Genomic DNA, 144,179 nt, shown 5'->3' with positions numbered 1-144,179 from the left:
AGTGAGGGTATAGACAGACAGCATGGAGATATGTAATCAACTATTCAAGCTAGCGATCAGGTTATACTTCTTAGAAGGTGAACATTTAATTTCTGGCCCCAAAATTAACTTGACAGCCAAAAATGTCACCTTACTGGAGTTTAGGGAAGAGGCCGAGAGAAAAGTAAAAGTCTCTGAGAAGAATTTGGTGGTCAAGAAAGCATGGGAAGGTCAGCTAGGGTAGTCCAGACATATAAAAGGCCAGAGGTATTAGTGGCTGATGCTATTTACGAAACAAAGTGCAGATTATCGTGCAAGTTTACCATCCATTTGCACTCCTTAGATTATGGCAGATAAAACCTGCCTGTATCAATCAGGAGATGGCGACTTTATCACATTCGGAAATTACAAAATACAGTAAATGTTGAACTGTTTCTTATTGTGACCCCATGCAAGCACATGTTTGAGCAGGCGTTGTAAATAACTAGGGCAATAATAATCAGGGTCTGAGACTGCCTCTAGTTAAAAATAATCAGTTAGTTTTTTCTCCACATAATGCCCCTCTTGAAATTTTTGAAGGAATCCGGGGTGGCCCAAAACGTAGAGCAGACACTTGGAATGCAAACTGATATTTTGTTAAGTACTTGTATGCAATGCAGAGTAAATATTAGATTCAAAATTGAGGAACAACTCTTTCCAAGGCCATGGCATGGGAAACCTTTATGGCAGTAATTAGGAAAGAGAAAAATGCATATCTGAGAACATTTGTGCTAGAGATCGTAAGTTGAGAGTAAAAGTGGAAGCGCCTTTTCTTGGAAAGGATGGCACACAACTGCATTACGGGAGAGTGCTAAGAACAGATCAAGACAGCCATGCCCAAGATGAAAATAAACTTCGGTTTTTGGAGAAGATATAACAGATGGAAAAATACTCTGATAGGACTTATCCTTAAAAAGAAACCAGAAATACCTACATTCTAAATTTCTCAAAACAATCCCACAGTATTTTTCTTAAGCAGCAACTTCTTAGACCGCAGTGTAAAAAGAAAGATAGTAAAGTTGAAAGTAGTATAATGTATTACCTGTTTGACATGATAACTCATGACCCTGTGGAGATAATGATTGCAGCGATTATAATGCAGGAAGTGAGAGAATCAATATATTAGGTATCAAATAATAATGTCATCTGGGACGGCAGGAATAGAATGCTGTCAGAAGTTTGAATGTGAAATATTTCCACCCATGGTAGAACATTGACACTGACTTGTCTACCAGATGACTATGCAGCTGTAAGTGGGTTATTAGTTTGAAATGGACAACCTATATGAACGTAATAAAGACACCCTGCTTATCTCAGTTAAACGCTGCTCAATCCCTTGCACCTATTGCATAATCAGTAGGCAATTCCTCAGAGAAATGTATGTTATGTTAAAGCAGTGCCAACATTGATCAAATCATGAAAACATGCACATAAAATTACCAAACCAATTTAGAAAAAGAGAATAAAAAGGAGAAGACACCAAAAAATAGCAACAAATAGCATACATTTGTCCAACCTGAGAGCAAAAGGCACTTTAAAAAGTTACCAATGAAAAAAAGCATTTATAAAAGTAAAAAACCATTGAAAAATAACAACTTGTAGTACCTAGGATGGAGTAGTGGTTGGAGTCACCAAGTGGATCATCCCGTCAAAGTTTGCTCCTCCTAAATTAGTCCTATCTTTTGATGTCAGAATCGTGAATAGGGAAACATCCAAGGCTTAATTTGGAGACAGTCCCTGAAATTTGAATACAACGTTGCTGCACTGCCACGGAAACCGATGGTGGTGTTGCTAAAAACTCTGGGGCAGATTTATAATAACTGGCGCATCCCTGCATATCAGCAGGGATGCGCCAGTTATTATGCGCCACAGCTACGCCACCATGGATGCGCCGCATTTATAATGCGGCGCACCATGGGGCAAAAACGGCACAGATGCGTGACGCATCTGTGCCGTAAAAGTGGCGCATTGCTGGAGTTGGGTCCCAAGCGCGACACAGCTCCAGCAATGCTCTGGGGGGCCCTATCTTTACAATGCTGCGTCAATCCTTACGCCTGCTTCAAGCAGGCGCAGGGTTTTGACGCAGCATGGGCCTAAAAGTGACTGAGTGAAATCTTGTAGATTTCACTCAGCCACTTTTAGGAGGCGTTCCTGCGCCGGAACGCCCCCACCTGCCCTGGAACGCCTACATGTGGCGCAGGGATTTACAACGTGACGCATCTCCCAGATGCGTCACGTTGTAAATACCCCGCACCATGGCGCAGGATTTGCGCCGCTGCTGCGTCACAAAAGTGACGCAACAGCGGCGCAAAAGTGGCGTAAGTGCAACATAAATCTGCCCCTCTGAGTAGGGCAACGCTGGATTTCATAACAGTCTAGGTCACATTGCTGCAGGGATAGAATTGCTGCATTACCCCAGCCCAAGATTCTACCTTTGACTTTGCTCAATTTTTCTTGCTGCCAAAATTCCACAGCATGGAAAGGCTGGAAGCAATGGCTGGTCAGAGTCCAAAAAAGGCTGAATTCTTTCAACACAAAGTCCAAATGAACCTGTGTTCAGAACATTTAATAGTCTCCTACTGCAATAAATCTGGTTTTCTTGCCCACCTGCTCCCGATCCTCTGCAGCTAGAAAAAGGACTTTTGTTCTGCTTTTTTCTATTGGCTGGAAAAGTTTCTTCAGGCCACTTCTGCAGCCCCTGGGCCTCAGGGAATGTTTCTATGTGCCAGATGTCTTGCCTTTCTACAGGGCTGGATTCTTTGTTGTCAGCTACACCCTCCTGGAGTAATGAGTTGTTCTGATTTCCTTTGTTCTTGGAACAGTCAAGCAAGAGGTCAGCCAACTTACTCTAGGAGATAAATCCTGGTAACTTGGTACATGCAGGGGTCGGAGTCCACAAGTCTCCTTTCTTACAGTAGTCTCTTCTTCTTTAGATGTAGTATTACCAGGTCCAATGATGTGCTGAAGAAGCTGTTGTGAGGTTTCCATCTTTTCCTGTGCACTAAGCAGTGAATTTAGGTATTTATCTACACAATCATGTTGTAGTTTCTCATCTTTAGAACCCCTCCTTTTGCAGCACCTCCTCTCTATTTGACTGTAAATATTGACAGAAGCTGTGACCCCAAAATGGCTAATCTTTCCTTCAAGTAAATAGTATGTGGCTTCAACAAAACTATCAACTATATAGATGTGCTCTCCTGTCTCTGTCAGGACCAGGAACTGTGTTCTGACTGAAGCCAGAAAGTCTTGGGGTACTCTAGAAATTAAAGGGTCAGCCCTATATAGTATCTTCATGTTGAAAGATATAGGAACTGATCTAGAATGTGTTGGATGGCTCTCTGTCCATCAAGGTATTGTAGGTCATTATGTCCAACACCTTGACGGACTGCCATCCACAATTTAGAGATCACTGTTTGTCCAATAGTTATCTCTGTGCCATGACAGGAATGCAATCAGAGAGGGTCCTGCCAAGCTCCGAAAGCTTTGGTGGACTGCTTTGGTTAGCTTTGAGGGTCACCCACCAAACTTTTTTGAACTTTTTGCTTTTCATAAGCAATCCCCAAAAGTGGTAGTTTGTTATTGAAAAACAAAAAATAATGACTCTGACTCCCAGGAAGTTCATTCTCTGGGTGTGGGGGTCATTATTTTTTTCTGGCTAACCAATGAAGGACAGAAAAAGAGACATCACACCATGCACCCTAACAAATGGTGGGATGTAGTGCACTTCTTTTGCCAACCCTTACTATGTCAGAAAGATGGAGGAAGCTTTCCATTGTAGGGGTCAAGAGGGGTTGAAATGATGGTCAGCCGACAGTCCTTCCAATAGCAAATAGAGCAAGTGGACCATCATTTTTGCAGTCAGGTTACTTGTTCACATTTGTGAAGGAGTGCTCTGTTAATCAAACTCAAAATCACCCTTAGTGTGAAGACTGTTCTTTGTGCTGCCAACCGTAGCAGTACCCTCCCAGGTGGCCAATCCCAGTTATGTGGCCAGTTGCTGACAACTACAAAAGAGTGACAGAAAGATTCAGGAGAAAAGAAGTACTCAGGAATAAAACTGTGCAAGGAGTGAATGCAAAGGGTGGTGCAAAATTAAAAGATGGCTAGTTTTATCCATCTTTTAATTTTGCACCACCCTTTGCACTCACTCCTTTGCACAAAAAATCCTGCTCTGCTGTAATTCAGGCGTTGAAGCCCACCAGGGAGGCACTCGGTCTCCCTGGTGGGAACCCGATGATGAAGCATGTCACCAACTAGGTTGGTGAGTGAGGGTTGTTGTGAGGGTTATTTTTAAAAAAGAAGAGGTTTTTCCTTGCACAGTTTTATTCCTGAGTACTTCTTTTCTCCAGAATTTTTCTGTCACTCTTTTGTTGATTTCAAGAATATTGACTAGGGGGAATAAGAGTCACTATCCCTCCCATTCTCTCATGTTGTTTGATACAGTTGCTGACAACATCATGCCTTTGTGGGCACAAGGACCAAGTTAATGTCATCTGTAGAGCAAGAATGTTAAGGCCAGGGCCAGGAATGTGCACTGCCAGTTTTCGCTTAGGGGGAACAAAGTACATTTTTATAAAATTACATTTCAACTAACGTAACCAAAATATGGCTTCATCATTAAATTAGATTATTAAAACTAAGGACTAACCCTGAATCATTTTGCTAGCAATTTTTCATGTGAAAATATATATTAAAGGATTTAAATTTTACTTACTCCTGTGCATGGAGAATCTATTTAAGCCTACAACGTGAAAACAGGTTTTTTTCATTATTCCAAATATGTAGTGTGTCACTTTCTTACATATTAATCACTGAGCCCAATTGGTTTAAGGGTGACTGAATAAAATCTAAAAACAGGTTTTTTACATGGCAAAGGAGCTTTTCCCTGCCATGAATCAGTGCAGTGTTTATAAACTGCACCCAAAACAATATACAGTGGTGTACCTCAAAGACATATATTTTAGTATTATATATAAGTGGGGTAAATACTTCCATGCCACCGGTGAAATTTGGGCACCATCTATCATGGTCTTATATGAATGTTAACTAAACCAGTTGGGTGAAACCCATTTTGAAAGTACTATTTTATGCCAGAACATATTCAATGTGGCACTGAATAGCAGTGTTTCAGTACAGAGTCATAATACCAGAAAAAAAGAACTCGAAGGTGACAATATAGAATAGGCAAATCTAATGTAATTGCTAACCAATGAAAGCTTGATCACATTTATTCTACATTTAAATATTAGCATTGTTTCTCTCTCCCTTCCGAATGCAATAAAACATTTTCTGCTGAGGAAACCTTATTTTCTAGCTGCTAAATACATAACACTAGTGGAACACAACTAGGAGCACATCCCATACCAGTCTGGAAATCTAAAATGTCAACAAAGAACACCCATGTCAACAGGTGTTCAGTTTTCGGAGAGACTCTGGATAAACTCTCTTCGTAACTCTTCGTAACTGCTGTCATTGAAGACATACCACAGCTTCATGGGGCAACAGGAACATCTATATCTCTCTTGAGGACCTAAATATGAAATAATGTTTCCTTAATGTACACATTTTAATATAAAACAGTGCTATTTCTACCGGAGTTTGCTTCCTCAAGATAAAGTACACACAAGACCTCTTGTCTGATTGCTTGCAGTGACGCAAATATTTCCTTTTATGTAAAAAAAAAAAAAATCTTAGTTATTTGTCTCTTTCTTGTTCCTATTGTCCATAGTGATATATGTATGAATTCTCGTTTTAAGTGTTATGAATTATTAGTGTGGGATCAGTGAGATTGTTGGTTGAGGTTGAGAGACTGAGTATGAATGTTTTGTGGGGGGTGAGGAATATTAGGGAGATATTAGAAAGAAACAAAAGAAAAAAGTAAAACAGAAGAAACAGGTGTTTTTGGCACATTTACGTTTTTATTAATTTTCTTTAATGTATTATAGTTTTGATATGATATTTGAATTACTCATTAAACTGTAAAAGGATTAGCTATATGATGAAGTGTATTTTCTGAATTCTCGATCCATGATGGGGTTTGTCCAGTCCTGTATATTATAGTGAGATACTTCTGCTTTTATAAAAGGAAGGGTACGTGACGATCTGTCCCCCACTCTCGTGGTTTTTCTAGTTTTTGTTCAACACATAACATACCTCATTACAATCATTTTACCTGTCTAATCAGTAACTGCTGCCCACCTTTCTCCATTTTTGTTCCCTATGGGCAATTTCTTTCTGCATAATGTTTGTACTGCCTAAACCTTTATTGTATTCATACATTGTTGGGCCTGGACTTCTCTGCAGGGTCACCACACATCATTTTGCCTTCATTCCTCCAATTTTTGCTTACTTTGATTTGGATGACCTTAGGACTGGGTGTACTTTATCACTGCTAACCATTGCTAAAGTGCTTTTGCTCACTCTCTAAAACATGATAAAATTGGCTTACACCTGACTGGCATATTTAATTTACTTGTAATTCCCTTGTTGAGTGGTATACCGTGTACCCAGGGCCTGCAAATTAAATACTACTAGTGGGCCTGCAGCACATTTGTGTCACCTGCTTAGTACCCTTGCTAATTCAACTGAGCAATATGATCCCCTTGCCAAACTCTCATTTTATAGCATAAAAGTCACCCCTACGACAGGTCCTAGTTAGTACATAGGGCAGCATGAATTGTAATTAAAAGGTTGGACATGTAATTTTAAGTTTAACATGTTCTAGTAGTGTAAAACTCCAAAATTCTTTTTTTGCAACTATGAGACCTACCTTTCCCCTAGGATAACATTGGGTTGCATTATTACATTTATTAAGTGCTAACTTTTGATTTAGAACACATAAACATGCTTTGCTTGGTGTCTGAGAATCCATAATTAAAAATCCTCTTTAATGGCAAAGTCGGATTTTAAGTTACAATTTTTAAAATGTTAGAAAGTTGGCATGTTCTAGCCCTATTTGGTGGCTGCAGCCTGTCCTAGGCCACATGACTCAGTGTAGTTGGCAGTTTGACTGTCTTTATTCCTCCCAGGCAGCCTCACAATAAAGTGCTTAGGTGTGCCTAGATGGGCCATCAATTGGCAGGATGGGAGGGCGGAGCTGGGCACAGCCCCATTGGCAACTTAATTGGCTGTTCTTTGCTTTCACACAAAGGACTCATCACCCCTGAATTGTTTATGTAGCCAACTTGGAGCACTTCAGAGGGAATTCTCTAGAAATGTCTCCTACCTCAAATAAGACACTAGGTTTAAAAATAGGACCCTCAGTCCTTCACTTTAGTTCACTTTCTGGACCTGAAGCTGCCTGCTGCTGTAACTTGCTGTGTACTCTGCAAGACTGCTTTGCTGCATCTAGAAGGACTGCTTTGCTACCTGGAGCCTGCCTTGAACTCTCAGGGGCCTGCCCTGACTTGCTGAAGTCCTGCTCAACTTCTTGAACCCATAATTATTAGAGTGAATCAAAAGGCTAGTTTGCTGGCTACTGATCAGAACCTCAGGGACAGAAAAGGCTTCAACCAGCTTGATCTTGCACCTGGACCCAGCCTGAGTGTCCCCTAACCCGTAAAAAGGTGCCCCTCCAGTCCTGGAATTAAACTGCCAAGGTAAAACTGAGACATACCTGCTTGTCTATATCCGCAAGGTGCATTACCCATCAGCCTAATTTCACTGTAATTCCTGCTACATTCTTCTCCACAGTAGAAAATCCTGTTCAGCGGTCCTTCACCCGAGGGCTATTTGGCCTCATGGAACTCTCGTCAGATGCAGCATTCTTTTAGACTTCCAAAATAAAGACTAAAGGGTACATCACAATGCTGGTGGGACTGCCACTGACAGGCAGTCCGGCACATTAGGATGCAGGCAGTCGGACTCTTGTCTGTCAGGGGACAGACTGCCGCCTACCCCAGGATCTGCTGATCCTGATGGAGTGGCAGTCAGAATCGTGATTCTGAATAGAGGCAGTGCCTGCTCTGGCACCGCCGATAGGATCATGATGTAAATTTCTCACAGATTTTTAATGGCGGCCCCACCACCATGAAAAGGCTGTTGGAAATGGACTTTGGGGGCCCCAAGCAGGGCCCCCGCCCCTGTGGTACACTGCTAAGTGGCCAGAGGAGCACATGTGGTGCCCTCCAAACACTCATACAACACGTGGGGTGCGTGGATCTTTGGAAAATGGCTTTTTCTACTGCAGCTTGTGCTGCTGCCCTTTTTCTGGCTGCAGCACAAGCCGTAGTAGAAAAATGCAGTTTCTGGCCACCTACACAACAGTCTGATCAAAATATAGCAGGTGGGACTACCAACTCTTTGTTGAGCGGACACAGTCCCACTTCGATGGTGGTCGGACACTCATCCGACCACCATTGTAATGAGCCCCTAAGGCAGAACATTGAAATCTTCTCTGTGATTTAGTCGAGCAGGTCCTCCTCCTTGTACAATGCATGAAGCCGTGCCCTGCTGAACTTCACCTTCCCAGAACATTTTTCTTTCAAGTCCGAAGGGAACTGGCGACTGGGCCCATTCCAATTTTTGTATCCAACTCACATTCCATAGTGGTCAATTATGTTTTTTTACTTTGACCCGGTCTCGCATGACTAGATGTCCATGGTTGGCTCTCTGATCTTTAAAGAGCTATTATTTGCCTAAAACATTAAAAATTCATAACGCTGATTATACTGATTAGATTTTTGTCATTCTTTTGTCAAATAATGTATTAAAGTTTAGTCTATTCTTCTAAATTGTGGTGGGCTTTTTCTTGTGCTTTCACTTTATTTCTATTTGTGTGCTGCATAAATACTTAACACAGAACCTCTGTGTTAAGCCTGGCTGCTTTTGTACCAAACTACCTGAAGGTTAAGCATAGGTTAATTTAGTGACTTTTGCGGCTCCGTCTGAAAGGGACTGTGGCTATTGCTTAAACAGTGGGTCACTCCCCATTTAACCAACATCCCAATTTCTCACATACCTACATGGTCTTTATTTGTGATATGCATCTTGCCTTCTTCGTACGACACAGGAATGTCCTCTTTGGGTATACCTGTGCTGTTCAAATACCCCATATAAAATAAGGAATTCCCACTGATAATTACAGTAAGCCTCCGTTTTAACAAATAGTTGAATATTTGAGACTTCACTTCACTTTCAAAGTTCTTCACACACATAGCTTATTTTTTATTAAATTCATTTTTGATAACCATCAAATACTCGCACTGGTAAGTCCGTGGCATGCTCCGTTTGACTACATTGCTGGCAGTTCTGTCAACATTTTATTACATTGCAGAATAATTCCATTGAATAACACGATTTAGGTGATTCAAAGCCATGAAGTGAAATGATCTTACATGAATACGCTTTTTACGTAGTGAATACTTTCATGCTCTCACGTAATTTTCCTATTTCTACTCAAAAATTATTTTGAATCTTAATGTCTGCTAAAATTGAATTCGGATTGTGTATTTTTATTGTAACTGGAATTTAGAATGCTTTCAATGCTTCTTCTATTTTTTCACTGTATAATTTTTTTTGTCACTCTCAACATTCATCCCAACAACCATCTTAAAGGTCAATTGCTCATCGCGTTTCCATATAAAAATGGTTTTGTTGTTTAATTTGATGGAGTAGTGTGGGGATGACTTGCAACCATGTAATCTAAAGTTCTTCTCACGGAGAGCTGCAGAGAACACGTTATTTAACCACGCAATAATTGCCATGATTAAAGTGTTTTGCAAAAGAAAAACAAGCTGCATTGAATTTGGTTGCTACGTGGGCTTGATGACAAGGAGAGCTGTGAAATTGTTTCAAAAATTGCAAAGTTTTGCTTCCTGTCTTTTAGTTCTTGGTAGACAAATACACAAAAGGAGTAAAAGAAAAGCAAATAAACAATGGAGAGTACCAAAAAGCAGATTCATGAGACCCCACCAAGACTGATTCCTGACTAAGCAGAGATAACATACATGATTTGAAATTTGATGTCATAGTCCGTCTTTCGCCCTCACCAAGTGTTCCTTACAAGACTAATAATTTCAGAGGTACAAGTGCATTTAAAAAAAAAAAAAAGCGCGTGAATTCGTTTCATGAACATAGCATTCAATAGAAACCAAAAAACATAGCAGATAATCAATGTAACTAGAAATATTTGAACGTTGGTATGGTTGGATGTGACTTAAACATTAAATACTTTTTTAAGTAGAGCTTGCTACTGTATATGTAAGCACTATAAATGAAAGGTGTTAGTATTGCCAATTATTATGGCACCCAATGTGCCAACCTTGGAAAGATGAAAGACGACTAGAAAAATTATAAAAGACCAATATATCATCCGAAATAGACAAGTATATCGAATTTTAAATATAGAACATTACTGTATCTTTAAAACAGGTATTACATTTATAAAATATTACATTTAAAACATATGGATGTATAACATTCTTATAACTGGCAAATATAAACTTATATTATATGTATGTAAATATATATATACACACAACCACACGCACACACATGTATATGTATATACATATATGCACTGAAAAAAACAGACGTTTCAGGGAAGTTATAGTTAGCTGGACATTTCACTTGTACAAAACCAGTGAAATTCAGCCGTTATAGTTAGTTCAGCTAACTATAACATGTGCCCCCGCCATACACTGCTTATGACGTCACATATTACATCATTCATGACATGGTCAGTGACATCACTGATGACATCACTGATAAAATCTCAAATGACATCACTGATGACATCATCCAGTGACTGTGTGTTTCTATAAAGTTTAAATATGTTTTATATATATGCCAAGGTGTATTGAAGAATGAGTGGGTGTATAAGTGTCTGGATGGAGGATTTAATAGGTGCGTGACTGTATAGGTGAGTGATTAAATGTCTCTTACTGAATGCATGGGTTAGTGACTAACCTGTGTGAATGTCTGTATCAGTGTGTCTGTTGTTGTGTAAGCTGCTGCATGGGTTAGTGAGTAGCTACATGAGTGTCTCATGGGTTATTGATTGGTTGCCTGAGTATCTGTATGGGTGCCTGAGTGTTTGTGTGGGTGGGCGGGGAGTGTGTGATTTTGTTCATAGATATGTGAGTGGGTGATTCATTGGGTGTATGGGTTCAATGGTGTGTCTGTGAAGGACTGTAAGGGTTAGTGAGTGTGTGTATGGCTGTGTTGGTGAGTGAATGGATATCTCACTGGTATATGTGTGAGTAACTACATATGTGAAAGGCAGTATATGTGACTGTTGGAGTATATAAATGACTATATGTGAGAGTGAGTGATAGTGAGAGTGGCTGTATGGATGAGTGTGTGTTTCTGTCAGTGATTGTATAAGAGAGTAAGTATGTGTTAGTATCTGTATGAATAGGTGAGGTGGGTTGTGTATATCTGTATAGGTGAGTACATGGAAGTGTGATTGAGTCTTTACATGGCTGACTAGGTGTGTAAGTAATTGTATGGGTGAGTGGCGGTGTGTGAGTGTCTGTATAGAGTGTATATGATAGTGCTGTATTGATGACTGACTGCCTGTATGAGTGACTGTATAGGTGAATGAGTGGATGTGTGTGTAGACCTAGAAATCAGTGAGTGAGTATGTAGTAACTGGTGTTGGTGTGTCAATGGTTTCGAAAATGGTACTCTGCATTTTAGAGTGGGTGTATCAAAGGTTATATTAGGGTGTGAGGAGGTGCATCAGATTATTACATGGATGATGTCATAAGTGATGTCATTTGAGATGTCATCAGTGATGTCACTGACCATGTCATTAATGATGTAATATGTGACATCATCAGCAGTGCATTGTGGGGGCACGAGTTATAGTTAGCTGAACTAACTATAATGGCTAAATTTCACTGGTTTTGTACAAGTGAAATGTCCAACTAACTAAAATATCCCTGAAACCTCTGTTTTTTTCAGTGAATTTCTAAGGTTTTTTAAATGCTAATTTCTAAATATAACGTACCTGAAACCTATTTTTTTCAGTGAATTTCAAAGGTTTTTAAAATGCTAATTTCTAACTATAACGTCCCTGAAACCTATGGTTTTTTCAGTGAATTTCAAAGGTTTTTGAAATGCTAATTTCTAACTATGCCTACAGAGGTAGGACATGTGAAGAAAGAGGAATAAAGGCACAGAAAGAAGCAAGACAAATGCAGAAAGAGGCAACAGAAGTCCAGAAAGACATAGAAAAGTGCAGGAAGAAGCAAGAGATGTGCAGAAAGAAGCAACAGAGGAGCAGAAAGTCCTCCTGTGCCCCCAACATTTTGCTGACTGGTACTGGTGGTAACTGACTCTGACTAACCTGGCCTAGAGCCAGTGCTATGCTAAAATACACTTAGAAAACAGTGAAATCACCTACATACATTTGGGAACACTATGCGTTCGGGTACCCCTGTGATTAGCATGACCTCCTCTGTAAGGCCCTAGTACATATTAGGGCAGGGAGATTAAAAATACCTCTAAGTCAGAGGTGCAGAAAGATGCTTCTTTAAGTAGTAGTCATGTTTGCAGAGTGGTGAAGAAAGGGTGCTGGGCCTCCAACCAGCGCTAAGGAATTCCGCTGCGTAGGACTTACAGGAGGTACCAGGAGGGCTTCTTGGTCCCCAATCTCCCACAGGACTAAATGGTACTTCATCCCCATCCCATAGTCTTCCAGGAGGCATGTTTGTAGAGTGGTGGAGAAAGGAGGGCATGGCCTCCGAAGACATCTTAGCAATCCCACTAGGTGGGACTTACCGGAGGTAACAAGAGGAGTAGTTGGCCACCAAGGACATCCTTGGGGGCCAACTTCCCCTCCTATTACCTCCAGTAAGTCCCACACAGCAGCATTGGTAAGTACTCTTACCAGGCCACGCCCCCTTTGCCCACCACTCTACCTAACGCTCTCCCTGGCATGCTCTTGGGTGGGGATTGAAGTCCCCTTCACTGCTGAGGGTCCTTTAGGGGCCAACTAGCCTACCTCTTACCTCCAGTAAGCCCCACTAAGTGGGATTGCTGAGAGGTAGACAAAGGCCATGTCCGCTTTCGCCACCACTCTGAAAACGCGCCTCCTGGCACATTGTTAGTTGGGGAATTAATTCAGCTTGAATACTGAGGGTCCCTGGGGGCCAACTAGCCCACCAGGTACCTCCAATATGCACCACAGAGCTGGATTGCAGAGAGGTGGTCCGAGGCCATGCCCCCTTTTTACACTACTCTGCAAACGATCCTCTTGGTGCACTGCTGCTTGGGGGATGAAGTCCATTTGTGTCCTGAGGTCCTGAGGACACAAGTGCTTTAGAAAGGGGGCGTGGCCTTTGTCTACCTCTCAGCAATTCCACTGTGTGGGGCTTACTGGAGGTAAGAGGTAGGCTAGTTGGCCCCTAAATGACCCTCAGCATACCCGGGGCCTGGCCTCTGATATTGGGACCGTGGGTGGAGCCCCAATGCCCCCAAGGTCCTGCCGGCTCCCCACCTCCTGCAGGAGCCGGCATTGCTTTTGAGCAAGGGGAGCTGTTCAGCAGCTCCCCTTGCTCAAAAGCAATTCTGCTTTGCTTCATTGAAGCAAGAGCAGGTTTCCCTGCTCTCGCCTCAATGAAGCAATGCAGAGTTTGCTATGGCAGGGCAGGAGCCGTGCTCCTGCCCTGTCATATCAAACAGCAATGTCCCAGGGGTGGGCACCCCTGGACATTGTAGGAGCCAGCCCTGGGGTGTGGCAGACCACAGGGCCATCGAGGACTCCAGGAGGGGGGCCGCGCTGTCCCCCTCCCTTTATTTTCAAAGCCCTGGGAAGGTGGTGGTACCCAGGGCTTAGGGGTCCGTAACGGCCAACCAAATTTCAATATTTAGTGCCCCCGGGAAGTGACGGTCTCCAGGGCTGCGGGCCCCCGCCGCATAATTTAGCATGCCCCTTGGACCTTGCCCGGGGGGGCTTAAATTCAACGAAGCGTGGGATCCCGCGCTTCTTTTTTTTTATTTTCTCATCCGGAATCGTGACCCAGCGCGAATTCGGATGTTTAAAATATAAATAAATGCTTTCTTTGGCCCTGGGGGTCCTTGTGGGACCCCGTCAGTAGGCCTAGGGGTTCAGGGTGTTTCTACCCTGCCCCCTTTTCTGTTTTTTCACCTTTTTTGTAATCTTTTCTTGTGACACGGTTACCGAGTCACAAGATGGCTGCCAACACTTCCTGGTTTGGAGTGTTGGCAACCAGTCAGAGTGAAGCTCGTGCCCGGGAGGGTTCACGAACCCTCCTTGTTGCTCAGATATCGATATTTTTCTTTTTTTAATTTCCCAGGAACCACTGAATAGATTTACACCATTTAAAAAAAGGGCTCTTTCTGAACTAAGACCTACCTTTTGCCAAACTTGGTGTAATTCTGTTCAGCAGTTCAAGCTGTAGCTTTGTCTGAAGTTTCCTATGAAAAAAGCGTTTTGGGACCCCCATTTTCTCAGGCCCCGCTTGACGAATAACCCTGAAACTTTAAAGACAGGAGCTGACTGGAGCACCCCACTAGTTTTAAATATTTCAGGAAGATTCGTCAACCAGCACCAAAGATATTGGCAAAAGAAAAGAAGTTTTTTAATAGAAACGAGGTCCGAACTATAACTACCTACTGGCGACCACCAGTAGGTAATATATATATCTAACGTGAACAAGGCGCAAGTTGGACGATTAAACTTTTCACAGCATATCTGAGTGTCCAGGTTTTCTTCTGTGGACTTACAGAGAAATGCGGTAAAGAGATTTGTGGCTTCCGGTAGCCTCAACCTGGACAGCCCGTGAATCTGCCTGGCGTATCCTTTAACCGGATTTGGTGAAGCATATATATATATATATATATATATATATATATATATACATATATATATATGTATTCACTGAAAAAACCATAGGTTTCACACACGTTATAGTTAGGAATTAGCATTTAAAAAACCTTGCCTTGCAAATTCACTGAAAAAACCATAGGTTTCAGGGGCGTTATAGTTAGCTGGACATTTCACTCGTACAAAACCAATGAAATTCCCCCGTTATAGTTAGTTCAGCTAACTATAACTCGCGCGCCCGCAATGCACTGCTGATGACGTCACATATTACATCACTCATGACATGGTCAGTGACATCACTCATGACATCACTGATGACATCTCAAATGACATCACTGATGACATCATCCAGTGAATGTGTGTTTTTCTGAAAATTGCATATGTTTTAGATATGTATATCTCAAGGTCGATGGAAGAATAAATGGGTATATAAGTGTCTAAATGGATGATTTGTTTTAGAAAAATTGATTGTTTAACTGACTGATTAAGTGTATCTTAGTGAATACATGGCTTAGTGAGTAATGTTTAAATGTGTAAATATCTGTATCAGTCTCTCACTTTGTGTATAAGTGGCTGCATGGGTTGGTGAGTAGCTACATGAGTGTCTATATATGTTATTAGTTGGTTTTTTGAGTATCAGTATGAGTGTCTGAGTGTCTGTATGGTTCGGTGGGGGGTATTACGTAGTGCATAGGCGCATGAATGAGTGACTCACTGTTTGTATGTGTTGAAGACAGCATGTGTGCAGGACTGTATGGGTGGATGAGTGTGTGCATGGGTGTGTTAGTGAGTGATAGACTGTCTCAATAGTGTCTTTATAAGTAACTACATATGTTTTAAACTAGTATATGTGACTATTGGTGTATATAAGTGAGTATATGTGAGAGTGAGAGATTGAAAGAGTTCCTGTATGAATAAGTATGTGTTTCTATAAGTGATTGTTTAAAAGACTAAGTATGTGTAAGGTTCTGTAAAAGTAAGTGTGGTGGTGTGTGTATAACTGTATATGCAAGTAAATGGATGTTTGATTCTTTATTAGCATGAGTGACTATGTGTGTGAGTAACTCAATGGATGAGTGGCATTGTGTAACAGGATGTATAGTTGTATGAGTACATATGATGACTGAGTACATGTATGAGTGACTCTACAGGACTGTTGGTGAATGAGTGGATGTGGATCTTAGAATAATGAATAGGTTGTTGTAACTGATATTAGTATGTTCATTGTTTTGAAAATTTTAGTTTCTATTTTTGAATGTGTGTATCAAAGGTTATATTAGGGGGAGAGGAGGTCTGCCACTCTATCACAAGGATGATGTCATCAGTGATGTCATTTGAGATGTCATCAGTGATGTCATGAGTGATGTCACTGACCATATCATGAGTGATGTAATATGTGACGTCATCAGCAGTGCATTGTGGGAGCGCGAGTTATAGTTAGCTGAACTAACCATAACGGGGGAATTTCATTGGTTTTGTACGAGTGAAATGTCCAGCTAACTATAACGCCCCTGAAACCTATGGTTTTTTCAGTGAATTTGCAAGGTTTTTTAAATGCTAATTCCTAACTATAACGTGTGTGAAACCTATGTATTTTTTATTTATATTTTTAAAATATTTGTTTTTTAAAAAATTTCCTATGTATTCATTTATATATTATCTTTATCCTTTAATTTTGTTTGGCTCATTTTTTTTAAAATTTGCAATTAGGATAAAGTTGAACAGCATAGTTAATATTTTCTATTAGGTTATGTCCTTTTTTTTTAATATTAATTCGTAGGGTGCGCGCTCAGAGCGCGCACCTAGTACGTTTGCGTAAGTTTATTAAGAATTCCGTTTTACGTTAGTTACGTACGCATACATACGTTTTCTTTCGCGCTCGGAGTGCGCACCCAGTACGCATGCGTACGTACGCGTCCGTACGCATGCGACCGCACGCATGCGTGCGTACGTATGCGTACGTACGCATGCGTGCGTGCGTTGTACGTGCTCCACGCGGTACACTTCCGTATACGCGTAGAGTTCGCGCGCTGTCGTTCGCGTATACGCGTGTGCTACGTATGCGCGTTACGTACGCGCATACCACGTATGCGCATGCGCTCGTACGCGTTTGCGCATGCGTAATTGCCGGGTGCGTGCTCCGAGCTTGCTCCGTGCGCGCACCTCGGGTTATGTTCATAATAAAACAACACTTCTAATTGGTTTTCATTACTTTCAGTTTCTGATTGTTTCAACACCACACCCAATCCCCTCATTGCAAGTCATGTGATCCACAATAATGACTTTTGATTGGTTTGAAGTACTTTCAGTTCCAGATTCTTCCAACACCACTCCCACTTTCTTCATTATTAGTTCTGATTCCCTTGGAGAAGGAGCTAATCTGTTGTTGAGAGACAATGGCTGAGCAGCAACCATCTTCAGAGAGTGAACAGGACACTCTTGAGAGACAGAGGAACAGGAAGCAGAAAGACAGTTTTATATGGCAGTTTTTTACTTTCCCTGCGGGACAAAAAAAAGTGAATGCACCGAAAGTTACTTGTGTATTGTGTCAAAAAGTCTTATCACGTGGGAATGCTAACAAGAAGTATTCTTTTAGCATACACACAATGACGAGGCATGTTGAGGCAATGCATCCAGTATCTTTTCGTCGAGCTTCTGGAGCAAACCCTCCACCTGCTCAGCCGACGACATCTGCAGCAGCTCAGCCGAGCACATCTTCGGCAGCTCAGGCAAGCACTTCCACTGCGATGGTGCCTTCACCTTTTTCTACTCCTCTTGTTGGTCCACCTTGTTTGGCGAGGTTGTCTACACGGTACACTGATTGCGGTAGTCTTATTTCTGTGGGGGTGACCAGTCTTGATCTCCTTCAACGAAAATTTGATGCGCATCATTGCTCTAGGCCATAGATGTTTTTTCTTTTTTTTGTTTTTCTCTTCCTGTTTCCCTACATTAACTCAAGGGCTCTTTTCAGAGCCACCTAAAAACTAAGCCCAAAAATATTTTTGGGGGATTTTCTTTTACATTTTTTTTTTGGGGTGCGCGCACGCTGCGCGCACCCAAGGAGGTTTTTACATTTTTTTTTAATTTTAATGAACAAAGAGAGGTGAAGAAAAGGAATCATGAAAAGGAAGGATTAAGAAATACAAATATTTTTTACTTATCTTATTTTAAAAAAAACTTATTTTGATAAAAAACATTTTTAATCATTTGCAAGGAAACAGAATTTCATTTTTTAATTTTTCTTTCATGTTCTGAAAAAAAAGAAAAAAAATATTAATATTCAATCATACATTTTATAAAGCAGTACATGTTTTTACATATTTTACAAAGCAATTTTTTGCCCTTTTTTTGCTGTTTTCAGAATTTTTTAATTTTCACTTAAAATAGTGAAAACAATTTTATTCATCATTTAACAGCGGGCAAAAAAAAAACAATCAGAAAGATTGTTTAAAAAAACCCCAAAACTATCCACACTAAAATATACCTTGTTACAAATATTACATATATATTACAAATACCTTTCTAGATGAATACATTTTTTTTAGATATTCCGTCTTTAAACCTTGTTGCAAAAGCACATATGCCAAAATAATATCTATCAAAGAAGTCCACAATTGTTTTTATTACTTTTCCTTTAGGCCAAATAGTAATTTCAAAATCCTTTTATTGCTTTTCCTTTAGTCCAAATAGTAATTTCAAAATCCTTTTAAAGTGATATCTTCAATTATAATCCTTTAAAATTACAAAAAATGCTTTCTTCAGATGCAGTTTTTATTTTTTTAAATTTAGGTTTCAGAAAAATTAAGTAAGAATTGGGTAAATCATAAGGCAAACGTTGCTTGAAAATCAATTGGGAATCATTACACAATGTCCAGCCTTTTTCACATTTAAGATAAACTGTGTAATGTCCCGAAGTTACAGTAGGTCCTTCATGAAAAATTATTGCAACTGTAACAAAAGTTTTTCCAGAAATTGATAATTGTTGTCCTATAAACTTCTTTATTAAAGTATCCAATTTAGAACCATCAGCTCTACAACGTTGCATCATTAAAATAACATACTGACCGTATTTCTGTAAAAATAACGTGGAAAACATGTCAGATTTACATTCAGAACATTCCATGTTATGATTGGCATCTTTAACTAATTTACTAAAAGTCACTGATTTACTTTGTGGTAATGGTAAATATATGAACCTTTCAGAATCAACATTACTACTGCATGTGTTCATACAGTTTTCACAGCAATGTTCCCATTTATAAGAGACACCAAATAAGTTTTCTACTTCTACTCCTTTATCTTCAAGTACCATCAGCATATATATTAAGAATTCCTGTGCATCTTGCTGGACATTTTGACTAAACTGTGTACTTCCTGAACATACATCTAAAAGATTTCTAACATCAGAAGCACTTTCTATTTTAGTTTTATCATTACTCAGCTTCTCATAGAGGAGACTCAGCAAAGAACAGAATCTTTTTTCATGATTTAGTATTATCTGCTCTTGCAAAAAATCAAGATAAAATACAACATTCAGCACTACATTTGCGTAGCAGTTGACACCAGAACTATTTTCAAAATGACAACCAACAACCTCTTCCACACTGTCCTTTTTCTTTTTGCTTGCAGTTTCATCACTCTCTTTTTGTTTTCTCTTCTGTACATCCTCATTACAGATATTCTCAAATCTCCTTTTCCGACAAACAACACGTTTTTCAAACACAGGATAATGACCTAAATGAGGAGCATAGCTCCTTCTTAATCTATTATACTCCTTTACACAGTTTGCATCAGCACTTACTTTTGAATCATCAAAGTCTATCATGAATAACCCAGATAATTTTTTCACACGTGACAAAGCAACATATGCCATACCTTCTTTAAACACACTAGATCCAATGTTTACAAAAGCAATGTCAACAGTTAATCCTTGAGACTTGTGAATAGTTACAGCATATGCTAGAGAAAACGGAAACTGCTTCCTACGCACATATAAGTCTTTCACAAGCAAGAAACGAACTGAACAACGACAAATGTCTTTAACCTCTTGTATCTGCTCAAATTTTATTTTTAAACATTCAATTCCAACTTTTTTCTGGTAATTAATAAAACCCACAACTCTTCCCATAGCTCCATTCACTAAACCTTTCTCTACATCCAAATTACGTCTTAAAATTACTCTACAGTTCATACACACATAAAGATTCTTTTCCAAACCAGCTGTTTTTGAAATGTTTTTCTCCAGAGAATCCAATTTAGTACCCAATTTGCCTGTCAATATAACAGTTATTCGTTCATGTTCTATTTTATCCACAGCTTCCAGTTTTATGATCTCTTCATTTTCCAATTTCAAAAGTTTTTCATTGAATACAGAGCATTCATGTAGTGTTGGCATTAAGCAGATTACAGTATTTTTTTCCGCAATTTCCTTGTATATTTTCTCTGGAACTATTTGTTCTGTTGGAAACAAATTTCTCAGCAATTGACTCTGTAATGCTTTTCTGCCATGTTCTGTGAGTAGTCCAATTCTTATATCTTTCAGAATACTTGCATAGTCCTCATCATTGGCTTGTCTCATATTGGTAATGAGTTCCTTATACTCAAAATATGTCCAAATATTTACATTGCCTATACTTCCTAATGACTTTTTCGTGTCTTCATGTGTAAGAGTATGGAATACCGGTTGTCCTTTAACTGGAGTAAGTTGCAAAAGATCTCCAAAAACTATGACGTGTTTTCCTCCAAATAGGACGTCAAAGTCTGTCTTCAGAATTTGCTGCATTCTTAAATGCACAAAGGCAAGCATTAAGTGTGATACCATGCTTACCTCATCAATAATGAGTACTTTCATTTTCTTCAATACTCTTGAAACTTCCAAGCATGCTTCTCCTGCTAGTTTGTGGTACTGTATTTTGTTCTCATGCTCTACTGGTAACATTAGCAAACGATGTAAGGTAACTCCTTTGATGTTATACGCTGCTAACCCAGTTGGAGCAGTACCAACACAAGACAAAATGGATTCCATTTTCTTCTGTAGGTAGCTTCTAATTACATTAATTAAGAAACTTTTTCCAGTTCCTGCTTGTCCACTTACATACATTCTCATTGGTTCAAAAGATGTACATGAGCACTCTTTATTTTTATGTAGTAATCCGTGATCAATTTTTTGTCTGACTTCTTCATAAATTTGTTTTTGTTCTTCATTCAGTTGCTCCTCCAAATATGTTAAGTCTACTAAATCTTCTTGAGCTTGATTCATAGCTGTTTCCACTTCGTTCATAGCTATTGCTGCTTCATTTTCGATGATCGGTTGTCCTAGAGGATCTTGACTGAATGTCCCAGAACTTTGACTGTCTTGAGAACTGTCTCTAGCTACTTCAGCTGCAATTGTTGCTTCTTGTTCAATTTCTTCATTTAACATTTGAACATAAGTTGTGAAAGTACTACATTCGATGCTGTCTTTTCTAGCATTGAAGGAATCTTCATAGCTCTGAAATTCTCCAAGAAGTTCGTCCTCTAAACGCCATGGTTTAAACAGCTGCAAAAGTGCCAAGTAGTAAAATTCCTTTTTATCAGGAGTGTCGCAACTCAGCTTCCGGTGATTTATCAAACTTCCTTTTGTTTGCTTCACCAAACATCCTTCCTCACCAATGACTTTATATTTTCCATTGTTGATATCTTCTATGACATTCCGTTTAAACATAAAGTTCTGCAGCACTTCATAGAGACACATGTTCTCAAGGTGATGACTTCTTTGTGGGTAATATGTGTCCAACATGATTGTTCTTAAAATGTCTGTACTTTCTGGTTCGAACTCTGCTAAATATTCAATTTCTCGAATAGATTTCAGTACCCGATTTCGCATTCCTGCAAGACCTAAACTTGCCCAAATTATTCTTCTGGATTTCGAGTAAAGACTTGCAGATGATAACCTATCTGAACATTCGTAGGATCCAATTTCTCGATGCGATAACATCTTTAAACTGAAACTGTATAGCTTCTTACTGACAGTCTTCTCATGAGAAATCTCTTCCCACATTTCCTTCAATTCTGTTTTCTCAGATTTAGTGATGTATGATGTGACATACCGAGCAACAGCAATAGAATTGTCTGCCACATACTGAATATCCATGTTAGCATTCCACATGGATAAAATGACTGGGTTGTAGTCATTTATGTATTTCGACTCTTCTTTTCTTCTTAGGTTATAGGTATTTTTTGGCGATTTTCTTGTACTAGTATGTCGCACAGCTGACATAAAACTGTTTACCCTTCCTTTTGAAAGGACAGGTCTTGGAAATCCAAATCGACATTTTGTGTAGAATTTTTCTTTGCTCTTGTACTTTCTTCGACAGTATTTTCCACACCGATGATTTTGAAAATGTAGAACTTGCTCTTTTAACTTTTTCTCTTGTGTGCTTTTAGGTATAGCACATGTTGCATATTCTTCAATAAAACTTAAAACTGCTTCATCTGCATCTGTTCCAAATTTTGGGGCATCCTTGATCCACAACAGCATATGAATATGAGGAGCACCTCTTGCTTGGTACTCTTTTCTCCAAAAGAAATCCATAACTTCTCCAAGAGGTGGATTTTTTTTTATTGCAGATGAAGGACATCATAGCCTCAAATCTGTGATTGAAATATCTGCAAACATTAACCGGATCCAATGAGCACAATTCTCCTGCTGTCTTGTATTGGATGTTTTTAATATTAGAATTTGCCTCTCAAAGAAAATCCAGTAAATCATCCCAAGCATACTCGGCACAGCTTAGGGTAAGAAACCATGTTGGAGTTCCTAAATTCCGTAACATGCATTTTAATTCTCCATAGCGTCGGTACCAATATTCATTCGTCCCACGCTGACAAGCCATCAGATTGATCAATTGTGTTTCCAAATGATCATCTCGGTGCTGCACTTTGTCCATAAAATCCTTAGCAGACACATTATGTAGATGTACTCCACTTTTTAAAATGTGATTTACTGCATAAGATAGTGCAGACAAGTCGCTTTCAAATAAAAGATGAAACAAATAAGGAATACTTTGACAAAATCTTGAATCTTCTGCATATAATCTTGTAGTCCGATACTCAGAAGCTGGAATCTGTTCTGGGCGATCATCGTATCGTCCACCTTTTTCCTGTAGGAAACAGCTGGGGAATACATCGAGCTTCCAAGCTCTTCTCCCATACACTAACGGGAGTTCCTTTTGCTTTCTTCATCTGAAACAGATCAATAGTGTCTCCCATAACTTCTTTAGAATGAAGAGGATGTATGCTAAAATGTTCATAAATTTCTTCTTCTTTTGACTTGTCCACTTTTTCAATTTGCCCAGTTGGTGTTTCTGTGTCTTCTTGTAAATCTTCTTCATCTTCATCTATATAAATTGATTCATGCCATTTATTATTCCTTTTCAAATATAAATCTGCTCTTTGTACTTTCCGTACATCTACCAGCTCCTGCCAAATCTTCTTATTCTTTGTAGGTACACCATTAACCAGAATAACTAATAGTTCAGTTTCCAAACTATCTACATCAATAGTTTCCATATTTTTTTTCAAATCCAATGGCAAATACACCACTCTTCCTTTTAAACCTCTCAGTAAATCTGAAGGAGGTAATTTACCAGTTTTGGGCTCCATACGTACTATGGTCTGGAACGGATGAACACATTGAATGAGTATAGACTCATATGTATTTAAATCAGAAAGTTCGGCAGGAATAGCATCCAATTCTAAATTATTATGTACAGCTCTGGTCGGCATTCTATTTTCTTCTAACTTACTAGAACAGTATTTACAAATACGCTGATCTTCACCCAATTCAAAACAATTTTCCAGAAATATATATGTTGCAAAATCCTTCCACTTATAATTATCTTCATTTTCACTTTTTTTATACAGATCAACATTCCTTGTTTGAATTTTGTAATGGCTTCTCCGGCAACAAATACAAGTAATATTTTGTCTTTCATTGGAGATGATAGTAAATTTTGTCATTTCATTTTCAAAATTTTTAGTAACAGTGAGTTCTACATTCTCTTCCACATTTTCCTCATTAACTGTGTCCTTTTCTGCACTTTCTTGTTCTGGACCGAAGTAACAAAACTGAATCTCATCAGTAACCTTCACTACATCTGATGCAAATCCACAGAACAGAGCAATATTTAACTCATTTAACTTTACTGCTGGACTTTTAGCAAAATACAATGTTCTCACAAACTTTCTCATTTCAGTATGATGAACAGCCAGCATCCTAAAATGGTGAAAAACACTTTGACACACTTTCCTAGATAGACAAGCCAGAGAATGTCCTTGCAAACCAGTATTCTTTCTCACTCTGCATGGATCTAGTCTTTGAAGCACCTTAATCTTCTGTTTTACACTCTTTTTACTATATTCTCTTAGAAACTCACGTAATTTATCAATAGATTCCTGACGCACAGTACAAATACTACTACAATTCCAAGTGTACACTGGGGCTTTTGGACGTCTCCCCATAGCCTCAGCAGCCATCACTTCTTCCTCATTTCTTGGAACCATTTTCTCCATTTCCATCACACAACCATCTCTAACTTCATATGCTCTACCATTGGTGTCAACTGCATGCAACAAGCTATTACTTTGAAGATAACTCTCTTCATTAAAAAATGGTTCAGTACTTGATCTGGGCTTCCATTCTCCCAAGAACACTTTACAAAAGTTACTTTTTTTCACTTCTCTTTTGCTTTGTGACTTCATTGCATTGACTAATTTATCTAATCTACGCATCCTATTCAAAATTAAAATAAAAAGTTTTCTTTTTATTTCCAAAGCCTTACTTACAATATTTTCTATAAAAAAAAAATTCTTAATAAATTTTGTTTTTTTCTTATATTTTTTCACATCCTTTAGCAAATTTAACATCACTCTTCTATGAAACATTTTTCGACGAATGTTTTTAAAATCTAATTTTCGTGTTAAATCACTTTTACTTACTTCTGATTGTACATTAGCTTTTGTTTTTTGCTGTTGACTCTGTTGTTGCTTTGTACCTAAAACACTGTTTGTTTTACATTTATTTTTTCCATTTTTTTGTTTTTTGAAGATCTTTTTTAAGAAATCTCTACTCTGCTTACCAGTAGACTTTTTCTTTTTGCCATCACCAGCTTTTCCTCCTATTTTTTTTTCCAGTTTTGTCCAGATATAGTTGTTGTTGCTTTTCTTTCCTCTTTCTTGTCCTTAAAGGCATTTTTTTATTTGTTCACTGTTGCTCAGCAATACCTGCAAGAAACTGTAAAAAAAATACCTTTTTGTAATTATAATTCATTTAAATTTTTTTTTAGCTTTTCAATAATTTAAAATGTTTTAGCATTTGACTCTCATTTGTGATTTACTGATTTCTGCTGAGTGCTAACCACCACTTTTGAAGAAAACAAGCTGTCCCTTTCCTGCAAGTGCATGTTTTACAGAAAAACTGCAACACAAATTACAACTCTGGCCACAATTTCTGTGCGCACACAGCCTCATGGTGTGATTCTAAGCAGAAAACAGAATTTGATTGGCAATTTCAAAGCACATTTACTACTGTGGTAGAGCAAGTGATAATTACTGTTACAGCCTGACACATTTTCCTAGTAGATTACAGAGGCAGAAAAGAGCACATGTCCTAACAGCTACTTCATACCATGAGCATGTGCAACCTGGGTGAGTGACTACACTTGAGCAAAGGAAATGAGCCTTGGTGACGTTGAATGTGTTTGCGTAACACAGTGCTATCTGAAACAGTACACAGAGCTGAGTACTATGCATGGGAGTGTTGGAGAAGCTGCTGCGTGTGTGCCAAGAGTGTGTTTCTGGAGACTGTGTATTGTCTGGTGCAAGAGAAATGAGCAAAGAGACTTCCAAAACTGCTTGAAGACTGCTGGGATGTCTGTAACAGTGCATGTGTGCTAAGGGTTATTTTCAGTTTTGAACATATGGCAACTACCTGTGCCTTTGCTATTTTGAAAGGAAAATCTACCCTGTTGGTTTCAAATGTTTTAGCTTTTGCCTCTCATTTGCGATTTAGTGATTTCTGTTGAGTGCTAACCACCACATTTGAAGAAATCAAGCTGTCCCTTTCCTGCAAGTGCATGTTTTACAGAACAACTGCAACACAAATTACATCTCTGGCCACAATTCCTATGCGCACACAGCCTCATGGTGTGATTCTAAGCAGAAAACAGAATTTGATTGGCAATTTCAAAGCACATTTACTACTGTGGTAGAGCAAGTGATAATTACTGTTACAGCCTGACACATTTTCCTTGTAGATTACAGAGGCAGAAAAGAGCACATGTCCTAACAGCTACTTCATACCATGAGCATGTGCAACCTGGGTGAGTGACTACACTAGAGCAAAGGAAATGAGCCTTGGTGACGTTGAATGTGTTTGCGTTACACAGTGCTAACTGAAACAGCACACAGAGCTGAGTACTACGCATGGGAGTGTTGGAGAAGCTGCTGCGTGTGTGCCAAGAGTGTGTTTCTGGAGACTGTGTATTGTCTGGTGCAAGACAGATGAGCAAAGAGACTTCCAAAACTGCATGAAGACTGCTGGGATGTATGTAACAGTGCATGTGTGCTAAGGGTTAATTTCAGTTTTGAACATATGGCAACTACCTGTGCCTTTGCTATTTTGAAAGGAAAATCTACCCTGTTGATTTCAAATGTTTTAGCTTTTGCCTCTCATTTGCGATTTAGTGATTTCTGCTGAGTGCTAACCACCACATTTGAAGAAAACAAGCTGTCCCTTTCCTGCAAGTGCATGTTTTACAGAACAACTGCAACACAAATTACATCTCTGGCCACAATTCCTATGCGCACACAGCCTCATGGTGTGATTCTAAGCAGAAAACAGAATTTGATTGGCAATTTCAAAGCACATTTACTACTGTGGTAGAGCAAGTGATAATTACTGTTACAGCCTGACACATTTTCCTTGTAGATCACAGAGGTAGAAAAGAGCACATGTCCTAACAGCTACTTCGTACCATGAGCATGTGCAACCTGGGTGAGTGACTACACTAGAGCAAAGGAAATGAGCCTTGGTGAATGTGTTTGCGTTACACAGTGCTATCTGAAACAGCACACAGAGCTGAGTACTACGCATGGGAGTGTTGGAGAAGCTGCTGCGTGTGTGCCAAGAGTGTGTTTCTGGAGACTGTGTATTGTCTGGTGCAAGACAGATGAGCAAAGAGACTTCCAAAACTGCATGAAGACTGCTGGGATGTATGTAACAGTGCATGTGTGGTAAGAGTTAATTTGTGTTTTGAAAACAGACTGCCCCTTTCCTGGGTCTGCAATTCTTACAGAACAACAACTTCACAAATTAAATCTCAGACAAAAATTCCTATATGCACACAGACTCATGCTGTGTTTGTAGGCACAAAACACAGGCTGCCCCTTTCCTGGGACTGCAATTCTTACAGAACTAATGCTAATTTCAAATGTGTTGCCATTTTCCTCTCTTTTCTTTCAAAGTGATTTCTGCTAAATCCTAACCATCACAATTAAAAAGAAGCTGTCCTTTTCTTTCAACTGCAAGTCTTACTTTTCAACAGCAACACAAATTAAATCTCTGTCAACAATTCTTCTCTGCACACAGACTCATGGTTTGATGGTAGGCACAAAACAGTATTCCTCATTGTTACCACTACACATTAACTTATGGTGAAAACATACTCCATAATATTTAACTAGTTAAAGACAGTTAAATATCTCCCAAACCTCAAAATGTAAAACATAACTTTTGAAGAAGATTCACAATTCTAATATTTATCTCAAAAATCACCACATACTTCCCCTCTCAAACTCATAACTCACCTTTAAAATTAGTTGTGAAAGAAATGTGCCACTCAAACAGCAGACTATCAGAGTCAGAATATCAGAGCTCTACACCTCTCTCCTCTCTCCAGAACCAGTAAATGGCAATGTTTCCCTCTCTTTTTTCACACATATACATGTTAATTTCAAATCTCAGTGCTTCCCACTTTTTTTCAAATGAAATCACACATTTCTATTGGTTGGAAACTTCAACCCCTTTCCAAATGTACCCTTCCCCCAACTTGACTTCTGCCTGCTACCATAGCAACAGCTCATGGAACACTGCTGTGAGGAGAGAGGTCAGAAGTTCAGCACACAATGTTTCAAATCCAAAGAGCAAGAGTGGTTCACCTGTCCAACCTAACAGCAAATCCAATCTAATCTTCTGTGGGAACACAATTTTCTGAACCAATACAAAACATGCTTCTAAAAATATACACATACAGCCTACTTTTTTCTGTTATAAGATTTGAATCAGCCAATGTGTTCTTTTTATGTTAAAAAAATATGTATGCCTCTATTTTACAACTGTCTTTCATTTCATATTGCCTTTCTACTGAAAGACACCTCCTGAGTGCATCCAGATCTCCTTGGAAGATGTTCACAGTGTGGATTGTAGGTCACAGCTATGTCTTCTGGAGTGAAAAGTTTGCAGAAAAAAGAGGTATGGTGAGAGACCTTGCTTTGCCAAATGTAGACATTAAATGGATTGGTCAGAGAGGGTTAAAGTGGCACCAATTAATGCCTTTGGTGAAAACCTTTCTACATCTCCCACAGCCTAACCTTATTATTGTGCACTGTGGTGGTAATGACCTAGGCACTCTAACTGGGGTAGGTCTGGAAATGCTCATTAAGGACTCCTTTGTGCAATTGATGTCGCTTTTTCCACAAACTGCCTTTGTATATTCTAATATATGCCAAAGGCAAAAGTGGAACTGGTCCAACCAATTTTGTCCACAGATTGACAAAGCAAGGAAGCACGTCAACAAATCTATTTCTGCTTTCCTCAGAGACTATGGTATGGGTTCTATATACCACAACAACTTGCGTTACAACATGCAAGACATTTATAGAGGAGATGGTGTACACTTCACTGATGAAGGCAACAGAGTCTTCCTCTTGAACTTTAGACTCTGCATCGGTACTTACTTGTAGGTACCAAAAAACACACAATGAACACACGGGCTCTTTTTAGAGCCACCTTATATCTAAACACTTAAATGCGATTTTTTATTCTTTTTTTTATTCGTTTTTTTTTCGGGTGCGGCGAATTCTTTTTAAAAAATATTAATCTTTTTTTTTGCCCTACAAGGTCCTACTGTGACCCCCTTACAATGCCTAGTGGGTCAATATCTCCCCACTCTGCCCCATTTACACGTTCTCCCCCTTTGTTTCTCACCCCCTCTTTATGCGAGAGACAAAATGGCGGCCGCCGCTTCCTGATTTCCACTGATTCGAATGTTTACTTACTTCTAACAACCAATCAGAAGTGCGCTCGCGCACTGCCGAGTGCGCGCACCCAGCGCGTACGCTGCGCGCTTACAGATATATATATTGTTTTAAATGCTTTTTTTCTCTGGAAATACTGAACAGATTTACACCAAACCTGCAAAAGGCACTTCATGGACCTTTTAGCTACCTCTCTGCCAAATTTCACATAATTATGTTAAGCCGTTCAGGCTGTAGCTGCGACTAAAGTCCCTATGGAAAAATCCATGGGGAAAACGTGTTTTGGGACCCCCCCTTTTTCTCAGCCCCCGCTTTACGAATCACCCCGAGACTTCCAGGGTAGGAGCTGAGTGGGGCGCCCCATTAGTTTTGAAAATGTATTCAAAATAGAATTTTGAGATTTCCTATGGAAACTCGGTCCTAACTATAACTATCTACTGGCGACCGCCAGTAGATAATATATATATATATATATTACCTACTGGCGGTCGCCAGTAGGTAGTTATAGTTAGGACCACGTTTCCATAGGAAATCCGCAACATTCTATTTTGAATAACTGTGGCGCCGGTTGACGAATCCTCGCGAATTTTTCAAAATAGGTGGGGCGCTACGCTCCGCTCCTACCCTGAAAGTCTCGGGGGGATTCGTCAAGCGGGGGCTGAGATAAAAGGGGGGTCCCAAAACGCGTTTTTCCCATGCATTTTTCCATAGGACCTTTAGACACAGCTACAGCCCGAACGGCTGAACAGAATTACTTGAAATTTGGCAGAGAGGTAGTCCTCAGGTCAAGGAAGTGCCTTTTGTAGGTTTGGTGTAAATCTGTTCAGTAGATCCTGAGAAAATAGCATTTAAAAGCATATATATATGTGGGCGGAGCCTAACCACACATCTCATCCTGAGATCTGATTGGCTGTCAGCACTTCATCCAAGAAGTATTGGCAGCCATCTTGGGACCAATATACATGATAGCACCTCATTAAAAAGCATTGCAGTTAATAGAAGGTTTTAAGACTTTAGTTACATTATAAATCATTTGTTGATGGTACCATACTCATTTTAGGAATTGTGGTATGTTCTAAGGTGATTTCACCATGTGAAAAAGCCTTCTGCTGGGATATCATGATTGAGAGAAAAATATTTTCTCATGCTTTTACCACAGAGGTTTGGAAGGTGATCTATAGGCTAAACTGAGAGCTTATTTTCTGTAAATTCACATTATCTTTCTCAGTCATGTGAGAATGAAGTCTGACATTCTCAGTAAAACATGTACATCCAACAAGGGCAGAGACTGTCAGTTGATTCCTTTGTGTTCTACTGCAGCTTCCCAGAGTGTTCCAAAGAACTACTAGAGCGCTAACAGTCCTACTTATGATAAACGTATGGCACACCTGAAGCCATCTTGCTTGGATTAAAGTGGTAACTCTTAAAACATTTAATTTAAAAAGGAACAAAATGAGGGGGTTCATTTTTCAATAAAAAGTATGATTAGTGCTGCAGAAAGAAAAATTAGGGCACATTTTGAGTGACTTCTCAAATCCTCTTCTATTTCATTAAAAAATTCTGACATGCAGACTGAAACATGCACTTTCAATACCAGCAGCAGTTTTCCCTGGTGAGCAGTAGCTTTACTACAGTGATCTAATGAGCAAAAAGAGTGCTAACATTCTGAATTTATGGCAAATGTGTGACACATCTGAATGCCTTCTTGATGGAATCAAAGTAAAAAACTGAAAGTATTTCCTACTGAGGAGACTGCAGTAAATGAGGAAATTAGGAAACTTCATAACAAATAAGTCTCCCAAGATGGCCACCAGAGACAAAAGAGCCCAAATGTAGCCCAAATATCACCCAGATGTAGCCCAAGTATAGCCCAATGACAGAATGTCCCAGAATGTTCTTAAAAACAACTAGAGCGCTTACTGTCTTCATTATGACAAAAGTATGGCACACCTGAAGCCATCTTGATTGGAATAAACTGGTAACACTTAAAACATTTAATTTAAAAAGGAACACAATGAGGAGGTTCATTTTGCCATAGAAATTATGATTAATGCTGAAGAAAGAAAATGAGGGCACATTTTGAGTGACTTCTCAAATCCTCTTCTATTTCATTAAAAAATTCTGACATGCAGACTGAAACATGCACTTTTAATACCAGGAGCAGACTTCCATGGTGCAGTAGTTTTACTACAGTGATCTAATGAGCAACTAGAGTGCTAACATTCAGAATTTATGGCAAATGTGTGACATATCTGAATACCTTCATGATGGAATCAAAGTAAAAAACTGAAAGCATTTCCTACTGAGGAGACTGCAGTACATGAGGAAATTAGGAAACTTCATAACAAATAAATCTCCCAAGATGGCCACCAGAGACAAAAGAGCCCAAATGTAGCCCAAAATCACCCAGATGTAGCCCAAATATAGCCCAATGACAGAAGTGTGCAAAACACTTATTATTTTGTGTTTTTGCAGTGTTATATAGTGCAGACTTGTCAGGTATTGGAGTGCTTTACATGAGCATTGGTTACATCACACAAGAACACATTCATTTTGGTTGTAGACATGGGGAGACTAAGTGATTTGACCAGAATCACAGAATGTCGAGCTGAAGCAGAAACTTCAACCTGGTTCCCCAGTTGCAAAGTCTGCAGTTCTGGAAGTAACACCACATCATCTCCCCTAAGTGCAACATTTAATCAAGTGGTCAACTGGATAAAAAAACATAAAGATAACAAATAATTTAAAAGTGCTTTGTCGCTATTTGAAAACTCAGAAAATATGTCCTTATTTTAGCCTTTTAGAGCACTAACCATAATTTTGATGCCAATAAGACCCTCTCATATATGTAATTTCTAAAGGAAATGCTCTAGGTATTACAGTTTTGATTACATCAAGATGATGTCAGGCGTTCCACACTTTTGTAATAAATATAGAATGTTAGCAATCTAGTTGTTCATTAGGATACTGTTGAGAGGCAGAGGCCAGGGGCACGGACTCTGAAAATTGAAGGCAGGTAGGAGGGTGCAAAGGCAACAATTTAACCACACTGAGCAGGCAGGAAGGGCCGTGGAAGCACAACAGACTATGGAGGGCAGTGGAAAGGGGGGCAGGGGCAACAAACCAACAATACAGGACTTGCAAGAGAGGCTGTTGGAGGCAAGATCTATTACGGGTCAAGGAAGCTAGGGGCGGTCTTCAGATCCCCGGGAGCCACCACAGAACTGAGCAGGAGAGTGAGTCAGGGACAAAAGGGGCACCTTAATTTGAGCCGGGGTGCCTAGGAACGCTTGCTCCAAAAATGAAGAAAACAGACATATGAGACATGGAATTGGAGTCAGAATACAATGGCAGTTTAATGAGAAGATGCAACTTCAAAGAAACCGCAGAATAGAGACATAAAGTACAAAATACAGAATCCAGATAATCATACAGCTGTCATGATATTCTCTGTATCTCAATTAATGTACTGACAGAGAGAGAGAGAAAACACATCTATAAATGCATCATGAGAAACAAGTTACACCAAGGAAAATGTTACCTAGGAACACTCACGTTTACTCTTAGAGCAAGCATTCCTGCAATTACAATACAAAATCTTTTAAATGCAAAAGTAAAGAGAACAATGGTTAAACATAACATGACATTTCATATAGGTAAAATAGAATAAGATACTTCAAGCAAAGCAGAGCAAGACATTTTAAGCAAAGGAAGACAAGAGCTCCCAGCTCTTGGAGAAAACCTGCACTGCCTGTTAACCTACATACAGACGGCGAGGTAGTCCGTCGATATCTGTGGGTGCTCCCTTTTTATATCATTTTGTGGGCTCCTTTGTACGCTACATCTACCTACGTATGCTACTCAAAAGCTTCGTCTGCAGATTTTACCAGACATTTCGTCATTTACCCACTTAATGCTGACAATGGACTGGGTGAAAAGGTCAGTCTCTCAGGCCAATCGCTTATCGTAAGTTCCATAGAGCAAGCAGAAAATAATGGGTATTGTACGGGAATTCAATATATTCATGTATAAAATCTCCTCAGTTCTCCTAACTTGACGCTCTGCGGTTGCCACTTCCTTAAAAGCGGGCAACCTGCCCAGGAAGCAAGTACCAGTCCAGGATGCAGCCTACTGTATGTCGACAGCTTCAGGGGGATGTTGAACTTTGATACCGAGCACGGAGCACTCGGGTAGGGTGGGGGCTACTGGTTTGGAGCAGAAGGCCTCGCAGACCTGCCTTCAGACTGCTATACACTAAAAGTGCAGAGCTATGGTCAATTTAACAAAGAGGCCTACATATTGAACAGAAGGGCCTACACAGGGGTTTTATACTGGCTGAGTGGTAAGGATGTCTCAGGATAATTATATAGCAACACAGGACCCGCTGGTCAATTTAATACGGCCTACAAATGCAGCTGGCAGGGCAAGGACAAGGGTCTCATACTTCAGGTGTGGACAGAACGGGCCAGGGGCCCCCTGTGATACAAAATCTACCCTCCTTCAAGCCTGTGGCAATGTAATAGAACATTGTGGGCAGAAGGAAGAGGCAATGGTAGTACAACCATACATGCCAACAGACCCGATTCAGCCAGGAAACGTCCAATGTTTTTAAGCTCAAATGGGCTTTATTTGATCTGTCTCCTGTCTACAATATCCTCTTTTTCAATGTAACTCAAAGGGGAAAATCAATACCCCAGTTTTTTTTCAAAATCTCCCTCTTACCAAGTTCAAAATGTTCGCAAGTATGGTACATTGGATCATGGAAGGAAATGGGATAGGGACATGGACTTGGATAACAGAGGACAGGAGGGACATGGAGAGGTGCACCAAACTGACCCTGCAGGGCAGGCATCAGGGTTTGCAGCAGCACAATACACCACACAGGGCATGCAGGACGGGAGTGCAGCACAACAATCCATAGAAAGCAAGAGGGAGGGGACAGGACCATGCACATGGACAACAGAGAACAGAGGGGCAAGAGGCAATGGTAGCTAGCTGACCATAATGGACAGACAGGAGAGAAAGCTGCAGCATAACAGACCATAAAGGGTAGGAGGGACGGATCAGGGGCATTACAATGGAACAGACAAGCCAGGAGGGAGGGAGTAGGGCTGGGGGCAAGGGGGCAGGGCAGGAGCAGCAAGATAGCCATGGAGGTCAGGCAGGATGGGCACTAGAAGCAAGACACACCATGAAGAGCAACAGTGAGACTGTGATGGCATACACACAGACCATGGAGGGAAGGTGGGAGGGGGTCAGGGGCAGCTAACTGACCACACAGGGAAGGTGGGAGGGGCCATGGCAGCACAGAAGACCATGCATGGCAAGTGGGAGGGTTAGTGGCAGCACAATGGCTATGATGGGCAAGAAGGAGGGTGGAGGGGCATGCACAAAGGACGATGGAGGATAGAAGGGAGGGTCAGGACCTGTGCACAGACAAGAAAGTTCAGGGGAAGGGACCTCACAACAGACCACACGGGGCAGGCAGGAGGAGCAGCTGCAGCACAACAGACCAGGGAGGGCAGAAGGGAGTGGCAATACAATGGACCATGTAGGACAGGAGGAAGAGGATAGGGGCATGGCATGTGGACAGGCAGGGTGGAGGTGGCAGGGACAGGTTACAGTCATCTGACAATGCTAGGCAGGTGGGAGGGGAGTGGCAGCTCAACAGAACACTCAGAGTAGATAGGAGTGGCAGGTCCATGGGACATGGTGGGCAAAAAGGATGGAGCAGGGGCATGCACAAAGACATCGGAGGGCAGGGGGAAGGAGAATAGGGGCAGCAAGCTAAGCACAGAGTTTAAGCAGGAGGTCAATGATGGGGCATAGAATTGGGCAATGGAGGGCAGGAGGAGTGGACTGGTACATCATACTGAGGGCAGTGGCAGCACATCAGACCATGCATGGCAGGAGGGAGGAGGCTAGTCCATGGATTCACACAACAGAGGATAGGGAGGAAGGGGATGGGGCAGCAAGCTAACTGTTCAGAGAAGGCGGGTATTAGGAACTTTATTGTTTTTAAAACATTGTGTCTGTGCGAACTACTTAAAATATGAACAAGTATGCAGCATAATCTCACTTTTATTCAGGAAGAAGAGGACGTTTGTGACTGTGACTCCGGGCTCACTTGGCAGAAACACCCCCTGACCCTCCACCCCCTATCGCAAAATGTAATGCCCGTGAAAAGGGTAGGTGAACACAGTGTTATATAGAACATAGTCCTGAGAGCACGATTGAAAATGAAAACTAGATATAGTGTATGGTATAAACTATGCACCAAAAAGTGTGATATAAGATGAACCGGGCGTGAAATATAATATGCAATACATTGTGCGCAATGACAGATTCATTGGAGAGCGCGAGATAGCACAGGCACTAGCGCGTGCTATGCGATATGCGCCTTGGAGTGTAATATGCACAGGGCAGTGTTGTGTAACCTAACTAGTCTCTAAAGTTGTAATATAAAATATGTGCTGGGGAGTGTAAGGTTGCATATGCACTGTGACAAAGATATGGATCCCAGATTGTAATATGTATGGCATAGCACTGTGCGTTATAACATAGGCATCGAGAAAGGCACGTTAGATGGAGCAATATAACCCGTGCGAAGACAAGTGTGGCATGACATATTCACGGGGTGGTGTTACAGTGCACATGGGCTAGAGAGTGTCATAGCATATGCACTAGCTAGTGGAATACAACACAGAGGTGTGTGGCACACGGCAGGCAATGGTGGGTGTAACACAGCATTGGGCTCTGTCAGGAGCGCGCTGTGACTCTCAAGTGATGTTCGTCCCCTTTCCAGAGAGTAAAATAAAAAGTATTACACATCCGGCAGTGGATGTGTGTTTTATTAACCGTGAGGGGGGTTTCTTGCATAGTTTTGGTCGAAGTTTTGTCGAATCCCCTTTGAATGGCTTGGTGTGCATGTGTATTAAATGTGCCCGTCAATAGCTACCCAAGTTTGTATAAATAAACGACAAGGGTGTCTACCGGGATTAGGCACGGTAGGGCATCAGACATGTCAGAGCTTCACTAGTGGTGTAAATACATTCCACATGGATTCATTGCATGCATAGTCGCCTTTTAATGAATATCACGCAAATCGTCATGGTGATAGGTACGTACGGTTTGTCCAGCATGTCCTAGGTGTGTCTATAAATATATATTTTTAAAAAATAATAAAAAACAGTGGCCGGCCCTGGGGATTGGGGTCAAAAAAATATAATTAGGAGACTGGCCCTGGGGGATGGGGTCATCAGGGCCAATAAATTAGAATAAGAAGGGGAACCAAACAGCCCCCCTTCTTAAAAAACTAAAATAAATAAAAGACTGGCATCGTGCCGTAGGCCATGCCCCCTCCATGCAGCACTCTGCAAACGCGCCCCCAACAGGTATCTCCAGTATGCGCCAGGGAGCTGCGCTGCAGCCAGGTGTTCTGAGGCCAAGCCCCTTTTTACACCTCTCTGCAACGCAGCTCTGTGGCGCTTACTGGAGGTACCTAGTGGTCTAGTTTGACCCTAGGGACCCTTAGGATTCAAGGGGACTTAATCTCTCAACTTAGAACAGCCACAGGGCGCGTTTACACAGTGGTGAAGGGAGGGGACGGGGCCTGAGGTGACGTGTGCAAACACGCACTATGTCACGTTTTAAATTGGGGATATAATTTCCCTTCAATACTGAGGGCCCCTGGGGGCTAACTAGCCCACCAAGTGCTTCCAGTAAGCGCCACTGAGCTGCATTGCAGAGAGGTGGTCCAGGCCGTGCCACTTTTTACACCTCTCTGCAACGCAGCTCTGTGGCACTTACTGGAGGTACCTAGTGGGCTAGTTGGACCCCAGGGACCCTCAGGATTCAAATGAACTTAATCTCCCAACTAAAAATGGACACAGGGCGTGTTTACACAGTGGTGAAGGGAGGGGACGGGGCCTGAGTTAACGTGTGCAAAAACGCCCTGTGGCCTGTTTTAAGAGGTAGTTTTAATCCCCATGCCCTCTTATATACTAGGGGCTTACAGAGGAGGTCATGCTAATCACAGGGGGACCCCAACGCATAATGTTCCCTAGTGTATGTAGGTGTTTTCACTGTATTCTAAGTGTCTTTTAACATAGCACTGGCTCTAGGACTGGTTAGTCAGGCTCAGTTACCACCAGTATCCGTCTGAAAAAGTTGAGGGTACAGGATGATTTTGCAACAAGGCTTCTTTCTGCTCTTCTTTTTGTTCTTTCTGCACGTTATCCTTCTTCCTGCACTTATCTTCGTATTTGAGGACTTCTGTTGCTTCTTTCTGCACTTCTTTTGTTTCTTTCTGTGCATTTTTTCTTCTTTCTTCACATGTCCTATCTCTGTAGGCATAGTTAGAAATTAGCATTTAAAAAACCTTTGAAATTCACAGAAAAAACCATAGGTTTCAGGCACGTTATAGTTAGGAATTAGCATTTAAAAAACCTTAGAAATTCACTGAAAAAACCATAGGTTTCAGGGGTGTTATAGTTAGCTGGACTTTTCACTTGTACAAAACCATTGAAATTCCCCCGTTATAGTTAGTTCAGCTAACTATAACTCGGGCGCCCGCAATGCACTGCTGATGACGTCACATATTACATCACTCATGACATGGTCAGTGACATCACTCATGACATCACTGATGACATCTCAAATGACATCACTGATGACATCACTGATGACATCATCCTTGTGATAGAGTGGCAGACCTCCTCTCACCCTAATATAACCTTTGATACACACATTCAAAAATAGAGACTAACATTTTCAAAACAATGGACATACCAATACCAGTTACAACAACCTCTTCAGTAATTCTAAGATCCACATACACATCCACTCATTCACCAACAGTCCTATACAGTCACTCATACATGTACTCACTCATCATATGTACTCATACACCTATACATCCTGTTACACAATGCCACTCATCCATAGAGTTACTCACACACATAGTCACTCATGCTAATAAAGAATCAAACATACATTTACTTGCATATACAGTTATACACACACCACCATACTTACTTCTACGGAAACTTACACATACTTAGTCTTTTAAACAATCACTTATAGAAACACATACTTATTCATACAGGAACTCTTTCAATCTCTCACTCTCACATATACTCACATATATACACCAATAGTCACATATACTAGTTTAAAACATATGTAGTTACTCATAAAGACACTATTGAGACAGTCATTCACTCACTAACACACCCATACACACACTCATCCACCCATACAGTCCTGCACACATGCTGTGTTCAACACATACAAACAGTGAGTCACTCATTCATGCACCTATGCACTACGTAATACCCCCCACCGAACCATGCAGACACTCAGACTGATACTCAAAAAACCAACTAATAACCTATATAGACACCCATGTAGCTACTCACCAACCCATGCAGCCACTTATACACAAAGTGAGAGACTGATACAGATATTTACATATTTAAACATTACTCACTAAGCCATGTATTCACTATGATACACTTAATCAGTCAGTTACACAATCAATTTTTCAAAAACAATTCATCCATTTAGACACTTATATACCCATTTATTCTTCCATCGACCTTGAGATATACATATATAAAACATATTTAATTTTCAGAAAAACACACATTCACTGGATGATGTCATCAGTGATGTCATCAGTGATGTCATTTGAGATGTCATCAGTGATGTCATGAGTGATGTCACTGACCATGTCATGAGTGATGTAATATGTGACGTCATCAGCAGTGCATTGCGGGCGCCCGAGTTATAGTTAGCTGAACTAACTATAACGGGGGAATTTCAATGGTTTTGTACAAGTGAAAAGTCCAGCTAACTATAACACCCCTGAAACCTATGGTTTTTTCAGTGAATATATATATATATATGGCTTAAAATACATGCTAAAAGATACAAATATATTTTAATTTACTAATTACAAATGCAAGAAAACACTGGACAATAAAAGTGGCAACAAAACACAATTATCACTATTAAAAGAGATAATTTGTTCAAGATATTTTGAACTTCAAAAATATCATTAGAAGTACATTAAAATTAAGTCACCAAAATATGTTTTTAATATATAAAAAAAATGCACATAAAAATCATAACTCTGAAGAATCAAATTCACTACTCCAATTCCATCCTGCATACTAGTAGGGAGGGTGTTGAACTTCGTAGGGGCAACATGAACTATTCCCACTCTAATGTAAACAACAGTAGAGAAAGTGGTGGACTTTGGAGCGGACAGATATACTATTTTCACTCCAATATGAGCAACTGTAAGGAAAGTATTGAACTTTGGAGTGGTCAAGTTAGACTATGAAGGAATCAAATTTACTACAAAATACAAAGATTGCTAGGTATTATCCAGTGTGCACAACCACAATATGATATTTCTCAGTGGTATTTCAACAGAGAGGTGCTCAATTTTGGAGAACTAGTCATGTATGGGTACCATATAACACTGATACTGATGTGGCAGTGATAACCAGTGTTGTGTTGCGATTTTTGGGATGTATTGAATGGTATTGTAATGAGAAAAAAATAAAAAGTATGGAGGCCTAGACACGCTTCAACTGAAGCAAACTTAAAAAATAACAGTTGCTCTCAAAGTACTCCAAGTAAGTCAAGAAGGTCAAAATCTTAGTACAATCTTTTGTGGTATGATGCTCACTTCAGCTGCTATTTTGAATGTTTCAGGGTGATCCGTCAAGCAGGGTCCAATGTAGTGTAGTTCCTATATCCCTGATAGGCTCTGCGCATTGGAATAATATACACTATAGTTTTGACATAGGACTGAGGTTAGTATATCTCTATTGAGTACATTAAACTTAATTACTTGTGTGTGCCAGCTAACTCAGAGGTCACTGGAAACTTCTCGAATATACAAGAAGGGATTCGTTTCTGACAACCGAATAAACATGACAACTTTGTTTCCCTTAGAGTCGGAACAATCTCAGAACCGTGGAAACAATAGATAACAGTTTAACACTCAGTCAATCGTGCATGCTTCGCTTCTACAGAGTTGCACAGAAATAGAGAGACGGGCGTTTCAATAAAAAAGGGTTTATTGAACAGTCTTATTTCTCATGCAAGAGATATGAACAGCTACAATCGTAAGACAGGATGCGAAGTACAATACGTACAGGGTTAGCAGTAAGATAAAATAATACTGCAATAGCATGGTTTGTAGCTATGACATATATTCATAAAATATATACATAAATAACACAGGTTAAAATGTGAATACTCATCTGATGCTTCTAAATAGTTCTACCCCAGTGTGCCTAACCTAAGTGTACTACAAGGTAAGAAGTAGGTGCTATTTTCTAAAGTATAGCTAGCTATAGTTTTAGTTTTGCCAAGAGTTGCCAAAAGTTTCTCTAAGTTCTAGTCTGCTCCATACCTTAGAATGTGTGAGGTTGGAATCTCTTTCCGGGACTCAATATCTAACACCCCGCAAGGGGAGTCAGAAACACTGGATCTGGATTCTCTACGAGGAGGATGACAGCGTCTGGTCAGTGCATCAGGCGGGAACTCGATCTCCTTCCGAACTTGTCGTGGCGAACTGCAAGTAGGCAGTCGAACTGGACCGTACCGGAAACGTGGTTTGCAAGTGCAGGTATATTTATACCTTGAAGGTGTTTAGGAATGCCTGTATTGACGTAAAAGTCGGGCATCGGAACGTCATGAATAAACTCCTAAGGAATAGATGTTCAATCATAATAAATGAGCTCTTGGAGAAATCAATATCCAAGCAAGGGAAATTCCTAAAGGCTTAAGAGTCTGGTTTTCCAAGAACTCGTTGTGACGTGGATTGACGGGTGTAGGAGACCATGCCTGTATTTGTTTAGCATGGACAATGCCTAAATAAGGGCTGGATTTTCTATGCCTAAATAAGGGCAATATGAATTGTACCTATATAAGGGCATAAATCAGGAAACCTATATAAGGAATCTAAATCTACACACAACGCCCACTCCAGTTTCGTCTGAACGACATTACTAAATCCCAAACATACTAAACATATCTAAAAGAGAGTATTGCATGATTAGCTAAAACATGCTAAAACATATCTAAAAACATATGTCCTAAAAATGCATTACAAAACCATTGCTATGCATAAGGTGCTGTACATATTAAAAGCAATATTTCATTGTAAGCATATGTGTGCATTGGAAATGCTAAAAAGAATGAAACCAGAAATATATACACATGATGAAATGGCTTGTCAATACAGAAGAAAAGGGCCGAAACCATTTCATATCAGGTTAACACAAATCAATTGTTGATGTGACAAGGTGGCATAATGTCCCTGGAAGATTTTCAAAAAATCCTGTTCTCTATGAATAGTTCTACTATAAGCAGATTAGTGTGCCAAAAAATAAAAAAAATACAAATTTGGAAAAAAATATTTAATCATAGGAAAAAATGTCCAAAGTTAGTCCCTTGTCTGAAAAGAATGAAGGCCAAAGTCAGAGTCTCATTGGAACACTGTGTGCCTGAATCAAAAGTCAGTGTGCGGGCCTGGAGAAAACATGAAATCTTCTAATCCTGTAGACAAAAAGTCATCTACCGTTGTAGGTGAAATTTGGAATACCTCGTTTAGAAGATTAACTGCACATAGATGTAAACTATCGCCTTCAGCATTGGTTGCATCAGCAATGTTCGAATCTAATGTTACCTGCGTGCCTGATTTTTCTTCTCGTCCCTCAGCAGTAGCAATTTGCGTATGTGAGATCTCAATGAATGCTGCCATCAGGATTGGTAGCTGCTGGGAACAACACAGAGCATGGGCCGTTACCGGGTGATGATGGGAGCGTTAGACAGATGTCTATTACGCATTCTTTACTGCCGAGCAGGCAGCGTAGAACAGGTAAGATGCAATCTTGCCAGATTGGTCTGAATGACAGAAACCATGTGGTGTTTAATTCTTGTAGATGAGGTAAACCCAAAATTTGGACGATGCGCTCACGACACTTCATCTCCAATAGAGTTCTCTCCATGGTGAATTGGCTGTCGCTGGTGATTTGGCTTGCCATATCGTAGCAGTAGGGGCAAAAATAGGATCCCTGCAACGAGTGCTAAAAGGAGCGGCAGTCCGCCAAACACAGAGTGCACAAAGTTTGGAAATATGCCGAGGACTGCTTGAAAAGGTGATAACAGTCCCGCACAAACGTTCTTAAATACATGTATAATACCGCTCGTATCAGACATGTTTAAGATATGACCAAACATTTCTTAGAAATGTACAGGGCAGTTTGTATACACAAGGGTATGTATCTCGGCAGAAGTCCTTGCGACTTGTAGATCATAGGTCTCTTTGGCCGAGGTCAGTGGCACTGTTTTCTGTAAAAGAATGGCTTTCATTCTGCTTAGAGTATCAATTCATATAGAAGAGATGTTCAGTGAAGGCTATAAAGAGGACTCCCTGACTGTGTCTATTTGTGGAAACAAGACTTGCATACAGCAATTGACCCTGGATGTAACCGTAACTAGATATGGAATACCTGGCAACATGCCACAGCAGCTGTGATCATTCAACATAATGTAACTCCCATTAGAAAGTTGGCAAAAATTGGATTAATCACTGCAGCTGGTGAACCTTGCAAGTGACAGGATAAGTTTATCGTGGAACCATCACAGGCCCCGTGTAAGTTAATACCCTGACAAAGGATAGAACCGCTTGGTGCGTGTTCACAGTTTTCACCGCTAAGAAACACTTCACGTTCCCCACTCTAACATCTATGTGTGTAAGGTAAATCCCATGCTGTCTTGATGTATCCTTTACTCAACCTTTCATATTTTCCTACTGGTATATGTTTTAGGCAATACTGAAAATGGAAAGTTGAAACAGATTAATTTTACCATGTATGATCCACTCAGTAGCTGTTTTTTCTGCCACTATGAATGGTAATTTTTCCAGTTTTTCAATCCTCAGCACAGTGTAGTCTGCTCCCCTTTGTGCCAGTCTGATCTGTTTATCAGTGAGATTGAATTCTGAAAACAGTGACGTAGTGTTGATTAAACGCCAAGGCACCTAGCCTGCACGCACGTTTTCCCTAAGGTCTGCGCCTCCTTGAAGTAAAGTTAAGTGTAGTTTTACATCCTTCAGTGTAGCTTTCTGTATCCAATCAAGGCAAAGTTTCCCTACACTGTATGTTGTTTAGGCCTGGGCAAAAATTTCGTTCCGTTCGCGGAAATTGCGATAATTTGACATTTTTGCGTTCCGCGGAGAGCGCGAAAATGTCAAAAATTCCGGTTTCCGCAGCTTGGCGATAATTTGTTTCTTGCTCGCGCTGTAAAATGATACATTCTCGCACGCGCGCGATCGCCTTACCTGAATCCCTGCGTTCGCCGACAAGTTTTCTTGATCCGGTCGCGTTCTCCATGAGATGTTGTATTGTTTTTAGCCATTTGCGCTGTCTCGCGACAGTTCGCGCCCGCAGTGACGTCATGCGTCGCGCGATCACGTCTTTCTTCTCGCGATCATGCACCGCGAGAACAACTCAAAACAAGATGGCCGCGCCCGCAAGCAACCACATGGGTAAGTTGGCGACCCGCAACCATGCAGAAAATCTCGCGAACATGCCGGAAAAAAACTTCCGCATCTTCGCGATATTTCTGCTTGTTTGCGATAATTTTAAACATTCTCGCGATAATTTGCGAAGGTTAATTCCGCAAATTCCGCCCACCCCTAATGTTGTTACTACCCCTGGATGCTGTCTTTGAACATAGTGTGGGTCTGGCCTATTGGTAGTGAAACCCTGTGTTTTGTTCAGGAATCGATCTTGACAGTTATTCGTGTCTGTGGGCCACAGCAACAATTTTTTCCTTTCTGGATCTGATCTGATGTAAAATATTATGTACGTCGACCTTCTCCCGTGTAGCGCTATTACTTGCAGGTATAGGTATGGTCGGTGTGTTCATGTCTTTGATCTTGGCTAATCCAAGGCAAGACGTTTGCTACACAGTGTCATTCAAAAACATAATTTGCTCAGGGATGATACAGGCTCTAAACGAAGCTTCTACCCCCTGTACTTTCCAATCTTTTGTACCCCAGACAGATTTTGTCTCAATGTTGTCTTTCCAAAAGTCGAAACCCTGTCTAGACAGTTGGGCAATAAAGGCTGCAGAATAAATCTGTTTTGTATTGGTTAGCATATTTTTCGGTACTGTCTTGTTTACATTTCTAAAGTAAAACGTTTCTGGATTAGACAAATTGTAGCCTGAAAAATATGGAAATTTCATTGCAAACGTTTCCGAACTACCCTTTGGAGGTGTAGGACAATGTTCCCATTGGTTATACATAAATACATTTCTAGGTGTTGCGGATTTATGCAAGAAATGATGACCATAGTGGTTATAACAATACATTTGTTCATAGTCTGATGAACCCTCTAAATATTCATGATTTGTGAATACTGTAGACATCTCTAGATCAGACATCATGTTATTAACAGTCTTGAAGTCCCAATCATCAGAAAAGGTACTAGAGGTAATAAAGTCACTTAATGAAATCTTAAATAAATGTGGAATCTTCAAAAGCTCTGATGGCCCAAAAATGTCATATTCATTTCTATCCCAAACTATACCATCATGTATAGGAACGGCTGTGATGTTCACTGCTGACAAGTCTCTTGCTTCATGATGGGATGATTTGTATGGCTGGAGAAGTAAGTTCACTCTTTTACTTGCTATATCCATTTGAATATATCTTCCACTTATCAGCATACCCAAAGTCATTACCAGAGCTGACCATAGTAGAAAGAAGAATATTCCCAAAACAATCCATAGTTCAATCCATGGTGAAACCAGATAAGTCTTTTTCAGGAGATGAAAAAAGTCTGTTGATTGTTCTTTGAAAGTTCTTTGTGCTGGCGTCGTTTCAGGTTTGCTGGGATCCTCAGAAAACGTATCAAAGTTCATGAAATAGCCAGAGGTAGTTCTGTCAAGGGTTTGAATTGTATCAGTATTCATTGAAATCGCTGGAACCAGTTGATCACTTGTTACTTCGTTGTAGAAAGGTGTATCAGGACAAACTGTTATTTGGGTCTCAAGAGGGACGAGTTCCATAGCTTTGTTGCTTAGTCCTTTATTTCTCACTGTATAATCTTCAAAGGTGATGAGTCTCTCAGTTTGAACCTCTTGGATTGTAGCTAGAGGAGTGTGTCTGCTACATTGGCGGTGTCCACTTGGCCTACTGCTTAGTATCGGCCACGTAGTGTGGTTTGATCAGGTCGATGGACACAAATCTTTTCTCTTTTTTACCAGCAAGGGGCGGCAAAAGTACTGTTCTTCATCCATGAATTGCTAGGACAGGTACTAGTTGTCTGTAAGAAGGTCCAAATTCCTACTTGTCAGCGATCTTTTCTCTGACTAGATAAGCAAGCTTTGGGAATCAGACAGGCCTTGCTGGGACGGCAGGTTTTTCCCAAGTGATGGTTGGCTTCAGGAGCACGTTGCTTTGTTTAGTTCTTAGTTCATTTAAGTCCTGTAAAACAGCCAAACGATCTTTGATATCAAACTTTTTATTTTCCATCACTATGCCTTGCATATCAAGGTCCGGTACCAACATTCTAGTTCCAAATAGAACTTCATATGACACCCCCTAGAGAACTTCTTAGCAAGTTGTTAAGTGCGCGCTGGACCCCATAAAGGTGTTTGACCCACCCATCACCCGAACCTAATACACTAGCTGTTATAGACTGCTTTATGTCCCGGTTTTTTCTTTCCACAACAGAATTTCCCTCAGGATGGAATGGAGAAGAATACCGCAATGCTACGCCCAAACTGTCCATGGCTTCTTTGTAAGCTCGAGAGCTAAACGCAGGACCCTGGTCAGAATGTAGTGTGCCAATTGCGTATGTGACGATAAAGACTCGCAAATCTGCATTTGTCCAATAGGAAGCCTGCACGTAGATAGTCTAATGCTGTCTAATAATGGTGTCCGAATTGGGCTGGCTATGTTGTAGTCAGGTGTCTGGTGGCGTTCTGTACTGCAATCTCTATTGCAGTCTATGCAGTTATTGATGAAGATATGAATCAGTGTATTCATTCCTGGCCACCAGTACATCTCTTTTAATTTTAAAACATTTTTGAGATCCCCTGATGTGTCAGACCCTCTCCCAGATGTGCTTCGTAAATCAAAGCTGGTCTTCATTCCATGTTTGGAATTACCCTATCCCCCACTCCAGGGATTCAAACAAATGGAACGCTATTCGCATCAATTATATATGAGTATTTGAGTGGAAACTTTTTAGGTAACGCTGCACCACTGCCTTTGTTTGAAGCATTGACAGCCAGCATCATTTCACTGTCTATTTTCGTTTTTAAACGAGTGATTGCAGCTACGGAAGTCGTTTGCACAGCCCCTTTCGCGGCTTCATTAGCCAATGAATTCCCTTCAACGTGAACGCCATCACGTTGATGACTCAGCGTGTGTATCACATGAGTGTTTTGTAGTCCATTTTGCAACTGAACTACTTGTTCCCAAAGCATTTTACGCTTGATTGTGCCACCTTTTGCACCTTTGAAACCATTTTGAAGCCAATTCTGTAAATATTCATTGTAAGATTGAACACAGTAAAAAGAATCGCACACTATGAGTGTGGGGAATTCGCGATCCATGTTTTCATGTGCCATTTTGAATGCTTGTAGTTCAGCTCGCTGAGCTGTACAATCTCCTAGAGATTGCGTTTTTGTGACCATTGGTCTGAATTTGCCATCGCGCATACGACCTTTAACGATCGCGCATGCTGCACTGTAAGCTTGTTTACTCCCCATAGTGGGTTGTGCAAATCCGTCAGTATAAATTATAAATTCGTACTGATCAAGAGGGAGAATTTCAGTAGGCAGAGGACATTTGTGTTCGTATTGCAGGAATGCTTGTGTTTTTAAATAAGGATAAAAAACATATTCAACATCAGTTGCAGCAAGAGAATTAACCCATTGTATCCATCTTGGATGTAAAGCTTTTGCATTCAGAATGCTAGCTATAGTAACTGCCTCTAAGGCTGGTACAGGAGTCACAACCATAATGTGTTTTCCCTGTGCTAGGGTTCTATCTTTTGCTACAGCGGTTTAAACTGCTGTCAGAATCTTTTCTGTAAAAGCGAATTTAATTCCTGCTTGTGCATACAAGTGTGATTTGTATGCAATTGGTACTTTTTCACCTTCATTAAAAGTTAAGTAGGTGAATCCGCATTGACCTGGAATGATTCGGATCACTAAGATGCGTACATTTACGCGTGTTTGCAAGTGTTTAGTTGCTAACATGCCTGTTTGAAGTGAACGCAGAAGTTCTGTGTGTTCTTGTGTCCAAGTTATGGCTTTGAAGTCAGGTTTTATTAAATCGTAGAGAGGTTTAACCCTGCGTAGTTTAGAATGTTGTTCTTCCAAAATTCAGGAAACCTAGAATCGACTGTAAGTTTTTCAGCGTTTTTGGAGGTTGGAGCAGCGCACACTTTTCTAAACAGTTGGCTGCCAGGCTTTTGCCTTCACTTGAAAGCTCATATCCTAGGAAAAGGACGTTGAGATGGGAAATTCTGGACTTTTTAAAGTTGATTTTGTAACCCTCAGAGGCGAAGCCCAATATATTGGTGTTCACCCTGTTCAAGTGTCTGTCCAGGTCATCGTCTGTCAGATATATATCATTGACATATGACAATGCCTCGTCATCATAAATTTGTAGTAACTCTGTTACTCTTGCTGAAAATAAATAACCACGGGCTGTTTTTGAACCCCTGTGGGAGTCGACAAAATTGACTCTGGGTCCCCATTATTGAGAAAGCGGTCAAATATCGACTTTCAGGTGCAATATTTTGACAAAAGAAACCATTTGAAATGTTAATGTGGTTTTGTACTTTTTACGCACAATGTTATTCATTAATGCTGTACTGTGTGCATTTTGCTCTGCAAATGTTTTACAACAAGAGTTTAGGTGTCTGTAATCCAAAACTAGATGATATGTATTGTCTGGTTTGGAGACAGGAAACAAAGGATTGTTCATTGATGAGGTGCATGTTTCAATCACCCTGATGAATACAAGCCCCAGCTAGGCCCGCAAGAGACAAGGGTTCGCTCTTCTGTAACGAAATCTATAAGGAAGTTGGCACGGAAACTGCAAAGTACAAAAACAACGTTTATTAACCCTTAAGGGTGGTCCTACAATCCACACAACACCCTTCAGTATTGCAAGGAGTAGCACACAGAACTTGCGTACACAGTCCCCTTTTATACACAACAGAGGGGCTCATGAGTGGGTGGATACCACATGAAGTCGAAGAACATTACCATTTAGGGTCATTCTCGATACTGAATCAATACATGGGCGGAGCTAACACACTCCTTAGGCCCGTGAAAACACATGGTCAAGCAAAGCTAATTATAACAGATGTGGTCAAGTCTGGGCATGCGCCAGATGGACAAGAGGGCTATTTATAAACTGTTGCTAGGCAGATTACAAGAGCAACTAACACAGAGGTCGGACTCTCCTCGTGGTGAACACATGGCAGCATGTCAATACAAAATGGAGTCCGGACTTCGGCCAATCTAAGGAGGAAAACACGATGCAAGGGGAAGCATTAATGTTTTCAGTAAATGCTTAATCACATTCTGCTTTAATTTACAACAGACGACCCTTTCAGCATTTACTGAAGACATCCGGTTTCCAAGAATAATCATCGTATATGTCAATTATCATCATTCCTTTAACCTCTTTAGCTAGACCCTTCTGGCGGGCAACATCGGCAATAGCTTTCTTATCTGGAATGCAAAATGAAATGCATACGGAACAGCACAATGGTCCACAGTGAATACACATACAAAAAAGGAACAGAATTGCTACAATAATACAGAGACCAGTTAGAACCTTCCAACCCCAGGCAGTAACCAACGCCCAAAACCATCCAGAAAAGGACCAAGTGCCGTTTTCTGTGTGGATTTCAGCTGCTATTTTGTGCAGTTTATTAATGGCATTATAAACGGATGGCGTATGATCAGGGATGAACACACAGCAGCTACTTCCAATAATTTTACAGGCTCCTCCTCGATCAGCTAGCATCACATCCAATACCATACGATTCTGTAATGCAACAATCCTGGTTATCTGTAATTCTTCCGTAAGATTTCCAAGAGCAGCAGCAGTCTGATTAGTCACAGTTTCTACCACTCTCGTTAATCTCCGGATCTTCCTACTATTCAAAGCAGCTCCAACAAAGAAAAACAGTCCTAAGTTGAAATCAATATACTGTTGCAAACTGGTATCAGTTTGATCCACATCATCAATCGATAAAGTACGTTTATATCTATTTACGGTCACATTATTCAACAACTTCAAATCCTTATGATATGACGCGGGTGCTAGAAATACAGGAGGTAATAGGAATGATACATAGCATACCCCAGACCACCCAGCCGGCAAACGGTAATAACCTTTATTTCCACATACGAAATAGGTATTATGGGATGCTAGGAAGGTGCTGTTGTTCAGCCCATCGATGTTTAATACGGTTATACAATCACTGACACCAACAGGGATAAAACCCACACTCTGGACACACAGATCCGCTTGGGCTTGGGCCACTTGGATCACAAATTTTTCCTTCCCCACAGTGTCTCTGGTATTCGTGAAGATATAGGGAATGGATTCATTGTCCGGTCGGTACTCTTCCCATTCCCAAATTGTTCCATTTGCTTGTGGATATCCATTTCTGTCCTGATGACATTCTTTATTAAGTCTGAAAAGCAATCGTCCCACTGTCGGTTTCCGAGTAGCAAACAACAAAGTGTACCATGCTCTACAAGAGCCATTATGAGAGAAAGGAAGTGGTATGAATGGCGTACCTCCTTTCTTCTGATGGGCTGGCATCATCCCACATATCCAACAGTTCGTAGCGTTCGTAGCAACGTCGGTGTGATGCAGCATCTGAATGAAAGTGTTATTCAAATAGGATTGTCGATGCTTCAACTCTTGGTATGGCAATGTATAAAAGTAGTGCTCCGCAGGCACTGGAGTCGTCAACACAAGTGTCTCTCGGGCAGGAGTTGCCTCCTCCACAAACCATGTGGTTATACCAACGATAGCTACTGTTAGCATGAACCCCAACGCACAAAAAATTTTCTTCTTCTCCATGTCAAAGGAAACAATACCCTGATGTCTTCCTGAAACTAAAAAGTCTGTCAGAACTCTTCCCCTTGGGCAGCGGTTGATTTCTTCACCAGCGGGCCAAGACGGGTGTCGCTACACTAATGCAGGGCTGATCCCCCCCCCTTGCCTCATCGGCTCTCCGTTTCACTAACCCAAGGGCCGTTCTGACAGTATGTCCCGGTACTGGAAACCTCACTTCCTTGGTCGCAGATGATATCGCCTTCCTCCAGAAGTCGTGTGGTCCGAAAAGAGCTCCTCAGTGTCGTTTGGCCCCGCAGCACAGCCTGTCTCTGCTGCTAGGACTTCTCGTTGATCGGTCAGCACGGCAGACTCCACCAATCCGGGCGGTACCTTTCGACAGTGCAAGGAATGGATCCAATTCTTCCTGTTCGAGACTCGCACTGCCGTCCTCGTTGCAAGAAGGACTTGCTCAGGTCCGACCCATCTCGGCTCCAAACTGTTCGATCTGTCGAAAACCTTTATCATCACATGATCTCCGGGCCGGAGACCATGTCCTTCACCAGTAGACCGATCAGGGAGCGCCTCTCGGACCTGTTGATGAATAGAAACCAAGTTATCCGTTAACTGTGCCAGATAATCACTCATCATCACACAAGGTACATCATACACAGCCTTAGGTCTTGGTGGACCCCAAATATTCATTGGGCGTCCAAATACAATCTCATAGGGTGTAAGGCCGGTTCGAGAGTGTGGCACCGACCTAATTGACAATAACGCCAGTGGCAAGGCGTCCGGCCAGGTCAAAGATGTTGAAGCTTGGATTTTGGCGATCTTAAGCTTCAGCGTACCATTATACTTCTCGACTAGTCCTGCAGACTGAGGGTGGAACACGGCGTGGAACTTCTGGGTGATGCCTAGGCCCTTCAAGACATACTTTATAACATCCGCTACAAAGTGAGGGCCATTATCACTCCACAGAAGTCTACAGACGCCGTATCGAGGGAAAAACTCTTTTAGCAGTAGCTTCGCCGTGGTCATTGCAGTATTGTCTTTCGTAGGGTACGCCTCAACCCATTTACTGAAGGCGCAAACCACTACTAGAACATACTTCAAATTGTTACAGCGCTCAAGCTGGATGTAATCCATCTGCAGAACCTCAAAGGGTGCAGTGGGCGTCGCAAATCCTCCTGCTGGGGTTCGCGTGCCTTTCCCTGGGTTATACTTCAGACAGATCATACAGGTCTGCACCACCCTCTTTGCCGTGCTAGCAATCTCTGGATGCTCCCAGACTTGGGTAAGCAATTTCACAATTGCGGAAGCTCCAACATGTGCTAGCCCATGTGCCATCTGGACCATAGGTTGTACAAAAGCCGTGGGTAACTTCCATCTATCCATCTGTTTATTTCTCCAACAACCCTCGTCATCCAACTCTCCCTCGCTAGCCCATTGCTCCCGCTCTTTATCAGAAGCGGTCCTTTGTATTTCTCGCACTTCTTCCTTTGCATCACGCCATCTCTCCACCTGTGATTTCACTACATACATGGCAGTAGTACCGGGCTGCATCGCAGTCTCCCGTGCCACTCGGTCTGCTAACGCATTCCCTTCTCCAACTTTATCAACTACTTTCCTATGCGCACTACACTTAACAATGGCAATTTTCTTCGGGTATGTCAATGCAGTTAGAAGATTGTGGACTAACTCCCCATGCATTATCTGTACCCCATGTGACGTTAGAAACCCTCTCTCCTTCCAGAGTAGGCCGAAATCGTGCGCTACTCCGAAGGCATAGCGGCTATCTGTGTAAACATTCACACACAATCCTGTACTGAGCTCACACGCTCGTGTTAACGCTATCAGTTCCGCTGCTTGAGCTGATTTCTGTGGTATGCGTGCTGTCTCCACTATCGTCCGCAACGTGGTAATTGCATACGCTGCTGAAGCCGTACCATCTGGTAGCTTCAGACATGATCCATCTACCCACAATTCTCCATCTACCTCTGAAAAGGGCGTATCCTGGAGATCAATACGACCCTTTGTTTGTTCCTCAGTCACAAGAATACAATCATGCGCTTTCTGTGCCTCAGGCTGTGTCTCGGGGTATGGCAACAATGTGGCCGGGTTTAACGTTACGCACCTTTTCAGCGTAATATGAGGAGCCAAAAGCGTCAGCTCATATCCCGTTAAACGGGCACTGGTCAAATGCTGCGTCTTTGTTTGATTAAGCAGGGCATCCACAGCATGGGGAACTAACACCAACAATTTGTGGGACAACACAATTCCTTCACTTTGGCGTATTGACACAGCTGTCGCCGCAACCGAGCGAAAACACCCTGGTAATGCTCGGGCGACAGGATCAAGTACAGCCGAAAAATATGCACAAGGGCGCTGCTTATCGCCGTGCATCTGCACTAAAACTGACAATGCACATCCATCCTTCTCATGCACATACAACGAAAAGGGTTTTGTATATTCAGGGGTCCCTAACACTGGTGCTGAACAAAGGGCCTGTCGCAATTGCTGAAAAGCAGCGTCACACTCATCTGACCAGGGGATCGGGATGGGCGTGTCTTTTGTCAAGAGAGCTAGTAATGGCTTAGCTATGTGTGAAAACCCCAATATCCACTGTCTACAAAAGGAAACAAGACCCAAAAATGCACGCACATCCTTCTGCGTGGATGGCCTTGGTGTGTCCAAAATTACTTGGATACGATCTGGTGTGAGTGCACGCCCCTCCTTAGACAAAAGGTGACCCAAATAAGTCACCTTTGGTCTACAGAATTGCAATTTCTTCCTAGAGACCTTGTGATTGTGGGAGGCTAAAAAGGAAAGTAAGGCTATCGTGCTTTTCTCGCACAATTCCAGGGTGTCAGCCGCCAACAGGATGTCATCGACATATTGAATGAGGGCGACCCCCTCGAGTAAGGCAAAGGAATCCAACTGTCGCTTCAAAGCCTGACTATAGATACTAGGGCTTTCTGTATAGCCTTGGGGAATTCTACAAAAACGATAAGATCTATTGTTTAATGTAAACCCAAAAAGAAATCGGCTATCAGGGTGAATGGGAATAGAAAAGAAGGCATTTTTCAAATCAATCACTGAGAACACGGTCGCCGTAGGCGGGACCAAGGTAAGCAACGTCGTGATATCGGAAACCACCGGGTACTGAGGTATCACGATCTTGTTTACCTCCCTCAAATCAATTATGAACCGATAGACCTTTGCATCCGTGTCCTTTTTCAGAATAGGGAGAATCGGACTGTTACAGATATTATAGGGAACTTCTTCCACTACTCCTACTGCGATCAAATCCTGCACAATCTGTATGAGAGCTTCCTCGCCCTCCTGGGAAATACGATACTGTGGGAGGCGTGGTAGCACCGCCCCCTCCTGGACACTAATGTGGACCGGAGGAATCACCATTTGTCCGACATCTGTGTCCGAAGTCGCCCATAAAGCTCGGGGGAGGGTAGCCAACAACGCATCCTCTGATATCGTACACATCCGCCCAGACCGGGGGTAGTTGTCATTCAAGATCACCCTCACACCCTCAGGGGAGCAGCGGATTGTAGCCCTAAAGTACTTTAACATATCAAGGCCCATAATGTTATCCGGTGTATACGGAGCAAGCAGAAACGGACAAGGCGCAGAAAAACAATCAACTCTAAATGCAAGGGGCTGTGAAAGAGGGCTTCGGGAGAGTGTACCGTCAAACCCTACCGATGTAACCATTGAGCCGGATGGGGGAGCCCCCGGAACCAAGTACCTAGACAATGCACTACGTGTCGCTCCTGTATCCACGAGGAACTGATCAGTAGAACCTAAAACCTCAGCCGATACATAAGGACCCGTCTGATCGACCGGCACCTCAACTGATTCAGACCCCCATCCAACGCATTCCTATGCATGCTGAGGATCATGATATCCCGAGTGATCGATGTCCGATACATGATACTGATGCTGGCGATCGAAAACGTTTGAGCTATCTCGGTGCTGTCCAGCAGTGTCGAAACGGACATTATCGTTAGAATTCCCTCTAAAGTTCGAGAAGCCCCCTCTACCTCTCTGGCCACCCGGAGTGTGCCCCTGCCGCGAAGCACGCAATGCTGGGCACTCCCTGGCCCAATGGCCCAACTGCTTACAGTACGCACATTGGTTCTTATTCAAATCAAATCGGCCCGAAGGGGGACCATAAGATCCACCCCTTCCCCTATTATTATTACCCCGGCGGGGCGGGCCATATACTTGTGCTAACATCACTTTGGTTTTAAGATCTTTCGATTTCTTCTCCTCCTGGCCCTTCGCCTCGTGCTCCTGACGCTCATAATACTGAGCAATGGTCAGAAGGGCCGTCGGTGTCGCGGAGGACCAAGAACTCTCACTCGCTTTTAACCGGGCCGCAACTGCCGGCAGCAGATTGGCCACATATTTGTCCGCGAAAAGGTGGCGGCCTGTGTCGTCGGTAAGCGACTGGCCACTAAAGTCATGGAACGTTTCTTCGAAGCGCGTGAAGAAATCAGCAACTGACTCATCAACTTTCTGCTTACATGCCGCTAACATATTCCAGTCAATCTTTTTAGGGGGGATGATTGTTTTCAATTTAGCCACAATAGCAGCAGGGAGATCTAGAATATTCTGGGGTGGTTTCTGTGCAGGCTTCCGTTCCCTATCCTCATCCTCAAGGTCAGACCACCGGGCCTTAAAGGCAACCGCATCATCTACCTTCCGAACAGAGCGCCACGTATCCGGCGGTAGGATAAGGCCAAAGAATAGGTCTATATCCGCTAAGGTCATAATGCAAGAATTCAAGGCCCCCTCGACTTCTTCATAGAAGGCCGCTGGATTCTTGCGGGGGTCGGGCAGCGCATTTTTTAATGCCATAACATCGGCCCTATGCCATGGAGTATAAACCCAATTATATACAAAATATCCCCTTGCATCGGCGGAGTTAACATCCGAGCTAGTCCCTGCTCCCTTAGGAGGAACATACAAAGGTGCCGCCTCTCGCATCGGTTTAGCATGCACTACATTATCCTTATCTGACTGGGAGGTGGATGGGTGGCCCCCTGCCGCAACTGAATCCGACCGCTTCTCCTCCTCCGCTCGTTGGCGTGCTTTCTCTCGAAGGGCCAGCACCTCGTCCCGCAAGGCGAACAGCCGCCGAGCCGCCTCAGGAGCCTTAGAGGGAGAAAAAGCACCGTTACGTATTGCTCTGGCATCCGAAGACACTTCGTCAGGCTCAAAAACATGAGAATATTTTCGGAAAGCATTAATCACTTCGTCCGCGAAATGACCCAGAAAATACACTTTATCTCTCTCCTGCCATAGCCCCCAAATTTGAAATAATTCCTCCATGGATACCTTGCCTTTGAGCGCACGGAAGGAAATTTGCCGAAGCTCAGCCATTTGCTCGGCCGGCAGCATGGACCGTGTGTCTACCTTACCCGAAGCCGGGTCAGAATCTTGCGGCCGCGGAGCGGATGCGCCAACATAAGGGGGCGGAGAGCGATCTAGCAAATAAAAATCATCATCAGGATTATTAAGGACAGGATAAAGCGGCTGGCGAACAACATATTGACCCGAAACTTGTAGCCTACGCTCTTTCTCTTGTCTATCCGTCTGCTCTTTGTCCTCCCGACGCTTCGCTTCCTGCGCTCGCACATGATCATTCTTCCGTTGCTCTTTATCAAACAGCGCTTTCTCACGCTTCTCTCGCTCACGCACTTCCTTCACCCATAATCGCACACACTCAAACATATCCTGACGAGCACGTCGCTTACACATACACTGCTCCACATACTCAATCTTACGTATATCAAACGATCCATACAAAGGCCATCGCAACTCAGGATCCTTCCTAGTATATTTCCTCCATAACGTGCTGTACATTATGGAAGAAAGACCATGCTTCACATACATATCTCTATTAGGAGTCCCTTCTGGGGGAGCTGGAGCAGATTCCTCGAGGTTCAACCGGTTACCCAAACAGCAGCACCACTTACGGAGTGCGCTAAAAGCAGGCATGCTAGGAATAATGCAAAATATGCAGTATTATCAAGAAAAATGGCACTTAATCGTTGCGCCGTTCCAAGTTTACACAGCTCCGGAGAAATTTCTCCACATTACCTGCCTATATGTGTTGCAACGCATATATTTTTCACAAAGACAAATTCAAAATATGACTAGTCACCATCAATCAAACTCAAATAGCCAGACCAGGCTTCAAAACTCGGAGCAAGTACCGTACAACGGTTCTTACCAATCAAGAGTCCAGGTTCCAACTGCCAAGCTCCACAATCGCCCAAACGGCTCTCACGGCAGGACCGACAGAAGAGGTCTCAGTCGATGACCGGCGCCACCCAGATGGTCAGCTCGGAAGGGAAGGAAGAAAAACCTCGGGATGCCAGGGCTAAGACGCCGCTGGCAGTGATCACGTCCCCGGCCAAACTCCTCACCTTCGTCGCGACCAGTCCTTCGAGCATCCGAGTCGCCGATGAGCCCCACGTGACGGGCGCCAATTGATGAATACAAGCCCCAGCTAGGCCCGCAAGAGACAAGGGTTCGCTCTTCTGTAACGAAATCTATAAGGAAGTTGGCACGGAAACTGCAAAGTACAAAAACAACGTTTATTAACCCTTAAGGGTGGTCCTACAATCCACACAACACCCTTCAGTATTGCAAGGAGTAGCACACAGAACTTGCGTACACAGTCCCCTTTTATACACAACAGAGGGGCTCATGAGTGGGTGGATACCACATGAAGTCGAAGAACATTACCATTTAGGGTCATTCTCGATACTGAATCAATACATGGGCGGAGCTAACACACTCCTTAGGCCCGTGAAAACACATGGTCAAGCAAAGCTAATTATAACAGATGTGGTCAAGTCTGGGCATGCGCCAGATGGACAAGAGGGCTATTTATAAACTGTTGCTAGGCAGATTACAAGAGCAACTAACACAGAGGTCGGACTCTCCTCGTGGTGAACACATGGCAGCATGTCAATACAAAATGGAGTCCGGACTTCGGCCAATCTAAGGAGGAAAACACGATGCAAGGGGAAGCATTAATGTTTTCAGTAAATGCTTAATCACATTCTGCTTTAATTTACAACAACCCCCTGGTATTTAAGTTGACATAAGATCTCCCTGACTTGTTTTTTAGCTTCTTGCTTAACCGGGTACTGCCTTTGTGCAGTTGTTTGATTTTTTAACTGGATCTTATGGTGAGGTGAGTCCTCATCCCATCCTACATGATTTTTGTATAATGCTGGGGCCTGAGCCACTACCCATTTCCTGGCATAAGTATATTTTGAGTGTACTGAAATATCGTTGGAGAAGGCTGGCATAATGATGTCTTCACCATGTGGGCACCCTCTGACAAATTCTGGTGGCCAGTATTGTTCTGCTAGAAGTATATCATAATCCTTTGAAAGTTGCTCCCAAAAGAGTGCTTTCACTTTTCTTGGTATGTCTCCCTCCATCGGGAGTGTTATTTCATATAACCTATGTGGAGAGCTAACCCTGGTGTCTTCAGTTTCAACTTGAATGTTCTCAGTTAAGTCCACTGTCTCCAGAAGCCCCTTCAGGTTCTGGCGAGCTACTGTAACTTCTGCTGCGCTGTCCAACATTGTCTGAGCCCATTCTCTGTTCCTGAGTTGTGTTCTCAGAATCCTCGGCATGTCTGATCTTCAGACCTGCTACCTTCTTTTTGGAGAATTGAGGTTTTGATTTGTTTTTCTGAACGTGTTGATCGTCTTTGGACTTCACCTGTTCTCCTTTTTGATCTGACCGTCCTCTTCTTTCAGATGTCTGTGATGATATCTGAAAGGTACGAGAGGAACGTGTATCAGTATCTTGATACCTGTCAGGTTTTCTCAAATTATCCCTATTCCTGAGGGTATACCTCCTTTCAGAGGGCCCCTTTTGAGGAGACCTACCTCAGGATTGAGAATCTTTCTCTTTTGAATTTTGTTTGTTATTTTCCCACTTATTTTTAGAAGAGGTAGGAGTGTTTTTAGGAAAGACCTTATCAGGACTTTCAGACAGTTGTGGTCTAACTGGTTTCCCTCCCAAACTGTCTCTGCCTAATTCTTCATAGGATATTTCAATTATCCTGGCTAGTTCTTGTGGTTGTTCTGTTAAATCAAATTCCCTTAATTTCTGGTGGATTGCCACTGATGCTGCTTCTCCTTTAATATTAGATAATATTATTGTTGAAACCTGGTCGAAATTTTTAAGTAATTTCATACCTAAATTCAGAGCAGGCTCTGCCCCGTATTCGTTTTGAATCTGTTTCAGGACATCAGGTATTACCGCCATAGACACCATGTGTTTTTGTGTATAGTGCATCTACGACTGTGCCCCAATTGATGCAGTCTTCCAGATGTGGTGTGATCCCCATTGGTAAACAGATTGTTAGAATTCTGTGTTTCTCATAAGGGCTAGCATTAGGAAATACTGCTTCGATTTGAGTAGTTTTTTTAGCTTTCCAGAATGGAATTTGTTCACGTTTTGTGTGCATTTTACCCATGACTGCATGTTAAGTCTGTTGAGTGATTTTTAGTGCATTCCCCCGGTGAGAGGTTTGTCTTGGAATTGCTATTGTTGGTTGGACTGTGAAAGTCCTCATGACATATTGAACCAATTGTCTCTAAATTTTGATCAACTCTTTGAGGTGAGCAAGTAATTCTACATCTGTCATTTCTTCAATGTCAGGATGAGGTGTGCAGCCGGCTAAAATCGTCCATGTTGCTCCTGGTCTACCTAGTGGACTGAGCCTGGTAATATGATTGTAATGTTTTAGGGCGCCTTTAAACCAGAGATCATGCTCCTGGTATGTGAGTGGAATTTCAATATCCTTGAAAGGAAAATATTCCTCAGGTGGTTCATCTTCTTTGTAGAAGTGAAACATTTTAGTTACTGGATTTGATCCTGGGAATACTATCCATGAATAGAATACCTCTGTCTGGTGAGATTCATGAGCCTCTATCACAAAAACTGCCCTGCCACCTCTTGGTGTTAGGCCATGTTTTATAAGTTTTAGAGTGATGGCTCTCCTTAAATTTGGAGTGATGATTTTCGCATTTTCATCGGTTTCATCAAAACCTGCAAAATCAGAAGCTGCTGCGACTTCGTCGGGTACAGCTCCACCAGTATCGGTGTTGGTGCCGTTTTCGGTCATTGTTTAATGAAAGTTTCAGAGCAAGTTTTAAGGGAACAAAGATAAGGTGCACAATATTTTTGAACACTGTATCCTTCAAAGTTGAGCAAACCGAACAGCTAATACATAGGATTTTTGTCCTACTCAGCTATGGCGGATATTATCCCTGCCCACTCCAGACGTCTTATGGAGTATTATGAGTAGGGGTCTCTGAGAAAAGCACGACTGAGTTACTTCAGTATCTAGTGTTAAATTAGTGCCTTACCAAACCGTTGGGCGCCATGTACTGTAGTTCCTATATCCCTGATAGGCTCTGCGCATTGGAATAATATACACTATAGTTTTGACATAGGACTGAGGTCAGTATGTCTCTATCGAGTACATTAAACTTAATTACTTGTGTGTGCCAGCTAACTCAGAGGTCACTAGAAACTTCTCGAATATACAAGAAGGGATTAGTTTCTGACAACTGCATAAACATGACAACTTTGTTTCCCTTAGAGTCGGAACAATCTCAAAACCGTGGAAACAATAGATAACAGTTTCACTCAGTCAATCATGCATGTTTTGTTTCTACAGAGTTGCACAGAAATACAGAGACGGGCGTTTCAATAAAAAAGGGTTTATTGAACAGTCTTATTTCTCTTGCAAGAGATATGAACTGCTACAATCGTAAGACAGGATGCGAAGTACAATACGTACAGGGTTAGCAGTAAGATAGAATAATACTGCAATAGCATGGTTTGTAGCTATGACATATATTCATAAAATACATACATAAATAAGACAGGCTAAAATGTGAATACTCATCTGATGCTTCTAAATAGTTCTATCCCAGTGTACCTAACCTAAGTGTAGTACGAGGTAAGAAGTAGGTGCTGTTTTCTAAAGTATAGCTAGCTATAGTTTTAGTTTTGCCAAGAGTTGCCAAAAGTTTCTCTAAGTTCTAGTCTGCTCCATACCTTAGAATGCGTGAGGTTGGAATCTCTTTCCAGGACTCGATATCTAACACCCTGGAAGGGAAGTCAGAAACACTGGAGCTGGATTCTCTGCGAGGAGGATGACAGCATCTGGTCAGTGCATCAGGCGGGAACTCGATCTCCTTCCGAACTTGTTGTGGCAAACCGTAAGTAGGCAGTCGAACTGGACCATACCGGAACCATGGTTTGCCAGGGAAAGTGCAGGTATATTTATACCTTGAAGGTGTTTAGGAATGCTTGTATTGACGTAAAAGTCGGACATCGGAACGTCATGAATGTACCCCTAAGGATGTTCATGCATATTAAATGAGTTCTTGGAGAAATCAATATCCAAGCAAGGGAAATTCCTAAAGGCTTAAGAGTCTGGTTTTCCAAGAACTCGTTGTGACGTGGATTGACGGATGTAGGAGACCATGCCTGTATTTGGTTAGCATGGACAATGCCTAAATAAGGGCTGGATGTTCTATGCCTAAATAAGGGCAATATGAATTGTACCTATATAAGGGCATAAATCGGGAAACCTATATACGGAATCTAAATCTACACACAACACCAAGAACCATTTGGAAGTTAACCCCTTGCATGCTCATGACGAGCTGGACTCGTCATGGCACACAGTGCTTGTGTGCTCATGACAAGTTCAGCTCATCATGAAACATCGCCCGGGAAATCCCTCTGGTGCGGGCACAAGAGGGATTCCCTTTATGCCAAAAGAGCCTCGGGAGCTGGGAAAGAGCTTCCCCAGCTCCTGAGGCCCCCCTAGTTTCCCTGAAATGACGATCTGCGCACACGTCGCGCTGACGTAATTTCAGTGAAACCGAAACTGAAAGGAGCCAAGAGGCTCATTTCACTTTCCCTTTCTTTTTTTTCCTTTTTTTATTTTTATTTATGGCTCCACAGCAGCATAGAAACAGAAACAAAAAAGAACAATAAAGGAATACAGTACAGCTGTACATATATAATTTTCACAAATTCAAGTATGGTCACGAAATGAACCCCATATACTCAAACCAATCTTACGTTTTTTAGCCCCCTTAACAGAAAATAAGCTTAATTCTAAATTGAAAAGATTATACATTTTAGCCCGCCATAATTCAAATACAGGGGGGTCCAATTAGAGGCGACACATAGCCGTGCAACTGTCATAGCTATAAAAATCAAGTAACGGTGATTATATAGTGAAGTGCCTTTGTCAGTTTCAGGCCCCATCCCTAATAACATTATGGCTGGTGTGATCGTCAGCGGTCTCCCAATAATTCCAGCCATGAACTTCTCTATATCCGCTATAAATCTGGACAATTTACAACAATTAAAAAAGATATGCAGACTATCAGCATTACCCCCCGACAACGAAAACATTTTCCATCATACCCTCCCCCCACTTAAACATACGAGCAGGGGTATAATACAAATCAAAAACAGTTTTAAAAAATTGTACTTTCAAACTAGCGGACATTAGCACAACCCGAGATCTAGCAATGGCATCTTCAATAGATATGTTATATACAACGAGAGTGCTAGCCCACTTGCTATTATGTTTCCCTAAATCATTTGTTCTATATGATAACAATATCTTATACAAGACGCCAATTTTCTCCTGCCGCCTTACAGCCTCTATAATTAAGTTGGGAGCGGCAACAACTTTTCTCCGCATTAGATAATCCCGGACTTTAAGAAATTTAAAAAACTGAGAATTAGGTAGATTGTAATGTTTCCCTAATTCTTCATACGACATAAGTTTCCCTGGGAAAAAAGATCCCCTAGCGTAGTAATACCTTTTTTCCTCCACACGTTAGCAATATTATCCCACAAAATGGGAGGAAGGATCTTAGTTGCATTCATTAGTGTATAGTATGGTAATTTCTCCAATAAACATGATTTCCGTATTCTCTTCCATAATTTAAAGGCTCCTTCCACCACTTTAAATCTTGTTCCCTTAAAATAACTGCCATCAATCTCTTTAAACAAACAATGTCGGACCTCAGATCCCATCAAGATCTCAAAAATCGACGGGGCCTCGGCAGTATTAGCCATTCCATCCCCAGTCAATAAAATCCGCATTTTTAACAAAAAACATGCAAAAAAATAAAGGCAAAATCCGGTATAGCTAAGCCACCTCTCTCCATTGGTAGCGTCATAAATCTAACCGCTCGTCTTGGTTTACCAGGAGCCCATATAAACTTCATGCATAAAGATTGAAGATGTTGCAACTGAGTTGCTGTCACCTCCAGGGGAATTGATCTAAATATATATAAAACCTTTGGTAAGATATTCATTTTAATAATATTGCTTGTACCAATTCAAGTAAAATGTAATCGTCCCCATTTATCAAGCGAGTCCCTAACACTCTGTAGCATAGTATTCCAATTGGCATCAACCACCTCTAACATTGAAGTCTTAATTTTAATGCACAGATAAGTCACCTCTTTTAACACTCTGGTATCCTGTAAGTCAATACTGTCTGAGCAAAGGATTTGTGTTTTGTTTTCATTAAGTTTATATCCAGATATCTGGCCAAACAGTATTGCTAGATGTTCAATCTCTTGAAGCGCAAGAGAAGGATCAGCCGACGTCGCTGTGATATCGTCCGCATACGCAAAAACAAAAAATGGAGTATCATACATAAAAGGGCTTGATACAAGGGTTGTTGCCCAACTGCTCAACAAAAGGGATTATATATAAGGCAAACAAAAGTGGCGAGCAGGCGCAGCCTTTCCTGGTACCTCTTTCCCTTCCTACGTGCTCAGGGGGCTATCTGAGCCCCCTGAACACATAGAAAGATGGAAGAGGTATTGTTGGAAAGGGGAGAATCTCCCCTTTCTAATGGTACCCCTCTCTAGTGGATCCCTGCTTGGAGATTGCCACAGGAGGGCGATCCCCAAGCAGGGATCCACCCACTAGACACCAGGGAGGGGGAGTGGCCCCTTGGGCAAGGGTCTTTGCTCCCCCCAATTTATTTTGGCACAATTTAGTCTTTTTGCCCCCCATCGGTGGCAGATTGGGGGCTACTGCCAAAAAGCCCACTAGACACCAGGGATTTTTTTAGAAACTAAAAATAAGGGTGGGGGCTGCCCAAAAGAGGCATGCCCATGCCCCATCCCCCACAGTTATTACAGTCTTTCTGACCCCCCTGGGGGGCAGATGGAGCATTGGCCCCTAATCTGCCCCTTCGGGGGCAGAAAGCCCACTAAACACCAGGGATTTGTTTTTTTGAAGTTTTTTTAGGGTGGGGGCTGCCAAAATAGGCACACCAATGCCCCCACCCACCCACCACCATTACAGCCTTTCTTCCCCCCTGGGGGTAGAAGGGGCATTGGCCCCTAATCTGCCCCCCGGGGGGCAAAAACCCACTAGACACCAGGGATTTTTTTTGAAAGTAAGAATAAGGGTAGGGGCTGCCCAAAACGAGCATGTCCATGCCCCAATCCTCCAGCAATTATTACAGTCTTTCTGCCCCCCTGGGGGGCAGATGGGGCATTGGCCCCTAATCTGCCCCTTCAGGGGGGCAGAAAGCCCATTAAACACCAGGGAGTTGTTTTTTGAAGTTTTTTTTAGGGTGATGGCTGCCCGAAACGGGCATCCCAATGCCCCCACCACCATCTGGGGGCAGATAGGGCAGTAGCCCCCAATCTGCCGCCCGGGGGGGCAGAAAACCCACTAAATGCCAGGGATTTTATTTTGCACAATTTGTTTTAGCTGCCTAAAATGGGCATGCCAATGCCCCCCAACCCTCCTGTCACCATTACAGCCTTTCTGACCCCCCGGGGGGCAGATGGGGACAATAGCCCCCAATCTGCTCACAGGGGAGGGCAGAAAGCACACTTGCGCCAGGGATTTATTTGGCGCATTTGTTTTTAGGGTTGGGGCTGCCCAAAATGTGCACACCAATGCACCACCCCCTGCCACCATTACAGCCTTTCTGCTCCCCCGGGGGGCATATGGGGGCAATAGCCCCCATCTGCCCCCCCAGAGGGGCAGAAAGCCCACTATCCACCAGGGATTTGTTTTTGCACAATTGTTTTTAGGGTGTGGGCTGCCCAAAATGGGCACGCTAATACTTCCCACCCCCCCACAAAAATGACTGTCTTTCTGCCCCCGGGAGGCATATGGGAGCTGTAGCCCCCAATCTGGCCCCCCGGGATGTACAGAAAGCCCACTAGAAACCATGGAGTTTTTTTGTTTCATTAGTGTAGGGGTAGGGGCTACCCAAAATGGGCATGACAATACCCCCTTCCCACCCCCAGAGAAATTCCAGTCTTTGTGCCCTCTGGGAGGGCAGATGGTGGCAGTGCCCCCTGATCTGCCCCCTGGGGGGGCAGAAAGCCCACTAGGCGCCAGCGAGTATGCAGGCTTTTTTTATGCGTGGGATGGAGGCTGCCCAAAATGGTCATACCAATGCCCCCATCCCCACAAAAAATATCCAAAATCTTTCTGCCCCTTTTGTGGTCATATTGGGATGAAACCCCCTCCCCTGATTCCCCCCAGGGCGGCAGAAAGCCCACTAGGCTCCGACTTTTTTTTAGCAATGTGCCTACCTGTAGATTTTTAACCCTAGCTCTGCCGGCACCTAGGGAAACCTAGCAAACCAATACATTTTTATAAACTAGACACGCAGGGGAATCCAGGATAGGGTGACTTGACTGGCTCTAACCAGGTTCTGTTACCCAGAATCCCTTGCAAACCTAAAAATTTGTCCAAAAAACACATTTTCCTCACATTTCTTTGGTGGAAAGTTCTGGAATCTGCGTGGGTCCACAAAATTCCAACCACCCCGCGTTCCCCAAAGTATTCAGAGAAAAATTATACCTCACTTGCGTGGGTACGCCTAGTGCCCGCGACAGACAAGGGCCCAAAACCTATTGAGGAGACATCAAAATTACCAATCACAAAACAACCTGGTTTTGCAAGGGGGGTCCCATGACTTTTTGGCTCCGGGCTTGGTGGCCATCTAGGGAAACCTACCAAACCCATACATTTTTGAAAACTAGACACCTGGGGGAGTCGAGGGAGCTATGGGTTGCATGGATCCCCCAACGTTTCCTTATCCAGAATCCCCTGCAAACCTCAAATTTAGCTGAAAAAATCGCTTTTTTCACACATTTTTGTGTGGGAAAGTTGTGGCATCACCGGGCTGTCACAAATTTCCTACCACCCAGCATTCCCCCTGGTCTCCCGATAAAAATGGTGCCTCACTCATGTGGGAGGCCCAAGTACCCGTGACAGGCAAGGGCCCAAAACATAGTGAGGCGACATCAAAATTGCATATCACAAAACAACCTGGTTTTACAAGGGGGGGAGTCACCTGGGTTTTTGGCCCCGCGCTCTGCGGCCAGCTTTGGAAACATACCAAACCCACACATTTCTGAAAACTAGACACCCTGGGGATTTCAGGGAGGTGTGGCTTACGTGGATCCCCCAACGTTTTCTTACCCAGAATCCCCTGCAAACCTCAATTTTAGCTGAAAAAATCACTATTTTCACACATTTTTGTGTGGGAAAGTTGTGGCATCACCGGGCTGACACAAATTTCCTACCACCCAGTGTTCTCCCGGGTCTCCCTATAAAAACGGTGGCTCACGCGTGTGGGAGGCACAAGTACCCGCGACAGGCATGGACCCAAAACATAGTGAGGCGACATCAAAATCACAAAACGACCTGGTTTTGCAAAGGGGGTACCCTGGGTTTTTGGCCCCGCGCTCTGCGGCCAGCTTTGGAAACATACCAAACCCACACATTTTATGAAAACTAGACAGCAGGGGGATTCAAGGGAGGTATGGCTTGCGTGGATCTCCCAACGTTTCCTTACCCAGAATCCCCTGCAAACTTCAATTTTAACTGAAAAAATCACTTTTTTCACACATTTTTGTGTGGGAACGTTGTGGCATCACCGGGCTGACACAAATTGCCTACCACCCAGCTTTGCCCCAGGTCTCCTGATAAAAACGGTGCCTATATTTTGTGCCCTTGCCTCGCGGGTACTTGGTCCGCCCACACGAGTGAGGCACAGTATTTATCGGGAGACCTGGCGGAACACTGGGTGGTAGGAAGTGCCTTTTTGTGATTTGGTGTAAATACGTTCAGCAGTTGAAGAGGTTTTTCAAATATTCAACTATGGTAGCGTAGGATACAAAACCCCTCCTGAGGTCTCATGCTGATATCTGATGCTGATATCTGATTGGCTGGCAACACTTCAAACCAGGAAGTGCTGGCAGGCATCTTGTGACTTGCTTGAACCGAGTCACAGGAATTCTTTTTAAAAAAAAGACCACCAAGGGCCAAAAAAGCTTTGTTTAACAACATTTCTGTGAGAGTCACGCTGGATCCATGACTCAAGCCAAACTGTAAAAAAGAAACAAAGCGCGGCTTCCAGCGCTTTGTTAAATTTAGGCCTCCAGGTGGGTCAGGACCCAGAGGTATTGTGGGAAAATAGGAGGGGGCAAAGAGGTCCACTCTATCGAGTCTATTCAAAGCCCTGGGGACCATCACCTACCTGGGTCAGTTAAAAGATTAAAAGCATTGGAACCTCTTGGCTCCCCTGCTACCACAGGGACCACCACCACCTCGGGGCACATATTTACATTGAAATAAATGAGGGGAAGCCCAACAGTGTCCCCTGCAGCACAGGGGACTGCCATCTCCCTGGGGATCATTATGTTTTAATGCAGGGGGCCCCTATGCCCCCCAGCAGCCACGGGGACTAACCTCCTCCCCAGGGCAATCACAAATGCAGGGGGCCCGCTAGGCCTCCCCGCAGACCCAGGGACCACCACCTCCTTGGGGCTCATATCAAATTTATGCAGGGGATCCATACCAGACACCTGGGGACCACCTCCTCCCCGGGGCAAATTAAAACAAAGGAGGGGGGCTGCATGGCCCCCCTTGAAGATGTTCTGCAGTTATAGTTTGCTGAGTCAACTATAACTCGCACCCATGCAATTTACTGCTTATAACCTCACATATTACATCACTCACGACATGTAAGTGACATCAATGATGACATCTCAAATTACATCACTGGTTACATCTCTGATGACATCATCCAGTGACTGTGAGAGTTTTAAAAATGTTTATGAGTGTTAAATATATAAATAGCAAGGTGTATCAGTGAATCAGGGGGTGTATAAGTGCTGATTACCTCACAGCAATCCCACTGTGTGGGGCTTACTGGTGGTAACATGTTGGATCCTAAGGACCCTTAGCAACCAAGGGGACTTAATTTCCCAACCAGAAGCACGCCAGGAGGCATGTTGGCAGATTTGTGGAGAAAAGGGCGGTGCTTAGGGCAAAGTGCTCAGCTTTTTTTTTCATTGTCTTTCCTAAGGGAAGAGAGCTACATAGCACCCCCCTTCCCTGAGTAGATCTCGGCCTAAGCACCCCATACCCAGGTGCAAGGCATTTTAAGAATGGTGAAGGGGTAACGTGGCCCTCTCCTTGGGTCAATTTTGGCCTCAGGGTCCCCATCCCCAGTGTCCGGCCTTTCTCTTTTTTTCACTTTTTTTAAATAAAGGAAGGGGGCCGTGTGGCTCCTATTCCCTGGGCCAATTGTGGCCCCAGGAACAACATCCTTCGGGCCTAATCTTTATTTTAATTTTTTTATATATGGAAGGGGGGCACGCAGCCCCCCTCCCTGGCCGATTTTGGCCCCGGAGGCCTGATCCCCCAGTCCTGGCCACAGTACTAGGTACCCTGGACCCAGCCATGGCATCCAGTTTTTTCATGTTGGGGACCGCAGTGGAGCCTGAAGGCACCTGCAGTCCCTGCTGGCTCCCTGCCTCCTGCTACAGCCAGTATTGCTTTGACACATAGGGAGCTGCTAACATGCAGCTCCTTGCGTGTAAAAGCAAATCTGTTCTGCTTCTAGTAAGTGGGAGCATTTTTTGCTCTCACTTACTAGAAGTGGAGCAGAGATTGTTATGGCTTGGCAGGGGCAGTGCTCCCAACAAGCCATAGCAAGCTACAATGTCCCAAGGGTGGGCACCCCGGGATATTACTGTAGCTGGCCCTGGGGGGGTGGCAGTCCCCAGAGCTGTGTGTCCCCCCATATTTGTCATATTTAGCCCAAGGGAGGTGGTGGTTCCTGGGGCTGTGCGGGCACACGCGGCTCCTTCACATCCATATAACAGTTGCCCTGGGGATGTGGTGGTTCCCAGGGCATGGGTGATGCCCAGGGCAACCCATGCATACTTTAATTGGCATGCCCTGAGGAGATGGGGCAGTTACCGGGGCTTTAAGGCTTCTAGGAGGGGGGCTCAGGGCACCCCCTCTCACATAATATAGACATGCCCTCGGGTACTTAAAAACGAAGCACAGGTGCCCACTCCTATTTTTTTTTTATGCGGGATTCACAGATCTGGATTGACTACCACTGAAATGTATTTTTAAAAAATACTTTTTTGCCCATGCGGGGTCTCTGTGGGACCCCCCAAGAAGACTAGGGGGTCAGGGTGTTTTTACCCTGCCCCCTCTTCTTTTTTTAATGTTTGTTAATGGGACTCGGTTCAACCAAGTCACAAGATGGCTACCAACACTTCCTGGTTTGAAGTGTTGGCAGCCAAACAAATCTGTGCACGAGATCGGGAGGGGTCTTGGATCAACTGCTTCCATATATACAACTGAAAAAATTCAGTAACTACTGAACATATTTACACCATTTAACAAAAAGGACTGTTTCGGGACCAACAGCTACCTTTCTGCCGAATTTGGTGTAATTCTGTTTAGAAGTTCGGGCAGTAGCTGTGTCTGAAGATTCCTAAGGAAATTAACATGGGGAAAATGCATTTTAGGACCCCCATTTATATCAGCCCCTGCTTGGTGAATCACCCCAAAATGTTTAATACAACAGCTGGAGTGGGTGGCAAATTAGTTTTGGGAATTTCATGAGGTCTCGTTGAAATGACTCTAAAGTTATTGGCAAAGGAATAAACACTCTTCCTACGGAAACTAGTTCCTAACTATAACTTCCTACTGGCGAAGTTTCTAAAAGGATTTGCCGGGACAGAAGAAGACTTTGACTTTAGAGACATGAAAAAATCCCTACTGCGTGCGGGGAAAATTAGTTCTAACTGTCACACATTTGACGATCTTCGGTACTGTGAGTTTGAGAGATTAGTCCCGCTAAGTGACCTTCCACCGGCGTCATAACCTATGCTTGGACACATTTAAAGAGCATTCTTCTTGATCAGAAGATGTGTAAATGTTTTGGATCATGCATATGTAGGGAAAGATCTGTGTGAATTTGGTTGGGAAGTTATTGATTAGGTGCTGACACCTACTACAAAATTGCTAAAGCCTCTACCCACAGAACTTACACATATATGTACTTGCAAAACCTGTGCAACAAAAAGAAGTCGCTTTCGATATGCTCTTCTCAAATATTCAACATTCTGTAGCTGTAGCTTGCGCAATTGCCAAAACAAATAAACTGAACTATGAAAATGTGTCTAAAACTGGAGTGATAAAAAAATAAAATTAAAATTCTGATCATAAACATTGTTTGGTGTGTACCTGCAATGACTAAAACCCATTATTATTTGTTTCATTTCTATATATGTCTCTTCTTCCTCCATTATAGTTGCCATTTTGAGAAATGAAAGGGTTGCCCTGAGGATTTATTTCATGTCTCTATATGACTCCTTGACTCCCAAAATCTATGTTGTGACACCAAAATGAAGTATATAGGTCTCATGGTTCCTGAAATATTAAATCATCATTGCAATACATCCGCCATTTTTTAAAATGTCATCCAGAAAAATTTGCCCGGATCAGCAATGTCTACCCAAGCTAAATTACTTCTCTAATGCTCCAAAAACACAAATCAAAAATGATAATCTCTGGCCGACAATTTTTTTACGAAGGTATATCACGGGGCCGGGATTACTGTTCCCTGTTTTAAACTGTATTTTGTAAAGTTTTTATGTGTACGAATTATTGTCATGTACTTTTATGATTTTAATTAATCGATTAAAGTGGTTATGACTGACTGACTGACTACTGTTCCCTTCCTATGTGTGGTGCAGTGGCGTAACATAGGCCCCTGCAGCCCCCGCGGTTTGGGGGTGCCCCTGAGATCCAGGGGGCCCCCTAAGCAAAGTACTCAGTCATGACAGCTCCTGGGGGTACGCCATGTATTTTGCAGGGGGGGTGCCCTCAAGTTTTGTTACACTAGTGGTGTGGTGGGAGTGTTTGAATTTCCGTGCGCCAGAAGCAACGAGACAGAATGCTACAGAAAACAGGAAGAATCAACTTTGGGTACACTCTGAGACTTGGAATCCTTTCCCCTTTTACCACCCCTAAATAAAAAAGCAAATGGTCTTACTTCATCTCTAAGTCAGCAGCGGTCGGCCCTCTCTGTTCATAGGCCTGCATGGAGCATCTATATGCAAGAGAACTGTGGGTTTTGGACTCCTTGCCCATTCACTCTTCTCAAACAGGTTGTGGCCTTTATATTCCTTGGGGCATATTTACAAGCCCCTTGCGCCACTTTTGCGTCACTTTTCCCGTGTTAAAAGTGACGCAAAAGTGGCGCAAGGGGCTTGTAAATCTGCCCCCTTGTGTCGGTGAGGCCCGCAGCTCGTAGACGTCTATCTTCGGGGCAAACAGCAAGGAAAATGCAAAATATTTTGCAAACTACTGCTTTGCACGCTATCGTGTAATAAGACACTGAACAGGGATAAATGTTACGTGGCGAAAACGCTGGTCATCCATACACGTAGTTTTTTTTAAAAGAAAGAATGATTTCAGAAATATATCTATGTACTCATGATAAAAAAGTGCCACTGATGAAATTGACTTGCTTTTCGAAATCCAAATAATTGTACAACAGAAAGAGTGCGAAGGTGCGGTAAAAATGAGGTCAGAACATGAGCACATCCCGAATACTCCAGTCGGATTAATGGGATCACCTCGTGCCATTAGGATATAAAATGAACCGTTTGCGAGGACTATTCTATCCCCAGGCTATCACTTTCAAACTAGTTTCTGTCACCTGGAACAACACAGAAATTGAAAAGTTGGATCCGAGATTTTTTTCAGTGCAAAGTGTCATGTATAAAGTTAGAGGATACATATTTAATAGTTCACCTACAGCAAGAATCTCTTATTTCAGTGAAGACAGTAACTAATTTATAGTGACATTTTGGATTTAGAATGGGAGAGTGTCTCACCGGCTAGACTGAATCTTTTTACTCCATATAATGTAGTCGTAAATTCTCCTCCTCTGCCGGATTATGATCTGTCCTTTCAGAATATTTTCGTGGAACTCATAATTTATTTGGGTTGTCATCTTTTGAAACGTATGCCACTGTTTTCATTATTTCATATTAAATGCGTTTCTTGATTTAATATTACAGTGATCGTGTTTCTACCCTCTAGTTGTATGAATTATATTAAGATCTAGACATTTTACTGCATACATTAAATAAAAGCAACACACTTCACTGTAGAGAGAAGGACATTTGCAACTCTACTTTTGCTATTCAGTCCGACTCGTTATGCAGAATGCATATCTGTTGGATAGCGAACCAGGGTAAAATTCTGTAATTGATCGAGTGATACCTGAAATAAACCATTTTAGGAGCGTGAACGTGATGTAGGTTTGCAAAGAGATTGACTCCATTGAAGTCTTCCTTCAGGATGGTGGATATTATTGACAGGTGCATCACACCATAAAGATGAGGGTGAGTCGACGGTGTGCAATGGTGGTATTTCCTGTGTTCATACGCTCTTTCAATATCGGTTTCCTCTCAAACAAAATATTTAGAAATCAAAGAAATATGTTCTAAGCAGCCTGCGCGCTCCGAGTGAGTGATTCCACCTCCCAACTGTTGTTCCTGCACAGGTCTGTACTTCGAGAGTCATTACATCACAGTCATTACCAGGGGCGTGCCTCTACATTACATCATTTTACATGGAAAATGTCTTTGCGGGTGAGTAGGTTAAATATTAATTTAAACCGTGTGTGTGTGTGTGCATATGTTTAGACATTTATATGTCTACTTACGTAACATATATATATATATATATATATATATTCACTGAAAAAACCATAGGTTTCACACATGTTATAGTTAGCGGAAATTTTAATCATAAAAAACCATTGAAATTCCCCCGTTATAGTTAGTGCAGGCAACTATAACTCACGCGACCGCAATCCTCTGCTGATGACATATGTGTCTTTATGAAAAAAAAATATTTGTAATATATGTATAGCTAAAATTTAATGGAAGAAGACATGGGCAAATAAGTGTCTAAATACAGTATTAGCATCAGCAGAGGATTGCGGTTGCGTGAGTTATAGTTGCCTGCACTAACTATAACGGGGGAATTTCAATGGTTTTTTATGATTAAAATTTCCGCTAACTATAACATGTGTGAAACCTATGGTTTTTTCAGTGAATTTGCAAGGTTTTTTAAATGCTAATTCCTAACTATAACGTGTGTGAAACCTATGGTTTTTTCAGTGAATTTGTACGTTTTTTTAAATGCTAAGTTACTTTACGCCATTCGTGGCGTGCGCGCCCACTTAACGCAGTTCGTTCCGTGCGCGCACGGTGCGCTTCGCGCACCGTGCGCGCACAGTGAGCACGCGGTGCGCTTTGCGCACCGCGCGCCCACTTTACGCAGTTAGTGGCGTGCACGCACGGTGGGCACGCGGTGCGCTTTGCGCACTGTGCGCACATGGAGGACATATGATGCGCTTCGTTGTGAAAGGTAATATTTTAATTTTTAAGGAAATTTTTAATGCCATGCACAAATGGTGCCTTTCGGGCACCATTTGCACACGGGGTGGGGAGAGTATGGATAATTTTTGTTTTTTATAGGAATTTTTACCGTACGCGTACGGTAAGCGTAATCGGCGAAATTTTTGAAAAAATTAAAATTCCCTTTTTGGCCTTGGGGGATCTTTGGGGACTCCCTCAACATGGCTAGGTGCTTAGGAGCTGTCTAAACAGCCCCTTTACATGTTTTTGGCCTTTGTTTTTCAAGCCCCTCTCAGAGTGCGAGAGAGAAAATGGCGGCCGCAACTTCCTGGTTTCGACCGATTAGAATGTTTACTAAGATCTAACAGCCAATCAGATTCGCGCTCGCGCACGGCACCGTACGTGTACGGTAAGCTTACGGTAAGCGCACCGTAAGCGCACCGTAAGCTGCCACAGATATATATATTGATTTAAATGCTATTTTCTCAGTAACTACTGAACAGATTTACACCAGACCTACAAAAGGCACTTCCTTGACCTGAGGACTACCTCTCTGCCAAATTTCAAGTAACTCTGTTCAGCCGTTCGGGCTGTAGCTGTGTCTAAAGGTCCTATGGAAAAATGCATGGGAAAAACGCGTTTTGGGACCCCCCTTTTTTCTCAGCCCCCGCTTGACGAATCCCCCCGAGACTTTCAGGGTAAGAGCGGAGCGTAGCGCCCCACCTATTTTGAAAATTTCGCGAGGATTCGTCGACCGGCGCCAAAGTTATTCCAAATAGAATGTTGCGGTTTTCCTATGGAAACAGGGTCCTAACTATAACTACCTACTGGCGGCCGCCAGTAGGTAATATATATATATATATTCACTGAAAAAACCATAGGTTTCACACATGTTATAGTTAGCGGAAATTTTACTGATAAAAAACCAGTGAAATTCCCCCGTTATAGTTAGCGCAGGCAACTATAACTCACGCGACCGCAATCCTCTGCTGATGCTAATACTGTATTTAGACACTTATTTGCCCATGTCTTCTTCCATACATTTTTAGCTATACATATATTACAAATATTTTTTTTTCATAAAGACACATATGTCATCAGCAGAAGATTGCAGTCGCGTGAGTTATAGTTGCCTGCGCTAACTATAACGGGGGAATTTCACTGGTTTTTTATCAGTAAAATTTCCGCTAACTATAACATGTGTGAAACCTATGGTTTTTTCAGTGAATTTGCAAGGTTTTTTAAATGCTAAGTTTTTTTCCCTTATAATAAGCCCTGTACATTTGGTGGCCTTCGGCCACCAAAAGCACAGGGGGTGGGGTAAGTGTGGATAGTGTTTTTTGCCCTTAACATAAGCCCTGTACATTTGGTGGCCTTCGGCCACCAAAAGCACAGGGGGTGGGGTAAGTGTGGATAGTGTTTTTTTTATTTTTATTTTTTTACCGTACGCTTACGGTAAGCGTACGGTAAGCGTACCCCGCGAAATTGCCGAAAAAAAAATAAAACCGTTTTTGCACTTGGGGGATGTTTGGGGACTCCCTCAACATGACTATGTGGGAGGGAGTTGTCAAAACAGCCCCTTTACATGTTTTTGGGCTTGATATTTTAAAAATCACTCTCAGTGCGAGAGACAAAATGGCGGCCGCCGCTTCCTGGTTTCGGCCGATTCGAATGTTTACTAAGATCTAAGAGCCAATCAGAATCGCGCTCGCGCACGCCACCGTACGCTTACCGTAAGCGTACGGTAAGCGTACCGTAAGCTGGCTCAGATATATATATTGATTTAAAGGCTATTTTCTCAGAATCTACTGAACAGATTTACACCAAACCTACAAAAGGCACTTCCTTGACCTAGGGACTACCTCTCTGCCAAATTTTGAGTAATTCTGTTCAGCCGTTCGGGCTGTAGCTCGTTCTAAAGGTCCTATGGAAAAATGCATGGGAAAAACGCGTTTTGGGACCCCCCTTTTATCTCAGCCCCCGCTTGACAGATCCCCCCGAGACTTTCAGGGTAGGAGCGGAGCGTAGCGCCCCACCTATTTTGAAAAATTTGCGAGGATTCGTCGACCGGCGCCAAAGTTATTCAAAATAGAATGTTGAGGTTTTCCTATGGAAACGTGGTCCTAACTATAACTACCTACTGGCTATCGCCAGTAGGTAATATATATATATATATATATATATATATATATATATATATATATAAAAAACCATAGGTTTCACACTTGTTATAGTTAGGAATTAGCATTTAAAAAACCTTGCAAATTCACTTAAAAAACCATAGGTTTCACACATGTTATAGTTAGCTGAACATTTCACTCGTAAAAAACCAATGAAATTCCCCCGTTATAGTTAGTTCAGATAACTATAACTCGTGCGCCCGCAATCCACTGCTCATGACGTCACATATTACATCACTCATGACATGGTCAGTGGCATCACTCATGACATCACTGATGACATCATCCTTGTGATAGAGTGGTGGTCGCGCAAGTGAATTTGTAAGGTTTTTTAAATGCTAAGTTATGTATGTATTATTATATTTTTTATATATTTATTTTACAATAAACTACCTATGTATATAGTTATAGATTGACTGTATCCTGTAATATGGAATGGCTTGTTTAAAATGTATTTTTTTTTAAGGTTTTTCACCCTTCGGGGTCCTTCAGTGACCCCCTGACAAAGGCTAGGGGGTCAGGAACTCTCTACCCGGCCCCCTTTTCATGTTCTCCACCTTTCTTTTTCACTGTCACACACCAAACACACAAAATGGCGGCCGACACTTCCTGATTTCGACCGATTCGAATGTTGACTGACATGTAACCACCAATCAGACTTGCGCTCGGCACGTTAGGGTGCGCGCACCGTGCGCGCACGGTGCGCGCATATAGATATTTACGTACTTTTAAATGCAATTTTCTCAGGAACTACTGAACAGATTGACACCATATATGCAAAAGGCACATGCCTGACCTGAGGACTACCACTTTGCCAAACTTCAAGTAATTCTGTTCAGCCGTTCGGGCTGTACCTTCGACTAAAGGTCCTATGGGAAAATGCATGGGGAAAACGTGTTTTGGGACCCCCCTTTTTTCTCAGCCCCCGCTTGACGAATCACCCCGAGACTTTCAGGGTAGGAGCTGAGCGGAGCGCCCCATTAGTTTTGAAAATTTCGCGAGGATTCGTCAACCGGCACCAAAGTTATTCAAAATAGAATTTTCAGATTTCCTATGGAAACACGGTCCTAACTATAACTATCTACTGGCGACCGCCAGTAGATAATATATATATATATATATATATATATATGGCCACAAAACTCCCTCCTCACGAAGAAAGCAGAGGCCACACGGGGGAAATCCAGGGAACCACTTTTATTGTCGGCAAATGCATTTCGGCCTGTCGGCCTTCCTCAGTGCCCAAGCAGTGTTCAGGAGGTTTTGGCAGTTCCGTTTGAAGTGAGCCCTGCTTCGATGTTATAGGACAATGTTGGCTCCGCCCCCACACAGGTGAAACTGCTCACACGAAGTAGCTCACGAGATTGATGGTGAACTACTAATCCCAGAATGCTGTTGGCTATCAGGTAGGTGATGCAGTGGGGTATGAAATTGTGAGAATGTTCGTACTGCGTGCCAAACAAACGGAGATTCTTTCAAAACCGATGTCCTGCTGCGATGTTAGTCAGGCGCTTCCCTGGGTCCCCAACCGCATCAACCTCTGTGCCATGGAAACCAATCAGCGGGGGTAGGAATGGCCATGCATCCCGCCCTGTGTGAAGTAGAATACTTCACAACCACCATTTTCCTTCCACAGCGTTGAGGCGTGTCCCAGCTTATCAATACCTTGAAGTGTCAGAGAAACCGCCGAAGCAGCAGCCAGAAGAGCTGGGACCCTTTTGCAATGCGGGTGCCTCTGTATCACGTCTCCGGCCGACGTGCACAATATCGCCACAAAACTCCCTCCTCACGAAGAAAGCAGAGGCCACACGGGGGAAATCCAGGGAACCACTTTTATTGTCGGCAAATGCATTTCGGCCTGTCGGCCTTCCTCAGTGCCCAAGCAGTGTTCAGGAGGTTTTGGCAGTTCCGTTTGAAGTGAGCCCTGCTTCGATGTTATAGGACAATGTTGGCTCCGCCCCCACACAGGTGAAACTGCTCACACGAAGTAGCTCACGAGATTGATGGTGAACTACTAATCCCAGAATGCTGTTGGCTATCAGGTAGGTGATGCAGTGGGGTATGAAATTGTGAGAATGTTTGTACTGCGTGCCAAACAAACGGAGATTCTTTCAAAACCGATGTCCTGCTGCGATGTTAGTCAGGCGCTTCCCTGGGTCCCCAACCGCATCAACCTCTGTGCCATGGAAACCAATCAGCGGGGGTAGGTATGGCCATGCATCCCGCCCTGTGTGAAGTAGAATACTTCACAACCACCATTTTCCTTCCACAGCGTTGAGGCGTGTCCCAGCTTATCAATACCTTGAAGTGTCAGAGAAACCGCCGAAGCAGCAGCCAGAAGAGCTGGGACCCTTTTGCACGGTGCGCGCATATAGATATTTACGTACTTTTAAATGCAATTTTCTCAGGAACTACTGAACAGATTGACACCATATATGCAAAAGGCACATGCCTGACCTGAGGACTACCACTTTGCCAAACTTCAAGTAATTCTGTTCAGCCGTTCGGGCTGTACCTTCGACTAAAGGTCCTATGGGAAAATGCATGGGGAAAACGTGTTTTGGGACCCCCCTTTTTTCTCAGCCCCCGCTTGACGAATCACCCCGAGACTTTCAGGGTAGGAGCTGAGCGGAGCGCCCCATTAGTTTTGAAAATTTCGCGAGGATTCGTCAACCGGCACCAAAGTTATTCAAAATAGAATTTTCAGATTTCCTATGGAAACACGGTCCTAACTATAACTATCTACTGGCGACCGCCAGTAGATAATATATATATATATATATATATATATATATATATATATATATATATATATATATTGCACAGAAGTTCTTCTCCACAGATCCACGGAAAAGAAGACGAGCCACACCAGTCTTGCTAGAAAAGTGTACGTTTATTTTACACAAGGAGCAGAAGACGCGTTTCGGCTGACAAGCAGCCTTGGTCACAGGACCTTTCCGGTGAACCAGGAAGTATATAACACATTTACAATTTCAGCACGTCACAGCGTGCATTAGGTGAAAGTGAAAACAGACTTGGTCGGACCGGGGTGAATAACAACAACTTTACAGTGTCGTAGGAGTTTCTCAACTATAGTAGTTCATGGACGGAGATTATACATATATATTATCGACCCATAATATAATTAATTCCAAATTAATTGTTGGGACAATAATATAAAAGAATCTGAAAAACGTAAAACGCTGTAAACATAGCTTATTACATTGCATGGGGATAAAGCAAAATAAAATGGTATCCCTGATGTACTAGAGAGTGATGGTCAGTGCACAACAATCAAAGTTTGTTCCACATGTGGGGAGTGTTCCTACATGATGGTTAATGTATAACATAATCAGTTCATTGCTATGTAATTTCAGTGCTAGCAAAATAAATTCGGGTATAGTACCATGAAAATTCGTCTTGTATTTGCGCTACGTGTCTACATCTATGAAATAAAATAAAGGTGCATGGTAGGGGTATAGTACCCTCATATTAGCATAGTGTATATCAATCCAGTGATAGATGTGCGCATATCAGGAACTTTATCAATACGTCATATCCGTGACTATTCATAGTGAACTTGTCTATCCGTGAGCCCCAAAGCTGCAGAAACAACAATAGAAAAGATAATAATATATTAGTGCTTTGACATATACTGAACATATAACAATCATGTTACATCAAACAATCAGGGTAAAGCAAATAGTCTCAGGTTTATATATTGTCCATATATCCTACACAACAGAAACAAAGCCCGTGAGGACCAAAAAACAAGGGGTATACAAGTGAAATTCAAAATCGAATACATAGAATATACATACATATAACTGGTTTCAAAAAAGGGGCCAAGCCTGGCTAAAAACATACAAAGATTTCATACAGATGTGAATACATTTCTTCATCATTATTGAGCCCTATTGGAAACAGGCTGCCCGTCTGCAATATGAAGCGAGATTCTAGTCTCCTAAGGGACTGTATTCTATTACCACCCCTAGGATGCTTAGGCACACTGTCAAGCGCAAAAAACTTTGCTTTCGTCCAATCACTGGAATGGTGTTCCCTGAAATGTCTGGCAGTGCTGTAACTGAGATCTTGGTTGGTGATTGCTCGCCAGTGTTCCAAGATACGTTTCTTGACTGGAAACGTAGTTGACCCTACATACCACTTGGGGCAAGGACAAGTGATGACATATACAGCATAGTCAGTATTGCAGTGGATCAGTTTTGGGATCCTCCACAATTTCCCTGTCTTCTGTAGGGTGACCCCTCTGACATCCTCAGAGTGACTGCACGCTTTACATTTTTTCCATCGTTTGAAACCCTTACCTGGTTCTAGCCAGGTCCCTTTCTTAGGTTTTAAATGGCTATTCACCAGTAGATCTTTAAGGGAGGGATTCTTCCTATATGAGAAGGATGGATTAGGTCCAATCCTGGTTGACAATATGTTGTCCTGTATAAGGACATCCCACCTTCTCTTCAAGATGTTTCTCAATTGATCTGCCTGAGTGGAAAAGGTGGTTATAAATCTGAGTGGTGTCAGATCAGTAGGGGTATTTTTTTGTGCTCTAGTTGTTTTGAAGAAGGCCTCAGTTCTATTGATATTATCTACTTTGCGTACCCCCTTCTCAAGCATTTTATCAGTGTATCCCCTCTCTTTGAATCTGATCAGCATATATTTTTTAATACTTTGATATGCCTCCTCTGTGCTGCAGTTGCGTTTGGCTCTAAGTAGTTCTCCGTAAGGGAGACTCCACATAAAACTAGGCATGTGGCAGCTGGTAGCATGTAAGATGCTATTCCCAGATGTTTCTTTCCTGAAAAGGGTTGTGGTTAGGGTGTTATTAGTAATATTCAGTTTGATGTCAAGAAAATTTACAGTCTGTTGGCAATGTGCCATTGTGAATCTCAAGTTCATGCAGTTTTCATTCAAAGCATTGTAAAACAAGAAAAGATCACTTTCCGTCCCCTCCCAGATGAAGAAAATATCATCTATGTACCTAAGCCAGAGATTAACGCTTTTAGTCCATTTATCCAGGTCCTCGCTTCAGAGCACTTGCTTCTCCCACCAGCCCACAGTGAGATTCGCGTAGCTGGGAGCGAAGCAAGTGCCCATCGAAGTACCCTGCGTTTGTTTGTACCAGCTACCATTGAACATAAAAACGTTCTCAGTTAGGCACATCTCAATCATCTGGAGGATCATCTGTGTGTGACCAAGCAGGTGTACACTCCTGGTATTAAGGAAATCCTGACAAGCTCTTATGCCGTCAAGATGACGGATACTGGTGTACAGACTTTCAACGTCAAGGCACACCATCCATCAATTAGGACCCCAGTGTAAGTTCTCAAATTTTTTAAGAAAGTCCTTGGTGTCCTTGACGTAGGAGCTAAGATCTTTGACAAAGGGGAAAAGGAAATGATCAATGTAGATAGAAGTATTCTCAAATAGACTATTCTTGGAGGAGACAATGGGAAGCCCTGGAGGATTTATGGGGTCCTTGTGTACCTTGGGCAGGAGATAGAAAGTGGGTGTGGTTGGTGTAGTGATCGTAAGGAACTTTTTCTCATCTCAACTAATGAGTTTTTCCTGAGCCCATTTATCAATCATGTCATGATATCTATTCTGTAGTTTGTCAAGGTAACTCTTGTCTATCCTCTCATAACAGGTACTATTTGCAAGTTGTCTGTTGGCTTCTTTGACATAAAATTCTCTGTCCATAATTATCACATTTCCCCCCTTGTCTGATGGCTTAATCACAATGTTATCATCTTTTTGTAAGGAAATTACAGCATCCCACTGTTCTTTCGTGATGTTTCTCCTGCGTGTGTATGTGTATGTGAGTTTGTTCCAATCACAAATTACAGCATCCTGAAAGACATCAATTTTGTCCCTCGGTATTTGGGGGATGTACTTGGAACTGGGTCTAAAACTTGTTTTAGTGGAGTGGTCGGAGTCATGCGTTAAATCTGTATCTGACTCCTTTCCAGTCCCTGTGTTGACTGGGATAGGCAGACTACTAGTGGTAATAGTAGAATGTGATGTGCTACTATCTTCATGTGCTAGATCATGCATGATATTCATATATATATATATATATATATATATATATATATATCCACCACCAATGCTCACTTTGAATAAAAGCAAGCAGGACACAGCTCTGGATGTCGACAAAAGCAATTTATTGAGCTTAACAGCGCTGGCTTACAGTCCGTGAAACGCTATGGCAGACGCGTTTCTGGCCGGAATGGCCGTCTTCAGTGCCGGTCTCAACGGCTGATAGCTTTGCCTTTGAGTGAGAGACCACTCCTTAAAACCAGTCTCTCAGCTCCTCCTTCAAAACCAGGTGGAAATCGTTAGTACCGCTGAACTCAGGTAAGCTGCATGATGGTACTTGCTGTCCAACGAGGTGCCTAATACAGTGGTGTAGACTCCTAAAACATCAAGTGATGCCCCAAAGTTCTTGGCGCTGAAATGCACATTACCACAGCCTTCCTGGATAAGTTGATACTGCTCACACTAATGTCTTTATCCTTATCAGGCAGCCTCTCGCTGCCTCCTCTCTCCCCTCGCGCACATCACAGCCTGGTGGCAGTAGTTTTCGCTCGGGGGGGCACTGCGTTTTGCACTCCTCGTGCTGCACCAAAAGTTTTGCTGAAATCGACGCGGTGCACCTGACCGGGAGGGCGTGTCCTGTGCCGGGATCAGCAAACCGGCTATATATCCACCACCAATGCTCACTTTGAATAAAAGCAAGCAGGACACAGCTCCGGATGTCGACAAAAGCAATTTATTGAGCTTAACAGCGCTGGCTTACAGTCCGTGAAATGCTATGGCAGACGCGTTTCTGCCCGGAATGGCCGTCTTCAGTGCCGGTCTCAACGGCTGATAGCTTTGCCTTTGAGTGAGAGACCACTCCTTAAAACCAGTCTCTCAGCTACTCCTTCAAAACCAGGTGGAAATCGTTAGTACCGCTGAACTCAGGTAAGCTGCATGATGGTACTTGCAGTCCAACGAGGTGCCTAATACAGTGGTGTAGACTCCCAAAACATCAAGTGATGTCCCAAAGTTCTTGGCGCTGAAATGCACATTACCACAGCCTTCCTGGATAAGTTGATACTGCTCACACTAATGTCTTTATCATTATCAGGCAGCCTTTCGCTGCCTCCTCTCTCCCCTCGCGCACATCACAGCCTGGTGGCAGTAGTTTTCGCTCGGGGGGGCACTGCGTTTTGCACTCCTCGTGCTGCACCAAAAGTTTTGCTGAAAGCGACGCGGTGCACCTGACCGGGAGGGCGTGTCCTGTGCCGGGATCGGCAAACCGGCTATATATCCACCACCAATGCTCACTTTGAATAAAAGCAAGCAGGACACAGCTCCGGATGTCGACAAAAGCAATTTATTGAGCTTAACAGCGCTGGCTTACAGTCCGTGAAACGCTATGGCAGACGCGTTTCTGGCCGGAATGGCCGTCTTCAGTGCCGGTCTCAACGGCTGATAGCTTTGCCTTTGAGTTATATATATATAAGATCCACAAATATCGGTAAAGAAGTCGGGCGGTCGTGGGCGGTCCGAGATAGGATAACGATACTCCTAGTAATATATTCCAAAAACTCTTCTCCAATCCAGGAAGAAACTCGGACACTCGAAATGCTGCAAATAGTTTTAATGGCAGGGTAAAAAAACGACGCGTTTCAGCTTTATGCCTTTTTCACGCTCATATACATATACATTCTCCATGTTTAAATACATTTCTCGGTTGTGTGTTTCCAATTCGAAAAGGGACTCACCGTAAGGAGTACAACTCACACCCCTCTGTGACAGAGAGGAACTGTAGACATAAAAACGGCTTGGTCCTGCCGGAGTCATGCACCGCCGCTAAAAAGAGCGCTAAACATACTGCCCGAAATCGGACCGAACTCTTCTCCCGCGAAAGCACAAGGGCAGTTGGCAGCCACCAAGGACTGGACTTTGGATGGACCCCAGCAGCAACAAAAATCGAACTGCGTGGGGCTTACGGCGATTGTGAAGCAACAGACATCACCCACCGAAGGGTAATAACTGGGAGACTGTGAACGCACTACATGACCCAGCATGCTTAACTCCGTCTATTGAGACGCCCACCAGGGGGCAAACACTCAATAAAGCTGCAAGTGGAGTGCAGGTGTGTTTTTCAGCCTCAAGATGTCTTGGCCCCTCCTCTGAAGAAGGTCAATGTGACCGAAATATATTAGGAAAAGAAACGACAGCGTCGCTTTTACTTACCGTAAGGAGTGCAACTCACACCCCTCTGTGACAGAGAGGAACTGTAGACATACATATATATATATATATTATCTACTGGCGGTCGCCAGTAGATAGTTATAGTTAGGACCGTGTTTCCATAGGAAATCCGCAACATTCTATTTGGAATAACTTTGGCGCCGGTCGACGAATCCTCGCAAAATTTTCAAAACTAATGGGGCGCTACGCTCCGCTCCTACCCTGAAAGTCTCGGGGGGATTCGTCAAGCGGGGGCTGAGAAAAAAGGGGGGTCCCAAAACGCGTTTTCCCCATGCATTTTCCCATAGGACCTTTAGTCCGAGCTACAGCCCGAACGGCTGAACAGAATTACTTGAAATTTGGCAGAGAGGTAGTCCTCAGGTCAAGGATGTGCCTTTTGTCGGTCTGGTGTAAATCTGTTCAGCAGGTCCTGAGAAAATAACAGCGTTGAGGCGTGTCCCAGCTTATCAATACCTTGAAGTGTCAGAGAAACCGCCGAAGCAGCAGCCAGAAGAGCTGGGACCCTTTTGCACGGTGCGCGCATATAGATATTTACGTACTTTTAAATGCAATTTTCTCAGGAACTACTGAACAGATTGACACCATATATGCAAAAGGCACATGCCTGACCTGAGGACTACCACTTTGCCAAACTTCAAGTAATTCTGTTCAGCCGTTCGGGCTGTACCTTCGACTAAAGGTCCTATGGGAAAATGCATGGGGAAAACGTGTTTTGGGACCCCCCTTTTTTCTCAGCCCCCGCTTGACGAATCACCCCGAGACTTTCAGGGTAGGAGCTGAGCGGAGCGCCCCATTAGTTTTGAAAATTTCGCGAGGATTCGTCAACCGGCACCAAAGTTATTCAAAATAGAATTTTCAGATTTCCTATGGAAACACGGTCCTAACTATAACTATCTACTGGCGACCGCCAGTAGATAATATATATATATATATATATATATATATATATATATATATATATATATATTGCACAGAAGTTCTTCTCCACAGATCCACGGAAAAGAAGACGAGCCACACCAGTCTTGCTAGAAAAGTGTACGTTTATTTTACACAAGGAGCAGAAGACGCGTTTCGGCTGACAAGCAGCCTTGGTCACAGGACCTTTCCGGTGAACCAGGAAGTATATAACACATTTACAATTTCAGCACGTCACAGCGTGCATTAGGTGAAAGTGAAAACAGACTTGGTCGGACCGGGGTGAATAACAACAACTTTACAGTGTCGTAGGAGTTTCTCAACTATAGTAGTTCATGGACGGAGATTATACATATATATTATCGACCCATAATATAATTAATTCCAAATTAATTGTTGGGACAATAATATAAAAGAATCTGAAAAACGTAAAACGCTGTAAACATAGCTTATTACATTGCATGGGGATAAAGCAAAATAAAATGGTATCCCTGATGTACTAGAGAGTGATGGTCAGTGCACAACAATCAAAGTTTGTTCCACATGTGGGGAGTGTTCCTACATGATGGTTAATGTATAACATAATCAGTTCATTGCTATGTAATTTCAGTGCTAGCAAAATAAATTCGGGTATAGTACCATGAAAATTCGTCTTGTATTTGCGCTACGTGTCTACATCTATGAAATAAAATAAAGGTGCATGGTAGGGGTATAGTACCCTCATATTAGCATAGTGTATATCAATCCAGTGATAGATGTGCGCATATCAGGAACTTTATCAATACGTCATATCCGTGACTATTCATAGTGAACTTGTCTATCCGTGAGCCCCAAAGCTGCAGAAACAACAATAGAAAAGATAATAATATATTAGTGCTTTGACATATACTGAACATATAACAATCATGTTACATCAAACAATCAGGGTAAAGCAAATAGTCTCAGGTTTATATATTGTCCATATATCCTACACAACAGAAACAAAGCCCGTGAGGACCAAAAAACAAGGGGTATACAAGTGAAATTCAAAATCGAATACATAGAATATACATACATATAACTGGTTTCAAAAAAGGGGCCAAGCCTGGCTAACAACATACAAAGATTTCATACAGATGTGAATACATTTCTTCATCATTATTGAGCCCTATTGGAAACAGGCTGCCCGTCTGCAATATGAAGCGAGATTCTAGTCTCCTAAGGGACTGTATTCTATTACCACCCCTAGGATGCTTAGGCACACTGTCAAGCGCAAAAAACTTTGCTTTCGTCCAATCACTGGAATGGTGTTCCCTGAAATGTCTGGCAGTGCTGTAACTGAGATCTTGGTTGGTGATTGCTCGCCAGTGTTCCAAGATACGTTTCTTGACTGGAAACGTAGTTGACCCTACATACCACTTGGGGCAAGGACAAGTGATGACATATACAGCATAGTCAGTATTGCAGTGGATCAGTTTTGGGATCCTCCACAATTTCCCTGTCTTCTGTAGGGTGACCCCTCTGACATCCTCAGAGTGACTGCACGCTTTACATTTTTTCCATCGTTTGAAACCCTTACCTGGTTCTAGCCAGGTCCCTTTCTTAGGTTTTAAATGGCTATTCACCAGTAGATCTTTAAGGGAGGGATTCTTCCTATATGAGAAGGATGGATTAGGTCCAATCCTGGTTGACAATATGTTGTCCTGTATAAGGACATCCCACCTTCTCTTCAAGATGTTTCTCAATTGATCTGCCTGAGTGGAAAAGGTGGTTATAAATCTGAGTGGTGTCAGATCAGTAGGGGTATTTTTTTGTGCTCTAGTTGTTTTGAAGAAGGCCTCAGTTCTATTGATATTATCTACTTTGCGTACCCCCTTCTCAAGCATTTTATCAGTGTATCCCCTCTCTTTGAATCTGATCAGCATATATTTTTTAATACTTTGATATGCCTCCTCTGTGCTGCAGTTGCGTTTGGCTCTAAGTAGTTCTCCGTAAGGGAGACTCCACATAAAACTAGGCATGTGGCAGCTGGTAGCATGTAAGATGCTATTCCCAGATGTTTCTTTCCTGAAAAGGGTTGTGGTTAGGGTGTTATTAGTAATATTCAGTTTGATGTCAAGAAAATTTACAGTCTGTTGGCAATGTGCCATTGTGAATCTCAAGTTCATGCAGTTTTCATTCAAAGCATTGTAAAACAAGAAAAGATCACTTTCCGTCCCCTCCCAGATGAAGAAAATATCATCTATGTACCTAAGCCAGAGATTAACGCTTTTAGTCCATTTATCCAGGTCCTCGCTTCAGAGCACTTGCTTCTCCCACCAGCCCACAGTGAGATTCGCGTAGCTGGGAGCGAAGCAAGTGCCCATCGAAGTACCCTGCGTTTGTTTGTACCAGCTACCATTGAACATAAAAACGTTCTCAGTTAGGCACATCTCAATCATCTGGAGGATCATCTGTGTGTGACCAAGCAGGTGTACACTCCTGGTATTAAGGAAATCCTGACAAGCTCTTATGCCGTCAAGATGACGGATACTGGTGTACAGACTTTCAACGTCAAGGCACACCATCCATCAATTAGGACCCCAGTGTAAGTTCTCAAATTTTTTAAGAAAGTCCTTGGTGTCCTTGACGTAGGAGCTAAGATCTTTGACAAAGGGGAAAAGGAAATGATCAATGTAGATAGAAGTATTCTCAAATAGACTATTCTTGGAGGAGACAATGGGAAGCCCTGGAGGATTTATGGGGTCCTTGTGTACCTTGGGCAGGAGATAGAAAGTGGGTGTGGTTGGTGTAGTGATCGTAAGGAACTTTTTCTCATCTCAACTAATGAGTTTTTCCTGAGCCCATTTATCAATCATGTCATGATATCTATTCTGTAGTTTGTCAAGGTAACTCTTGTCTATCCTCTCATAACAGGTACTATTTGCAAGTTGTCTGTTGGCTTCTTTGACATAAAATTCTCTGTCCATAATTATCACATTTCCCCCCTTGTCTGATGGCTTAATCACAATGTTATCATCTTTTTGTAAGGAAATTACAGCATCCCACTGTTCTTTCGTGATGTTTCTCCTGCGTGTGTATGTGTATGTGAGTTTGTTCCAATCACAAATTACAGCATCCTGAAAGACATCAATTTTGTCCCTCGGTATTTGGGGGATGTACTTGGAACTGGGTCTAAAACTTGTTTTAGTGGAGTGGTCGGAGTCATGCGTTAAATCTGTATCTGACTCCTTTCCAGTCCCTGTGTTGACTGGGATAGGCAGACTACTAGTGGTAATAGTAGAATGTGATGTGCTACTATCTTCATGTGCTAGATCATGCATGATATTCATATATATATATATATATATATATATATATATATATATATATATCCACCACCAATGCTCACTTTGAATAAAAGCAAGCAGGACACAGCTCTGGATGTCGACAAAAGCAATTTATTGAGCTTAACAGCGCTGGCTTACAGTCCGTGAAACGCTATGGCAGACGCGTTTCTGGCCGGAATGGCCGTCTTCAGTGCCGGTCTCAACGGCTGATAGCTTTGCCTTTGAGTGAGAGACCACTCCTTAAAACCAGTCTCTCAGCTCCTCCTTCAAAACCAGGTGGAAATCGTTAGTACCGCTGAACTCAGGTAAGCTGCATGATGGTACTTGCTGTCCAACGAGGTGCCTAATACAGTGGTGTAGACTCCTAAAACATCAAGTGATGCCCCAAAGTTCTTGGCGCTGAAATGCACATTACCACAGCCTTCCTGGATAAGTTGATACTGCTCACACTAATGTCTTTATCCTTATCAGGCAGCCTCTCGCTGCCTCCTCTCTCCCCTCGCGCACATCACAGCCTGGTGGCAGTAGTTTTCGCTCGGGGGGGCACTGCGTTTTGCACTCCTCGTGCTGCACCAAAAGTTTTGCTGAAATCGACGCGGTGCACCTGACCGGGAGGGCGTGTCCTGTGCCGGGATCAGCAAACCGGCTATATATCCACCACCAATGCTCACTTTGAATAAAAGCAAGCAGGACACAGCTCCGGATGTCGACAAAAGCAATTTATTGAGCTTAACAGCGCTGGCTTACAGTCCGTGAAATGCTATGGCAGACGCGTTTCTGCCCGGAATGGCCGTCTTCAGTGCCGGTCTCAACGGCTGATAGCTTTGCCTTTGAGTGAGAGACCACTCCTTAAAACCAGTCTCTCAGCTACTCCTTCAAAACCAGGTGGAAATCGTTAGTACCGCTGAACTCAGGTAAGCTGCATGATGGTACTTGCAGTCCAACGAGGTGCCTAATACAGTGGTGTAGACTCCCAAAACATCAAGTGATGTCCCAAAGTTCTTGGCGCTGAAATGCACATTACCACAGCCTTCCTGGATAAGTTGATACTGCTCACACTAATGTCTTTATCATTATCAGGCAGCCTTTCGCTGCCTCCTCTCTCCCCTCGCGCACATCACAGCCTGGTGGCAGTAGTTTTCGCTCGGGGGGGCACTGCGTTTTGCACTCCTCGTGCTGCACCAAAAGTTTTGCTGAAAGCGACGCGGTGCACCTGACCGGGAGGGCGTGTCCTGTGCCGGGATCGGCAAACCGGCTATATATCCACCACCAATGCTCACTTTGAATAAAAGCAAGCAGGACACAGCTCCGGATGTCGACAAAAGCAATTTATTGAGCTTAACAGCGCTGGCTTACAGTCCGTGAAACGCTATGGCAGACGCGTTTCTGGCCGGAATGGCCGTCTTCAGTGCCGGTCTCAACGGCTGATAGCTTTGCCTTTGAGTTATATATATATAAGATCCACAAATATCGGTAAAGAAGTCGGGCGGTCGTGGGCGGTCCGAGATAGGATAACGATACTCCTAGTAATATATTCCAAAAACTCTTCTCCAATCCAGGAAGAAACTCGGACACTCGAAATGCTGCAAATAGTTTTAATGGCAGGGTAAAAAAACGACGCGTTTCAGCTTTATGCCTTTTTCACGCTCATATACATATACATTCTCCATGTTTAAATACATTTCTCGGTTGTGTGTTTCCAATTCGAAAAGGGACTCACCGTAAGGAGTGCAACTCACACCCCTCTGTGACAGAGAGGAACTGTAGACATAAAAACGGCTTGGTCCTGCCGGAGTCATGCACCGCCGCTAAAAAGAGCGCCAAACATACTGCCCGAAATCGGACCGAACTCTTCTCCCGCGAAAGCACAAGGGCAGTTGGCAGCCACCAAGGACTGGACTTTGGATGGACCCCAGCAGCAACAAAAATCGAACTGCGTGGGGCTTACGGCGATTGTGAAGCAACAGACATCACCCACCGAAGGGTAATAACTGGGAGACTGTGAACGCACTACATGACCCAGCATGCTTAACTCCGTCTATTGAGACGCCCACCAGGGGGCAAACACTCAATAAAGCTGCAAGTGGAGTGCAGGTGTGTTTTTCAGCCTCAAGATGTCTTGGCCCCTCCTCTGAAGAAGGTCAATGTGACCGAAATATATTAGGAAAAGAAACGACAGCGTCGCTTTTACTTACCGTAAGGAGTGCAACTCACACCCCTCTGTGACAGAGAGGAACTGTAGACATACATATATATATATATATTATCTACTGGCGGTCGCCAGTAGATAGTTATAGTTAGGACCGTGTTTCCATAGGAAATCCGCAACATTCTATTTGGAATAACTTTGGCGCCGGTCGACGAATCCTCGCAAAATTTTCAAAACTAATGGGGCGCTACGCTCCGCTCCTACCCTGAAAGTCTCGGGGGGATTCGTCAAGCGGGGGCTGAGAAAAAAGGGGGGTCCCAAAACGCGTTTTCCCCATGCATTTTCCCATAGGACCTTTAGTCCGAGCTACAGCCCGAACGGCTGAACAGAATTACTTGAAATTTGGCAGAGAGGTAGTCCTCAGGTCAAGGATGTGCCTTTTGTCGGTCTGGTGTAAATCTGTTCAGCAGGTCCTGAGAAAATAGCATTTAAATCAATATATATATCTGTAAGCGCGCTCCGTGCGCTTACCGTAAGCTTACCGTACGCGTACGGTGCCGTGCGCGAGCTCAATTCTGATTGGTGGTTACATGACTGTAAACATTCGAATCGGTCGAAATCAGGAAGTGTCGGCCTCCATTTTCTGTCTCTCGCACTGAGAAACAAAGGTGGGAAACGTGAAAAGGGGGCAACGAAGAGAGTTGCAGACCCCCTAGTGTTTGTCAGGGGGTCCAAGAAGGACCCAAAAGTACGAAAAATACATTTAATAATTTTAAAAAAAAAATCGGGGGTGCACGTACGGTAAGCTTACCGTACGCGCACGGGAAAAAAAAATAAAAAAAATAAATAAAGAAGTAACAATCACATTTATTAAATAAATTAAAGGACCCACAAGGGAGAAAAAAACAAATGTTACTGTGTAAAAAAATGTGAGGCGCGAACGGCATGGACTGCGCAACGTGGGCCCACCGTGCGCGCAGGGTGTGCGCACTGTGAAAAACCAGAAAAAAAATAAATAATTAAATACATAACTTAGCATTTAAAAAAACGTACAAATTCACTGAAAAAACCATAGGTTTCACACACGTTATAGTTAGGCATTATCATTTACAAAACCTTGCAAATTCACTTAAAAAACCATAGGTTTCACACATGTTATAGTTAGCTGTACATTTCACTCGTAAAAAACCAATGAAATTCCACGTTATAGTTAGATCAGGTAACTATAACTTGCGCGACCGCAATCCACAATGTGTAATTTCAGATGTCATCATTGATGTCATGAGTGATGTCACTGACCATGTCATGAGTGATGTAATACGTGACGTCATCAGCAGTTTATTGTGGGCGCGCAAGTTATAGTTACCTGATCTAACTATAACGTGGAATTTCATTGGTTTTTTACGAGTGAAATGTACAGCTAACTATAACATGCGTGAAACCTATGGTTTTTTAAGTGAATTTGCAAGGTTTTGTAAATGATAATTCCTAACTATAACGTGTGTGAAACCTATGGTTTTTTCAGTGAATATATATATATATATATATAAGATCCACAAATATCGGTAAAGAAGTCGGGCGGTCATGGGCGGTCCGAGATAGGATACCGATACTCCTAGTAATATATTCCAAAAACTCTTCTCCAATCCAGGAAGAAACTCGGACACTCGAAATGCTGCAAATAGTTTTAATGGCAGGGTAAAAAACGACGCGTTTCAGCTTTATGCCTTGTTCACGCTCATATACATATACATTCTCCATGTTTAAATACATTTCTCGGTTGTGTGTTTCCGAATTCGAAAAGGGACTCATCCAATAAATGCCCCCAACATCATTGTTACTGTGGCAGCCATCTTGGAAAGATAACAATGTCATCATTATTGATGTAATACATTCATAGTGTGACACAAACACTCCAAGAATCACATACTAATTCAAATTAGATTTCGATGTTAACTCAATTACGAGTCCACAGTACTAACCGCTGAATAGTAAGCTGCTGTTTATGTAAATCAAAATTTCATATGTTTGCCAAAATTGAAGCATGCATATTCATCATGCTGCATAAATGTATTTGGGAACAATACCATTTTGTGAGATAGCGCGCTGGTTAAGTATACCCCATACAATTGTATGATTTGCGCTACATAAGATGACTACTAATACTGTCAGTGAACAATAAAGATACAACATTCAATTTAGTATCTCCACATTAATGCCCAAGTGGGCTGTGACACATAAACGATATCTTAGCAATGTTATTACAAATATTGCCCCAGTGGGCAAAAAGATACATTTGTACATAGCAAACTTATTCAATAAACAGACTATACTGTCTCAATGAATACAGGCAGCAGCATCAGATCCAGCTCAAGATTTCATATTACTCAGCGTAACTTCTTACACAAAAATAGAACAACACAAGGAGATGTAAACCTAGGAGAAAAAGATTATGTTAAAAATTAATCAACGTTCCAAGCAAACTGTGGACAGTGTTTTTCAAACCTACTAATCATATAAATGAATTGGCAATTCCTCACTCAAGTTCAGCCCTTTCGGCGCTAAGCTTTCCAAGTCAATAATGTATTTAGATTCCAATTTTCTCAAGGACAATTCCCTATTGCCTCATCTCACACCCAGGTCCACGTTGTCAATAACCACCATGCGTACCAATGTATCATCTTGCATGTGGCTTTCAAAAAAGTGCCGAGCTATAGGATATTGTCTGTTGTTGTTCCTTATAGCCCGCAGATGTTCCAATACTCGTTTTTTTGCTTGATGCTTGGTACTACCCACATACCATCTGTCACATGGGCATATCAAGACATATACACAATACGTTGTATGGCATGTGAGGCTCTTTTTTATTAAAAATTCCCTTTTGGAATTGGGTATGACCAAGGTATCACAGTCTATACTCCCTCTAAATGCTTTACATTTGTGACAACATCTGAAACCTGCTCTTCTTCTTGGTTTGTCGGAATCTGTGACGTAATTTTGACTGAGAACATCCCGCAGTAAACAACCTTTTCTGAATGTAATCTGGGGATTATCGCCCACATTTTTCTTGAGATGCTCATCAGTCAAAAGAACATGCCAATGTTTTTTAAAGATTTTTCGAACATCATTGGCCTGGTCAGAGAATGTTGTAATGAATCTGATATAATCACTACTCTCATCCTCTTTCTTTGAATACAGCAGTTCATTTCTAGATTTCTTCTCAACTCTACAAATTGCATCCTGAATATTCCTTTTGCTATATCCCCTGTCCTTGAACCTTCGACACATGACAGACTCCTCATACTTGTAATCTGTATCAGTGCTGCAGTTCCTTTTGGCATGTAACAGTTCCCCATAGGGGATACTGTATACTAAATTACGAGGATGACTGCTGTTAGAATTGAGGATGCTGTTTCCTGCAGTCTCTTTCCTGAATAGTTTGGTCGTCAAGATGTTTTCTTTGACTTTCAAACACACATCTAAAAATTCCATATGTTCCTTACTGATATGTTCAGTAAACCTTAAATTAAGGTCGTTGATATTTAGTTTCTCGACAAATGTTCTAGCCGAGATCTCATCACCACACCAAATGAAAAAGATATCGTCAATATAGCGCAGCCACAGGGCCACCTTCTCAAATTCCACCATGCACATCACAACCTGCTCCTCCCACCAGCCCATGAATAAATTCGCATAGCTGGGGGCGAAGCAGGTTCCCATGGCTGTGCCCTGTGACTGCCTATATACGATGTCATTGAATAAGAAAAAATTATTCCTCAGACAAATCTCAATCATACTCACGATCATCTGTGAGTGGTGTAGTAATGAGATTGATCTAGTTCTAAAGAAATGTTGGATGGCTTGGAGTCCTAGCTCGTGTTGGATACTGGTATAGAGACTGCTTACATCAAGGGAGACTAGCGTGTAATCCTTCTCCCAGTGTATACCATCAATTATTGTTAGAAAGTGTGTCGTGTCCCTCAGGTAAGAGGGTAATGCCACTACGTAGGGTCTCAAGTAGTGCTGTGTAGAATGTGATGTGCTACTATCTTCATGGGCTAGATCGTGCATGATATTTATATATATATATATATATCAGTGAAAAAACCGTAGGTTTCACACACGTTATAGTTAGCTGGACATTTTACTGATAAAAAACCAATGAAATTACCCCGTTATAGTTACTTAAGCTAACTATAACTCGCGCACCCGCAATCCACTGCTGATGACGTAACATATTACATCACTCATGACATGGTCAGTGACATCACTCATGACATCACAGATGACATCTCAAATGACATCACTGATGACATCACTGATGACATCATCCAGTGAATGTGTGTTTTTCCGAAAATTAAATATGTTTTATATATGTATATCTCAAGGTCGATGGAAGAATAAATGGGTATATAAGTGTCTAAAAGGATGATTTGTTTTTGAAAAATTGATTGTGTAACTGACTGATTAAGTGTATCTTAATGAATACATGGCTTAATGAGTAATGTTTAAATATTTAATTATCTGTATCAGTCTCTCACTTTGTGTATAAGTGGCTGCATGGGTTGGTGAGTAGCTACATGGGTGTTTATATAAGATATTAGGTTGTTTTTTGAGTATCAGTCTGAGTGTCTGCATGGTTCGGTGGGGGGTATTACGTAGTGCATAGGTGCATCAATGATTGACTCTCTGGTTGTATGTGTTGTAGACAGCATGTGTGCATGTCTGTATGAGTGAATGAGTGTGTGTATGGGTGTGTTAGTGAGTGAATGACTGTCTCAATAGTGTTTTTATGAGTTACTAAATATGTTGTAAACTGGTATATTTGACTATTGGTGTATATAAGTGAGTATATGTGAGAGTGAGAGATTGAAACAGTTCCTGTATGAATAAGTATGTGTTTTTATAAGTGATTATTTAAAAGAGTAAGTATGTGTAAGTTTCCGTAGAAGTAAGTGTGGTGGTGTGTGTATAACTGTATATGCAAGTAAATGTATGTTTGATTTTTTTTTTGCATGACTGACTATGTGTGTGAGTAACTCTATGGATGAGTGACAATGTGTAACAGGATGTATAGGTGTGTGAGTACATATGATGAGTGAGTACACGTATGAGTGACTGTACAGGACTGTTGGTGAATGAGTGGATGTGTATGTGGATCTTAGAATTACTGAAGAGGTTTTTGTTACTGGTATTGGTATGTCCATTTTTTTGAAAATTTCAGTCTCTATTTTTGAATGTTTGTATCAAAGGTTATATTAGGGTGAGAGGAGGTCTACCACTCTGTCACAAGGATGATGTCATCAGTGATGTCATTTGAGATGTCATCTGTGATGTCATGAGTGATGTCACTGACCATGTCATGAGTGATGTAATATGTTACGTCATCAGCAGTGGATTGCGGGTGCGCGAGTTATAGTTAGCTTAAGTAACTCTAACGGGGGAATTTCATTGGTTTTTTATCAGTAAAATGTCCAGCTAACTATAACGTGTGTGAAACCTATGGTTTTTTCACTGAATTTGCAAGGTTTTTTAAATGCTAAATCCTAACTATAACATGTGTGAAACCTATGGTTTTTTCAGTGAATTTGCAAGGTTTTTTAAATGCTAATTTATAACTATAACGTGTGTGAAACCCATGGTTTTTTCAGTGAATTTGTATGGTTTTTTAAAGGCTAATTCTTACCTATAACATATGTGATTCCCATGTTTTTTTTTTGTTTTTGTATGATTTTTTTATTATAAATTCTTATATTAAATGTGTTTTTTTTTTTAAAAAAGCAAGTTTTTTTTTTTTACTTTATATTCCATTAAAACACTATTTTTTTTAAAAAAAATAATTCTGCAATATATTAATTTTTCTCTTTTTTTTTTTTTCCAAACAGGTAAGATATATTAGTATAACATAGAAAACCTTTTTTTTTTTTTTTTTAAGTGCGCGTACGGTAAGCGTATGGTAAGCGTACGGTTTACGTAATGTTCGTAATTTATCTACTCTTTTTGCGTATAGTTACGCAATTTGCGTAGCCGTGCGTACTGCGTATGGGGCGCGTAAGCGTGTACGCTACACTCGCACGTTACGCGGAAGTGTTGGGACGTGTCCGTTATGCGCATGCGTGCGAGCGCGTGTCTTTTTTACGCGCATGCGTACTTTTACCGTAAGCGCACCGTAAGCGCTCCGTAAGCGTAACGTGCGAGCACGGTGGGTCATGTGATCATGAAACAAAACTTTTGATTGGTTTAAAGTACTTTCAGTTCTAGAACTCTCCTACACCACACCCATTCCCCTCATTTCTGCTTGTGATCCCTTAGGTGAAGGAGCTGACTTGTCTTTGTGATACGATGGCAGACCAGCACTCTTCTGCTGAGAGTGAGGCTAGCAGCACCACCATCAGGCAGAGAAAGAGGAAACAGAAGAGCTCTTTTATATGGGAGTATTTTACTTTTCCTGAGGGTGAGAAAAAAGTCAATGCTGCCTTGGTGACTTGCAAGCTGTGCAAGCGTGTACTTTCATGAGGTAATCCCAACAAGAAGTATTCCTTCGGGAATCACACTATGTTGAGACACCTTGAGGATGTACATCCTAGGACAAATGCTCGACATACTGGAGGAAACCCTTCAGTAAGTCAACCAAGCACATCCACAGCAGCTCAGCCGAGTCCTTCTACGGAAGCTCAGCAGAGCCCTTCATCTGTGGGGGCAGATTCACCTTTTTCTGATCCTGTGGAATCGAACCATCGGTTTGCGAGGGTTACTATGCGGTGTTCATTTTGCCATGGTCTAATTGTTCATAGGGAGACCAGTCTTCCCCTCATTAACAACAAAATAGACCAGCACATTTGTCCTACCAGCTAATGTTCCCATTCTTCCTTTCCTCTGTCCCTGCATGAACACAACGGCTCTTTTAAGAGCCAACCTTACCTCTCAACTTTTTTTTATTTTTTCTTTAAAACTTTTTTTTTTTTTTTTACCGTACGCGTAAGCGTATATTTTTTTTTTTTTTTTTTTTAAAACACTAAAAATCAATTACCACATCTCAAGATCCTTGAGGAATTAATAACTAAATACTAAAAATCTGTTTGAGGAGAAGTGGAAGAAAGGGACCATGTAATTTCTGACTTACCTGACCCACCCAACAATTTAATTTTTAATTAAAATGTAATTGAAATTACTTGAAAAAATGGTTGGTTTTTTTCGAAAATTTTCTTTCACAATCTGAAAAAAAAGAAAAAAGTATTAATATTTAATAAATCATTATATAACACAGTACACGTATTTACATATTTTCAAAAAAAAAAATTTGCCTTTTTTTTGCTGTTTTCAGAATATATTGCATTTAACTATAAATTGTGAAAACAATTGCATTCATCACTTAACAGCGGGCAAAAAAAAATAACAATCTCAAAGATTGTTTTAAAAAAGCCCAGAATCTCTTTTCACTTAAACATAACATTATAGAAATGCAAAATATTCAAAAAAAATATCATCTAATAACAATAATTATTTCTTTAAAAAACCGTCTGACAATTTTTTTTCAGAAGCATAATCACAAAAATAATATATTTCAAGTATCTCCACAATATATCTGGTTCTATTTCCTTTAGGCCAAATAGTAATTTTAAAAGTCTTTTTTGATTACATTTCCAATGGTAATCTAATAAAATTCCAAAATTTAAATTGTACAGATCTTACCGATTCTCTCTAACATTTTGGTTTCCGATAGATTAATTAATAATTAAATAAGTCCACAATACAATTGGTTACCTTTCCTTATGGCCAAATAGTAATTTAAAAAATATTTTTTGAATAAATTTCCAATGGTAATCCAATAAAATTCCAATATTTAAATTGTGCAGATCTTACCGATTTTCTCTAAATTTTTGGTTTCCGAAAGATTCATTAAAAATTAAATAAGTCCACATTACAATTGGTTACCTTTCCATTAGGCCAAATGGTAATTTGAAAAATCTTTTTTTTTGAAAATTCCAATGCTAATCCAATAAAATGGTCTCTCTAAAATTTTGGTTTCAGGAAGATTAGATAGGAATTTGCGAAATCAAAAGGCAAACGTTGCTTGAAAATCAATTGGGAATCATTACACAGTGTCCAGCCTTTTTCACATTTAAGATAAACTGTGTAATGACCAGAAGTAACAGTAGGTCCTTCATGGAAAATTATTGCAACTGTTACAAAAGTTTTTCCTGAAATTGATAATTGCTGTCCTGTGAATTTCTTTATTAAAGTGTCCAATTTTGAACCATCAGCTTTACATCGTTGCATCATTAAAATTACATACTGTCCGTATTCCTTTAAAATTAACGTTGAAAACATGTCAGATTTACACTCACCGCATTCCATGCCATGATTAGCATCTTTAACTAATTTAGCAAAAGTGACTGTTTTACTGTCTGGCAATGTTAAATAAATAAACCTTTCAGAATCAACATAAGAGCCACATGTATTGTAACACTTTTCACAACTATGTTCCCATTTGTAAGAGACACCAAACATATTTTCAATGGGAACCCCTTCTTCTTCCAGTACCTGAAAAAAATACATCAAGAATTCCTGTGCGTCTTGCTGTACATTTTGAGAAAACTGTGTTCGTCCTGAACATACATCTAAAAGTTTTCTAATTTCAGTAGCACTTTCTATTTGAGTTTTATCATTACTCAGCTTTTGTAAAAGGAGACTCAACTCAGAAAAGAATCTTTTTCTCTGATTTACTATTATCTGCTCTTGCAAACTTTCCAGATAAAATGCAACATTCAGCACTACATTAGCATAGCAGTTGACACCAGAGCTATTTTCAAAATGACAACCAACAACCTCTTCAACATTGTCCTTTTTCTTTTTGCTTGCAATTACATCACTCCTCTTTTTTTTCCTCCTCTCTACATCCTCATTACAGATATTCTCAATTCTCCTTTTACGAGAAACTACACGTTTCTCTAACACAGGATACTGACCTAAATGAGGAGCATAGGTTCTTCTTAATCTATTATACTCCTTTACACAGTTTGTATCAGCACTAACTTTTGAATCATCAAAGTCTATCATGAATAAACCAGATAATGTTTTCACTCGTGACAAAGCTACATAAGCCATACCTTCTTTGAACACAGTTGAACCAATGTTTACAAATGCACAATCTACAGTCAATCTTTGAGACTTGTGAATAGTTACAGCATATGCTAGAGAAAACGGAAACTGTTTCCTTTGTACATATAAGTCTTTCACAAGCATGAAACGAACTGTACAACGACAAATGTCTATAACTTCTTCTATCTGATCAAATTTTATTTTTAAACATTCTATTCCATCTTTTTTCTGATAATTAATAAAACCCACAACTCTTCCCATAGCTCCATTCACTAAACCTTTTTCAACATCCAAATTTCTCCTTAAAAATACTCTACAGTTCATGCAAACATATAGATTTTTTTCTAATCCAGCAGTTTTGGAAATGTTCTTCTCTAGTGAATCCAATGTATTTTTCAGTTTGCCTGTTAATGTGATAGTAATTCTTCCATCCTGAATTTTGTCCACTGCTTCCAATTTCCTGATATCTTCTTTTTCCAATTTCAAAAGCTCCTCATTGAATATTGAGCATTCACGTAGAGTTGGCATTAAGCAGATGACACTTTTCTTTTCTGCAATGTTCTTCTATATCTTCTCTGCAACTATTTCTTCCTTTGGAAATAAATTATGTAGCAACCGACTCTGTAATGCTTTTGTGCCAGCTTCAGTTAGTAGTCCAATCCTGATATCTTTCAGAATACTTCCATATTCTTCATCGTTTGCTTGCCTCATATTAGTAGTAAGTTCCTTGTACTCAAAGAAAGACCAAATATTTGCATTACCAATGCTTCCCAATGACTTCTTTGTGTCTTCATGTGTCACAGTATTAAACACTGGTTGTCCTTTAACTGGAGTAAGCTGTAGAAGATCCCCAAAAACTATGACATGTTTTCCACCAAATAATACGTCATAGTCTGTCCTTAGAAATTGCTGCATTCTTAAATGCACAAAGGCAAGCATTAAGTTTGATACCATGCTCACCTCATCAATAATGAGAACTTGCATCTTCTTCAATACTCTTGAAACTTCCAAGCATGCTTCTCCAGTTAGCTTGTGGTATTGTATTTTGTTCTCATGCTCCACTGGTAACATTAGCAAACGATGTAAGGTGATTCCTTTTATGTTATATGCTGCTAACCCAGTTGGAGCAGTAACCACACAAGACAAAGTAGAATCCGTTTTTTGCTGTAGGTAGCTTCTGATGACTTTAATTAGGAAACTTTTTCCAGTTCCAGCTTGTCCGCTTACATACATCCTGATTGGATGAAATGATGTGCATGAGCACTCTTTTTTTTCATGTAGTAATCCGTGATCAATTTTGTTTCTGATCTCTTCATAAATATGTTGCTGCTCTTGATTCAGTTGTATTTCCAAATTTTGTAAGTCTATAAATTCTTCTTGAGCTTGATTCATAGCCGTTTCCACTTCATTCATGGCTATTGCAGCTTCATTTTCAACGATTGGTTGTCCTAGGGGATCTTGACTGAGTGTTCCCGAACTTTGGCTGTCTTGAGAACTGTCTCTAGCTACTTCAGCTGCAATTGTAGTTTCCTGTTCAATTTCTTCATTTAACATTTGTACATAAGTTGTGAATGTACTGCATTGTATGCTGTCTTTGCAAGCATTAAATGAATCTTCATAGCTTTGAAATTCTCCCAGTAGTTCATCCTCTGTACGCCATGGTTTAAACAGCTGTAAAAGAGCCAAGTAGTAAAATTCCTTTTTGTCAGTAGTGTCGCAACTCAGCTTCCTGTGATTTATCAAACTTCCTTTTGTTTGCTTCACCAAACATCCTTCCTCACCAATGACTTTATATTTTCCATTGTTGATGTCTTCTGCGGCTTTCCGTGAATAAATGTAGTTCTGCAGCACTTCATAGAGACACATGTTCTCCAGATGATGACTTCTCTTGGGATAATATGTGTCCAACATGTTTGATTTCAAAATATCTGTACTTTCTGGGTCATTCTTGGCCAAATATTCAATTTCTTCAACAGATTTCAGTACCCGATTTCTCATTGCTGCAAGGCCTAAACTTGCCCAAATTATTCTTCTTGATTTCGAGTAGAGACTTGCAGAAGATAACCTATCTGAACATTCGTAGGATCCAATTTCTCGATGCGATAACATCTTTAAACTGAAACTGTACAGCTTCTTACTGACAGTCTTCTCGTGAGAAATCTCTTCCCACATTTCTTTCAATTCAGTTTTTTCAGATTTAGTAATGTAAGACGTTACATATCGAGCAACAGCATTGGAATTGTCAGCTACATACTGTATATCCATGTTAGCATTCCACATGGATAAAATGACTGGGTTGTAGTCATTTATATTTTTTGATTCTTCTTTTCTTTTAAGGTTGTAGGTATTCTTAGGTGATTTTCTTGTAATAGTATGTCTCACAGATGACATAAAACTGTTTACTCTTCCATTTGAAAGAACAGGTCGTGGAAATCCAAATCGACATTTAGTGTAGTATTTATCTTTGCTCTTGTATTTCCGTCGACAGTATTTTCCACACCGATGACTTTGGAAACGTAAAACTTGCTCCTTTAACTTTTTCTCTTCTGTGCTTTTTGGTATAGCACATGTTGCATATTCTTCAATGAAAGATAACACTGCTTCATCAGTATCTGTTCCAAACTTTGGGGCATCTTTGATCCACAACAGCATATGAATATGAGGAGCACCTCTTGCCTGGTACTCTTTTCTCCAAAAGAAATCCTCTACTTCTCCAAGAGGTGGATTTTTTTTATTGCAGATGAAGGACATCATAGCCTCAAATCTATGATTGAAATATCTGCAAACATTAACCGGATCCAATGAGCACAGTTCTCCTGCTGTCTTGTATTCGATGTTTTTAATGTTTGAATTGGCCTCTCGTAGAAAATCCAGTAAATAATCCCAAGCGTACTCAGCACAGCTTAGAGTAAGGAACCATGTTGGTGTTCCTAAATTCCGTAACATGCATTTTAATTCACCATGGTGTCGGTACCAATATTCATTTGTCCCACGCTGACAAGCCATCAGATTGATCAGTTGTGTTTCCAAATGATCATCTCGGTGCTGCACTTTCTCCATAAAATCCTTAGCAGACACATTTTGTAAATGTACTCCACTTTTTAAAATGTGATTTACTGCATATGATAATGCAGATAAGTCGCTTTCAAATAAAAGACGGAACAAATAAGGAATACTTTGTCGAAATCTGGGATCTTCTGCATATAGTCTTGTAGTTCGATACTCAGAAGCTGGAATCTGTTCTGGACGTTCATCGTATCGTCCTCCTTTCCCTGTAGGAAACAGCTGGGGAAAACATCGAGCTTCCAAGCTCTCCTCCCATACACTCACGGGAGTTCCTTTTGCTTTCTTCATCTGAAACAGATCAATAGTGTCTCCCATAACTTCTTTTGAATGAAGAGGATGTATGCTAAAATGTTCATAAATTTCTTCTTCCTTTGACTTGTCCACTTTTTCAATTTGTCCAGTTGGTGTTTCTGTGTCTTCTTGTAAATCTTCTTCTTCTTCTTCTATATAAATTGATTCATACCATTTGTTATTCCTTTTCAAATACAAATTTGCTCTTTGTACTTTCCGTACATCTACCAGCTCCTGCCAAATCTTCTTATTCTTTGTTGGTACACCATTAACCAGAATAACTAATGGTTCAGTTTCCAAAGTATCTGCATCAATAGTTTCCATATTTTTTTTCAAATCTAAGGGCAAATACACCACTCTTCCTTTTAAACCTCTCAGTAAATCTGAAGGAGGTAATTTACCAGTTTTGGGCTCCATACGTACTATGGTCTGGAACGGCTGAACACATTGAATAAGTATAGACTCATATGTATTTAATTCAGAAAGTTCGGCAGGAATAACATCCAATTCTAAATTATTATGTACAGCTCTGGTCGGCATTCTATTTTCCTATAACTTGTTGTAACAGTATTTACAAATACGCTGATCTTCACCCAATTCAAAACAATTTTCAAGAAATATATATGTGGCAAAATCCTTCCACTCATAATTATCTTCATTTTCACTTTTTCTGTAGAGATCAACATTCCTGGTTTGTTTTCTATAATGAGTTCTGCGGCAACAAATACAAGTAATATTTGGTCTTTCATTAGAGATTATTGCAAATTTTGTTATGTGATCATTAAATGTCTTACTTACCTTCTCTACATCTCATACCGATCCACGGAACAGAGCCCTATTCAATTCATCTAACTTTATTGCTGGACTTTTAGCAAAATACAACCGTCTCACAAACTTTCTCATTTCAGTATGATGAACAGCCAGCATCCTAAAATTATGAAAAACACTTTTACACACTTTTCTAGATAGACAAGCCAGAAAATGACCCTGCAAACCAGTATTCTCTCTCACTCTACATGGATCTAGACTTTGAAGCACCTTAATCTTCTGTTTTACCCTTTTTTTACTATATTCTCTTAGAAACTCACGAAATTTATCAATAGATTCCTGACGCACAGTGCAAATACTACTACAATTCCAAGTGTACACTGGGGCTTTAGGACGTCTCAGTTGGAGCAGTAACCACACAAGACAAAGTAGAATCCGTTTTTTGCTGTAGGTAGCTTCTGATGACTTTAATTAGGAAACTTTTTCCAGTTCCAGCTTGTCCGCTTACATACATCCTGATTGGATGAAATGATGTGCATGAGCACTCTTTTTTTTCATGTAGTAATCCGTGATCAATTTTGTTTCTGATCTCTTCATAAATATGTTGCTGCTCTTGATTCAGTTGTATTTCCAAATTTTGTAAGTCTATAAATTCTTCTTGAGCTTGATTCATAGCCGTTTCCACTTCATTCATGGCTATTGCAGCTTCATTTTCAACGATTGGTTGTCCTAGGGGATCTTGACTGAGTGTTCCTGAACTTTGGCTGTCTTGAGAACTGTCTCTAGCTACTTCAGCTGCAATTGTAGTTTCCTGTTCAATTTCTTCATTTAACATTTGTACATAAGTTGTGAATGTACTGCATTGTATGCTGTCTTTGCAAGCATTAAATGAATCTTCATAGCTTTGAAATTCTCCCAGTAGTTCATCCTCTGTACGCCATGGTTTAAACAGCTGTAAAAGAGCCAAGTAGTAAAATTCCTTTTTGTCAGTAGTGTCGCAACTCAGCTTCCTGTGATTTATCAAACTTCCTTTTGTTTGCTTCACCAAACATCCTTCCTCACCAATGACTTTATATTTTCCATTGTTGATGTCTTCTGCGGCTTTCCGTGAATAAATGTAGTTCTGCAGCACTTCATAGAGACACATGTTCTCCAGATGATGACTTCTCTTGGGATAATATGTGTCCAACATGTTTGATTTCAAAATATCTGTACTTTCTGGGTCATTCTTGGCCAAATATTCAATTTCTTCAACAGATTTCAGTACCCGATTTCTCATTGCTGCAAGGCCTAAACTTGCCCAAATTATTCTTCTTGATTTCGAGTAGAGACTTGCAGAAGATAACCTATCTGAACATTCGTAGGATCCAATTTCTCGATGCGATAACATCTTTAAACTGAAACTGTACAGCTTCTTACTGATAGTCTTCTCGTGAGAAATCTCTTCCCACATTTCTTTCAATTCAGTTTTTTCAGATTTAGTAATGTAAGACGTTACATATCGAGCAACAGCATTGGAATTGTCAGCTACATATTGTATATCCATGTTAGCATTCCACATGGATAAAATGACTGGGTTGTAGTCATTTATATTTTTTGATTCTTCTTTTCTTTTAAGGTTGTAGGTATTCTTAGGTGATTTTCTTGTAATAGTATGTCTCACAGATGACATAAATCTGTTTACTCTTCCATTTGAAAGAACAGGTCGTGGAAATCCAAATCGACATTTAGTGTAGTATTTATCTTTGCTCTTGTATTTCCGTCGACAGTATTTTCCACACCGATGACTTTGGAAACGTAAAACTTGCTCCTTTAACTTTTTCTCTTCTGTGCTTTTTGGTATAGCACATGTTGCATATTCTTCAATGAAAGATAACACTGCTTCATCAGTATCTGTTCCAAACTTTGGGGCATCTTTGATCCACAACAGCATATGAATATGAGGAGCACCTCTTGCCTGGTACTCTTTTCTCCAAAAGAAATCCTCTACTTCTCCAAGAGGTGGATTTTTTTTATTGCAGATGAAGGACATCATAGCCTCAAATCTATGATTGAAATATCTGCAAACATTAACCGGATCCAATGAGCACAGTTCTCCTGCTGTCTTGTATTCGATGTTTTTAATGTTTGAATTGGCCTCTCGTAGAAAATCCAGTAAATAATCCCAAGCGTACTCAGCACAGCTTAGAGTAAGGAACCATGTTGGTGTTCCTAAATTCCGTAACATGCATTTTAATTCACCATGGTGTCGGTACCAATATTCATTTGTCCCACGCTGACAAGCCATCAGATTGATCAGTTGTGTTTCCAAATGATCATCTCGGTGCTGCACTTTCTCCATAAAATCCTTAGCAGACACATTTTGTAAATGTACTCCACTTTTTAAAATGTGATTTACTGCATATGATAATGCAGATAAGTCGCTTTCAAATAAAAGACGGAACAAATAAGGAATACTTTGTCGAAATCTGGGATCTTCTGCATATAGTCTTGTAGTTCGATACTCAGAAGCTGGAATCTGTTCTGGACGTTCATCGTATCGTCCTCCTTTCCCTGTAGGAAACAGCTGGGGAAAACATCGAGCTTCCAAGCTCTCCTCCCATACACTCACGGGAGTTCCTTTTGCTTTCTTCATCTGAAACAGATCAATAGTGTCTCCCATAACTTCTTTTGAATGAAGAGGATGTATGCTAAAATGTTCATAAATTTCTTCTTCCTTTGACTTGTCCACTTTTTCAATTTGTCCAGTTGGTGTTTCTGTGTCTTCTTGTAAATCTTCTTCTTCTTCTTCTATATAAATTGATTCATACCATTTGTTATTCCTTTTCAAATACAAATTTGCTCTTTGTACTTTCCGTACATCTACCAGCTCCTGCCAAATCTTCTTATTCTTTGTTGGTACACCATTAACCAGAATAACTAATGGTTCAGTTTCCAAAGTATCTGCATCAATAGTTTCCATATTTTTTTTCAAATCCAAGGGCAAATACACCACTCTTCCTTTTAAACCTCTCAGTAAATCTGAAGGAGGTAATTTACCAGTTTTGGGCTCCATACGTACTATGGTCTGGAACGGCTGAACACATTGAATAAGTATAGACTCATATGTATTTAATTCAGAAAGTTCGGCAGGAATAACATCCAATTCTAAATTATTATGTACAGCTCTGGTCGGCATTCTATTTTCCTATAACTTGTTGTAACAGTATTTACAAATACGCTGATCTTCACCCAATTCAAAACAATGTTCAAGAAATATATATGTGGCAAAATCCTTCCACTCATAATTATCTTCATTTTCACTTTTTCTGTAGAGATCAACATTCCTGGTTTGTTTTCTATAATGAGTTCTGCGGCAACAAATACAAGTAATATTTGGTCTTTCATTAGAGATTATTGCAAATTTTGTTATGTGATCATTAAATGTCTTACTTACCTTCTCTACATCTCATACCGATCCACGGAACAGAGCCCTATTCAATTCATCTAACTTTATTGCTGGACTTTTAGCAAAATACAACCGTCTCACAAACTTTCTCATTTCAGTAAGATGAACAGCCAGCATCCTAAAATTATGAAAAACACTTTTACACACTTTTCTAGATAGACAAGCCAGAAAATGACCCTGCAAACCAGTATTCTCTCTCACTCTACATGGATCTAGACTTTGAAGCACCTTAATCTTCTGTTTTACCCTTTTTTTACTATATTCTCTTAGAAACTCACGAAATTTATCAATAGATTCCTGACGCACAGTGCAAATACTACTACAATTCCAAGTGTACACTGGGGCTTTAGGACGTCTCAGTTGGAGCAGTAACCACACAAGACAAAGTAGAATCCGTTTTTTGCTGTAGGTAGCTTTTGATGACTTTAATTAGGAAACTTTTTCCAGTTCCAGCTTGTCCGCTTACATACATCCTGATTGGATGAAATGATGTGCATGAGCACTCTTTTTTTTCATGTAGTAATCCGTGATCAATTTTGTTTCTGATCTCTTCATAAATATGTTGCTGCTCTTGATTCAGTTGTATTTCCAAATTTTGTAAGTCTATAAATTCTTCTTGAGCTTGATTCATAGCCGTTTCCACTTCATTCATGGCTATTGCAGCTTCATTTTCAACGATTGGTTGTCCTAGGGGATCTTGACTGAGTGTTCCTGAACTTTGGCTGTCTTGAGAACTGTCTCTAGCTACTTCAGCTGCAATTGTAGTTTCCTGTTCAATTTCTTCATTTAACATTTGTACATAAGTTGTGAATGTACTGCATTGTATGCTGTCTTTGCAAGCATTAAATGAATCTTCATAGCTTTGAAATTCTCCCAGTAGTTCATCCTCTGTACGCCATGGTTTAAACAGCTGTAAAAGAGCCAAGTAGTAAAATTCCTTTTTGTCAGTAGTGTCGCAACTCAGCTTCCTGTGATTTATCAAACTTCCTTTTGTTTGCTTCACCAAACATCCTTCCTCACCAATGACTTTATATTTTCCATTGTTGATGTCTTCTGCGGCTTTCCGTGAATAAATGTAGTTCTGCAGCACTTCATAGAGACACATGTTCTCCAGATGATGACTTCTCTTGGGATAATATGTGTCCAACATGTTTGATTTCAAAATATCTGTACTTTCTGGGTCATTCTTGGCCAAATATTCAATTTCTTCAACAGATTTCAGTACCCGATTTCTCATTGCTGCAAGGCCTAAACTTGCCCAAATTATTCTTCTTGATTTCGAGTAGAGACTTGCAGAAGATAACCTATCTGAACATTCGTAGGATCCAATTTCTCGATGCGATAACATCTTTAAACTGAAACTGTACAGCTTCTTACTGACAGTCTTCTCGTGAGAAATCTCTTCCCACATTTCTTTCAATTCAGTTTTTTCAGATTTAGTAATGTAAGACGTTACATATCGAGCAACAGCATTGGAATTGTCAGCTACATACTGTATATCCATGTTAGCATTCCACATGGATAAAATGACTGGGTTGTAGTCATTTATATTTTTTGATTCTTCTTTTCTTTTAAGGTTGTAGGTATTCTTAGGTGATTTTCTTGTAATAGTATGTCTCACAGATGACATAAAACTGTTTACTCTTCCATTTGAAAGAACAGGTCGTGGAAATCCAAATCGACATTTAGTGTAGTATTTATCTTTGCTCTTGTATTTCCGTCGACAGTATTTTCCACACCGATGACTTTGGAAACGTAAAACTTGCTCCTTTAACTTTTTCTCTTCTGTGCTTTTTGGTATAGCACATGTTGCATATTCTTCAATGAAAGATAACACTGCTTCATCAGTATCTGTTCCAAACTTTGGGGCATCTTTGATCCACAACAGCATATGAATATGAGGAGCACCTCTTGCCTGGTACTCTTTTCTCCAAAAGAAATCCTCTACTTCTCCAAGAGGTGGATTTTTTTTATTGCAGATGAAGGACATCATAGCCTCAAATCTATGATTGAAATATCTGCAAACATTAACCGGATCCAATGAGCACAGTTCTCCTGCTGTCTTGTATTCGATGTTTTTAATGTTTGAATTGGCCTCTCGTAGAAAATCCAGTAAATAATCCCAAGCGTACTCAGCACAGCTTAGAGTAAGGAACCATGTTGGTGTTCCTAAATTCCGTAACATGCATTTTAATTCACCATGGTGTCGGTACCAATATTCATTTGTCCCACGCTGACAAGCCATCAGATTGATCAGTTGTGTTTCCAAATGATCATCTCGGTGCTGCACTTTCTCCATAAAATCCTTAGCAGACACATTTTGTAAATGTACTCCACTTTTTAAAATGTGATTTACTGCATATGATAATGCAGATAAGTCGCTTTCAAATAAAAGACGGAACAAATAAGGAATACTTTGTCGAAATCTGGGATCTTCTGCATATAGTCTTGTAGTTCGATACTCAGAAGCTGGAATCTGTTCTGGACGTTCATCGTATCGTCCTCCTTTCCCTGTAGGAAACAGCTGGGGAAAACATCGAGCTTCCAAGCTCTCCTCCCAAACACTCACGGGAGTTCCTTTTGCTTTCTTCATCTGAAACAGATCAATAGTGTCTCCCATAACTTCTTTTGAATGAAGAGGATGTATGCTAAAATGTTCATAAATTTCTTCTTCCTTTGACTTGTCCACTTTTTCAATTTGTCCAGTTGGTGTTTCTGTATCTTCTTGTAAATCTTCTTCTTCTTCTTCTATATAAATTGATTCATACCATTTGTTATTCCTTTTCAAATACAAATTTGCTCTTTGTACTTTCCGTACATCTACCAGCTCCTGCCAAATCTTCTTATTCTTTGTTGGTACACCATTAACCAGAATAACTAATGGTTCAGTTTCCAAAGTATCTGCATCAATAGTTTCCATATTTTTTTTCAAATCCAAGGGCAAATACACCACTCTTCCTTTTAAACCTCTCAGTAAATCTGAAGGAGGTAATTTACCAGTTTTGGGCTCCATACGTACTATGGTCTGGAACGGCTGAACACATTGAATAAGTATAGACTCATATGTATTTAATTCAGAAAGTTCGGCAGGAATAACATCCAATTCTAAATTATTATGTACAGCTCTGGTCGGCATTCTATTTTCCTATAACTTGTTGTAACAGTATTTACAAATACGCTGATCTTCACCCAATTCAAAACAATTTTCAAGAAATATATATGTGGCAAAATCCTTCCACTCATAATTATCTTCATTTTCACTTTTTCTGTAGAGATCAACATTCCTGGTTTGTTTTCTATAATGAGTTCTGCGGCAACAAATACAAGTAATATTTGGTCTTTCATTAGAGATTATTGCAAATTTTGTTATGTGATCATTAAATGTCTTACTTACCTTCTCTACATCTCATACCGATCCACGGAACAGAGCCCTATTCAATTCATCTAACTTTATTGCTGGACTTTTAGCAAAATACAACCGTCTCACAAACTTTCTCATTTCAGTATGATGAACAGCCAGCATCCTAAAATTATGAAAAACACTTTTACACACTTTTCTAGATAGACAAGCCAGAAAATGACCCTGCAAACCAGTATTCTCTCTCACTCTACATGGATCTAGACTTTGAAGCACCTTAATCTTCTGTTTTACCCTTTTTTTACTATATTCTCTTAGAAACTCACGAAATTTATCAATAGATTCCTGACGCACAGTGCAAATACTACTACAATTCCAAGTGTACACTGGGGCTTTAGGATGTCTCCCCATAGCCTCATCCGCCATCACTTGTACCTCATCTCTTGGAACCATTTTCTCCTTCTCCATTATACAACCATTTTTCACTTCATAAGCACGACCTCTGGTGTCAACTGCATGCAGCTAACTATTACTTTGAAAATAACTCTCTTCATTAAAAAAAAAGGTTCACTACTTGAACTATGCATCCATTCTCCTAAAAACACTTTACAAAAGTTTGTTCTTTTCACTACTCTTTTCCTTTTGCTTTGTGATTTCAGTACATTAACCATTTTATCTAATGTACGCATCCTATTCAAAATTAAAATGAATAGTTTCCTTTTTAATTCTAATGCCTTTGCTGCAATGGCTTCAATTTCTTTTTTTCTCTTATAAAATTTACCCTTTTGCTTATATTTCTTGACATCCTTTATCAAATTGGACATTACTCTTCTCTGAAACATTTTTCTACGTATCTCTTTAAACGCTGTTTTTCTGTTTAAGTTAATCTTTATTGTTTCTGAAGGTATATTTGCATTAACTAAATGCTCAATTTTTTCCTGTTGTTTTTTATGTAAAACATTTTTTCCAGTACAGACATTTTGTACATTTTTCCTTTTTTTGAAGATGTTCTTTAAAAAATCTTTTGTCTGCTTACCAGAAGACTTTCTCTTTTTCCCAACATGAGCATCTCCAACTAACTTAGGTCCTCCAGTTGTCTTCAAATATAGTTTTTTTTTGTGGTTTTTCCTTAGTCTGGATTTTGTAGGCATCTTAAATTTTGTTCACTGCTCTTCAGCAGTACCTGAAAAAAACGAAAAAAAAAAATCCTTTTTTTTTATTTAAATATATTACTACATTTTTTATGATCTTTTCAAATCTTGAAATCTAAGTACCCCTTTCCTACAAGTGAAAATCAGAATAACACCTTCACAAATTAAATATCTAAAAACAATTCCTGTGTGCACACAGAGTCATGATTTGAAATTAGGCAGAAAACGAAATTTCTTTGCCAATTGGAAAGCACACTTCCTACTGCTTTTTTGGCAAGTGATAAGTACTTTTACAGTCTGACACATTTTGAATCCACTTTTCAGATTCTGAAAAAAGCACATGTCCAAACAGCTTTTTCAGACCAGAAACATGTGTAACCTGGGTGACTGACTACACTCCAGCAAGGGCAACCAGCCTTAGTGATGCTGAATGTATTTGCATTACTGACTGCAACCTCAAACCCCACTCGGTTGTGAATACTGTGCATGATTCCACAGGATAAGCAGCTGGCTATGTGCTAAGAGTCTGCTTCTGCAGAAAAAAATAGCTCCCCCTTTCCATCTAATGCAAATGTTAAATCACCAGAGCAATACGCAATAAATCTCTGTCTGTAATTCCTCTTTGCACACAGAGTCATGTTTTCATATTAGTCAGAATACGAAATTTCTTTGCCAATTGGAAAGCACACTTCCTACTGCTTTTTTTTTGCAAGTGATAAGTACTTTTACACTCTGACACATTTTGAATCCACTTTTCAGATTCTGAAAAAAGCACATCTCCAAACAGCTTTTTGAGACCAGCAACATGTGTAACCTGGGTGACTGACTACACTCCAGCAAGGGCAACCAGCCTTAGTGATGCTGAATGTATTTGCATTACTGACTGCAACCTCAAACCCCACTCGGTTGTGAATACTGTGCATGATTCCACAGGATAAGCAGCTGGCTGTGTGCTAAGAGTCAGCTTCTGCAGAAAAAAATAACTCCCCCTTTCCATCTAATGCAAATGTAAAATTACCAGAGTAATACGCAATAAATCTCTGTCTATAATTCCTCTTTGCACACAGAGTCATAGTTTCATATTAGTCAGAAAACGAAATTTCTTTGCCAATTTGAAAGCACACTTACTACTCCTTTTTTTGGCAAGTGATAAGTACTTTTACAGTGTGACACATTTTGAATCCACTATTCAGATTCTTAAAAAAGCACATGTCCAAACAGCTTTTTGAGACCAGCAACATGTGTAACCTGGGTGACTGACTACACTCCAGCAAGGGCAACCAGCCTTAGTGATGCTGAATGTATTTGCATTACTGACGGTAACCTCAAACCCCACTCGGTTGTGAATACTGTGCATGATTCCACAGGATAAGCAGCTGGCTGTGTGCTAAGAGTCTGCTTCTGCACAAAAAATAGCTCCCCCTTTCCTACTAATGCAACTGTAAAATTACCAGAATAATACGCAATAAATCTCTGTCTATAATTCCTCTTTGCACACAGAGTCATGTTTTCATATTAGTCAGAAAACGAAATTTCTTTGCCAATTTGAAAGCACACTTACTACTCTTTTTTTTTGCAAGTGATAAGTGCTTTTACAGTGTGACACATTTTGAATCCACTTTTCAGATTCTGAAAAAAGCACATCTCCAAACAGCTTTTTGAGACCAGCAACATGTGTAACCTGGGTGACTGACTACACTCCAGCAAGGGCAACCAGCCTTAGTGATGCTGAATGTATTTGCATTACTGACTGCAACCTCAAACCCCACTCGGTTGTGAATACTGTGCATGATTCCACAGGATAAGCAGCTGGCTATGTGCTAAGAGTCTGCTTCTGCAGAAAAAAATAGCTCCCCCTTTCCATCTAATGCAAATGTTAAATCACCAGAGCAATACGCAATAAATCTCTGTCTGTAATTCCTCTTTGCACACAGAGTCATGTTTTCATATTAGTCAGAATACGAAATTTCTTTGCCAATTGGAAAGCACACTTCCTACTGCTTTTTTTTTGCAAGTGATAAGTACTTTTACACTCTGACACATTTTGAATCCACTTTTCAGATTCTGAAAAAAGCACATCTCCAAACAGCTTTTTGAGACCAGCAACATGTGTAACCTGGGTGACTGACTACACTCCAGCAAGGGCAACCAGCCTTAGTGATGCTGAATGTATTTGCATTACTGACTGCAACCTCAAACCCCACTCGGTTGTGAATACTGTGCATGATTCCACAGGATAAGCAGCTGGCTGTGTGCTAAGAGTCAGCTTCTGCAGAAAAAAATAACTCCCCCTTTCCATCTAATGCAAATGTAAAATTACCAGAGTAATACGCAATAAATCTCTGTCTATAATTCCTCTTTGCACACAGAGTCATAGTTTCATATTAGTCAGAAAACGAAATTTCTTTGCCAATTTGAAAGCACACTTACTACTCCTTTTTTTGGCAAGTGATAAGTACTTTTACAGTGTGACACATTTTGAATCCACTATTCAGATTCTTAAAAAAGCACATGTCCAAACAGCTTTTTGAGACCAGCAACATGTGTAACCTGGGTGACTGACTACACTCCAGCAAGGGCAACCAGCCTTAGTGATGCTGAATGTATTTGCATTACTGACGGTAACCTCAAACCCCACTCGGTTGTGAATACTGTGCATGATTCCACAGGATAAGCAGCTGGCTGTGTGCTAAGAGTCTGCTTCTGCACAAAAAATAGCTCCCCCTTTCCTACTAATGCAACTGTAAAATTACCAGAATAATACGCAATAAATCTCTGTCTATAATTCCTCTTTGCACACAGAGTCATGTTTTCATATTAGTCAGAAAACGAAATTTCTTTGCCAATTTGAAAGCACACTTACTACTCTTTTTTTTTGCAAGTGATAAGTGCTTTTACAGTGTGACACATTTTGAATCCACTTTTCAGATTCTGAAAAAAGCACATCTCCAAACAGCTTTTTGAGACCAGCAACATGTGTAACCTGGGTGACTGACTACACTCCAGCAAGGGCAACCAGCCTTAGTGATGCTGAATGTATTTGCATTACTCACTGCAACCTCAAACCCCACTCGGTTGTGAATACTGTGCATGATTCCACAGGATAAGCAGCTGGGTGTGTGCTAAGAGTCTGCTTCTGCATAATAAAATAGCTCCCCCTTTCCATCTAATGCAAACGTAAAATCACCAGAGCAATACCAAACAGCTTTCTGAGACCAGCAACATGTGTAACCTGGGTGACTGACTACACTCCAGCAAGGGCAACCAGCCTTAGTGATGCTGAATGTATTTGCATTACTGACTGGAACCTCAAACCCTAAAAGTATTCCTCATTTATACCAGTACACCTTAATTTATGGTGAAAACATAGTCCATATTATTTTACATGTTCCTCACATTTAAATTTCTCCCAAAACACAAAATGATAAACACAACTTCAACAAAAGGAATTCCAATTCTATTATTCATTTCTTAATTTACCATATACATCCCCTCTCAAACTCTTAACTCACCTTTAAAATTAGTTAGTTGTGAAAGAAATGTGGCACTCAAACAGCAGATTATCAGAGCCAGGATCTCTGTTCTGTACACCTCTCTCCTCTCAGCAGAATCAGATAATGGCAATGTTTCCCTCTCTTTTTCCACACATATACATGTTAGTTTCAAATCTCAGTGCTTCCCCCTTTTTTTCAAATGTAATCACACATTTCTATTGGTTGAAAACCAACCCTTTTCCAACAGTACCCTTCCCCCAACTTGACTTCAGCCTAGTACCCTTCCCCCAACTTGACTTCTGCCTGCTACCATAGCAACAGCTCATGGAACACTGCTGTGTAGAGTTAGGTCAGAAGTTCACCACACAATGTTTCATTTCCAAAGAGCAGGAGTGCTTGACTTTTCAAACCTAACAGCAAATCCATAGTACTGTTCTTTGGTAACACATTTTTCTGTACCAATACAAAACATGCTTCTATAAATTTACACATACAGCCTAGTTTTTAGTGTAGAAAGGTATGAAACAGCCAATCACTTCTTTTTTAAAAAAAAAAAATATGTTTGCCTCCATTTCCAAACTGTCTTTCATTTCTTTTTACCATTCTACTGAATTACACCTCCTGAGTGCACCCCGATCTCCTTGGAAGATGTTCACAGTGTGGATTGTAGGACACAGCTATGTCTTCTGGAGTGAAAAGTATGCAGAGAAAACAGGTATGGTGAGAGACCTTGCTTTGCCAAATGTAGACATTAAATGGATTGGTCAGAGAGGGTTAAAGTGGCACCAATTGATGCCATTGGTGAAATCCTTCATGCAAATCCAACACCCTGACCTCATAATAGTGCACTGTGGTGGCAATGACCTAGGCACTTTGACTGGGGTAGGTCTGGAAATGCTTATGAAGGACACCTTTGCACAACTGTTTTCACTTTTCCCTAAAACTGCCTTTGTGTATTCTAACATATGCCAAAATGGAACTGGTCCAATCAATTTTGTCCACAGATTGACAAAGCAAGAAAGCACGTCAACAAATCTGTTTCTGCTTTCCTCCGAGACTATGGTATGGGTTCCATTTACCACAACAACTTGCGTTACGACATGCAAGACATTTATAGAGGAGATGGTGTACACTTCAATGATGAAGGGAACAGAGTCTTCCTCTTGAACCTTAGACTTTGCATCGGTACTTACTTGTAGGTACCACTAAAAAATCAAATCACTTCATAAACACAACAGCTCTTTTTAGAGCCCCCTAATATCTAAACACTTAAATCTGAATTTTATTTCTTTTTTTTTTCTACCATACGCATACGGTAAGCTTACGGTAAGCTTACCGTACGCGTACCCCGCGATTATTTTTTTAAATTAATAAATGTTTTTTTTGTACTTTTCTGTCCTTCTTTGACCCCCTTTCAAATGTTAGGGGGTCTGTAACTCTCTTCCTTGCCCCCTTTTCAAGTTATCACCCTTTTTTTTTGAGTGAAACACACAAAATGGCGGCCGCCGCTTTCTGGTTTCGACCGATTCGAATGTTTACTAAGATCTAACAGCCAATCAGAAAAGCTTACCGTAAGCGCACGGTAAGCGCACCGTAAGCTGCCACAGATATATATATTGATTTAAATGCTATTTTCTCAGGAAATACTGAACAGATTTACACCAGACCAACAAAAGGCACTTCCTTGACCTGAGGACTACCTCTCTTCCAAATTTCAAGTAACTCTGTTCAGCCGTTCGGGCTGTAGCTGTGTCTAAAGGTCCTATGGAAAAATGCATGGGAAAAACGCGTTTTAGGACCCCCCTTTTATCTCAGCCCCCGCTTGACGAATCCCCCCGAGACTTTCAGGGTAGGAGCGGAGCGTAGCGCCCCACCAATTTTGAAAATTTCGCGAGGATTCGTCGAACGGCGCCAAAGTTATTCAAAATAGAATGTTGCGGATTTCCTATGGAAACAGGGTCCTAACTATAACTACCTACTGGCGACCGCCAGTAGGTAATATATATATATATATATATATATATATATATATATATATATATATATATATATATATATATATATATATATATTTTTTTTTTTTTTTTTTTTTTCCAACCAATGTGCCTTGCGCATAGGAGGTCACTCGACATTGCTTCGCTGTAGAGTGCAGCATGCCGTCTTGTTTCCCTTAAAATTGTATTCTATGCCGACGCGTTTCAGGATATCAAATCCCTTCTTCCTGGGCAGCAAAGAAGCATATACATATATATATATATATATATATATATATATAATCTACTGGCGGTCGCCAGTAGATAGTTATAGTTACAACCTAGTTTCCATAGGAAATCTCAAAATTCTATTTTGAATAACTTTGGCACCGGTTGACGAATCCTCGCGAAATTTTCAAAACTAATGGGGCGCTCCGTTCAGCTCCTACCCTGAAAGTCTCGGGGTGATTCGTCAAGCGGGGGCCGAGAAAAAGGGGGGGTCCCAAAACGCGTTTTCCCCATGCATTTTTCCATAGGACCTTTAGTCGCAGCTACAGCCCGAACGGCTGAACAGAATTACGTGAAATTTGGCAGAGAGGTAGCCATAAGGTCAAGGAAGTGCCTTTTGCAGTTCTGGTGTAAATCTGTTCAGTATATCCTGAGAAAATAGCATTTAAAAGCATATCACTATCTATACGCGTGCACCGTGCGCGCACTGTGTGCGCACCCTGCCGTGCGCGAGCGCAATTCTGATTGGTTGTTAGATGTCGGTAAACATTCGAATCGGTCGAAACCAGGAAGTGTCGGCCGCCATTTTGTCTCTCGCAGTCTGAGGGGGTTAAAATAAAAGGTGTAGAACTTGAAAAGGGGGCAGAGTGGACAGTTCCTGACCCCGTAGCCTTGGTCAGGGGGTCACAGAAGGACCCCCAAGGGCGAAAAAACCATTATTTTAAATCGCGAGGTGCGTGCAAGGTGAAAAACCTGAAAAAATAAATAAATAAATAAATACATAACTTAGCATTTAAAAAACGTACAAATTCACTGAAAAAACCATAGGTTTCACACACATTATAGTTACGAATTAGCATTTAAAAAACCTTGCAAATTCACTTAAAAAACCATAGGTTTCACACATGTTATAGTTAGCTGGACATTTCACTCATAAAAAACCAATGAAATTCCCCCGTTATAGTTAGTGCAGGCAACTATAACTCACGCGACCGCAATCCTCTGCTGATGACATCAGATATTACATCACTGATGACATATGTGTCTTTATGAAAAATAAATATTTGTAATATATGTATAGCTAAAGATTAATGGAAGAAGACATGGGTAAATAAGTGTCTAAATACAGTGATGTAATATCTGACGCGCGCGGGCTTGTACCGTCATCTCGGCCGTGGGCACTAATGGGAATGCAGTTTTACCATCCTCAGCAGGATCACAATTGACCACAGTTGCACAGATTCACATTGTCAATCCGCCCCTGAAGCCCCTAGGGGACGGGAATTCTGACCACTCACCCATACTGATTGAAGAAACAGCGAACCCGCCCACGACGCATATGGAAATTAAATCGGTCAGTGATGAAGCTATCACTCGATCAAAAAAGGCTACTAGAGATGGTGTGATAAGTCTATCGAAATCTATGATAGCAAGCACCGATGAGCCGCCTGCACAGCGCACGAGGTGGGAGCTGCACAAAAAAAGAAGCCCAAGCCTAAGCCTGGATCTAAACATCAAACAAATAGGTTTCCCGATAAGTGGACATCAGAACCTAACAATGGATTTTCTGGGATCTGTGTTCCAGATGGTGAAAATCGCGTAGCAGTGGAGGATAAGGATGATCCCAAACTCTGGACACGATTGGAGACTATGATTACTACTCTTATGGGACTCCTTTTATGTAAACTAGAGTCAATAGAAAAAATACTGTCGCTTCTCCAGAACTCTGATAATGCATTAATCAATACAGGGGCATGTAGATGTTCATGTATTGCTGGGGGGAGCAGAAGTCACTAATGCGCAAGCCCCGTGCAAGCCCGGGCAAGCCCCTTCTCCCTTCAATGAGATGGTTCAGAGGGCAAAGGGGGTCAATGATCAGGTACTAGTGGAATGCGGGGGGGCTAATAGCAACCAATGTATGGGTCTTGAAACATCGAGACCAAATTCAAGTGGGGTGAATGGGGGGGTCAAGGGATTCTAGGACAGTGACTCCAGGTAATCCTCCAACTCAGTCAGTGGATACCACTAGATTAGGAAGGGGAGTTAATGTGCCGCAGCAAGCAAAAGAGATGGTCTCACAACTGGCGCGTAGTACCCCTGGCTTACCTGTTCTAGACCTTCCCCCTGCCTCAAGCCCATACACAGTTGTGCTAACAGGCATCCCAGCTTATACCAATCAAAGGGAGGAACCCACAACACAACTGATTAACAAGGTGGTGCATTGGATGTGTAGAAACGTGGGGTTCAATATTAGAGACCATAGACACATTTTGATGGCAAGGAGGGTATCCTGGGTCGGCAGTTCAAGGAAAGCATTCCCAGGGCACTGTGTGATTGTGACACTGAACTGGTACGTAAGACTCTTTCCCAGAGTAGAGGGCCTTACTTAGCCAATGCGGACTCAGGCATTAATATGCTTCCGCTGGTTTATTTTTCAGACACTTGGTCAACCCTAACATGCCTCACGGACATGTGGGCCGACAGGAGGAGGATCTCTGGCAGGCCAATATAGTGCCAATAAGTAACACCTTTGCACCACTTAGAGACCTGGATGACATTGACTAAATCGGATGTGGGAAGTAGATACCGCTCACAACAGCTGGATGCTCAATACTGACCAAAGATGGAGGGGAGGAGAGCGAAGCGTGGGGACAGTTGAAGATCAAGATACCTGTGAACCTCAGGTGGTCAACGCCCATGAGGTTAGGGGCATAAGTAAACCTACCAACAGGTCTCATAACCCCCAGGCAACTGCTAGCAGAGATAGGCTAACTGGGAAAGATATAAAAATGGTCTCCTGGAACATAGCAGGTCTGTCTTCCAAATTTAAGGACCAGCTATGGCTACTTTATATATGGAGTTTCATATAATCTGTTTACAGGAAACCTGGGAACTAATAACTTTTCTTTAGAAGGATATAAAACCTTCTTTTGCCCAGCACGTAAGGCCTTGTCAGGTAGGGCCAGGGGAGGGTTGGTTATTTACGTAGATCTCACATTGCAGGGAATATGGTTTGATCTAGCTTGGGGCTCGGAAGTTGTGCAGGGGCTGAAATTTGTAAATAAATGTTACAGGTTACTTTTTATAAACTTTTATAATGTTAATTCAAATGGACAGGGTTCTATAAGTCTGCACGGATTGGATACAAGAATTAATCAGTCACAGGTTCATGGGCAGATGGCTCCTTGGCTGGTTTTAGCAGGCAACTTTAATTACCATTTGTGCCCAAATCTGAGAGCATCACTTGGGGACTGGACAACGTGCACCCTACAGGACGGTCCACATCTGGAACACACTAAGGAGGAAAAGGAACTTAGTGGCCTTTTAAACATACATGCATTAACACACACAATGGACTTGGTTATTACTAGCAGGACAAAATGGTTCACCCTACTTTCAAAGGCAGAGGCTGTGCCTCATTTATTGATTATATTTTTGTCTCTGCATCAATTAGAAATTGTGTGACTTGGTTTAGTATTGATTGTAGCACATTCAGTGACCATAACCCTCTTGCCCTATCACTTGCCAATGTATGCCAAGACCAGATACCCCATGGGGCAGTGAGGGGGGTGTCTAGGGCCACGGATTAAGGTAGGAGGTTGCGTTGGACACAGGTTGATGGTGAGGCTTTCTATGAATCGCTTTTAAAAGAGGGTGAAAATGTAATCCAGAGGTGTTTAGACCTTGAAATAGAAGGGGCAGAATTAGTGTGTGCTTTCAAAGATGTCGCCCAAATAGTCGACAGCTTATTGAGAGCCCCAGTCCATAAGGCAAATCTGGACACCCCAAGATGGTTTGACCATCAATGCTCACGTGCCCTAAGAGAACTGAAATACGCCTTAAAGATATCCCCAAGAGATAGAGAGCAGGTGACCCTGTGCCGGAAAAACTATAAGTTGGCAGTTAAAGGACGCAAAAGCCAACTACAGACACAAGCCTGGGAAGATCTATCAGAGGCGGTGGCACTAAGGGATTCTACTGCATTTTCGAGAATGATAAATAATCCGTCTTTTCAAGAGGTTGATAAACCGAGACTGAGTAATAATATCCTGCCGGAGCAATGGCACGAGCACTTTTATAGGATCTATAACCATAATTAGGCTATTTGGTTTGAGGTTTAAACCTATAATAACTGATAAAACCCCACCAAAAGGAAAATAGCCATTACTGGTGTAATCATATAAACACTGAAAAAACACCTTTGCAACCACAAACTAAGTGCCATTCAAAGAAAGGAAAAGATGAGTGAGTCATTTTTATGTTGTCCTTAAGGGGCCAATACAATGTAACTTTGTTATACAAGGTAGTATCAAGAGAGACTGGGCTAACATTATTCTGCTTGAGTTTTGTTGTTTAGGGATATCACTGAAACATTGTCTCTTCTTTCTTCTGCTTTTTTTTAGGTTTGTGGTCTTTGGACTAAAGATGCAGTTTCTAGATCTTATTTAGTTATATTATAAACTGTAGAGAATCGGGAAATATCAAAATCATATTTGAAATTTTGGCTACATTTGACTTCACTGATAGGTAAAATGGCTGGTTTAATTAGAATCTTTCCTAATATGTAGCATCACATTTACCCACAGACAGAGAATGGGTGAAATCCTTTGATACATCTGCCCCCCTTTCTAGTGAGTCAGTATTGATTGTAAGTGAATTGCCAAATACCCCAGTTTTCAAACATTCAATGCAAGATGTAGTGACAGGTATGTGTGAAAAGAATGTTGTCACCAAGCATTTGAGATAGTGGTGAAAACATGACACCAGGCGTTTCGTAAACATGGAACACAGTGTCACTTGGAATTGTTTGTATTTGCAGTAATTCAGCTACGTATATGAACAAGTTGTATGATGGCCTGTGATCAAAATCCATACCCGAGCTTAATGAAGAATGCTATTGACATAGAAGTCCATTCTGGTGCAGTAAAAACGTATTTGGTCCTTATATACCCTGTGCACACACTACCTATACACATGCACACTCAGTCCAGAAAGCAAGCAACAATTAAAATTAAATTAAAATTCCATAAACACCGGAAAAACACTGTTTCTGTTGTTTTTAATGGTGCAAAAATGTGTAACCACTGATAACCACTGTTTTTTAAGGTATTGTAAAAACTGAAAAAACCCCACCGGAATTGACCAAAAATAGAAACTGAAAACAGGATAGCCTAACCATAATCCAAGCACGAACCAGTTGCTGGAGGAGCATTGGGAACAGGTCACACCCCCATTAAGATTCTCATTGGGAGAGGTTAAAATTGGAATTGGAGGCCTAACCAGGAATAAGACCACGGGCCCGGATGGGATTCCACCCGATCTTTTTATCAGTAAAGTGGATCTTTGGGCACCAATCCTGACTAAGGTCATAAACGCAGCAGTGGACACGGTAATGCCAGTATCTTGGACCACTGCAACAATTGTCCCTATTTTTAAAAAAGGCAATAAGGATAGCTCGCAGTGTTATTGCCCGATTTCCCTTATTGACATGTCAGCAAAGGTGTTAGGACGGGTGGTTTTAAACCGGTTGATTGACTGGGCAGAGGAGCATCGGGTTATAACCGACCTCCAATTTGGTTTTAGACCTGGAAAATCTACCACCGACCAATGCCTTAATCTGTACCTTATTTCTGCCAAATATACAATAGTCCATGAAAGGACGATGTATCTGGCATTCATGGACCTGACTGCTGCCTTTGAAGAGTTAATCGAGGGAAATTGTGGGCTATTATGGGTGGGCTTGGTGTGGACCCAGAGCTCATTAACATCTTAAAATCTCTGCATTCGCACACCACGCCAAGGGTCAGATACAGTCAGGAGGGGGAAATAACAGAAACCTTTCTGTGCTCTAGTGGGGTCAGACAGGGCTGCATATTAGCTCCCTATTTGTTTACACTTTATATACATGGTCTGGACCGTGAATTACGCATGTTACAGGTGGATACCCCTAGGATAGGTACTCGGGGGAACCCTGTTCTGCTTTATGCAGATGACGCAATACTTTTAGCTCGTACCCCCAAAGGCTTGCAGCTGTTAATTGACGGGTTTGTGTCATCGATGGAGAATCTGGATTTATCGCCCAACCTGGCAAAGTCATATTTAATGGAAGTGGGGAAAAAAATGGGGAAATCCTATAAGTACACAATCGGATCGCATCACCTAGGAAAGGTACAGTCCTTTTCATATCTGGGGATTTTATTTGACCATCAACTAAATTTTAAATACTTGATAGAAGAAAAGCGCCGGGCTATGACCAGCTGTACCGGGTCCATAATAAGTTTTGCGCACAGGTTAGGACTTTGGTACTCAGAGCAGATACTGAGACAATAAACTTCTATGTGCTGTGCCAAAGTGTTGTATGGGAGCGAGGTGTGGGGTTTTACCCAGGCCACACAGTCGCAAACTGAAGAGAATATGTACCTTCGGCGCCTGCTAAAAGTACCTCAGAGCACCTCAGCCCACATTGTTCATGAAGAACTGGGTGTTCGATATATCAAGGACAGCATGGCAGTTAAACCCTTAGTCTGTTGGATAAAGATCTGGGCAAACGAGGAGGCGGCTTTCAGCAGGCAGGTTATAGAAGACTGCTTCTCCCTCGATCATGGTCTAAAAATTCCCTGGCTCAAATACGTGAAGGAGACTTTTGAGAAAATTGGGTTTGTAGACTTATTTGCCAACCCCGCTAAAGTGGGTACGAAAAATAAGGCTCTAGTTAAGGACCGATTCTTTAAATATGTATCAATGCTCCGGGAAGATACAGAGCTAGCTAAGCCGTCGGTGAGGGAACATCTAGTAGTTAGGTCTGTCAGAGGCATTGAACCATACCTGTCTTGCATAAATATTGCACATGATAGATTCCTAATGACCCGGTTTAGGCTGAATCTCTTGCATCATGTTTTAGCCGACCCGGCAGGGTTCACACCTTTTATAGAGATGAAGGGGCCCTGTGGCTGCGATCATAGATCTCCTCAGGACACCCTCCATTTCATTCTACTTAGCCCTTTCTTCTCATATCCCAGGATACTCTTCCTGAAGGGAATTTTAAAGAAATCCAGATTCAAACAGGCACAGGTAGCATTGTTATTTTTAAAATCGGCCCCAGATGCTTTTACACTTTTTTGTAGCATTAATTTTTTAAGGGCTGCATTCAGAATACGGAACACAAGGGGCAGCGGTAACCTGTAGATTCCCTGTCATAATTCCCAATTATTTTTAAGAATGGTCTCCATGACTGCAGATGAATTGGCTGCACGTGGGATAGGCGCAATGTAATCTTTTAACCTTTAACCTTTAGACTGAAATTGTATTATACAGCTTTTAAACTGATGGATTATTAACTTTTTTTTATGTCTGTACCTGTAACCTGTTTTGGATAATTTGTTGCTTTTATGTTATTTTTTTATACCAAATAAAGTTTAATAATAATAATAGTGGCTCAGATTAATTCAAGCATTCAATCCATCAGTTTTTGTATACTTCATTTAAAGAAGATGTATAGCATTACTTTGTCTTTGTTTTAAGCCAGAAAGACTTTGCCATGCCCTTTTGGCATTTATTGATTTCTGACAGGAATAATTCCCCACTCACAGATTCACATTTATCGCACTCCATAGGAGGGTTTTTAGTTATTCTCTTTTAGCTTTCCCTTCTGCCTGGCTTACCAGTTATAGAGACTGATCTCTGGCTCTTCAATGTATGTGAATTCCCCCCCTTTCCATGGTTAATATTTGAAATTTCATAAGTAGTGATCATCTTAGTTAAAACAAGTGCTTTATTGAGCCGGTGGTTACAGTTGGGGCACACTGGCACTCATTTGTGGGGACCAAAACGTTTTTTCCAACTTCAGACTTTGACTCAGATCAAGAGAGATAATGGCAGAAAAGAGTAAAAGAAGGAGAAAGATTGAACAGATGTGCGAAAGGGAGAAAGCAGGGATGAAAAAGAACCTACCAGAGTAAAGAGTGAGATATATGGTAAGGAGTGAAAAGTGGTGGATGAAAGAGGCATTGGTGGAATCAGGGCTAGACAACTTTAGTAATCAAAACTGATGTTTGGCGGGTCCTACAGTAAGCTTCTAAGAAAAACATTAGGCCCCAGCACTTTCTTTTTTACTAATAAAGCACTGGTTACAACTGACCCCAAGCTGCAGTGCTGAATTAGTTTATGCACAGCAGGCTTGTAAGCAGTTTCCTGATGCATGGAACTTCTCTGACTTTGTCTTAAAATTTGTAGACTCTACTCTTCTTTAACCCGCCAAACAGTGTAGGGCCACTTTTACTATACTCCTAGACCTGGCTGTGCGGATTAGTATTTTACTTTGAAGGCTTTCCTTCTTACTTGTTTCACAGACGTTCAAAATTCTCCTGTCAGTACTCTCTAGGACATAGACAAAAGGTTAGTAAGGGAAACATTTCTATAACTTCTTATGTAGGAGTCTGTAGTAGACCCATTCTTTATTTTTGCATCTTAAGCAATTCATTCATGTTTAGTTTAGGCAAGTGCTAGAGTTTCCTCCATTGTTACTTGCTGTGCAGTATACAGGGTGATTTTCCAGACTGAGTGAGTACATTTTTCATATAATACAAACCTAATACCCCTACCTTTGTTTCAATTGTCTGAAGAGCAAGCACTCCAGGTGATGCAAATGTTAAATTTCCCACTGAGGTTGCATGCCAAAGATTTGAGGGAATAAATAATGTGTCCACTGTCACTTTCCAGGACATGTGCCTCCTTTGTGGCCATTTTAAATATGCATATGCTGCTGAGTTGCTAATCATCCCTTAATCACCTGCCTTTTTTTTCTGGTGACATTGTACTTTAATTGATGGTGTTTTTTGTTTTTATTTTTTTACTTCAGAATTTTGCTAGCATATTTAAAGGTTTTGAAATGAGTGAGGCTGCCGAGACTTCACTTCATTCTGACATAGCACTCATAGCTCAATACAAGTTTAAAATCAGATATAAATGTAGAAATATATTGCAGTAGTGGGGAGGTGGCAGGAGGATGCCATGTAAATGTGAAAGAAATTTCATAAAAATAATAGCTTGGATGAGCTGCTTTTACACAGCACTCAAGTATGTTGACATGCCTACAGCAACATTCTTCCATTGTCATGAGAGGGAAGAAAAAGCTCCCCCCCAAGCACACTGCAAAGCAGCACGAGCATTTGCAACTAAAAAGAAATGCTTAAGAAGAACTTTGAAAAATTACTCTGCTACTTACTTAATGCAGTCTATCATAGTGGAAGACTGGCTTACCAAAACCAAACTAATATTCGTTATAGAAAATATTACGAATGTTGAAAAATCAGTGCACTCCTTTGTTCAACTGTATGCAATCAAATGTTCAATTGCTTAGGGTGCTGGTGGGGTGTCAACCACTGATCCCAGATGCCCTCACAAATCGGCTCTTGCACTACACCAGACACTGTGTAGTGTCTCCCCCTGCACTCCTTGTGGGTTCAAACCGTTTACTCTCAATCATATATATCTGTAGATCACGAAGAAATTGACCTCTTGACCAACCAATATTTAACATCTTCTCATGGATTTTATTGATCAATATTTTAACATAATCTTCTATGCATTTCAGACCCCTGGTCCTTCATCAGGAGTATTTATGTACTACAAGACATAAGAAATGAATGCGATAAACTTGAAACTGTTGTTAACATGTTCTATAATCTAAATTCTAAAATATTACATCTGGATTTATCAAAAATGTCACCAGACTAAAAAATTACCCAAGGTGTGAGTCTACAGAATTTACTTTCCATCATTAGAGCATGGATCGCAAACATGGATTTTAACGTCATTCATTCCTTTATGTTGCATTTGCCTGACATGGTATCATTTGATGAATCTCTAACTCTACTGCTTTCATATAAATGTGACTGTTCGTCTTGATTTGTGTCTTCCATCTTTTGTTCTTGTGGAGCTACTTCTTCATTTTGGTTGTCTTCGTATATTCGCCTTGACACCATTACATAGATTTGCTGGGCTTTGGACCTAAGATACGTTTGTATTCCATGTGCAGGCAGGTATTAAACATCTAAACAAGATTTCTGCTAGCTTCTTCTATGTGAATGCTTCAGGATGGGTTCAGAGCAGGGTACCAGCACTCTAATCTGAGATGCAAATTTGAATTCTGAGCCGGTCCTACTCAAAGTTCCTAAATGACAATGCTTGGTAGTGAACATTGCGGCTAAAGGACTTCTCTGGTTGGGAAGGCTCATTATTTACCCCGTCTTGAGGGAATATTTCAGCAAGCATGCTTTCCAGAATTTGACAGCTGAAATGTAAGAAGCCATCTCAGTAGAGATATGCTAAGCTGTCTCAGAATTCTTGTTCACTTCTAACAAAGATTTATACACACAACTGTGTTTTGCAGGAAACAGTCATTGATGTCCTAAAATAATTTGGAGGTCAAACCCAGATGTGCATTCTGAAATGCACATTTGGTTCTGTGATTGGCCCACTTCTCTGCTCTCTAATTAACGATTTCCCAAGACTTGTGTACTGCATCAAACTAAACATTAACACAGAAATGGTAAAAGATAAAAAATACATTAACTTTACCCAACTTCCTTTAGATACAAATTTGATATTTACACTACATTATGTGAGTTGTGCTGTAGATAGACTACATTCATCTCCTTGTTAACGAATGTAGGGCTGATTTGTTACAGCCCTCAACTGGTCACAATTCTCTTGCACATTGGCTCAAAGAGATAGGTTGATGAATGTATGTGAGAAATTGGATTGCTGGTTGGCTGGAGTGTTAGCCACAATCACTGTGAGAGTGAACAAAAAAGTCACTAAATTAGCCAGTGCTTAACCCTGGGTAGCCTGGCACAAAAATCTGTCAGATTTCACTTAGAGGGAAGGTGTAAAGTATTAATGCAGCACACAAACAGCAATAAAGTGAAAACAACAAAAAGAGAATCCCACACCAACTGAGAAAAATAGAATACATTTATTAATTTATAAAGTTTTTAGTAAAACTAGTGTAAAAAACATCAAAGCACCAACCGCAAACATCTTGTCGAACAAGACTGAGTCAAAGTCGGAAAATATGGCCCGCCACAATAGAGCTCGGGTTGGATACAAGAAGTGGATTGAGCACAGTCAACAGTTACCTTCAGACTTAGAAGAAATTTTGAAGAAAACATTCTGAGAAGGTGAAGTTCAGTGGGGGAAGGCTGCAGGCGGTGTCTGAGGATGGAGCGTTATCGGCGGGGAGCTGCTGGACAAAGTCATAGTAAAGATTTCTACATTCGGACTTCGTAACTTTTTTGAAAGTCTGAAAACTCCAGTGGGAAGAAGCAGGAGGCTATATCACTTGGGGGGTTAGGACTCACTCAGGCTGGGTCCAGGTGTGGGTGCAAGATGGTGGGATCCTGTTATGTCCCTGTGGCTCTGAATAGGTGGCCATCAAATTAACCCTTTGAGTCATTCTGGTAGTCCCATGCTCAAGTGAAGAAGCAGGGCTCAAGTAGCAGGGCAGGCTTCTGAGGGGTTCAGACAGCCAAAACGGACTTTTGGAGTACACAGCAGGCCACAGCAGCAGTTAGCCTTCTGAGAGTCATTCTGTAGGTCCAGAAAAAGAACTGAAGACTGGGTATTAGGGCTTTATTTTTTTCTCTTGCCTTCTTAGGAGTAGGATAAGGTTCTAGTGGTTTATCCTTGAAGTGCTCAGAATGTCCTGACTACCCTTCCCTAGCTCCAGGCTAGATGCAGGTAGAATGTATTGGTGACAGACCATTTGTGTGAAGGCAGAATACAGCCTATTTAGTTGCAGGCGTGGCTGAGGCCACCTCATTCTGCCAGCGGATGGCCAATTCTGACACACCTAATCCCTCAATTGTGTGACTATCATGGAGGAAGTCTTTCTGCCAACTATTCACAGTCACGTGACCAAGTCTGCAGGCACCAAATGGCAGAGGGCAGGAAAATGCCAACATTCAAAATTGCAATTTAAAATCTGACTTCACAATTCAAGGGAATTGTTTATTACAATTTCATAGATACCAAACATGAAATGCCTTTCTGTCCCCAATCAAAATGTAACATTTATTAAATTTAATAAGGCAACCCAGTGTTATCCTGCGGGACATGTAGGTTTCACAGTAGTGAAAAATGAATTTAGGTGTTTTTCATCATCAGGACAAGTAAAACTTAAAAGTACATGTCCAACCTGTTAATTACAACTCACACTGCCCTATGGGCTACCTAAAGCCTACCTTAAGAGTGACCTATATGCAAAAATAGGAGAGTTTAAGGCTTGGCAAGGGGGTTTTATTGCCAATTTGCATTGGAAGTTTAAAGCATGAGTGGGTGCTGCAGGCCCACTAGTAACACTTAATTTATAGGCCCTGGATATATTTTATCCCACTCTACACGGGACTTATAAGTACATTAAATGTGCCAATTAGGTGTATGTAAATGTTACCATGTTTAGGGGAGTGACCCTAAGCACTTTAGCACTGGTTAGCAGTGGCAAAGGGGCATAGTCCTAAGGTCAACAAAAATGACTTTCAGCAAAAAATGGAGGGAGACAGTTTGGATGAGTACCACCATGAGGCTGACAGATCTAATAATGCAGGATATTCTTTTGTCAATAGAAGTTCCGATTATTGAACAAATAGTGCTCAATCTAAATAACTAGACTGTCACAGTTTGGCGAACCCTGAAGGACTAGGCCTCACATTACAGTAGTCTAGACAAGGCAATGAACAAACAACTTGCAAGGCTGAACGGAATGTTTTATGTTATAGAACAGCACAGCTTCATGACTCAGCAGTAACTTTGGAGTCTTTTTTTACTTAAGCAATTCAATTTCAGCTGAATTACCTTCTACGTTATTTAGTTAGACATATATGTCTTCTATTATTTTGTAAGCGATCATGTCTTATTTATTAGGCCATTTTGTGAGATGCTTCAATTGGAGATGTTCTTTCCCTTATTTTGATAACAAGAGTTTTAACTGTATCAATACTTTTGATTTCAACTTTTTCATATCCAACTTGACAACTTGTTCCTTAGTTCATACAAAAAAAATGCTTCACTTTTGGATATTGTAAGTCTCATTTAGAGATTGGAGCTGGTAATGTTGCTGGTTTGATTGCTTATAATGGCATGTTTAGTATTTCTTTGTGGACATTTCATTCCAATTCTGGTTATGGAAACCGTTTTTTTCTCAGGCAGTCATACTAATTTTATGTCTGCTTTGACTCAACAACAACTCTCAGACTACTTGAAAAGAGTACTACTTTCAACCTATTTTCACCATAATCAGATACTTCTTTTCTTAGATGCTGGCATTTTCATGCCCGATAGCTAGACTATTTTAAATTGACCTTGACCTTAGATTACATACTAACGTTGCAACATTGAACTCTCATCTGTTTGGGACATACAGCCTGTTCTACAAACTGATGTGATCTATTGGTCACCAGCCTGAATCCTACCAATATTGTCTTAGCCTTCTATTCTTACAAAACGATGTTTGGTAGCTGAGAGTGGAAATTTCCCTCATGGTTTTATCAAAATGTGTTTGCATTTCACTTTTTCATAGAATTGGAAAATCTTAAAACCAGACTTTTTTCAGAAAGTTAGATTTCACTAGAAACTGTTTTAGAACCTTTAGCTTATATGATATTAAAACATCATTTAAACTTGTTTTAATCGAAGACAATGTTTGCGCAAATATCAACATTGTTGAAACCAGGGAGTCATTATCAAATTTTACTTTTGTAACATGATACCTATAATAAGGTTAAGTGAGCTAAGAACTTGCTTCAGAGCTCTGTGCTCAACCCGCAAGCCCCATGTTTGAGTCTTGGTATTGCAGATTCAATCTTTAATTATTTTGTTGTTGCTACATCAAATGATATTTGATTGTGTGGCAGTAAAATGACAATCACTAGAGTGCATAGAAAGTGTTGGGTAAAACATAGTCTTACCAACATTTTCTAACCATTTTTCAACTCAAAAGGAATTTCAAAGTATCTTGTGAAATATTACATTTCTCCTTTATTGGTAACATACAGGCTGATTATGATGGCGGTAAACCCGCCACCGACAGGCTATCGGTGGCGGGCTCACTGCCATCGTGAGGCCATTTCCCGCTCGCTATATTATAATGGCAGGCGGGTCAGTGGTGGTCATACAATCCGACCGCCATGTATCTGACGGACTCCATGAGCCTCCTGGTGCGGTGGAGGCCTTCCCATCACCAAAATGGTGGTGGTGCCAGTCTTTCCATGGTGGTTCACCAATGTACATTGGGGGCCCATAGTGGGCCCCTCTTTACCGCAGTCCCTTTCTTTTGGGGGTGGGAGGGCACCTATGGTGCCCCAACATTTCCCTGCATCATGTGGCAGGCACTACATGGTCCCTGCCACCTAGTGCAGGGAAATGTAAACAGGGCCGTTTTTACATTGCGGCGGGTGCTGCTGCCAGCAGCAACCGCCGCATTTCAAAGTATAGCAAGTGTGACTGCCATGTGAGCGGTCGCATCCTAATACCCCCTGTGGAACTGCCGACTTGTAGCTGGGCGGTCCCACTCCTCGAGACGATGACGGACAGACTGAAGTCCATCCGACATCTTAATCAGCCCCATAGTTCACGTCTCTGTTATGACTGTGCATACGGGAACATTTTCTGCTGTATTTTACTGATGGTTTTTAGATTCTGGGGACTGGGGCACTGTTGTCCAGTGCCCACTGTATATGCGCTGACTCTTAAACCTTGTAGAAATTGGCTAATTCCTGATTGGTTCTCATAAAACCATTGTATCATGGTGCAGAACATACACTTGTGGCACACAAAGCAAAATGTTACCTATGCATTGCAACACGTATTGTGCCATTCACTAGTGTGAGAAGGGAAACATCTCTTCAGGCCTACCAATGTAGCCTGACTGCTGCATTTAAAACTGCAGACCGACCTGTCAAATAACCCTTTGACTGAGGAAAACACCTTTCTTATAATTATTAATAAGTTACAAGGTAGGGTGCATTGTATTTAGAAATGGAACCTGTAGCATGTTAATGTTACAATGTTTCCGCAGTAACCAGCCACCAAAAGCTATTTTCACTGTAAAAGGCTCTGGCTGTCCTATGAGAAAAGAAAATATAGTACAGATTTAAATATTAATTCTTCTAACTCCACTTTGGGACCAGCTAGACACATAATTCAAACACTCTCTACTATTTTCTAACATACAATTCATTGGAAAGTTGAATTTTTTGTACACATGTAGGAACAATAACTTTTCAAAAACTACCTTTTCCCTGGCTGAAGCTCAAGGAAGCTAATTTAAACAAGCTCTCCAGTCGCGGTGAACCAAATGCTTGACCTTAATGAGGTGTGCACTTTCTCCCAGGAACCACTTAATAAACCACTTTGACTGAAAGGTCAACCTGATGACTCAACAGAGTAGCCAGGGTGGGGGCTGTTGCAGTGTCAAATCCACCCTGATAGGTCTGTCCAACAGACATGTAAAACCTTTTTGCCCTTGAAAGGAATCAAACAGGTTCAAATAACAATTAGTGTGTTTCCTTTGTCTTTCTGTTGAGGGGCTGCACTTTTGATCTACCAGACTTCTGTGTCCTGTCCTATTGTCCCAGGGCCTGCTTCATAGTGTATTTTAGATTTAGACATGGGAGGATACTGATGATTTCTATAATACCCTCCCATAACACAGCTCGCAGAGCCCAAGTTGAGTGTGGTTGAAGACTTTGTCCATCTTGGCATTGCCCTAGTACATGGCATGTTGGGACTGTTTACTTTGGGAAAATAGGAAGTAAAGCAAAAAGTGGGTATAGCTGCTCCTGGGAACTTTAGCGTCATTAGTTAGTCAACATAAACCTCTAGCTAGAGCCAAGCATAATTGTGGCACCCCAGGACAACATCTCTAGAACACTTTCTGGACCTTTGAAATAGCAGAAGAAGGACTGGACACGCTCTTTGAGACCTGTGAGATGACCTGAAGGGCTGAACCTGTCCCCCCCACAAATAAGTGGACTTCAAGGGTCATTTAGATTACCACCTGTGTGGCTACAGGACACAATAGGCTGCAATAGGGCTTTTCCTGAAGTGTACAGATGATCAGTAGCAACTTGATTTGCAAGTGACACTGTTGTTGACCTCTGTCTGGCACCTTGTGAGTCCATAAGTTCTTCCCCTCAAGTCCACAGGCCATAATAATGTATGCCCTTGTTAGTTTGGGCACCAGAAGAAAATAAGGAAACTCTTGAAAACTTTGCCACCAAAGCTTCACTATACCCACTGCAAAAGGTACCTGAATGACAGTTCTACAATTTACATGAATAGCCACTATTTTGCAATTTGGTGCACAGAACCTTGGCTTCCGTAAAGTAATCTTGTTTGCGGTTATCTTATGCTGGTTATCGTAGTTCATATGCCTGCCGAGACCATAGTTCCATAAAAGACCCCAGTGGGTGTTTCTGCATCAGTTGTCAATGTCAATAAAATTGTATTTCATAACGTTTCTAAAGAAAGTAAATCACTGCCTGAACACCAATAACATCCAAAGGTGAGGCCCCCTCCATTTCGACAGTGCACGTGATTATGAGCACCTGGATCCGCTCATTAAGCAGCGGGAAATCTTTGCGGCCGGACTATCCGCTAAAAAACAACAAACAAGGGTGTCCCCATAAAGACATCACTCACGGAGGGGTTATCTGCACAAACACCTCAGGCAGTGGCAGCCACAGCGATATCTCTCGCTTCTCCATGCAAAGCGCCAAACGCGTTTCAAGCAGTAGCCCTTGATCACTGGCTTGCAGTAAATAATGGAGGCTGCATTCTGTATCGGAACCAGCTTTATTTGATTACACAGTCCGGCCCATGTGGGCATCAGCAGGCATGCTGGTTATCGTAGCTCATATGCCTACTGAGACCATAGTTCCATAAAAGACCCCAGTGGGTGTTGCTGCCTCAGTTGTCAATGTCAATAAAATTGTATTTCATAAAGTTTCTTAAGATTTGTGCCTCATGGTTTTCTCAGTGAATGATTATATATATATATATATATATGTATATATGTATATATCTTATCTACTGGCGGTCGCCAGTAGATAGTTATAGTTAGGACCGAGTTGCCATAGGAAATCTGAGAAATTCTATTTTGAATAACTTTAGCGCCGGTTGACTTATCTTCGTGAAATTTTCAAAACTAATGGGGCGCTCTGCTCAGCTCCTATCCTGAAAGTCTCGGGTTGATTCGTCAAGCGGGGGCTGAGAAAAAAGGGGGGTCTCAAAACGCGTTTTGCCCATGCATTTTCCCGTAGGACATTTAGTCGAAGGTACAGCCCGAACGGCTGAACAGACTTACTTGAAATTTGGCAAAGAGGTAGTCCTCAGGTCAGGCATGTGCCTTTTGCTTAAATGGTGTAAATCCGTTCAGTAGTTCCTGAGAAAATCAAAAGTAAAATCACATATATATCTGGGCGGAGCCTAACCACACATCTCATCGTGAGATCTGATTGGCTGTCAGCACTTCATCCAAGAAGTGTTGGCAGCCATCTTGGGACCAATATACATGATAGCACCTCATTAAAAATCATTGCAGTTAATAGAAGGTTTTAAGACTTTAGTTACATTATAAATCATTTGTTGATGGTACCATACTCATTTTTGGAATAGTGGTGTGTTCTAAGGTGATTTTTACCATGTGAAAAAGCCATCTGCTGTGATATCATGAATCATGTTTGAGAGAAAACTATTTTCTCATGCTTTTCCCACAGAGGTTTGGAAGGTGATCTATAAGCTAACTGAGAGCAAATTTTCTGTAAATTCACATTATCTTTCTCAGTCATGTGAGAATGAAGTCTGACATTCTCAGTAAAACATGTACATCCAACAAGGGCAGGGACTGTCAGTTGATTCCTTTGTGTTCTACTGCAGCTTCCCAGAGTGTTCTAAAGAACAATTAGAGCGCTAACAGTCTTACTTATGACAAAAGTATGGCACACCTGAAGCCATCTTGACTGGAATAAAGTGGTAACACTTAAAACATTTAATTTACAAAGGAACAAAATGAGGGGGTTCATTTTGCCATAGAAATTATGATTAGTGCTGAAAGAAAAATTAGGGCACATTTTGACTTCTCAAATCCTCTTCTATTTCATAAACAAATTCTGACATGCAGACTGAAACATGCACTTTGAATACGAGCAGCAGACTTCCCTGGTGAGCAGTAGTTTCACTGCAGTGATCTAATGAGCAATTAGAGTGCTAACATTCAGAATTTATGGCAAATGTGTGACACATCTGAATGCCTTCTTGATGGAACCAAAATAAAAAACTGAAAGTATTCCCACTGAAGAGACTGCAGTAAATGAGGAAATTAGGAAACTTCATAACAAATAAATCTCCCAAGATGGCCACCAGAGACAAAAGAGCCCAAATGTAGCCCAAATATCACCCAGATGTAGCCCAAGTATAGCCTAATGACAGAATGTCCAAGAGTGTTCTTAAGAACAACTAGAGCGCTTACTGTCTTACTTATGACAAAAGTATGGCACACCAGAAGCCATCTTGATTGGAATAAACTGGTAACACTTAAAACATTTAATTTAAAAAGGAACACAATGAGGGGGTTCATTTTGCCATAGAAATTATAATTAGTGCTGAAGAAAGAAAAATTAGGGCACATTTTGAGTGACTTCTCAAATCCTCTTCTATTTCATTAAAAAATTATGATATGCAGACTGAAACATGCACTTTTAATACCAGCAGCAGACTTCCGTGGTGAGCAGTAGCTTTACTACAGTGATCTAATGAGCAACTAGAGCGCTAATATTCAGAATTTATGGCAAATGTGTTACATATCTGAATACCTTCTTGATGGAATCAAAGTAAAAAACTGAAAGCATTTCCTAATGAGGAGACTGCAGTAAATGAGGAAATTAGGAAACTTCATAACAAATAAATCTCCCAAGATGGCCACCAGACACAAAAGAGCCTAAATGCAGCACAAAGATCACCCAGATGTAGCCCACATGTAGCCCAATGACAGAAGTGTGCAAAACACTTATTTTTTGAGTATTTGCAGTTTTATATAGTGCAGACTTGTCAGGTATTGGAATGCTTTACATGAGCATTGGTTACATCACACAAGATCAAATTCATTTTGGTTGTAGACATGGGGAGATTAAGTGATTTGACCACAATCACAGAATGTTGAGCTGAAGCAGAAACTCCAACCTGGTTCCCCAATTGCAAAGTCTGCAGCTCTGGAAGTAACACCACATCCTCTCGCCAAGGTGCAACATTTAATCAAGTGGTCAACTGGATAAAAAAACATAAAGATTACAAATAATTTAAAAGTTCTTTGTCGCTATTTGAAAACTCAGAAAATATGTCCTCATTTTAGTTTTTTAGAACACTAACAATAATTTTGATGCAAATAAGACCCTCTCATATATGTAATTTCTAAAGGAAATACTCTAGGTATTACAGTTTTGATTACATCAAGATGACGTCAGGCGTTCCACACTTTTGTAATAAATATAGAATGTTAGCAATCTAGTTGTTCATTGGGATACTGTTGAGACGCAGAGGCCAGGGGCACGGACTCTGAAAATTGAAGGCAGGAGAGTGCAGAGACAACAATTTGACCACACTGGGCAGGCAGGAAGGGCAGTGACAGCAAAACAAACTATGGAGGGCAGTGGAAAGGGGGGCAGGGGCAACAAACCAACAATACAGGACTGGCAAGAGAGGCTGTGGCAATATAATAGACCATTGTGGGCAGAAGGAAGAGGCAGTGGTAGTACAACCATACATGCCAACAGACCCGTTTCAGCCAGGAAACGTCCAATGTTTTGAAGCTCAAATGGGCTTTATTTGATTTGTCTCCTGTCTACAATCTCCTCTTTTTCAATGTAACTCAAAGGGGAAAATCAATACCCCAGTTTTTTTTCAAAATCTCCCTCTTAACAAGTTCAAAATGTTCGCAAGTTTGGTACATTGAATCATGGTAGGCAGGAGGAATTGGGGTAGGGACATGGACTCGGATAACAGAGGACAGGAGGGACATGGAGAGGTGCACCAAACTGACCCTACAGGGCAGGCATCAGGGTTTTCAGCAGCACAATACACCACACAGCGCATGCGGGACGGGAGTGCAGCACAACAATCCATAGAAAGCAATAGGGAAGGGACAGGACCATGCACATGGACAACAGAGAACAGATGGGAAAGAGGCAATGCTAGCTAGCTGACCATAATGGACAGACAGGAGAGATAGCTGCAGCATAACAGACCATAAAGGGCAGGAGGGACGGATCAGGGGCATTACAATGGAACAGACAAGCCAGGAGGGAGGGAATAGGGGGTCTGCACATGGAAACAGAGGACTGGGGGCAAGGTGGCAGGGCAGGAGCAGCCATGGAGGTCAGGCAGAATGGGCACTAGAAACAAGACACACCATGGAGAACAACAATGAGACTATGGTGGCATACACACAGACCATGGAGGGAAGGTGGGAGGGGGTCAGGGGCAGCTAGCTGACCACACAGGGAAGGTGGGAGGGGCCATGGCAGCACAGAAGACCATGCATGGCAAGCGGGAGGGTTAGTGGCAGCACAATCGCTATGATGGGCAAGAAGGAGGGTGCAGGGGCATGCACAAAAGACCGTGGAGGATAGAAGGGAGGGTCAGGACCTGGGCACAGACAAGAGAGTTCAGGGGAAGGGGCCTCACAACAGACCGTGTGGGCAGGCAGGAGGAGCAGTTGCAGCACAACAGATCAGGGAGGGCAGAAGGGTGTGGCAGTAAAATGGACCATGGAGGACAGGAGGAAGGGGATAGGGGCATGGCATGTGGACAGGCAGGGTGGAGGTGGCAGGGACAGGTTACAGTCATCTGACAATGCTAGGCAGGTGGGAGGGGTGTGTTAGTGAGTGATAGACTGTCTCAATAGTGTCTTTATGAGTAACTACATATGTTTTAAACTAGTATATGTGACTTTTGGTGTATATAAGTGAGTATATGTGAGAGTGAGAGATTGAAAGAGTTCCTGTATGAATAAGTATGTGTTTCTATAAGTGATTGTTTAAAAGACTAAGTATGTGTAAGTTTCTGTAAAAGTAAGTGTGGTGGTGTGTGTATAACTGTATATGCAAGTAAATGGATGTTTGATTCTTTATTAGCATGAGTGACTATGTGTGTGAGTAACTCTATGGATGAGTGGCGTTGAGTAACAGGATGTATAGGTGTGTGAGTACATATGATGAGTGAGTACATGTATGAGTGACTGTATAGGACTGTTGGTGAATGAGTGGATGTGTATGTGGATCTTAGAATTACTGAATAGGTTGTTGTAACTGGTATTGGTATGTCCATTGTTTTGAAAATTTTAGTTTCTATTTTTGAATTTGTGTATCAAAGGTTATTTTAGGGGGAGAGGAGGTCTGCCACTATCACAAGGATGATGTCATCAGTGATGTCATCAGTGATGTCATGTGAGATGTCATCAGTGATGTCATGAGTGATGTCACTGACCATGTCATGAGTGATGTAATATGTGACATCATCAGCAGTGCATTGCGGGTGCGCGAGTTATAGTTAGCTGAACTAACTATAACGGGGGAATTTCAATGGTTTTGTACGAGTGAAAAGTCCAGCTTACTATAACGCCCCTGAAACCTATGGTTTTTTCAGTGAATTTCTAAGGTTTTTTAAATGCTAATTCCTCACTATAACGTGCCTGAAACCTATGGTTTTTTCAGTGAATTTCAAGGGTTTTTTAAATGCTAATTTCTAACTATGCCTACAGAGATAGGACATGTGAAGAAAGAAGAAAAAACGCACATAAAGAAAAAAAAGAAATGCAGAAAGAAGCAACAGAAGTCCTCAAAGACGAAGAAAAGTGAAGGAAGAAGGATAACGTGCAGAAAGAACAAACAGAAGAGCAGAAAGAAGCCTTGTTGCAATATCATCCTGTACACTCAACTTTTTCAGACGGATACTGGTGGTAACTGAGTCTCACTAACCAGTCCTAGAGCCAGTGCTATGTTAAAAGACACTCAGAATACAGTGAAAACACCTACATACACTAGGGAACACTATGCGTTGGGGTCCCCCTGTGATTAGCATGACCTCCTCTGTAAGCCCCTAGTATATAATAGAACAGGGGATTAAAACTACCTCTTAAAATGCGCCACAGGGCGTGTTTGCACACGTCACCTCAGGCCCCGTCCCCTCCCTTCAGCACTGTGTAAACACGCCCTGTGGCCGTTTTAAGTTGGGAGATTAAGTCCCCTTGATTCCTGAGGGTCCCTAGGTTCCAACTAGACCACTAGGTACCTCCAGTAAGCGCCACAGAGCTGCGTTGCAGAGAGATGTAAAAAGGGGCGTGGCCTCAGAACACCTGTCTGCAACGCAGCTCCCTGGCGCATAATGGAGATACCTGTTGGGCTAGTTGGCCCTCAGGGACCCTCAGTATTGAAGGGGAATTAATTCCCCAACTTACAACTGCCCAAGGGGTGTGTTTGCAGAGTGCTGCAAGGAGGGGGCGTGGCCTCCAGCGCGATGCCGGTCTTTTATTTATTTTATTTTTTTAAGAAGGAGGGCTGTGTGGCCCCCCTTCTTTTTCTAATTTATTGGCCCTGGGGACCCTATCCCCCAGGGCCTGCACCCTAATTTTTTTTGTTGAAAAAAATAAATGTGGCCCTCCCAAGGCCTTAATCGGCCCCAGGGACCCCAACCCTTGGGTCATGGCATTTTTTAAAAAATTCTTTAGGGAGGGGCTGCGTTGCCCCCCTCCTCAGGCCACTTATGGCCCCAGGGACCCCATCCCCCGGGGTCGGCCTTTGTTTTTCATTATTTAATAAAAATATATATTTATAGGAACACCTAGGACATGCTGGACAAACCGTATGTACCTATCACAATGACGATTTGTGTCATATTCATTAAAAGGCGACTATGCATACAATGAATCCACGTGGAATGTATTTACACCGCTAGTAAAGCTCTGATGTGTCTGACGCCCTACCGTGCCTAATCCCGGTGCCCCCGCCGGTGGGTACTCTCCAAGTAGACACCCTTGTCGTTTATTTATACAAACATGGGTAGCTATTGATGGGCACATTTAATACACACGCACACCAAGCCATTCAAAGGGGATTCGACAAATATTCGACCAAACTATGCAAGAAACCCCCCTCACGGTTAATAAAACACACATCCACCGCCGGATGTGTAATACTTTTTATTTCACTCTCTGGAAAGGAGACGAACCTCACTTGAGAGTCACAGCGTGCTCCTGGCTGAGCCCAATGCTGTGTTACACCCACCAGTGCCCGCCGAGTGCCACACACCTCTGTGTTGTATTCCACCAGCTAGTGCGTATTCTATGACACTCTCTAGCCCAGGTGCACTGTAACACCACCCCGTGAATATGTCATGCCACACTTGCCTTCGCACGCGTTATATTGCCCCTTCTAACGTGCCTTCCTCGATGCATATGTTATAACGCACAGCGCTATGCCATACATATTACAATCTGGGATCCATATCTTTGTCACAGTGCATATACAACGTTACACTCCCCTGCACATATTTTATATTACAACTTTAAAGACTAGTTAGGTTACACAACACTGCCCTGTGCATATTACACTCCAAGGCGCATTTCGCATAGCACACGCTAGTGCCTGTGCTATCTCGTGCTCTCCAATGAATCTGTCATTGCGCACAATGTATTGCATATTATATTTCACGCCCCGGTTCATCTTATTTCACACTTTTTGGTGCATAGTTTATACCATATACATATTCATTTTCAATCGTGCTCTCAGGACTATGTTCTATATAACACTGCGTTCACCTACCCTTTTCACGGGCATTACATTTTGCGATGGGGGTGGAGGGTCAGGGGGTGTTTCTGCCAAGTGAGCCCGGAGTCACAGCCACAAACGTCCTCTTCTTCCTGAATAAAAGTGAGATTAGGCGGCATACTTGTTCATATTTTAGGTAGTTCGCACAGACACACATTTTAAAAACAATAAAGTTCCTAATACCTACCTTCTCTGAACAGTTAGCTTGCTGCCCCATCCACCTCCTCCCTATCCTCTGTTGTCTGAATCCATGGACTAGCCTCCTCCCTCCTGCCATGCATGGTCTGATGTGCTGCCATTGCCCTCCATTTAGCATGATGTACCAGTCCACTCCTCCTGCCCTCCATTGCCCAATTCTATGGCCCATCCTTGACCTCCTGCTTAGCCTCTGTGCTTAGCTTGCTGCCCCTATTCTCCTTCCCCCTGCCCTCCGATGTCTTTGTGCATGCCCCTGCTCCATCCTTTTTGCCCAACATGTTCCGTGGACCTGCCACTCCAATCTACTCTGAGTGTTCTGTTGAGCTGCCACTCCCCTCCCACCTGCCTAGCATTGTCAGATGACTGTAACCTGTCCCTGCGACCTCCACCCTGCCTGTCCATATGCCATGTCCCTATCCCCTTCCTCATTTCCTCCATGGTCCATTTTACTGCCACACCCTTCTGCCCTCCCTGGTCTGTTGTGCTGCAACTGCTCTTCCTGCCTGCCCGGCGCGGTCTGTTGTGAGGCCCCTTCCCCTAAACTCTCTTGTCTGTGCCCAGGTCCTGACCCTCCCTTCTATCCTCCATGGTCCTTTGTGCATGCCCCTGCACCCTCCTTCTTGCCCATCATAGCCATTGTGCTGCCACTAACCCTCCCACTTGCCATGCATGGTCTTCTGTGCTGCCATGGCCCCTCCTACCTTCCCTGTGTGGTCAGCTAGCTGCCCCTGATCCCCTCCCACCTTCCCTCCATGATCTGTGTGTATGCCATCATAGTCTCATTGTTGCTCTCTATGGTGTGTCTTGTTTTTAGTGCCCATCCTGCCTGACCTCCATGGTCATCTTGCTGCTCCTGCCCTGCCCCCTTGCCCAAAGCCCTCTGTTTCCATGTGCAGACACCTATTACCTCCCTCCTGGCTTGTCTGTTCCATTGTAATGCCCCTGATCCGTCCCTCCTGCCCTTTATGGTCTGTTATGCTGCAGCTTTCTCTCCTGCCTGTCCATTATGGTCAGCTAGCTAGCATTGCCTCTTTCCCCTCTGTTCTCTGTTGTCCATGTGCATGGTCCTGTCCCCTCCCTATCGCTTTCTATGGATTGTTGTGCTGCACTTCTGTCCCGCATGCCCTGTGTGGTGTATTGTGCTGCTGCAAACCCTGATGCCTGCCCTGTAGGGTCAGTTTGGTGCACCTCTCAATGTCCCTCCTGTCCTCTGTTATCCGAGTCCATGTCCCTACCCCAATTCCTCCTGCCTACCATGATCCAATGTACCATACTGGCGAACATTTTGAACTTGGTAAGAGGGAGATTTTGGAAAAAAACTGGGGTATTGATTTTCCCCTTTGAGTTACATTGAAAAAGAGGAGATTGTAGACAGGAGACAGATTAAATAAAGCCCATTTGAGCTTAAAAACATTGGACATTTCCTGGCTGAAACGGGTCTGTTGGCATGTATGGTTGTACAACCACTGCCTCTTCCTTCTGCCCACAATGGTCTATTATATTGCTACAGCCTCTCTTGCCAGTCCTGTATTGTTGGTTTGTTGCCCCTGCCCCCCTTTCCACTGTCCTCCATAGTCTGTTGTGCTGCCACTGCTCTTCCTGTCTGCCCATTGTGGTCAAATTGTTGCCTCTGCACTCTCCTACCTGCCTTCAATTTTCATAGTCTGTGCCCCTGGCCTCTGCCTCTCAACAGTATCCCAATGAACAACCAGATTGCTAACATTCTATATTTATAACAAAAGTGTGGAACGCCTGACATCATCTTGATACCTAGAGCATTTCCTTTAGAAATTATATATATGAGAGGGTCTTATTTGCATCAAAAGTATGGTTAGTGCTCTAAAAAACTAAAATGAGGACATATTTTCTGAGTTTTCAAATAGCGACAAAGACCTTTTAAATTATTTGTAATCTTTATGTTTTTTTATCCAGTTGACCACTTGATTAAATGATGCACCTTGGGGAGAGGATGCGCTGTTACTTCCAGAGCTGCAGACTTTGCAACTGGGGAACCAGGTTGAAGTTTCTGCTTCAGCTCAACATTCTGTGATTCTGGTCAAATCACTCAATCTCCCCATGTCTACAACCAAAATGAATTTGATCTTGTGTGATGTAACCAATGCTCATGTAAAGCACTCCAATACTTGACAAATCTGCACTATATAAAACTGCAAATACACAAAAAATAAGTGTTTTGCACACTTCTGTCATTGCTACATGTGGGCTACATCTGGGTGATATTTGTGCTGCATTTGGGCTCTTTTGTCTGTGGTGGCCATCTTGGGAGATTTATGTGTTATGAAGTTTCCTAATTTCCTCATTTACTGCAGACTCCTCAGTAGGAAATGCTTTCAGTTTTTTACTTTGATTCCATCAAGAAGGTATTCAGATATGTCACACATTTGCCATAAATTCTGAATGTTAGCACTCTAGCTGCTCATTAGATCACTGTAGTAAAGCTACTGCTCACCACGGAAGTCTGCTGCTGGTATTAAAAGTACATGTTTCAGTCTGCATATCGGAATTTTTTTATGAAATAGAAGAGGATTTGAGAGTCACTCAAAATGTGCCCTAATTTTTCTTTCTTGAGCACTAATCATAGTTTCTATGGCAAAATGAACCCCCTCATTGTGTTCCTTTTAAAATTAAATGTTTTAAGTGTTACCAGTTTATTCCAATCAAGATGGCTTCTGGTGTGCCATACTTTTGTCATAAGTAAGACAGTAAGCGCTCTAGTTGTTCTTAAGAACACTCTGGGACATTCTGTATTGGGCTATACTTGGGCTACATCTGGGTGATATTTGGGCTACATTTGGGGCTCTTTTGTCTATGGTGGCCATCTTGGGAGATTTATTTGTTATGAAGTTTCCTAATTTCCTCATTTACTGCAGTCTCCTCAGTAGGAAATACTTTCAGTTTTTTATTTTGGTTCCATCAAGAAGGCATTCAGATGTGTCACACATTTGCCATAAATTCTGAATGTTAGCACTCTAGTTGCTCATTAGATCACTGTAGTAAAGCTACTGCTCACCAGGGAAGTCTGCTGCTGGTATTCAAAGTGCATGTTTCAGTTTGCATGTCAGAATTTGTTTATGAAATAGAAGAGGATTTGAGAAGTCAAAATGTGCCCTAATGTTTCTTTCTGCAGCACTAATCATAATTTCTATGGCAAAATGAACCCCCTCATTTTGTTCCTTTGTAAATTAAATGTTTTAAGTGTTACCACTTTATTCCAATCAAGATGGCTTCAGGTGTGCCATACTTTTGTCATAAGTAAGACTGTTAGTGCTCTAGTTGTATGTTAGAACACTCT

The sequence above is a fragment of the Triturus cristatus genome, chromosome 4_1 (assembly GCF_964204655.1).
Source record: "Triturus cristatus chromosome 4_1, aTriCri1.1, whole genome shotgun sequence".
Classification (NCBI taxonomy): domain Eukaryota; kingdom Metazoa; phylum Chordata; class Amphibia; order Caudata; family Salamandridae; genus Triturus; species Triturus cristatus.
Note: the sequence above shows the minus strand (reverse complement) of the source record.